General features: G+C 38.3%; 1 protein-coding gene across 4 annotated transcripts; it reads left to right on the top strand.

Moving 5' to 3' along the window:
* The first annotated feature begins 52,681 nt into the window (after positions 1–52,681).
* Positions 52,682–122,053, top strand: LOC113198067 (sodium/glucose cotransporter 1). Of its 4 annotated transcripts, none has more exons than XM_026410651.2 (15): positions 52,682–52,816; positions 59,501–59,572; positions 78,143–78,247; positions 79,323–79,382; positions 80,633–80,737; positions 89,542–89,647; positions 90,633–90,713; positions 93,365–93,585; positions 93,795–93,930; positions 95,381–95,488; positions 104,320–104,470; positions 106,882–107,050; positions 110,116–110,331; positions 118,229–118,331; positions 121,830–122,053. In XM_026410651.2, exons 1-15 carry the CDS (start codon positions 52,682–52,684, stop codon positions 122,051–122,053), a joined length of 1,992 nt encoding a protein of 663 aa, XP_026266436.2. The 4 variants fall into 4 exon arrangements, with proteins under 4 accessions (XP_026266436.2, XP_026266437.2, XP_026266439.2 ...); XM_026410652.2 differs by having other exon boundaries at positions 118,229–118,334; positions 121,839–122,053; XM_026410654.2 differs by having other exon boundaries at positions 52,694–52,816; positions 79,323–79,386; positions 80,637–80,737; positions 118,229–118,334; positions 121,842–122,053.
* Positions 122,054–136,778: the final 14,725 nt, after the last annotated feature.

The raw sequence follows: 136,778 nt of genomic DNA, 5'->3' as shown, positions 1-136,778 counted from the left end.
TGGACTGTGGCTTGCCTCTTCCTTCTCTGGCTTGCCTCTTCCTTCTCTGGCTTGCCTCCTTTTCTCCAGGGGCAGGAAGTCACTTCCTGTGAGGATGTCCCTGCCATTGTGGATCTAAGTTCTCTCCTTTGGGAAGGGATTCTACATCCTTTTTGACCTTTCTGGGTTCACAGGGCAATGCACCAATCTGCCCCCACTTTTGCAGGCCTTTGATGCCACCTAGCGGGCTAAGTGTTGTCCGCCACGCTCCAGACTGGCTATCAGGAAGGCCGATGAGTTTGCAGGAGCGCTGCTGAGGAATAAAGCGGTACATCGGGAGGGAGCAAGTGAGGGTGAGGCGTAATTTGAGACTCATTTATAGAAACATTAAAAAAAAAAACCGTTCCTCTGGCTCCCGCCCCAACCTGCTCACTTAGGACCCCTGGCTTTTGTAGAGTCCTCAAGGACTTCTGAGGCGGTGAGGGGCTTTTCACCCCTGTAATACTCTGCCACCCACCTGGCGCCCAAAGGGTCCCAGGCTCCCTTGACCTATCTATCAGGAGCGGTCCGGATACCCAGGCTGGGGTTACTGATGAAAGTCAGAAACTTCTTTCACCCTATCAAGTGACTGGACAGGTCTGCAGGGCAACTCATGCTCCCAAGAGGATAGGGGAGGATGAAGGAGGTGAAGGGAGAAAGCAAAAGGGGGAGAGAATAGAGGCAATGTCCAGCGGAAGAGTAGACTGGAGGGCTCCACCGTTCCTCTTTGCTCCTGCTAACTCCCCACCACTATCCCCGCCCATACGCAACTATGCCCACACTTAGCGTCGCCTGTCGCCTATCGTCCAACCCCTATCTTCCTGGCTGGGCCACGGAGTGACACCTTGAAGCTGCGGAGGGGCTGAAACAGCTAGCCTCCGGAGCGAGTTATGGTTCCCTTCCCCAACTTTGCACCTGTTGGTTCTGGAACCTGTTGGCGATGGGAGGGGCCTCATGATGACATGGCTTGAAGTGGGAGAAGGAGGGAACTGAGGTTGAGCGGCTGGCAGTCTCTGGAATGCCTGCAGCAACCAATCTGCTAACAAGCCTGACCCTCATTCTGTCAGCTGATCTAGTCATATTGCCAGTTGGCCCTGTGAGAAAATCTAGCCAGCCTGTCAGTCAATCTTGTCAGCTATCCTGCCAGTAAGTACAACCATTCTGTCAGCCAGTCAGTAATCAACCCCTTGGTCACATACTTTCTCCATCAGTCCTTTAGTGGTTGATTTTCTTGCTAGGTGGTCAGCTGGTCATTCATGTCCTTGTCACCTGTGTTCTGATATGCTTGCCATCCACACCCTCCCTGTGACATTCAGGCACAGTGGGGTCTGGATCTGAGCTGGAGACAAGATTCTCAGTTTCTGCTTCACTGTATAACTTTATGCAAGGTACAACTGATCTGGGTATTTCCATGTACCTTTTTCAAGTGGGGGAAACAATGTCTGTAATCTGTTACCTTCTCCCCTATGTTGCCCTATACTATGGGTTGGAAATGAGATCAAGGAGTTGAAAGCCCAGGTGTAGAGTTTATAACTGGATGGTTTTTGCTAAGGTGAGGGAAGGAGAATGGAAGAAAAAAAAGTAGGATTGACTTGAATCCCTGAGCTTCAGGGGACATGGTGGCCTGTTCCCTTCACCCACAGGAGCCTGGGTTTCTGCATTTGACTGTGTGGCCCTGCACAAGTTCTTATTTCTCTCTGGCTTCTCCTCATTAGAAAATGAGGAGCTTGTATTTCATAATCTCTGAGGCCTTAGACTTGAGTGAAAGGAAAATTGGTCTAGAGATGAAAAGGTGGCACACCCTTTATCTGAAACCCCCCATAAAGATGCCGTGGAACTTTGTTCAGCCATAGAGTGGGGATGGGAACAGACTCTTGCTTTTTGACATTATATGCCCAAACTAGTGGAGGTTGAAGGGTGCTGAAGAAAGTGGGTGGTTGGACCTCAGGGTTCAGAAACCCTCCCTCACCCCAACCTGGGTGGGTTCTTGAGACCCTTGTGAGGAGGAGGGCTCTGATGACCTTGGGTGCAAGATGTAGGAGAATGGATAAGTATAGCCTGGGAGACAACAGTCCTCTCTCTTTCTACTTTAGTCTCTTTCCTTTCTTCAAAACCAGATATACCTGTTCAGTAAACCTCAGTGGTCTGTGAGGTGACAGCTGAAGCTCCTGGAAGCCAGAGAAGACTAGGGCAAAGCCTCTTCTAGGGAACTGGTAGGATACCTGCCAGGGAATCATTTCCCGGGCAGGGCTAGGAGATATCAGCAGGAGTTGTTTATTCATTCAACAAATATTTATTGGATATTTACTACATGCTATTTTTTGTGCTGCTCAGTCATTGCCCCTATTTATGGAGTGCAGAGTCTAGAAGTGGTAATAAAGGGCAGTGGGAGAAGCCAAAAAAGAAATGAATTGGCCAAAGTCAAGACTGTGGTATGTAGCAAAGAGGAAGCTGTGCTAGAGAATAAAGCACGGCAGTCTGGAAAGGCTGAATGGGTGAACTTATCCTAAAACCTAAAGGAGAAGGAGCTGGGGATCAGAAGGAAGTAGCATTCACTCGTTTACATGTTATTATGTGGCTGCAAGATATTGTTCTAGTTGCTAGAAAAACAGAAACAAATAAGAAAAATTCTTTTTTTTTTCCCATGGAGTTCATGTTCCCGTAAAAAGAGACAGAAAATAACCAACCAACCAATTTCAGGGAGTAATGAATGCTATGAAGAAAATAAAACCAAGGTTCCTGGGTAGAAAATGACTAAGAAGGTGGTGAGGGAAGGTTATTCAGAGACCTGAATGATGAGAAGGAGTTAGCCATGCAAATGTCTGGAGGAAGAACGTTCTAGACAGACGGAGAAGCGCAGGAAGAGAAAATGAGTTTATTAGTTATGAGGCACATGGCTGGCAGGAGATGATGGGCAATGAAGTTCAGGAAGCAGGTAATAAAGGGTGTGGCAAAGCTAGGTGAGACGTTTGGGTCTTATTAGAAGGCATCAGGAAGCTGGTGAAGGATGTGGGAGAGTAGTGATCTGACCCTTCTCTGCATTCTGTGGAGATGTGGAGTTAAAGAGTGGAAAGGTAGGAATGGAAACAATTAGGAATCATTCAACAGTTGAGGCAAGATGATGTTGGCCTGGACTGGCACAATAGCAGTGCAGTTGGAGGCAAGTGAACAGATACAGGTTGTGCATTCCTAATCTGAAAATCTGAAACTTTTAGAATGCTGACATGATGCCAGAAGTGGAAAATTCTTTACCTGACTTCATATAATGGGTCATGGTAAAAAATGTAGGTACACTAAAAATATTGTAAAACATTATCTTTAGACTTCTATGTATGAGAAATATACATTGAATTTCATTTTTAGATCGGGCTTCCATCCCCAAGATATATCATTATGAACATGCAAATATTCCAAAATTCCAAAAATCTGAAATCCAAAACATTTCTGTCTCAAGTATTTCAGATAAGGGGTGTTCTACCTATATGTCTAAATGCCAAGTTCATAGAATTGGATCATGGTGTGGATGTATGGCAGGAGTGTAGGAAAAGCATAACTCTGGATTTAGTTCCAGCAACTGGTGGCCACTCCTCCCCAACAAATCACATTGGTTGAGTTGGAGTGGGTTGTGGAAGATAGTTTTGGGGGAGGAAAATGAGAATACAGTTTTGGAGAGCTTGTAGAGATTCCTATTATACAGACAAATGGAGATGACAATCAGGAAGCTTCCTCTGTAAGCATGTAGCCTAGGATAGAAAGCTGGTCTAGAGATGCTATTTGGCTCAGGGTGCATTGAAGCTCTGGTTAAGCTCTTTGAGCACAAAAGCTGACCTATCCAGTACAGTAGCTACTAGCCATGTGGGGCTATTGGGCACTTGACACATAGCTTGTTTAAATTGAGGTGCTTGAGGTATAGCATATGTAGCATATTTTGAAGATTTAGCAAGGAGAAAAGAAAAATGTAGAATATCTGAATAATTTTATATATTGATTACATATTAAAATGCTAATAGTTTGGGTATATTGGTTTAAATAAAAATATTATTAAAGTTAACTTCATCTGCTTAATTGTACCATTTTTTTGGGTGCCATAGATAGAACCTGGGGCCTTCTGTATCCTTTTAAATATGGTTAGTATAAAATTAAAAATTACATTTGTGAGGGCTGGAGGTGTAATAGGTAAAGTATATGTGTGAGGGTCTGAGTTACATCCTCAGCACCCCTCTCCAATAAATCACATTTGTGGAGCCTGGTGTGGTGGTGAACAATTTGTAATTCCAGCTCCTTGTGAAGCTGAGTCAGGAGTCATTTCGAGTTTGATACCAGGTTTAGCAACTTAGTAAGATCCTGTTTCCAAATAAAAATTTGAAAGACTGCTGGGGGCATAGGTCAGTGGTATAGTGTTTGCCTGTCATACACGAGGCTCTAAATTCAATCCCCTGGTTGTGTGTTGGGGGGTGGATATTACATTTGTATTTTTATTTTTAGAGCTGTCATTGTAGGGCATAGTTAGGACACCAGGGGGCAATAGCAGTTAGGAAATCTAAGGACACTTCCCCTAAATCCCAGAGGGAGAATTGTTGGCTCTCTTCCTTCCTGGGAATTTATCAGAGCACAGCTATGGCACATCCCCTGGATTTTCCAATTCTTTGGCTGACACAGTTGGAGTTGAGGAAGACACAGGAGGGGTCCCTGTGAGGTGACAGTGTTAGCAACACAGGAAGTTGTTGGTAACTCAGTTGCTACGTTTTCTTAACCTCTTCATATCACCTCTGGCTGACATCATCTTGCCACGGGAACATTTCCACCCCTTGGGACCCAGAAGTGTAGTCAACAACCAACAGCTGTGTAGTCAAGGTAAACAAGGCAATAAAGCTCACAGAGGTTAATTTCTTTGAAATAAATGTGGCTATAGCCCATTTTCATCCATTAGCATTCTAAGTGCTTTGTTCAAACTGCTTGTAGTGTTGCTAGTTGGCAGGAAAACTGCCATTAGGGAAAAAAAGAGCAGTGAGATTGAATTTACTTCAGTTGGTATGGTGTGAATTTCCTGAGCCCCATCGTGTGCCAGACTCTGTGCTTCCTGCTTTGGGCTGTTTATTGTACTGTCTGTCCTTAAGGATTATACACCCAAATACTTTGATACAGGGAGAGGTGTACAGAGACCCATGAGAGCTCAGAGGAAGTATGTATAACTTTAATGCCTGTGTGTATAACTTTTAACTTGGAGAGGGTGTCAGGTAGCATCAGAGCAGAGAGACAGGATTTGGCTATGCAGTGGGGAGTGGTATTCCAGGCAGATGAAACAGGAGGAAAGGACATGATTCAGGGAAGGGCAGGGAGGGGTTTGGCTAGAATGTTGGCCATGAGGAGCAGAGTCCTGGAAAACAAAGTTGGTGCCAGATCTTAAGAGGCTTAGATTTCTGGGTTAAAGAGATTGGATTTTATTTGTTAATTTTTATTTCTTAATTTGTAGGGCTGGGAATGGAATCCAGGGACACATGCATGCTAGGTAAGAGATCTACCACTAAGTTATATGCCCTGTCCCTGAGAGAGTGGATTTTAGATTGTAGGCACTTGAGAGTTTTTGAGGAGAGACTGATCTGGACAACACCATGCATAGAAAGAAGGAACCATTTGTCTAGAAATTTTGGTGATCAGTCAGCCAGGCAGGAGAGGAAAAGGAACTTGTATGAAGAAAGGAGAGAGGTAAAGAGCCCTTATGGGATTAGTCAACCTGCAAACAACAGAGTGGTATGAAGTTTAAATGTATTCATTTTGGAAGTGGAAAGACCCAGACTTGAACATTAGTCCTACAGTTTTATGGCGGGCAGGGAGAAGAGGGTAATAGTTTTATTGGTATATAACTCATGTACCATACAATTCATCCATTAAAAGTGTGAAATTTCACAGTATTTGGTATGTTCACAAATATTTGACCATTGCTGTGATCAATTTGCATTTAAAAAATTGAGATACAGCCCACATATCATAAAACTCGTGATTTAGAAACATACAGTCCAGTGGGTTTTAGTATATTCACAACATTATTGTGCAACCATTGCCACTATCCAATTCCAGACCAATTTTTTTATCAGACCCAGAAGAAGCCTATATCCATTACCACTCCCCATTTCCCTACTCCTGGACAACCACTAATTTATTTTCTGTCTCTATGAATTATTCTATTCTGGAAATTTTCTGTAAATGGACTATTATAATATGTAGACTTTTGTGTCTGGCACCTTTCACTATGCATAATGTTTCCAAGATGCATCTGTTGTACAAAGTATCATACATCATTATTTCTTCTCCTTCTCCTCCTTTTCCTTCTGCTTTTTGTGGTACTGGGGACTGAATCCAGGGCCTCACACAGGCTAGGCAAGCACTGTACCTCTGGAAATTTTATTTTGAGACAAGGTCTTGCTAAATTGCCCAGGTTGGGCTTGAACTTGCAATCCTCCTACCTCAGCCTCCTGAGTACCTTGGATTACCGATGTGTGCCATAGTACCATCATTTCTTTTTATGTCTGAATAATATTACATTGTATGGATATACCACATTTGTTTATCCATTCATCAGTTGATGGGCATATGTATGCTTTTCATTTTTTTGGCTTTTATGAATAATGCTACTATGAACATTCATGTACAGGTTTTTTTGTGTGGTCACATGCTCTTTCTTCTTTGGGCATATACTCGAGAGTAGAATTGTTTGTTCATACCCTGTGTTTAACTTTTGGAGAAACTGCCAAATTGTTTCCCAAAGAGGCTGCATTCTTTTACATTCTCACCAACAATGTGTTAAGGATTCTGATTTCTCCACTTCATTAACACTTATTATTTCCATTAAAAAACATAATCCGTCCTAGAGTATATGCAATTGTATCTTATTGTGGCTTTGGTTTGCATTTTTCAAATAACATTGAACATCATTTCATGTGTTTGTGAGCCACTTGTGAATATCTCTTTTTTTTGTAGAAATGTTTATTCAAGTACTTCACCCAACTTGTTTTGTTCTCAGAGCTGGGGATTGAACCCAGGGCCTTGCATATGCTAGGCAAGCACTCTGCCAATGAGCTACACTCCCAGCCCCCTTTGGCCATTTTTACAGTAGGTTACTTGTGGTCTTTTTGGTTGCAAGAGTTCTTAATATATTCTGTGTACAAGACCCTTATCAGATATAAGATTTGAAAATATTTTCTGTTATTCTGAGGATTATCTCCCCCTACTTTTTTCTTCTCTTCCCCCCACCACCTCCTTGGAACGTGAACTCAGAGTGTTGTGCATGCAAAGCACATGATCCACCACTAATTTATACTCCCAGTCCTTCTATTCACTTTCTAGTGTTCTTTTAAGCACAAGTTAAACACTTTTTTTGTGAAGTCCAATTAGCCAATTTTTTTTCCTATGGTTGCTTTCACTTTTGATGTCATATAAGACACTGGATGATCATGAAGATTTATATCTATGTTTTATTCTAAAGGCTTATAGTTGAGCTTTTACATTTAAATCTTTGATACCATTCTAATTTTTGTATATGGTGTGAGGTAGGTGTTTAACTTTATTCTTTTGTATGTAGATATTTAGCTATCCTGGTACCATTTGTTGAAGATACTATTCTTTTTCTATTGAATTGTCTTGGCATTCTTGTCTAAAAACAATTGATCATAAGTATATTTCTACCATTCTTAGCTCTGTATTTTAATCTTTGTTTTTTTTCATCTGTAAAATGATGGGCATAGGAGGCCCATCTAGGTCATGTGATATTTTTAGGAGCTTGTGCAAGGTATCAATTTCAAAGAAGAATAAAAAGTGAACTTTTACATCAAAGAAAATGTCTTCATATACAATATTAGGACAATCTTAGTATTTTTATGCCAGTGAAATTATGATATAGAATTTTTAGTATTTTTAATGGAGGAAGGGGCCTTTGAAGTAACAGTGGCTAGGGTCCACCAAATTCCTATTATGGCCCTGATAATATCTATCTCATAGGGAATTATTATCTTGAGAATTCAATGTGATAATCTTATCAGATACCATGTGCTGTGCTGGTCCATAGTAGGTCAACAGCAAATGGTTGGAAAAATAATGAAAGAAAGTTTTTCTACTCCGTTAGTATCTTTTACAGGCTGGTGAATTATTGACTGTTTAAACCCATGATGGAAGCACTTATGAGATCATGGGAAGGTCAGCACTAAGGAGTTGCCCCTCGGCCCTGATTTCCTGCTCTGACACCTCAGAGGGTGCTAGGCGTGCCTCTGGGTTCACTAGGCAGAGTGAGAGAGTTGTTGAGGTGGAGAAGAGGGATGTGATGAAGGAATCCTCTACCTTAGTGGCTGCTGGATTGGTGAAAGTACCTGGCAGATGATTCATGATTCAGTTTTCACTAGGAATTGTGAGGAGGTCTCTGGAGGACTCTGGCAAAAAGAGAGAATTGCCATGTCAATTGTTGTGGCAGGAGCACAATGGTGATAACAACCTGTATATCATTTGTAAGATACTAACAAACTGTGGTATGGTTTGGGTTCAGGGGTTTCTTCTTTTTGCAAGATGACTCTCACTTTCTCTAGTCTCTCTCTCTCTCACTTACTCCCTGACTCACTCATAGCATACATTTGCTGAATGCTGACTCTGCAAGGCACTGTGCTAGGCTCAAAGACTAAATAGCCCAGCATTTGAGGATCTCATAGCCTAGGAGCTAGATAGTTAAACACATAAATGCAGTATGAAGTGTGGTGTGTTGTGCTCAAGGTATTTATGAAAGGCAACAGGAACACAAATGAAGGAGAAATAATTCTGCCTTGAGGGAATGAATGGGAGCATAAGCTGTAGGGACAAGGTGACATTTGAGCAGATATTGATGGAAGAGAGGACATGGAGGATAAAAGATTTCTAGGTTAAAGACTCAGATTCTTCCATGGACTCAGAGCAATAGCGATTTGGGGGAGAAGCTCAGAAGCCTACTGCATTTATTTTCATTCATCTCCTGACACAACTACTCTGAGAATGCCTTGAATTTGAAAGACCTTGACTTACGGGAAGTGGACCAGGCCCCAGACTGTTTCTTTTCTTCACATGAAAATTCACCTTTCACTCCAGATAAAGCTGATTGATGTGATAAACTCACTCATGCTGTGTGTTATTGGGAATGGATAAGTTAGTATATCAATTTATTAAATAATTTGTTAAGCATTTTTTAGACTTACTATATTCAAGGCATAGGAAAGAATGTAGAGCAGCACTTAAGAAGACTGAAATCAGAATGACGTTGGTTTGGTTTGAATTTTATTCATTAACTGGGAGGTCTCACTCAAAGTACTTAATCCCTTACTTTTTTCCTCTATAAAATAGAGATACTAATGCTCTGTGGTATAGGGGAGATTAAGAAAGAGTGTATGTATAAATATTGTAAATAATAACTGGTGGCATATAAAATTTATATAGTACATATATAGAATATATATATAAAAATATATACATGTAAAATATATATTTATGATATTGATACATAAATATGTATAAAGTACATTTATGTATGTATATAATATACACATAGCATAATATTTTTATATTTACCTATATTTCATTTATTCCTGTTCCTAGAGATTTAAAAGCCTTAAAATGGGAAGAAGGAGCACTCAAATTATCAAGTAATAATGTTTTCCCAGGTTATTTATTTACATTTAAAAGAGGAATCTTCTAGACACATTAATTTAAGGATAGTTATTCCTAGGGATATTTAATTTCTTTGAGAGGGAAAGCAGAATCAATGAATGGAAGTGCTCAGTATAAAGGAGAACTTTTAAGAGAGCATCTTGGAAGTAGTAAGCTACTCATCCTGGGAGACCAAGCACAGGCTGGCTGGCTATTAGTAGAGGGTATTCCTAGGCTCTTTAGGAAGTGGCAGAGGGGATGCTGGGCTCCCGGATCAATTTGCAAATGATTGTCTTTTCCACTCATGTTCCCAGAAGCCCTTGTTCTCTCCCTGTTTGGGCGGCTCCCTCCTTTGGTATACCTGAAACCCTTCAAGTATTGTGGTGCCAGAGGTGACTGCTAAGGCAAGTGCCTCCTGCAGGTGACCTGGCACCTTATCTCCCCTGCCCCCATCTCTCTCCTGCCTTTTCTGGCTGAACTCTTAAAGCAGAAATAACCTAAGGCAAAACATTAACTGTGAAACCATAAAACCACGTGAAGCTCAGGTGGTGGCTCCCAGTGGCCTGGACTCTGGGTCCCCTCTTATCGGGAAATGCTTCACCACCCTATGGGTGGGGAGGGCAGAGTGGCTGGGACCCAGCATTCTAGGCTTCCAACATAAGAGAGCAGTGGACAGAGGATGCTTCAATTGCCTCAGGCTTCCAGGAAGGCTGCTTGAATCTGATCCTTAGAGTTGGGGGAAGAACCCACAGCAGGATCTTTTAGTGTGACAGAAGATATATCTTTACTTATGTAGTCAGGAACGCTCCAAGCTTGATGTGGGCACTGATGCACACATACATATGTGTGGAGATTTCAGAGACACCTACACAGTATTGAAAAACAAGTCTAACCTTCATGTATTCTGGTGTGCACCATCCACACACTTTGTTTTATTTATTCCTAGAATCTTCTACAGTGACTGTAGCATGAATACATCTTTGTTGAACTGATGAGTGAATGGTGAATGAGAAAATATTTATGCCCACCCATGTAGTCATCCACACACATGTACACATTTGCAGGAAGGCACCTGAAAATACACATGCATATTCACGTTATATCCACACAACACACACACACACACTAATCAAACACACTAGGATAAATTCATTTGTTCATACACACCTGCACCTAATAGTTATGTGCATATGAATAAGCATGTAAATGTATTGATTCCTGCATGATCCTATTGAGTGGCATAGGTGGTGGCTATGATGAGATAGTATGGTTTCTTGAATACTTGACAGGGGAAAAAGCAATATTTCTACTGGGAAGTCCACTTCTCACCGTGTGATGGAATGTTTGCTTAAATTCATATGTTGAAATCCTAACATTCACTATCTTAGAACATAACTGTACTTGAAATTAGGGCCTTCAAAGGAATCATTAAGGTTAAATGAAATATGTGGATGGGACCAAATCCAATCTGACTGACATCTTTAGAAGATTAGAAGATTACGGATTTGGACACACGTAATAATATCAAGGATACAAGCACGAAGAAGAGAGATCACATGAGGACAAGTGAGGAAGTGGCCAAGGAGAGAGAATGAAGGAGACTTCAAACCTGCCAATGCCTTGATTTTGGACTTCTAGAGTCCAGAACTGACTGAAGATAAATCTGTTGTTTAAAGTACCTAGCCTGTGGTATTTTGTTAAGGTCATACTAGCAAACTAATACACACTCCAGAGCTTTCATCCTTCTTTTCTCCCTGATAGGCAAGTCATTGCAAAGGGAGAAGAGGGAAGGGCTGAGGGGAGTTCACCAGAGCACAGAGGGCCAAGTGTAGCATTTCCTGGCTCCTTGCAAAATCTTTGAGAAAATGCATTGTGAGCTCACTGGGAACTGCCCTGGGTTATTCTTCCCAAGAAGGGAGATCAGTGGAGTGGAGGAAGGGAATCGAGGAGGAGGGAGGAGGGATGGGAACAGAGAGGAACTGTGGAATGAAACTAACCAAATTATGCTATATGCATATATAAATATACCACAGTGAATTCTACATTTATGTATATCTAAAGAACACCAATTAAAAATAACAATAAACAGAAGGAAGACCAGGAGAGGAAGAGAAATAGGAGGCGGGAAAGAGAAAGTACTGGGGACTAAAATGGGACAAATTATATTCTATGCATGTATGATTATGCCAAAACAAATCCCACTATTATGTACAACTATAATGCACCAATAAAATATTTTTTTAAAAGAATGATACTAATAGAGGGAGAAAAACAGTCTTAGATTCTAAAAGGATGAAGCCTCAATCAGGCTGGAGCCAGTGTAAGATTTTTATGACTTGTGTGTATGCATGCATATGTGCAGGTGTGTATGTGTTTTTATATGTTCATAGGGAGGCAGACCCAAGCTGCAGTTTCTTAAAAGGAGGGTAAAGTTATGATTTCACCACATGGCGTACACTCTAATGCCCTGGATGGGGAGGGAAGAACTCTGGAATGTGTTTCAGGTTCTACTGTCAATTTGCCAATCCAGCCTTAAGCAAATTGCTTCACCTCCATGAGCTCTGGATTCTCATTTGTTAAACTTTCAGCCTGTTTCAAGTGATTCCAGGAGGATCCAAGGAGCTACAAGAGAAGTATTGCTTTGAATACTTAAGAACATTTCCTAGTAGCCAGGGCTTATTATTGTTAGTTTTCAGTTCAGTGAAAAGCATTTCAAATGTTCAGATATCCTCTTCAATGAACCTGTGTCAGGCCCAACCAGGCTCATAGGACAAGGATCGAACACAGAATGGTTTCAAATCCCAAGGGGAGTAGCCAAGCAGAAGATGCTAACAGGAGATGGTCCCTAGGACCCTAAGAGGTCAGCTATATAATGGGTATAGGACCATATACCAAGGTGATCTGAGGAAGCTGTGATTACAGGGCCTTGGGGAATCAGAGAGGGTTTCACAGCAGGAGTGAGGATTGGCAGAATATGATAGGGGGAAGGGAAAGTTCTAGGGGTGGGGAATGCAGCACTCTTTGTGGGAGGGTAGGGGGATGGCACCTGGACAGTGGAGATAGGAGAGGAATGATGCCTCACCAGAGTTATACGTGGTAAAGATTAATAAAAAGGAGAAAACAAGAGTAACCAGGTTAATTTTTGAGTCCTTCCTGGAACTGACCCAGCCCAATGGTTAATCTTTTTGACCCCTTTAGGAATTCTTGGACCCCATCCCAGGTGTATGCAACACAACCTGAGAATCCAGAGCAGTCCAGAGCAGAGCGAGGGAGGACCTTGGAGGTCACCCTGACCAAGACTGATCCTGTTTCAGAGGCAAAATGGAGACCAGGAAAGAACAAACAGAGTGACTGAGGTATCAAAGAGAGTTAATTGGCAAAGCAGGAACTTGAACTCAGATATCTGGGGACCAGAGTCTTGGACATTTTCTGGAACCTTATCTGGGTCTGGAAAGTGGATTGGTTTTGGGGGGCTTTTATATAGTGTTGGCTAATGTTAAAATTTGAATCCTGCCTTATTAGTGCAGTTATGTAAACTTGTTGATTGTTTGGGGGTACAAAGCTGAGGTTTGCAAACATGTTAGGTTTCTGCAAGAAATCAAGGTAGGTAGTCCCTGGGCCTAGGCATTTCAGGGGTCATAAGAAAGCCCTTTGTATTCCTACCTGGGTAATGGATAGCCACTGGAAGACTTTTGTACTTATAGCTATAGGCCTTGTCTTTATCCTAAAGCTGTTCTGACTTAGAAGGAGGAGCATTCATAGTAAACTGTAATCAACTGATGAAAATTCATTATAAACAGGGTGAGCAGATCTTCTTCTGAGAGCCAGTTTTGAAAGGGAAAGAAAGTATGAAGTTATTTAATGCTACAAAATGATAAGAGTGCACAGGGAGACACAACCATTACAATCTCATGTGTAGGTTTGGAGTTTAGTTTTAAAACCAGGCAGATTTGTTTCTTTTTATTTTTTTTCGGAAAGTGCTGGGGATTGAGTTCAGGTTCTTGCACTTGCTAGGCAAGTGTTCTACCACTGAGAATACACCTAACACCCCCCCACCTTTCCTTATTAAAAAGCAGTATGAAGCAGGGGATCTAACTCAGTGATAGAGCGCTTGCCTACATGTGTGAGGTCTTGTTTTTCTAACAAATCTCAGGTGATGCTAATGCTGCTGGTCCAAGGACCACACTTTAAGAACAACTACTATAGAGAGCTTGCATTAGTTTTCTAGAGTTATCATAACAAAGTACCACAAACTGAGTGTTTCAAACAATAGAAAATGACTGTCTCCCAGTTCTGGAAGCTGCAAGTCTGCAATCAAAGTCTTGTCAGGATTGGTTCCTTCTAAGGGCTGTGATGGAAGGCTCTGTTCTCTAGGCTTGTTATTCTTCATATATGTGTATCTCCATATTCAAATTTCTTCTTTTTATAAAGACACCATCCACATTGGGTTAGATACTACCCTAATGACCTATTTTAACTATTTTTTATTTAACTATTTTTTGGTCACTCCTGTAATGACTCTATGTCCAATTGTCACATTCTGAGCAACTGAGGGTTAGGATTTTGATATTTTAATTTGTTATGGGATGGGCAATGGGAGGCACAACCCAAAGTATAACAGAGACTGCTATGCATTTGGAAATTTGAGGCAAGGGGTACCTTCTTTTTGAGCCCCTGTGTACAAGATGATCTTGATTCTCTTGCTTTTGAACTTTGGATGAATGTTGGCCTAGATGAAAGTTTCTGGGACCTGTAGGCAGGAGTCTTAACTTCCGTTCCTGGTCTGTTGACACCTGTTAGGGGACCTTGGATAAATCATTTGTCTCAAGGCCTTAGTATCACCCTGGGTTTTAGTTAGCTCTGACAATCTGGGATTCCCATGTGGCAAGGCAAGGTTAACTTTTTGTTAGTTCTTGGCATCCAAGCTTCCTTGTAGACCCTAAATTTGTGTTAATGAGACTAAGGATAGTCCTTTGCTGGATCAGTCTTTGGTCCTTGCTGGACTCATTGATTTTTTTTTCTGTGCTCTCTTTATCAATTTTCATTCATGCATTCATCCATTCAACAAATAATTACTGAGCACCTGTGGTGTAGCAGGCATCATGCTCAACAGGACAGAATCTTAAATCCTCTGAGCAGTCTCTTGGGGAGATAGACATATAACCAAACAAGCACTTGAAACACATTTGATGAGAAGCTTAGCTGCTGTTAATTTTTTTGAGAGGTCATTAGGTTGATAGAACTCTAGTACTTTATGTTCATTTTTAATTTTTTTATTTGTTTGCAGTCCTGGGGATTGAACCAAGGTGTGCTCTACCACTGAGCCACAAATGAATTTCAAGTAGAAGAAATAGCTTGCCCTGTTCTTGGTGAGTAGGAAGGAATAATCAGGTATGGCTGGTACTCTGAGGCATGTGGATGACTAGAGTTTAGGTGTCATTCTGAGACTAAATGAATCATAAGGATTTTCACACCAGGGAATTATATGTTCATGTGTTAATTTTGAGAGTATCTGGCAGCAGGGGAAGTGACTGGAAGCAGGGAGGCAGTTAGAGGGTCAGTCAGATGTGCACATTTGCAACCCATCAGCTCATGTGACTGATGATATGGTTTGAACCAAGGTAAAGGTCAAGGCCAGTAGAGAGTAGAGGATAAATTCAAGAAGATGTTTAGCAGATCTTTAGCTTGGGCAAGTATTTGATTGTGCAGCAGCTGATCAGGGAAGAGGAAGATAATGTGTCTTAATTTGAACATATTATATTTAAGGGGCTCAGACTGTGAATTATAAGTCTGAGTTCCAGCAAGGGAAGGGGTCATCTCATGCCATCCTTCTTCCTTCTCTTTTTTCATCTGCTCTGCCTTTCTGTTTCCTCCAATTTATGCCCCCTTAGGTCCCCAGATGTCACTCTTCCTCTGGCTTCTCGTATGACTGGTTCTTTTCATTCTTCAATTCTCAGCAATGTGAAGGGAAGGACCTTGATTAATCTAGGCCAACCACAGAGCCTTACACAAAGTAGCTGCTCAATGCATGTCTGTCGGATGAATAAATGAACAGTGGTTAAAATTCAGGAGTGAACCTGGGGGAAATGAGGTACACTAACATTAGAGGGATTTGAAGAGAATCAGAGGACAGAGCAGTTCATTCCACAGTTGGAGGGAGGCACTCATGATTTTTCTTGCTTATAGTGATATCAATAATGACAGTATAAGAGTCAGAGTACCTGGACTCAAATTGTCCCCTTGTTAGTTGTGTGACCATGGGTAAATATCTCAGGTTCCTTATCTATAAAGGGGCTAATAATAGTGTCTACCATTCTGTGTTGTTGTGAGAATTCAATGATATGATTGATGCCTGGATAGGCTGGCAGAATAAGTGTTTAATAAATATTAGCTATTATTAATAATTAAATTTTACTTTATGTCAGGCATCATGCAAAGGGCTTTCAAATGCCAAGTTCTTGAGTAATGTTCACAATAAATAATCTGGTGAAAAAGGAATTTTATTTCCCCAAAACTCATGTTTCATGGCTGAGGAAACAGGCTCAGAATGAAATCATAGAATCATACATTGACCCAATGGGAGGTGGAAACACTAGAAATTAAGCACAAATTTGCCAGATTTTAATGCCTGTGCTCTTAACAATTGCACCAGACTGAACCCTATTCCATGTCTTGGAGTCCTAGCAAGATAAAGAAAACTGGTGGCAGAGGCTGGTCAGAACCCAGGGGTCCTGCCCAAAGTCTTTTTAGCTCCCATGAGTCTGCAGAGGGCCTTTCTGAAAAGGCAGCAGAAATGGTATCTCAAGGTGAAGGGCACCTAAGATTAGTCTCTGTACTTCTGACTGTGAAGATGGAGCAGGAGACCAGGGAGACCTTGTGACACAAGAGCCTGGTGATCCACACCAACCTATAGACCAGAATTTTTATAACCAGTCATCACATTTTCTTCTGATATCTACAACCTTTGAGTGGGATAAGAGACTTCAATTAGAACACAAATTATCCCTTTGGACAATTAATCTTTAATTATCTTCCCACTCAGCAACCTTGGTTGATAAGTAAGAGGAAATAACTCTTGACTTAACTGGTTGACAATGAAGTCTCCTAAGGAAACAGTATTTTGTATATACATAGATAAAATTGCACACTCCCTCTCAATTGCAAACACGTGCCTCCCATGGCACCTGGCTATATACTCTTGGGGAACATAATGACCTTGCAAGGAAGTGGCCCCATGTGCAAGGACTCTTGTCTACCCAACTATGCTCACACAGAAAAACAAACAACAAAAAAATCACACACAGAGAAAAACAACAAAAAATTGAAAAAGAAAACCTGCCAGACCTTCAGGTGACTCTTAAATTTGGAAAGACAGAGACTAAGCAAAAAGCAAGAATAGTAGTTTCCATTCGTGGAATGCTTACCAAATGCTCAGAATTGTGTTAAACACTTTACATATACTGTCTCACTTAATCTTCATGACAACCCTATGAAACAAATAGTGGCACCCTAGTTATTTCCCACAGCAAGCATGGTAAAACCCTGGTGGCCCAATAATGTGTATAAACAACAGAGTTTGCTCAAGGTCACACAACTGGTAAATCACCAAAGCAGACATTGAATGCAGAGTGTTCCCATCTTAAACACTAAGATCTTTTCCATTTGCATTTTGTTAAAGAAAAACATTCTTCAATGACACTTTTTAAAGCAAAGTAAGGAAGACCTTTTTTCCAGCTCATGGTGGTAGATACAGGGAACACTGCAAAGGGGTTTTCAGAAGAAGATTGGGCTCAACTCTGAATGCAGCATGGGCAAGTGAGAATTTATAGCCAAGGAACAGGATAGGGCTCAATAGAAGGAATATTACTAAGAAACATCAGCGGTAAGGTGGATACTGGCTAACCTAATCTAATGGATTTGTGTTGAAGATAGGCCTGAGGATCAGACATTATCTAGGAAATGATGAGGATGAGGAACCTGATCACAGCAGAAAATGATCAGATAGAGCAAGGGTGAGGAATTCTTGCTAAACTGACTTAGCAGAATTCTTTGCTAAAACTGGATTTTATAAGGAAGTACACAGGTGGATTTAGAAAAAGTTTCAGGAACCTGAATAAAGTTTACACATGTGAAGGATCTTTATCAATTTCCATGGCAGAGACAGAGGGATGAAACATGAATTTATTTTTTGTCGAACATTATCATTCTCAGCTTAGAAGATGCAGCTATTTTTAAAACATTGTGGTAAAATAAATACAAAATAAAATTTATTTAAGCTATTTTTTATATTAACCACTTTTTAATTTTTCTTTTTTTTTTAACAGGACTCAAATGTTATTTGAGTTGGGAGTTTGGGACTGAATCTTCCTGAGACAGCAGATATTTTCCTTTGCAAAATTCCAGCTCAGTGACTCGATGGAGAAAAGACAATCTATACTTTAAAATGTAAATGTTGTACCATTTACAGCATTCCACAACATCTAAAAATCTTCTGGCCCGTTGGGAGACAAGTGATGTTCTTCTCTCAGTTCCAGACAGCTGGGAGGCCCAGATTTGACCAACTGCTGATTCCACCCCTTTATACAGAGAATTGTTGATTGAGTCATCTACATTCAGGATGAAATATTGTTTCTAATAAATATAGGGTTAATTTACATTATAACAGTAAATTTCTTCCAATTCTACCAATATACAAATTAATGAATGATATATACTACTATCATGGTTTTTTAATAATTATTTTTTAGTTGTAGTTGGACATAATACCTTTATTTTATTTATTTTTATGTGGTGCTGAGAATTGAACCCAGGGCCTCATATATGCTAGGTGAGTGCTCTTCCACTTAGCCACAACCCCAGCCCTAGTTTTTGTTTTTTTTTTATACTTTTTCTCCTTTATCTTTTTTTCTTTTTAGTTATACAAGACAGTAGAATGTATTTTGACATATTATACATATGTGGAGTATAACTTATTCTAATTAGGATCCTATTCTTGCAGTTGTACATGATGTGGAGTTACCCTGGTCATGTATTCAAATACAAGTCTAAAAAAGTTATGTCTGATTAACTCTCCTGTCCTTCCTATTCCCCTCCCCCTCCTTTCCCTTTGTTTCCCTTATGTCTAATCTAATGGACTTCTACTTTTCCCCTCCCCATCCTTCTTTGTTGTGGGTTAGCATCCACATATTAGAGAAAACATTTGGCCTTTGTTTTTTTGGGATTGGTTTATTTCACTTAGCATGATTGTCTCCAGTTCCATCCATTTGCTGGAAAATGCCATAATTTCATTCTTCTTTATGGCTGAGTTGAGTAATAGTCCACTGTGTATATATACCACATTTTCTTTATCCATTCATCCATTGAAGGATACCTAGGTTGATGCCATAGCTTGGCTATTGTGAATTGAGCTGCTATAAACATTGATGTATCTGCATAACTGTATGTTCATTTTAAGTCCTTTGGGTATAAACCTAGGAGTGGGATAACTGAGACAAATGGTGATTCCATTCCAAGTTTTCTAAGGAATATCCATACTGCTTTCCAGAGTGGATGCACCAATTTGCAGTTAGTTATTTATTCTGTTTTCATTTATTATTAGTGCAATATATATATATATATATATATATATATATATATATATATATATAGAGAGAGAGAGAGAGAGAGAGAGAGAGAGAGAGAGGAGAGAGGTTCATTTTGACATAATCATACAAAAATGGAATATAGTTTGCTATGCTTCAGTCCCCAGTTCTTCCTCTTTCCATTTCCTCCTCACTACCCCTGTTTCTCTTAGTCTACTCTATTGGTCTTTCTTACATTTGTTTAGTTTTTGTTTGTTTGTTGTTACTGAGGATTCAACCCAGAGGTGCTTCACCACTGAGCCACATACCCAGCCCATTTTATTTTTTAATTTTAAATCAGGGTCTCACTAAGTTGCTTAGGGCATCACTAAATTGCCTAGGCTGGCCTCAAACTCACAATCTGCTGCCTTAGCCTCCTGATTCACCAGGATTACAAAAATGTGCTGCCTTGCATGGCTATTTTTAGTTTTTTTAAAAATTAGTGCCTTAACCCAAACCATTTTTAATTTACAAACAGACCTGATTAGATCTTTGTTATTGTGTTTTGTGGTAGTGGGGATTGAACCCATGCATACTAAGCAAGAGATCTATCACTGAGCTATATCCTCAGCTGTAGCCCAAATCATTTTTAAGTGTATTGACCAGTAAAGTACACTCACAATGTTGTGCAACTATCATTCCTATTTCCAGAATTTTTTCATTCCAAACAGAAACTCGGTATCCATGAAACAATTCAACTCCACATTACTTGCCCTTTTTCTAGCACCTAGCAACTATGACTCTACTTCCTATCTCTATGAATTTTACTGTCTTAAGTAACTCATATAATGTTAAATGTTTTCAAGATTCAACTACATTGTAGCATGTATCAGAATTACCAGCTTTAAGATAAAAAGCCAGAAAGCCATGTCCTTTTTCCAAGCAAAGAAAATGGAAAATATCCCAAAGTGGCTCTGTAATCAGAAAATCAAACAGGTTCAGTGCAGGTTTTGACATAGTCTAGATGAGAATTTTTAAACAGGTTAGAAATAAAAAATTCAGGAGATGTTCACAAATAAGGATAGCCGGGATTTTCCCTGGTCCTTGACTCAGAATCTTTACCTGAGAGAACCTTAATCGGATGCTGTTCCTTGCTCTAATCCTGACAGGCTCCTTTTAGGAGTTAGAAGGCTCTAGTCAAGAATTCATCTTCTCAGGTTGCCCTGAGGCTCCAAAGATGTCAGTATGATGTAATGGAAACAGCCTTAGAAAGGGAGAGCTTCAGTCTGGCTCTCTTGTTCATCACGGACATTTTTACAAGACACTTTCTGTTTCTTGTTTGTAGACTGGACGAGGAGAGGTTCAAGAGAGGAGGTTGTGAGATCCTTTCTCAAGCTACCCAAGAGTCTGAGAAGAAGGTGGTTCAAGTGAGAGAGAAACAAGGATACCTGAACTAAGGGAGCTCTAATGTCCTCATTTGTAAAATGGGTGATGATGTCTTCATCATTTTTTAATTTCTGTGTATGAGAGAATTAATGAGATAAGGGAACAGTGTTCCCATAGCAGAAAAAGGCATCAAGTTAAGGATTTTGAGCTTGTTGATTGACTTAGCAAAGGAGATATGAGATAGGGAGAGAAATTATTCATCATGTCAGCTAGAGGTACTACCCTGGAAGTTTTCTTGGGAAAGGGAATACAACTGTTTTACCCTCACCATGGCCCACAGTATCTGAAACATAGAAGATTCTCAATAAATACATGTTGAATCAAAGAATGAACTAACCAGACTTGAAAAATTATAGTAAAGCCAAGTTATTGTTTTTTTTTTCCTGATGTTTTTCCCTGTATCTGTGAGGTCCCCTTTTCTTTCCCACCTCTGCTCTTCCCAGAAAACATTAGGAGGACACTACTTAATGAGAAACAGTAGAGAGTGATAGAAAGAGTCCTTGATCAGAAATCAGGAGACCAGGTGTTGTGGTTTAGCTTTTCAATGTCCCCCATGTACCCACAGGCAAAAGGCCTAGTGGCCAGCCTGTGGTGCTGTTGGGAGACGGTAGAACCTTGAGGAGGTGGGGTCTAGTGGAAGGAAGTTAGATCACTGGGGACATATTGAAGGAGATATTGGGGCTCTAGCCCCTTCCCCTCCTTTTGCTTCTTCCCTGCTATGAGATGAATGGGTTTCTTCTACCATGTGCTTCTGCCATTAGGTACTGCCTCTCCACAGGTCCAAAAGCAACAGGGCAAGTGACCCTGGACTGAAACCTCTGAAACCATAACCCAAAATAAAATTTTTCTCTTTGTAAGTTGTTCATCTTTTGGTGTTTTGTCACAGCAATAGAAAACTCACTAACACAACAGGTTTGGTTTTACCCTAGCTTTGACATTCAATAATCATGGCCCTGTCCCTTCTCTCTAGACTCATGCTTCTCATTATTAATGTAGCGAAACGGCATTCAGTTTTGTTTTGATTCTGATTTCCCAGATTTTAGGCAACACACAGACTAAGGTGATGATGTTACCTTAATAACAAAGGTATTTGCATTTAAACACAGTCCAGAGGAAAGAAGAGCTAGTGGTGAAATTCTGGGCATCCTGAGTGGCTGGGTAAGGTGTTTATCTGTCACACCCTCCAGGAAAGTACAGACAGATGAGTTCTGAACTCAGCCCTCGAAACTTGCCAGCTATTAAATTCAGCCCTGACTCATGTTCAGGGAAGTCACAGAGTATGCTGTGGAGCAATCCCTGGGAGCAGAGCCTCTTGCCTGATTTGTCTGAATCCCTGGAGTAGGGGTTTGAATAGTCCTAGATTCCTGGACATTGCCTGGGACTTCACTTGGGATGAGTAGGACTTTTGGATAAAAGGAAAAGGCTTCAGGGAAGAGTTGGTCATTGGAGAGGGAGGAAGATTGGGTTTTGTCCTCAGACTACCGTTTATTAATTGTGTGACTTGAGGAAGTCTCTTCTCTCTGGGGACAAGTTCCCCATCTGATATATAAGGGAGTTGAATCTTATGGTCTCCCTGCACACTTTGGCCACTTGAATCTTCTTATTGCTCCAAAACATCATGATTTCTCTCTGCACTTGACATTTGTTTAACTGGGACACTCTGTCACCCTGCTCACCAGGCTCACTCCTTCATGGCATGTCCTTAAGGGTCCAGGCTACCTACTTGGAAGAGAATACTGAGTAGAATACAATATGGTGGGGATTATGGAAAATTGGAGAGGGCATGTTTTACTGATACTATTCAAATACTTTTAAAAGTTTTTTTAAAATTGTGGCAAATATGTACAACAAAAATTACTATCTGGACTCTTTTTACAGCTTAGTCATCATGTTAAACACATTCAGAATTCTGTGCAACTATCACCATCATCTGTTTCCATAAATATTTTTTATCTTGTAAAGCTGAAACTCTGTACCCATTAAGCACTAACTCCCTCTTCCCTGTGTCCCAAGCCTATGGCAACACCATTCCACTTTTTCTATGATTTTGACCACTCTCACTAGTTCCTCTAAGTGGAATCAAACAGTATTTGTCTTACTGTGATTGGCTTGTTTCTTGAGGACTTAGCATAATGTCCTCAAGGTGTTATGAAGTATGTCAGAATTTCTTTTCTTTTTAAGGTCAAATAGTATTCCATTATATGCATATACCACATCTGTTGATGAACACTTGGATTACTTCCATATTTTAGCTATTGTGAATAATGTTGTTATGAACACAAGCTACAGTACCTCTTAGAGATCTTGCTTTCAGTTCTTTCAAGTATATAGCCATGTATTAGACTATTTTCTGTTGCTATAATTAAGTATCACAATAACTGGCTCACAGTTCTGAAGATTGAGAAGTTCATGACTGGGCAGTTGTGTCTGGTGAGATCTCTCTATAGTGTTTAGGCAGTGCAAGATATTGCATGGAAAGACAGAGTGTCCAAGCTCAGGTTTCTCCTCCTCTTACAGATCCATAGCCCATTGAATTAGGTTCTCACACTTGCATTATTATTATATCCATCTTCCTATATTCCCTCATTTAACTTAATTTTCATGCTTTTTGATCTTGGCTGTCCCAACCTTGCCTTAGGTATGTTAGGAAAAAGAGAGGCTTCTAGTACTTCAAGGGAGCTCCCAGAACAATTGCTTGTTGTTTAGCTTTTAGCTTAGTTTCTGCTGACCCCTTCTCATCCAATGACTTCAGACCTGGATAAGGCAGACTATGACTGAAGGACATCTTAGTGTTGTGCTGGGTCTCACCACAAGGTGGAGCTGTAGCTTCCTTTGCTTTTAGTTTTTATCTTGAAAATTAGGAAGGAGAGACTTGGTGTTTTCTCTAGAGGAGCCTGGGAAGAAAAGGAAGCTCTAGGGATCCATCTATCATCTTCACATGTGGGAATGTAACTCCCTTGGCTATGACTCTTAATGTTGAATGCTAAAACCACCTGGGGAGTTTCTCTTTTAATAAGCTATAAGGAAATGGAAGTTTCTTAATTCATACTTTATTATAAATCACAGATCCTTCACTACAGTTTAAAAAGTTATTTTAATTTACATACAATAAAATGCACCCCTTTTTAGTGTTCTATGAGTTTTATTTTTAAATATTTATTTTTTAGTTGTAGGTGCACATAATACCTTTATTTCATTTTTATGTGGTGCTGAGGTTTGAACCCAGTGCCTCACATGTGCTAGGCAAGCACTCTACCACTGAGCCACAACCCCAGCTTCTGTTTCTATGAGTTTTGACAAATGCAGAGCCATGAAACCACCACCACAATCAAAATACAGAAAGTCTCCCTCATTTCCAAAATCCCCTTATGCTTCGGTTTATAGTATCCCCTAACCCCTGCCCAGCCTCTGGCAGCTTCTGATCTGTTCTCCAAAGCTATAGTTTTATGTTTTCTTGAATGTCATAAAAATGAAATAGTACAATAGTTACCCTTTTGACTCTTTTTTCACTTATTATAGTGCATGAGATTCATCTGTGTTACTGCATGTGCCTGTAATTTGTTATATTTATTGATAAATAATGATCCATTTTATGAATATACTGCTCTTTTAAAAAATCTATTCTCCAGTTGAGCAACATTGCTTCCCAGTTTTGGTATATTTAGGTTTTCGTGAGAATACAGGTTTTCATTTCATTTGGGTAAATATCCATGAATGTTATTGCTGGGTCACATGCTAATTATAAGAAACTGCCAAATTGTTCTTCAGTGTGGCTATATCATTTTATAGTCTCACCAGCATTGTATGAGAGTTCCTTTTGCTTCACATCCTCTCCAACACTTGGTTCTGTCAGTATTTTTTTTTATCATTCTAAAGTTTTGTAGCTGTAGCTCATTGTGGTTTGGTTTTACATCTTCCCAATGACTAGTGATGTTGAGCATATTTTCATGTGCATAATTATTATCCACATATCTTCTTTGGTGAAATATCTATTGAAATCCTTCACCTTTTTGTTTTTTAAATTGAGTTGTTTGTTCTGTTCTTCTTGGATTTAGACAGTTATATATTCTGTAAATAACTGAGTCCTTTGTCAGATAATGTGATTTTCTCCCATATTCTCTCATCTTCTCATGCTCATAACAATGTCTTTAGAGAGCAAAAAACCAAATTTTAATAAATTCCTTCATTTTTTATTTTGTGGATCACACTTTTGTTTTTCCCTGTATCTGTGAGGTCCCCTTTTCTTTTTCTTTTTCTTTTTATTACTGCATTATAATTACACAGATCATTGCCATTCATTTTGACATAATTATACAATACAGACCCTAGTAGTTCCATTTTCCCTCTCGTCTTCCTTCCCTCTGTTCCCTTTCTAGTACTCTATTGGTCTTCTTTCTATTTATCTATAGTTTCTTATTTTTAATTGGTGACTTATAGGGTATACATAAAGATGAAATTCATTGTGACATGTACATAGCATAGTTTGGTCAATTTCATTCCACTGTTCCTCCCTTTTTCCCTCCCCCCCTCTCTCTCCCCATTCCCTTCTTCTGCTCCACTAATCTTTTTTTCCTATTTTCATGGGATTCCTACCCATGCTTTTTTCCCCTTATTTTGGTCTAGCTTCCACATATGAGAGAAAACTTTCAACCCTCGGCTTTCTGGGTCTGGCTTACTATAGGAGGCCTTTTTTGTATCTGTTGAAATGATCACTTGAATTTTGTCCTTAATTCTAATTATATGGTGAATTACATTTATTGATTTACATATGTCGAGCCCATCTTGCATCCTTGGGATGAATCCTATTTGATCATTGTGCACAATTTTCTTAATGTGTTTTTGAGTGTGGATTGCTAATATTAAAGATTTTTGCTTCTATGTTCATCAGGAGTATTGGTCTATAGTTTTCTTTATAAGCTGAGTTTCTATCACATGAATCAATTGTGTGGTTTTTTTAAAAAATTTTATTTTATTTATTTTAATTTGTTATATATGACAACAGAATACAATTCAATTCATATTACACAAATAGAGCACAAATTCTCATGTCTCTGGCTGAACACAAAGTAGAGTCACCCCATTCGTGTTTTCATACTTGTACTTAGGGTAATTTTGTCCATCTAATTGTGTGTTATTTTAAGCCATAGAATTTGTGGTAATTTGCTACAGTAGCATAGGAAACTAATACACATCCCTCCCCCCATCTTGACTTCACTTCCTTCTTGGAGCACTGAATGTTTGAGATGCTGCCCCCACATCTGTGGATCACTGCAGTTGAGACCTGGCATATTTCTGCCTCTCTAATACTATACACAACACTAGAATAACAAAAAATGTAAAACGATGAACTAGATTTTTCATTATAAGATTTCAGTTTATTTTTTATTTTTTTAAAGTTTATTTTTTATTGTTGGTTGTTCAAAACATTACATAGTTCTTTTTTTTTAATTTCCATTTTTTTATTGATTGTTCAAAACATTACAGAGCTCATGATACATCATCTTTCATACATTTGACTTAATTGGGTTTTGAACTCCCCAAATACAAATTGCAGACTCACTTCTGTTACATACTCACATTTTTACATAATGGCATATTAGTGACTGTTGTATTCTGCTACCTTTCCTATCCCCTACTATCCCCCCTCCCCTCCCCTCCCCTCCCATCTTCCCTCTCTACCTCCTCTGCTGTTGTTCAATTCTCTCCCTTTTTCCCCCCTCCCCCTTGCCATAGTTCTTGATATATCATATTTCACACTTTGATTCAAGTGGGTTATGAACTCCCATTTTTACCCCGTATACAGATTGCAGAATCACATCCGTTACACTTCCATTGATTTACATATTGCCATACTAGTGTCTGTTGTATTCTGCTGTCTTTCCTATCCTCTACTATCCCCCCTCCCCTCCCCTCCCCTCTTCTCTCTCTACCCCCTCTACTATAATTCATTTCTCCCCCTTGTATTATTTTTCCCTTTCCCCTCACTTCCTCTTGTATGTAATTTTGTATAACCCCGAGGGTCTCCTTCCATTTCCATGCAATTTCCCTTCTCTCTCAATTTCCCTCCCACCTCTCATCCCTGTTTAATGTTAATCTTCTTCTCATGCTCTTTGTCCCTACTCTGTTCTTAGTTACTCTCCTTATATCGAAGAAGACATTTGGCATTTGTTTTTTAGGGATTGGCTGGCTTCACTTAAAGATTTCAGTTTAAATGATAAATATAATTCAAGTGGATTTTTTTCCCATCAAATATAGAATGATTTTTTTCTTAAAACTAAGTAGCTAACTTAAGACTGAATTGACAAAGTTGGTTAGTTTATATAATGTAGCATTTTTACCTTCAAAATGATTATTTCTAAATCTAATTTATCTATTTCTTATCAGATGAATCAAATGTATAGTCACTGAAAAAAATTTATACTCACTGTAATTCTTACTTTTTCTCTGAATTCAGGCATTACCCATGTTATATCCCAGGGGTCCTGTGGAAGACCACGTAGCTCCCTGGAGTCTCTGAGCTGCCCCCAACCCCCAAGCTATGAAAAGGGGACAAGTCTCTACATTTCCCAGGAAGAGGGTGTGACAGTTCTCACAAGGCAATTAGTGTTTCTTGTTTCAGAGATAGGTGTGATTCAAAGAGGGTGGTGCCAGCTTCTGCAGGCCAAACTCCTCCCAAATAGAGCAGGTAAAAACATGCCCACCCATGATTGAGCTGGAGGAATGAAGAAGGACAACCCAAAGACTCGGTGTTATTTTCTGTATCTCAGAATCCTAGGGTCCAATCTCATGGATCATCTGATGACACTGAGCCCAGTTCTGGGGTAACACTCCAAGTCACACAGCATGACTGTGGCAAAGAATGCCAGGGCTTTCCTCTCTATTCTCAGCTGTCTCCCCTTTGGCAAACCCTCATTGAGCCCCAGCTGTTTGCAAATGCAGACATGCTCCAACTTGACTCTGCTGTTTGTCCTATGCAGTTCCTTCTGTCCTGATGTCCTAGTTTACCTCTTTCCCCTAGATCTTTATCACTGGTCTTTTCAAATGTGCTCACATTGCTATTCTGGGGAGCTCTATCTCTCTGACCTTCTTTCCAAGGCACAGGTCCCATTTAATGCCATTTCTAGACGCTCCAGAGGAACATGTGCATCTCTTTGTCATAGTAATTATCACTCTGTGTGGATATGGGGTGAGCTGTTTCCTTGTTGTTTGCTCCCTGCTAGTCTCTGAGTCTTCAAAGGTATGCCTAGTTTTATTTATTTCTGTATGCCCAGCATTCTTCACAATTCCAGGCGTATAACATGAGCTATGTTTGTCATCATGAACAGTATTGAATTAATGAACACTCAAGGCTTTGTGCTAAACATAAACTGCATATTACTAATCAGGTAATATAAATAGGTGTTATCTCTATTTTACAAAGAAGAAAAACTAAGTCTCAGAATTATTAAGTCATTTGCTCAAGATCATAATACAGGCCTGTGATAGGGTATAGATACACACTAAAAATTTGTTGGACTCCCAAGCTCTCTTCAATAAATTATTAATGTATGAATGAACAAATGAATCAATGCAAAACGCACTGTACTGGGTGTGTAGGACACAAACAGACCAATCTATTATGCATTGTATTTTTGACAAGGTGTATATCTTGCTAGGATAGAAAGCAGGTGCATAAGTACTTAGACCTAAGGTAGATTCACCCATCATAGGATCACAGAAAAATGGGAGGTGGGGTCCAGAGGGGAGCAATTACTTACACTCAGAGTGGAGTGTAAGGATGTTCCTCAAGGTCAGAGGGCATAGCAAGATAGTAGAATTCAGATAGGTGGAGGTGGCAGATGGGGCAATAAATAGGGAGGTCCTGAAGACGTGGTGGAAGAAACAATACTGTTCAGTTGTAGAAATAGAAAGGTGATACTAGGAGCAGAAAACAAACCAGTTGAGCTAGACTTAAGATATGTCAGGGAAAGAGGCAGAGTGAGAAGGGGGACTGGAAAACAGGTTAGTACCAGATGGTGGAGGACCTTTGGGTTTTCTTTGGTAATATTTGGGGAGTGCCTGTCAGCTCTCTGGATCAAAGAGTGGCATGGCACATCCAGTAGGATGGATTGGAGGAGTGGGAGACTTAAAGGAGAAAGACCACAGAGTCTGTTATAATAAGCCAGGGAGAAATGAGGTGGCCTGATCTGGGGGCAGCTGCTGTGGATAGTGATTAGGAAAATGCTAGGACAGATATTTTAAAGTAAAATTCCACAGGGTTCAGAAACTGAAGGGATAAAATGGGGGCAAGTGTCAAAGAAGCAACTTTAGGTCAGAGGCCTAGAGTTCTGGTTTTAGCTAAGTAATGAGACTTTACTTAACATCAGTGTCTGATTTGTAAAAGGCAGGGGGTGAGTTATTTAATATATAGTGGAGTTTCCAGGGTTCATGTTAAAGCTACTTTTTAATTCAGATCTTCAAAAAAGCTGAAAATGTTGCAATTGAAGTGAGCAGATTTGGTATTGCAGACCAATTGGCTTCCTCAGAGGCACTGAGATTTCATCTCTAGGTTCTACTGTGAAGCTATGATTATAGTTTTAATGTGTACACTTAGATAGTTTGTTCCCTTTAACATTTTTTTTAACAGGAGGAATGTCTTGGCATGATTTAGGCTATCACCTAAATTATGTACTTTCTGAGAGGCAAGTATATGTTTTCTTGACTTCCGAAAGTACCAAGCTCATTGTGCAATATGGTCCTTGCTAAAGATCACATAGAAAGAGCCAAGGAGCTTGAGCTGAGCAGAGCTTCCTGGAATCTCCTCTCAGTCCTTCCACCCACAGGGACTTTGGGTTCCAGTCAAAACTTGAATCTAGCACAGCTGGAAATGTAAGAAAAGGGGCCAGTTGCATGATGCTGGAATCACAGAAAGGATGACGGAAGCCAATAGACCAAAGAATCAGGAAGATGCAAGTAGAGGTGGGTTGCTGGGAAGCACAAGGTTCCACAAATGAGCAGTAGATAGAGGGGAAAGGGGACTTGTCAGTGTGGTACAGTGAGTTGGGGTGAAGCAGGGATTAGAAGCCAGGGTCTCAAGCTTCTTTCTAGAGGTTCTTCACTCTTTTATTTTCCCCTTTGGGACATGCTCCCCATTTGGCACATATTTTTAATGTGTGGTTAAGAGCAATGGGTTCAAATTCTAGTTCTGCTTTCATTAGCTGGGTGTAACCTGGGGATTTCTTAATGTCTCTGTTTCCTTATCTGTGAACTGGAAATAATAGCACCTATGTCATAGGAGTGTTACGAGGATTAAGGGAGATATTTGTCAAGCACTTACTGCTGTGTTCATTAAATCACAGCAAATGATAGATAAATGGAAGTTTCTCTCACTGTTCCTCTAATGGAGGCCTCAGAGAACCATTGCCTTGGTCTCTGGCACCTTGAGGGAGGGCAGGTATGTACAAGTCCCTGAACTTCACCCTCTTCCTTGGACCCTCTCCACTTCTCTGTATACTTTCTCTCCTGGCCCCAGAAGTTTGGACTTGCCTGGCTGAGTCCATCCCTTAAAGTGCAGGTGCACACACACACACACACACACACACACACACACACCAGTCAGAAATATAAATGGGGAGTTGGAGTTGTGGCTCAGTGGTAGAGCACTTGCCTGGCATGTGTGAGGCCCTGGGTTCAATCCTCAGCATCACATATAAATAAATAAAATAAAAGATCCATTTACAACTAAAAAATAAAATAATAATAATAATTAAAAAATGAAATATAAAGCCACCTCCAGGTCATATGGACATTTTATAGGGGTTTCTACAGACAATTCTTATACATCATGTTTTCTGCAATTGGGCTTTCAGAGGGGGCTCCAAAGTGACTTTAAGGGTACACAAGCCACCTCATGTATTACATACTTTGGGGACAACAAAATTCCTTGTTTAATACTTTCTTTTGAGTGCTTCTTTCCAAATAGTGACCTCTGAATGTACCAAACTCACTATTGATAAGGCTCATGTTATGGGTTTCACTAAAGGTCATAGAAGGAGCCAAGGACCTGAGATGAGCAGAGCCCCCCAGAATCTCCTCTCAGTCCCTCCCCTCAGAGACCATTAAGACTTTGTGCTCCAGTTGTATCCTATGTGTGGAACAGCTGGTAGTATTGGAAGAGGAGCTAGTCACATGAAGCCAGGAAACCCAAAATGATGAAAAAGGCCAAAAATTAGGGAGATGTCAATTACTTCTTTCCCCAACCATTGGTGGCCTTCATAGTCACACCCTCCTTCCAATACAAGTGTAGTTGCTCTAAACAATTTTACATTTTCTATTTCCTTTTAAGATTCACCTGTAGGGATGGATAAAGATTATTACTTGCATTTGACACACAGGCAATTGAGTTCTAGGAAGTCAAAGTGATTTGCCCAAGGAAACAAAGCTAATTGTAGCAGACTCAAGCCTTAAATCTAGATATCCTGATTCCTAGTCCAGTATTCTTACTTTTATGGTAAATTAGAAGAATTCCTGCTGCTGGATTCGGTGGTGTTTACATAGTCCTGGGTCCTTGTTCTCATTCTCTTCATGCTTCTCTGTCAGGAGATTTTGTGTTTGCTGTTCTCTATACCTAGGAGGCCCTTCCCTCAGACATCGTGTGGCTGGGTCCCTCTGTCATTGACACCAACAGGAAAGGATCTCTGTGATCACCCTTCCCCTTCCTGGCCCTTTTATCTCTTTATTATGATTTGTTTTCCTTCTGAACACATTGTGTACATCTGCAGGTTCTCTATCTTCAGATTCAACCAACCATGGATCAAAGATATTTAAAAATTTTTATCTGTAGCAAACATGTATATATTTTTGTTACCTATTCCCTAAACAATACCATATAAAAACTATACAGCTTTTAAATTATATTAGATATTATAACTAATCTAGAGATGACCTAAAGCATACAAGAAGATATACACAGGCCAAATATACCATGCCATTTTGTATAAGGGACTCGAGGGTTTTGATATCCATGGGGGAGTCTGTTCTGAAATGCTGAAAGCCATAGCCAAGTAGGAATGATGCATAGCATTTTGGGTTGAAAGGTGACCCTGCTCAGGGATTAGGGTGGCTCCAGGTTTAGGGTGAATCCTGCTGGGAATAGAGCGTATCCTGCTGAGTTCCCGTTGAGTTCTCGAGGGGTTCTGAGAGAATTGGCGCGCAGAGCCTGGTAGAGGCAGTGTGTTCACAGAAAGTGTGGGTAGAGTGTCGGTGAGAGTTCAGGAATAAAGAGTTGCTGTTTGAATCTACAAGGCTTTGTGGTGGCTCAGTTATTTTGTGCCCAGCCAGACTGCGGCACTGAAACAAGTCCCCTACAACTACAACTGGAATTGGAATAGGGACTAATTTTTCCTCACTGCGATATCTGAAAGTGCCTAAAGCCATGTGTGTGACACAGGGGAGGTGTTCAGTAACTAAGGAATTATAAGAAAAGATATAGTAAATATTCATCTAAACTGGACTATTCATGTTTCCCTGTCACTGCCCATGCAAGTTACTCTGTCATGCCAGAAAATAAAAAATTTTGTAGTTGCAGATGGACAGTATGCCTTTATTTTATTTGTTTATTTTTATGTGGTGCTAAGGATGGAACCCACTGCCTCACACATTCTAGAAAAGCACTCTGCCACTGAGCTACAGCCCCAGCCCCTCAGATAGCATTTTTATATCACCTCCTTCATAAAGTCTATCTTGGTTCTTTGGAGATCCTAATAAATATGTGTTAAAGTTAAAATAGAAAATCACCTGCTGAGATTGTCTTCTACCTATACCTATATTATGTAGGTTTATATTATGGACATCTTTCTATATGTAATAAATTATAAAAACTACAACTTGGATACAAAAGCCAAGATTTCAGGTTATGTTTTTGTTGATTGCAGAAAAGGAAAAAGAAAAACCCACTTGGCAGTAGAGTCACTTACTCTTTGAAAACAGCCTCTTTGACATTCACAGGTTAGATGTCAGTCCTGCTCATATTCATTTTTTTCTAATTATGAATAAATTTCGTATAAGGAACTTGAGCACTGGAGGGTTTTGGTATCCATGGGGGAGTCTGTTCTGAAACAAATCCTCTATTTGGGGGAAAAGAAGGCACTATAAAAAGGCTAAAATAAAAAAAACATTTTATTCCTAAATCATATTCTGTAAATTGCTGCTGTTAACATTTGGCATATATATTCTTTCAGACTTTATATAATGAAGTTATGTATAAAATGTTACACATAATTATCTATAAACAAGAATCACATATTTACAAAACTTGATTTCACTATGCACAACACTTTATAGATCTTCAATATTCTTTTTAATGACCACAAGTTATTAGTACATTAATATATTTATGTTTACTTAACAAATCCTTATCTTTGAACACTCATTGTAGGAATTACTGAGATAATACTTATCTGATTATTTTCCTGGGTAAATTACTAGTGTAAGCTCTGCTACTCAAAGGGTTGGATTATTTTTAAGACTTTGATATGTGTCACCAAGCTGCCCTACAGAATGTCTATCTCAGATGACACTCTCTTTAACAGAGTATAAAACTGTGAGTTCACCCATATCCTCACTACAGTGGAATTTAGAATTAATTGTGATGAAACTTTTCTTTTTTATTATAATAGATTATATATGACATAAGATTTACTGTTTTTATAGTTTTGTGGCATTAGTGCATTCACGTTATTATGCAACCATCATCAACTACCATACAACTCCAGAACTTTCACTTCTCCAAACTTAAACTCTATACTCATTCAACAATAACTCCCCAATCCTCTCTCATATAAGTAGAATCATACAATATTTGTTCTTTTGTGTCTGGATTATTTCACTTAGCATTGGGCCTTCAAGTTTCATCCATATTATACTCTGTATCAGAATTTCCTTCCTTTTTAGGGCTGGATAACATTCTATTGTGTGTATACACAGATGTTTCTCAACTAACAATGGTTTTATTTATTTATTTATTTATTTAGGTACAGGGGATTGAACCCAGTGCTTAACCACTGAGCAACATCCCCAGCCCTTTTATATATTTTATTTAGAGATAGGGTCTCAATGAGTTGCTGAGGGCATCACTATGTTGCTGAGGCTGGCTTTGATCTTCCTGCCTCAGCCTCCTGAACTGCTGGGTGTGAGCCACTGTGCCTGGCTTATTTGTTCTTATACAACCATTGTAGCTTGAAAATATTCCAAATTGGAAATGGATTGCGTATACCTAATCTGCCAAATATCATATCTTAGCCTTCCCTAACTTAAAGGTACTCAGAATACTTACATTAGCCTAGGATTGGGTAAAATAATCTATCGCAAACTCTATTTTATAATAAATCTTGAATACATCATATAATTTATTGAATATTTGTATCCAAAAATGATGACAATACAGTACACTATAGAGGACCAGTTGTTTACATTTGTGATCACATAGCTGATGAGAGCTGTTGCTTCCTGCTATTGCCCAGCATCACAAGAGAGCATCATATCATATAGAAAAGGCTGGGGAAAAATAAATTCAAAATTAGAAGGATTCTTTCTACTAAATGTGAATCACTTTTGTACCATGGTAAAGTTGAGAAATGGTAAGTGGAACACTGTAAGTTGGGGACTGTCTTTACCACATTTTGTTTATCCATTCATCTGTCAGTGGGCATTTGGGTTGTTGCTACTTCTTGGCTATTGTAAATAATGTTGCTATGAACATGGGTATTACAAGTGTCTGTTGAAGTCCCTGTTTTTAGTTCTTTTGTACATATACTCAGAACTATAATTGCTGGATCATAGCATAATTCTACTTTTAATTTTTTGAGGAACTGCCATACTATTTTCCAGAGTGGTTGCACCATTTTACAATCTTCCCAGCAGTATACAAGAATTTTAATCTCTCCACGTTCTCACGAGCAGTTTTTTTTTTAAATAATAGTCATCTAAGAATGTGAAAGACTATACCATTGTGGTTACAATTTATACTTCCCTAATGATTAGTGGTACTGGCAACTTTTTGTGTGATCATTAGAGTAATTTTAACACTGCCAATCTGGTACTATCCATATATCAGTTTAGTTCAGTTCAGTTCACTGAGATTTAATTTAAATTTATTTTCACTCTTTTCCTAGAGAGCTGTCACTTGCATAAAACAAAGACACCTGGGGATAACCAGGATGCCCATTTGTAGGTGAACGGTTCAATTATTGCACATATGTAGTTCAGAACACTAGTGACTACTAGAAATTATGAGGCACTTATCAAAGAAAGTTTTCCTCAATATGTTGTAATGTGAAAAAAGTAACATTGGATTCCATATTTTAACCAATCTCCCATAGTGGACATTTAAATTGTTTAGTTTTTCACTGAAACGAATAATGCATATTGGATGTGTTGGCTCAATGGTATAAATATTTCTACAGGATAGACACGTAGATGTTAAAATTCCTGGATCTGAGAGTAAATATTTAAAAATTTAATAGATACTTCTAAATTATCATATAATTCCATACTCGCTAACAGTGTATGAGTATGTCCATTTTCTCTTACCCTGGTCAACGCTAGATATTAAAAAGTTTCTAGACATCTGATAATCATAGGTGTAAAAATGAAATCTTAATTTTTTTCTGTGAATACTAAGGTCTTATTCTTTTGGAGATGGCAGATATCCTTGGGTGGAATAATGCTAAGAACTATTTTTTATTAGTGTACTATAGTTATGCATAATGTTGGGGTTCATTTTAACATAATTATACTAGCATGAAATATAATTTGCTCCAATTCAGTCCCCAATAGTTCCCCTTTCCCTCTCTCCATCCTGTCCACTGTTTCCTTTTTTCTACTGGTCTTCTTTCTATAGTTTTCTAAGATTAATGCTTTATAGATATGCACAAGGTGAAATTCATTGTGGTATATTTATATATGTACGTAGAATAGTTAGGCCAATTTCATTCCACCATTCTTCCCATTTCACATCCCTTCTCTCTCCCCCTCAATCCCTGTCCCCTACTCCACTGATCTCTCTACTATTTTCATGGTATTCCCTGACCCCTTTGTTTCCTTATTTTTGACTAGCTTGACCCAGCTATTCCACTCCTATCCAAAAGACTTAAAGTCAGCCTACTACAGTGATAGAGCCACATCAATGTTTATAACAGCGCAATTCACAATATCTGTTATGGAACCAGCTAGGAACTGTTTTATAAGAAACCATTCTATAGAACTATTTGTAAGAACTCTGGCGCCCTTAAGAACAAGCTGAGAGAGGGCCTGAGGAGCTCACCCAGAGTTTACATGGGGAAGGAAGAGCATAGAATGGGGATTTGTGGCTTTGCTTCAGGAAGTCAATTCTGGAGCCTCTAAGAGGGATCTGAGAGCATCCCAGGGCATCAGGAACAGGTCATGGGCAGAGAAAGGAAAGAGGAGGGGAAGGCACAGTGGGGAAGCTCAAGGCAGCCCCATGCACTCGAGGAGTACACCAAACCAGGAGCCAGGGTTCAGAGCCCTAGTCCCAATCCTGCCACTGATTCACTGTGGGATTCACAATTCTCTGAGCCACAGTGTGTCTGTCTGACAGATGAGGGGTGGACTTCATGGCTTCCAGGTCCAGTGGCCAGAGAGGCCCTCCCAGTACCTATCCTAGAAAGTTGAGGCTCTTGCCTGTCAATCTCAGTTTCTCCACTGTAAAATGAAGATAGTATGCTCTGACTCACTAATTTAACAGGGCTGTTGCCAGATGGTTGTAAGATGTGAAGGTGTTAAAGAAAAGCCAACACAAAATATGCCCAGTTGGCATATTAATTCTTTCAAGCCAAAAACATTGGAGAAACTGTAGTTGCAGACAGGGTTACCTGCCTTGATTTTTCCTACATGCAGCAAGTCATAATAAAGATTCCTTTGGGGAGGGATTTCTTCTCCATAACCCTGACAAAAGAGTCCTTATCACTGGAGACTTGGGATTGGTACTGCAATGGACCTGCATAAATAAGCTCATTAAAGTAACCCTTATCTACCTGTAGCTTTATAGTCCACCCTTCATATATCTCCTAGTGATTTCCTTAGAATTGATTACCCATAGCCCAGAGATCCTTTGTCCTGTGATTTCTTCATAATTTTTTATTCTTTGTCTAAAAACTATAAAAGAAACTTGTAAGCTTCTCTCTTATTAGTCTGTTTTGTGTTTATTTGACTCCTGGATCCCTAATTGTGTTCCTAGATTCAAAGAGCCCACATAAAAACTAGGAGAAAGAGGGATTTTCTCCTCTCCCTACAGACGAAATGTAAGAAAGTACTTTACAAAAAAGAGCAAGGCAAATATAAAGGCTTATCTTTTGTGTCTGTGTGTGTGTGTGGGGGGGGGATACTAAGGGTTGAACCTAGCAACACTCTAGCACTGAGCTACTTCCTCAATCCTTTTTACTTTTTATTTTGAGGCAATGATCTCACTAACTTGCCCAGGCTGGCTTTGAACTTGTAATCCTCCTACCTTAGCCTCCTGAGTATCACATTATAGGTAAGTGCCACTGTGCCTGGAGGGCTTATCTTTTTTTTTTTTTAAATCAACCTTATTAAGATAATTTACATACATTAAAATACATAGATTTAACATGTATGGTTTAATAAGTTTTGACAAATGTTTACCCCCAAAAGTTCTTACTTATGCCCTTTCAGCCAATTATCCCTCTTCTGCCCCAGACAAATATCTTCTTTTTTTCTTTTTTTTTGGGGGGGGAGCTTTTATTTCTTTAAAATAATTCATACAAATGGTTACAGTCACAAACATGATTTTAACCAGAATATTACTAGCCTACCACATGCAGGAAAGCACTAGGGAGGGCCGGATTTTGAGATCTCCTCCCCCAGGACCCAGAAGTCAGCTGCAGGGACAGAAGTCAGCTGCGCCTCTTTCTTTGAATTGCTTTGACATGCCGACCTGCCATCTCCATTTGGAACAAGGGGTTTAAGCCAAAATCATGGAAACAGCCTTTGTTGTTTTTCTAAATTTTTCTAAAAATAAGACAAGCAGGTAGAAAAAACAATGCACTGTGTGGCATGAAGGAAAGCAGGAAGGACTGAAACTTCTAGGAGGGGGCCACCAGGCAGGCGTCCAGCAGAGACCAGCTTAGACTATGGCTGTAGCTCCAGGAGCTTGCTTTTGTTGACAGCTAAGCAAAGGAATCCTCCCTAATGACTACATTGACAAGAACATCCATGATAGAATTAACTACTAACTTCTTTTGCTCAAGGGGGACATTGGCCCACCCAATCCATGCCCCTTGGCCAAACTTTCAAGCCTGAGGAGAATAGAGACTACACTAGTGACCAGTTTTAGCCTGTGGGACGCTCTCCAGACTTGGCGCCTGGGGGAGGGCAACGTGCACCTCAACTCAGAGTGTACAGAAAGGTGCCAGCCCGGGGGCCCCAGACACTGGCCCAAGCATGTGCAGGGCAAGAGGCAACGTGGCTTCTCAATTCCGCTGTAAGTGTCTCATTCTGTGGACTGGTTCACTATCTTCTTCTTCTTCTTCTTTTTTTAAATCTCCACACATGAATTACTTTTTCTTATGGTAATGTCACATATTATGGTGTATATTATTTTCTTAATTCAATGTCTATGAGATTCATCCATATTGTATGTATCAGGAACTTGTTTCTTTTTATTGATGTGTAGTATTCCATTGAGTGAATAGACCTCAATTTGTTTCTCCATTTACCTAGCAATGGACATTTGGGTGCTTATCTAGCTTCTGGCTATAATAAACCGAGTTGCTATGAACATATTTGTGTGTGTGTGTGTGTGTGTGTGTGTGTGCACACGCGTTCGCGCGCAGATATGTTTTCATTTCTCTTGAGTATGCACTTTGGAGTGGAATTGGTAGGTCATAGGGTAGATATAGATTAAACTTTACAAGACATTCCAAGAATTTGCATTGAACAATATTTTTGAAGGTGAAAGAGCATTGCGTTAGTTTTTCAGAGATCAGCCCATGACTGTGGACTTCTCATTCCTACCCTTTGGATCTCAATTTCCACACCATAGAAAGAAGGATGGGGTAGGTTGGTTCAATGTTTTTGCTATTTTCCACGTGAAGAGTCCATCATTCTTAGAGGTTTTGGAAATCCAAAACCTGACATATGACTTATTCAGACATTGAAGAAATTGGCCCCCAAGCCACTCACCTGTACTTTCCTGTGTTCAGGGAGAAGAAGGTGGCACTGGCAGCCCTCCTGAATCAAGGTCATATAAGGGTAATCCAACAGCTGTAGATTAAAGAGGACTTTGCCCCAAAGAGATCACAGCTCTTTCCATAGAACAATGACTCTGGGGTATACTTTGCACTCTTCCAGCCCAAATGCTTTCTCAAGTAATGAAACTGAGAAGCAAACAGTGAGTGACTCAGGATGATTCAAAATAAGGGATGAAATTGGGACCTGGGATAACTAGTGGTTGAAGAACAGAGCAAATGGGCCTTGTAGTGGTTTTCCATGAAAAATGAGGCCCTATGGTTGTATTCACAGTCCAAGCCCATATTAAAAATGACTTGTTGCTTTCTCCAAGCACAACTTTGAATGTTTTTTTTTTCTCTCCAGTCAGCATTTCTATCTCAGCAAGGAGAAACTCCTTTTATGCACATCCATCAAAACCAAAGTAAAGCTGAAGAGTTAATCATTTGGCCCTTCTCCAACATAAAACTGCTCCAAAGTTAGAGATTTTAGGATTTTGCATTTTGGATCATCATTGTGGGTCCCATTATCTAGGTGAAGCTAGTTTAGAATTGATTGTTTTTCAATTCAGACTTTGATTCTGTGCTTTAGGGTTGATATTTGTATATTTGTCTATGTGGGTGTATACTTATGGGGATATTTATATATTTGTGTGTATGTGGTTCCATTTTGGGTTATATAATGTTTTGGTCAACATTAACTTAGAACATTAAGCTGAATCTCAGGCTCTTAATTATTGCCCCTTTGTTAATCAAGGTAATGAGAAAAATCTCACAATAATTCAAATTTTCTTCCTAGAGGTAATAGAATATAATTTGTAATATTATATTATTTAATTTAATCAGTTTTTTGTATATCCAAGTGATTTAATATATAAATGAGCAAATATGTATCTATATTCTTCCCTCATCCCTAATATTTTAAGTTAATGTTACCAAACTATATGATGTTCTACATGCTTTGCTTTTTGAATATAACAAAATATCTTTGAGATAAGTCTATATCAACACACAAAACTTTCTTTATAAAAAGAGCTGCATAGTATTACTTCATTAAATGTATACACCATAATATATTTAACCATATACATGAATGGATGGGTGTTTATATTGCTTTTAATCTTTTTCTATTACAAACAATGCTGCAATAAGAAAAATTTTACATAGGTTACTTTGCCTTTATGTGATTATTTATAGCATAAATTATTAGAAGTAAATTTTGGGTTCAAAGGATACATTCATGTATAATTTTAAAAAGTGGACTTAATTATTTTTAGGGTAATTTTAGATTCATAGCCAAATGGAGTGGGAAGTACAGAAAGTTCCCATATACTTGTGACCCAAACAGCACTATCAACATCCCACACCAGAGTGGAACATTTGTTATAATCTATAATCCTACACTCTCACCTTATCATCTACCAAAGTGCATAGTTCACATTGGGGTTCACTCTTGGTGTTGTACATTCTGTGGGTTTTGACTAATGTATAATGATACAAATCCATTATAGTATCATACAGATACACTGCCCTAAAAATCTTCTTTGTTCCATCTATTTATTCCTTCTACTGGACTACAAATCTACAACTACAGATCTTTGTAGTTGTACTTTTATCAGAATATCATATAGTTTAAAACATATAGTATGTGGTCCTTTTAGATTGATTTCTTTCACTTAGTTACATGCTTTTTGATTTCCTTCATGTTTTATCATGGCTTGATAACTCATTTCTTTCACTTCTGAATAATACTCAGTTGTATGGGTGTACTACAGTTGTTTATCCTTTCACCTATCAAAGGATGACATTTTGGTTGCTTCCAGGTTTTGGCAATCATGAATAAAGCTGCTGTAAACCCCTCTGTGCCAGTTGTGTGGACATGTTTCCAACTTATTTGAGTCGGTACCAAGGAGGGTGATTGATAGAATTTATGATAAGACTATGTAAGTTTCTTAGTTTTGTAAGAAACTGTCTTAGTTTTATCCAAAGTGGTTGTACTATTTTGCATTCCCACTAGCCATGAATGAGTTCCTATTGTTCCCCATGCTCACCAGCATTTGGTATTTTCAGTACTTAGGCCACCTACTGGTTATTCTAATAGTTACATAGTGATATCTCATTGCTGTTTCAATTTGCAGTTTTCTAATGCCATGATGTTGAAAATATTTTCATATGCTTATTTACAATCTGTTTATTTTCTTTGGTAAGGTGCCTGTTCAGCTCTTTTGTCTATTATTATTATTATTATTATTATTATTATTGCTTTAGGGGGTTAAATCTAGGTCCTAGCTCATGCCAGGCAAGTACTCTACCACTGAGCTACACCCCAATCTTTTATTTAATTTTTTAAAATACCAAGACAGTAAGTTTATTTTGAATGATTCTGATCACAAAATTTTTTAAAAAAGATAAACATAAAAGACAAACAAAAAAAGAGAAAGATTTTAGGATTTTAAAGACAACTTTACATGATTTTACAAACAGAATCAAAAAATCATGTAAAGTTGTCTTTAAAATCCTAAAAAAAGACAAACAGAATCAAAAAATCATGTTAAGTGGTCTTTAAAAATCATAAAATCTTTCTTTTGGACATAAGAACAGACTCATCAATATATCGATGATGGGCATGCATGTAAACCTAGCTACTAGGAAGGCTGAGGCAGGAGGATTAGAAGTTTGAGGACATCCTCAAAAACTTAGCAAGAACATCTCTCCAAATAAAATAAAAAGGGGCTAGGAATATAGCTCAGTATTAGAGTACCCCCTGGTTTTAATTCCTTCATGGTTTTATATATATATATATGAAAATTTTCATAGTTTTCCATATGCACCTAGACAGAACCAATTGAGGCAAAATATACAAGTCATATGCAAACCAGGGGTGATATTTATAAGAGTGAGTAAGGGGAAATATACTTTTATTATCAGTATGCACAGAATTGTTCACATTTTAGTTTCAACTTACATTGTTCTAATATTGAAGTAATAATTGCTCTCCAATTATAATATGTAGGTAAAAATATACAAACATTATTAAATGATATGAAGGCACCTACTTTACAACATAAAACCCACTCCATAAATGAAACAGAAAAGGAATCAAGAAAAAGAAAAACTTTAAAACCCTTAATAACCATAGATGTATTACTTTTAAATTATTACTTTTAAAACTCTTCTCTATAACTATAATTTTCATATGTGACTTTGTACCCACAAAGAGTAGTATTGTGAATCATTTACATTAATTATATAGCAGAAAAATTTCACAGAAAAAATTACTCAATAAATATGTAAATATTTGAGAAATTTCTTTATGATATTAATATATAAGTTATTTAATCCAGAGGTCTTCAGAAATGTGCGCAGATTTTCTAGTGACCGTCTAAAGCAATGGAAGAGTTGTCAGATTATGCAGACCACCACAGGCAAAGGGGAGTGTTTTTGCTATTTCTTTGACTGTATTCAGAGTTCATGAAGGGGAAGGAGGAAACTTTAAAGAATTTGAAAGAATGATAAACATAAGGCAGGAAATATCTTCTATGTTATCAAGAGAAATAAGTCTAGGCTCTGAATAGTCATTTGTATTGTATTATAAATTTTCAACTAACATTCTGAGATCTGGTTTCTTCCTTGGCCTTTGGGCCTCTCATCTGTGTTTTCTGTTTTACCCATTTCTGCACATCTGAGTATATGGCTACTGTTTCTTTTCTCTCCAGAGCTCTTCCCTTTGCTCCAGAAAGGTAGCTAAGGATGGCTTAGACTTGCCTATAATAAAATGGAATGACTCTTCATTGGGATCCTTCCTGTAACTATTGATGTTTCTATCCTTGTGCTGTGCTGATTAGAAATAAAGAAATAATCTAAGGGAATTAAATATTAATAGCAAATTAGAAAGTCTGAAGGGAAGTTGTCCTCACCAGGAAGACCAGGTGTTAGTAGTTTTCTAAAACCACATGGCTATATAAATTCTATTGAGCCGGCTCCAGGCATTCCCATTCCCTTTCAGAGAAATCAACAGCCACATTCCTAAATGTTGACAGTTACATTTTCTGCCTTTCAAGATGTTTTGCTTTTTCCCTATAGGTTTTCCAACACTTGCTCAGAAGAGCAAAATGGGCCTTCTGAACACAGGAAAGGGGGTCTAGAGATGGATCCCAAGAATGGCTTTAATTTTATTTTTAAGACAGGGTCTTATTAAGTTGCCAGGGCTGTCCTTGACTGATCTGCCTCAGCCTCCTGAGTAGCTAAGATTATAGGCATGTGCTACAGCACCACACTTGGCTTCTTTTGCTCATTTTAAAACCAGACTGTTAATTTTATTTGTGAGTTGTAAAGTACTTTATATATTGGTAGAGTAGTTTACCAGATATGTCTTTTGCAAATATTTTCTCCCAATCTGTGGCTTATTTTATTCTCATGAAATAATGTTCACAGATGATCTCTAATTACTGCTAGAGTGATGCAAATTTATGTCCCCCATCACCAATGTGAAAGAGTACATACTTCCTTTCAAAAAATAATGTGTTATTCATTTATTTATAATGTTTTCCAGTCTGGTAAACATATTATCTCACTGTAGTTTTAATTTGCATTTATGTTATTAGAGAACTTTTGATAGCTTTTGATATGTTCCATTTATATTTCCATTTATATGAACTAACTTTACATTTTTTTGTCCCTTTTACCATTGGGGTTAGCTCTGACAATCACCATAAATAATGAGACTATGGATCAGCAAATCCTGTGGGCCAAAGCAGAGCTCAATATCCTAAAAATTCCCTCTCTGAGCACTCTACATTTATATGTTTTCTTGGCATTTGGACCCATGCACTGCCAGCATCCTCTGTCGCTCATGTTCCTGAGTTTTCATTGATCCTGCTTTTGCTATTTTTGACTAATGTTCTGGTTGTTCTATATTTGATACTGAGTGTGGTTTTACTCAACTTCAGGTATTTCCTTCTTTCCCAGTGATAACACTCTGGGAAACTTCACTGTCCCTAGTCAGCAACAGCTTAACTTCTAGGACACAATCCTTTCATTGACTAATGCTGATTGTGATCATGGACTAGCACTGAGTTACTCATCTTTATAAATATTTTGAAACTCCCTTTAATCCAATACTACTGCCATTGTTACTATGGGATCACTGTTAGCTCACAGTATCTCTGATACCTGGTGTGTCAGCTGGAAAGTGTCATGCTAAGATAGGGAACAACTCTCTTAATGTTTAATTCAGAATGCTTTCATCTATCTCTCTATCCTTCCATTACTCATTCATCCCTCCATCCCTCAATTGTATGTTCATCAATCACTCTTCCATCCATCCAAAATCTATCCATGTCCCCATTCATTCATACACAATTGTATGCCTATGCTTGCTTGTTTGTTTTGGTGCCTGGGATTGAACTCAGAAACTCACACATGCTAATTATGTGTTCTTCCACTGAGCAAAATGTCCAGCCCCTTTGTTTATTCTTTATCTGAAAAAAAGATTTAAAAAACCTACATACCCTTGTTCACATAGCATTATTTGCAATATCAAAAGATAAAAGCAAACCAAATGTACATAAATAAATAAATAAACAAATGTGGCATATACATTATATATACATATATATGCACACACATATGAAGAAAATTTGACAGATGTTACAATATGGATGAACCTTGAAGACATTAATGTAAGTGAAATAAACCAGTATGCTTCTATTCATATAATTCTATTTATGTGAGGTATCTAGAGTAGAGACAAAAATTAGAATGAAATTCATAGAGACAGAAAGTAAAAGGTGGTTGTCAGGAGTAACTAGGGCTGGGTGGGGGGTATTGCTTTAATGGATTTTAGTAGTAATTGCTTTTAGGTAAAGAGCATCAGTTTTGTGAGATAAAAGGAATTCTGTGGGTGGATGGTGGTGATGGTAGCACAACTATATGCATTTATTTAATACCACTGATGTATATACTTAAAATTGAGAGATTGCAAACTTTAAATTACAGTTATTTTACCACACTGAAAAATACCTATGATAATACTTATTTAGTCAAGGAGTATTTATTGAGTTCATGTGTGCTTGACACTAGAGAATGAGTAGTGAATAGGAACAACAAAGTCTTTGCCTTCACAGAACTTGCCTTCTTGCAGAGGAGACAAGCAATAAACAGAGAGACAAGACATTTATATTTTGTTATTTCTGAGGAGTGCTATAAAAGTCCACTGGAGTGGGAGTGGGATTATTTTAGTTTGGGTGGTTAAAGTAGGTGGTAGTTCTTAACCATTTGGGGGTCACTGATCTTTCTGTGAATCTTATGAAAATTGTGAGCCCTCTTCCCAAAGAAATACAAATCTGACCACAACTATACATACAATTTTAGGGAGTTAGTGGATGTCTGAAACTCACCTCTGAGTGTTCCATGAATCTAACGACAGGAATCCCTGCTTTACATGCTCCTCATTATTCTATGAAGTGAATTACAGCAGGCTGGGCATACCGCATGTGCTCCTCTGTGGTCTAAGTTCTGTCCACATCATTGTGTTATCATCTACTGTTCTTCCCAGTCATGCAGAACACAAGTGCTTCCAGTTCCTTGAATGTGCACACCCTGTGCTCTCATACCTCTCTAACTTTCTCCAGCTGTGCTACACTAGGGGTTCCTACTTCTCCTTTAAGACTCAATACAACTATCCTCACTTCATGATTGATTGCTTCCTTTGCCACTCTCTCCCTTGGAAAGACAAATATGTCCTGCCTCACTATCAGAACATCTATCACATTATAGTTGCTTATGTTCATTACTTTTATTCATCCAGTTAATATTTATTGAGCATCTAGTATATGCCAGCCCCAGGCTTAGGCACAGTGAAGGCAAAGAGATCCTGGTGCTACCTTCATGAAGATTATAGCTTAGTGTGGGGGGGGATTGTAGACATTAAACATAAATTATACAAGTAATTATAATTTAAAAATTGAGATAGATGTAGGAAGAATAGGAATTTCTGAGGATGGCTTTAGGCTAGGGGTGGAGTGCAGGTCAGAAAGCCTCTTGGAATAAGTTTGAATTGAGTGTAAAGGTTGGTGAGAATTAGCCTGGAGAAGAGGTGAGGGGAAAGCATCCTTGCACAGGGAACAGCAAGGGCATATCATGTGCAAACTTCCCTATATGGACCAGAAGGGTCTGAGGCACAGACATGTTTTACTGAGTTTGTAACACCAGTGTTTTCACAGAGTGAATATTATGAATGAATGAATGAATGAATGAATGAATGAGTTTCTTAGTTTAGATTACCAAGATGGGCCACTAGATGACATAAAGAGTCATGTTTTTATGACTCTTTTCATTTATTCTTGTCAAATAGTGTGTTAATAAAAGAATAAGATATGTGAAAACTTTAGAACCAATCAACAAATCAAGGAAAAATTATCTGGGTAGGGAATTTGATTTTTATTATCTTCAGGCCAGGTACCTTGTTTATTATTTGTTTATTGATTTATTCATTCAAATGAGGTGAAATTCACATGAGATATAATTAACCATTGTAAAGTGAACAGTTCAGAGGTGTCTGGCACATTTACACAGTTGTGCAACTACCATCTCTACCTAATTCCCATACATTTTTATCTTTCCCAAAATGGCTTCCTCTCTCCAGTGCTCATAAGCATGTGCATAGATTTTAAGCCCTGAAAAGCAGGTGCTAGATGCCTTGTTCACTTTTTACTCCTAGTTTTTAGACCAATGCTCAACCAGTGTTTATTGAACACACAAATAACTTCCCAACTCCACTGTTATCTTCATAGGTCTTTTAGTTGTTCAAATATTTTTTTTTCTCTCTCTTTTTCTGGTACTAAGATTAAACTCAGGGCATCAAGTATGCAGGCAAGCCCTCTACCATTAAGCTACATCTTCAGCCCTCAGATTTTGCTTAATCATATTATTTATAACATATTTACACATCACTAGAAATTTATTAGTTTAATGTGGAGCAATACATATAACAACAAATTTACCATTCTTGCTATTTAAACCTGTACATTGACAGTGTTGTACAACCATTAGCACCATATACCTACACAACATTTTGTCTTGTAAAACTGATACTCAGTACTCATTAAATAATAACTCCTAAGCTGGGGGTGTAGCTCAGTGGTAGAGTGTTTGCCTCACATGTTCAAGGTCCTGGGTTAGATCCTCAGCACTGAGAAAAGAAAGCATTGACAACTCTCCATTTTTTCCCTCTCTCTGACTCCTGGCAAACATTTTACTATTTTCTGTCTCCATTTTTTGACTTCTTGAACTACCTAATATAAATAGAATTGCCCAGGGATTTTTGAGCCTGGGTTTTGTGGTCCTAGAATCCTAGTTTCAGTGGCAGGTTGATTGATGGGTGGTGAATTGGTAGGGTGGGGTAAGACTAACAGATGAAAGTTTTCGTGAGTTCTTCAGCCAGGGCCTGCAGGTCTCTGAGCCACCTCCTTCCCAGAGCTGCTTTGTCTCATCTCATAGAGGAAATTAGGACACATGGGGTGCCAGTAATACTCAGAGAGTTGACTTCTTCAGCATCCAACAGACAAACCTGCTCCTATTCTTAGGCTCTGACTTTTTAGCAAACCAAGGTATTTGGTAGAACTTGGTGCCTAGAAGAGTGCTGACTTTTGCCTGCATTTGTTAAACTAATGACTCATTGAAATGCCTCTCTCTGTGGGCAACTGGGGCCGAGTGCCAAACTAGAAGGAGAGTGGCTCGCTCAGATAACCTCAGAATCAGGACTAAGGCTTCACTTCTCCTTGCTTCATCCCCTCCTCTCTGTACCACTGGGTCCATGGGGCTGAGTGCCAGTTTGGCCATCTGCCAGCTGATGGACCTTGAGGCAAGTTACTTAACCCTTTTGAGTCTCAGTGCACTTGCCCATAAAATGGGGAAAACAATAGGATCATTGTGAAAATTGAAGTTGTACAACTTGTAGGCCTTATATTCTTTTTCATATCTTCTCCTGTTCTGTGAGGGTAGAGGCCTCATGAGGACCCCTCATCTTTGAGTCCAGGTAAGTATTAAGGTGGCCAGTATTAAGAAAATGAAAGTTATACCCCCCTACCCTCCTGCCTTTTTGCCATGCTTGGGATTGAACCAGGACCTTGTGCATGGAAGGCAAGTATCCTATCATTCACCTACACCCTTATTAATCCCAAGGTCAGCTGTTTTATTGAACACTAAATATGCATGTCACGGTATGCTGAAGTGTTTTCCATATGTTCTTTGATGTATCTTAAATCTTATTATCCATATTTTGCAAGTGAGGAAAACAAGCCCCCACCCCAAAGTTGGATAACTTGTTCTGAGGTTTCCTCACTAATGAGAGAAGGAGCTAGAATTCCAACCAGGTGTGCCTGACTACATAGCCACTTCTGAGCTCACTGTTTGAGGAACATCCAGGGAGTAGCTAGATATTTTATAAACCATGTTCCCCACTTCTACTTTTAGAAATGCTGGTGAGCAATAAAAAAAATTCATCTCTGGAGTTGGGAGATGTAGCAGGGGATGAAACTCAAGATGAAGTGAGGGCGACACACATCTGTCATGCAACTATTCAGGGCTTGTAATCATGGAATGGAGAAGAGTTGGAGGCCCAAGGAGCTTCAGGAACCTGGCTAGAGTTAGAATGGGCACCAGGAGCCTTCTTAAGAGACCAACTGGTCAAATTCTGGCAATAAGACTGGAGAGGAAATAATCTCAGATGGGGAAGAGATTTGTAAGGTCACTTGGCAGAGGAATTGGTATCTGAACCGAGGCTCCTGTCTCCCAGCCATGCACTCTTCCTGCTCCACCAGGCTGAGGTCAAAGTTGAGAGGCAATGTCCTGTGAAGAGCTCTGGGGAAGGCAGGCTGGATGTCTTGCAGCTCCTTCTTTGTTCTGTAGCTCCTCTCTGAAGCCAGTCAGATGTTTAGTATCCAGAAGAAAGAGCTATAGCCTCCATCAAGCAACCTGAGTTCTGGTCTCAACCTGAAGCTGGCATGAATGGTGGGCACTCAGCAAACCTGTTAGATCAAATTGGGTCTTGTATCTAGACTATGATTTTAAGTGAAATAAGCCAAATTCAGAAGGTCATGTGTTTCTCATATGTGGAAGCAAGAAAGTAGAAAGGAAAATAAAGGGAGGTATCTCATGAAAAGCAAAGGGAGATGGGTAGAATAGAGGAAAGGGACTAGGGGGTGGGAGGAGGGGAAGAAGGGGGGAAATTCTGGGGAGGGATATTGGCTAAATTATATTGTTATTGTGTACATGTACTAATATGTAACAATGATTCCTACCATTAAACATAACTATAATGCACCAATAAAAGATTTTAGAAAAATAATTGGGTCTCTGTCTACTTTAGAGGTGATATTCAGAGAATTTAGAGGACTTGCCTAAGCTAACCCAGCAAGTCAAGGGCTGAACTGATGCTCAGATCCTTAGATGAAGCCCACCAGGGGTCAATCCCTCCCTGATTACAGTTTTAGAGGGAAGGTCAGGGACATTTTACCTTTCCTGCTTTTTATCTTTCCTTCTATTTTACCTTCTTTACCCACAGTCTAGGGGTAGCCTGGGGTGAACTCAAAAGTCTTCTATCCTGACCCTTCTCACTCTTCTTTATTTCTTCTTTTCCTGGCAATATTTTGGTTTTTATCCTTAGGCCTGGACTCACCTTCAGGAGCACCTTCTCCCTACCTCACCCTCACAAATCATCTCAAATGTTGCTTCCTCTGGAAAATATATCAGGTAGAAAAAAAGAAAGACGAGAGAGAGAGAGAGAGAGAGAGAGAGAGAGAGAGAGAGAGAGAGAGAGAGAGAGAGAGAAGAAGAAGAAGAAGAAGAAGAAGAAGAAGGAGGAGGAGGAGGAGGAGGAGGAGGAGGAGGAGGAGGAGGAGGAGGAGGAGGAGGAGGAGGAGACAATGGAGGAAGCGGGGAATGGGAGTGGGGGGGGGGTATGCTGGTGGAGTTGGATGCTGGTGATGGTTGCCCAACAATGCGATTGTATTTAATGCTTCTGAGCTGCACACTTAAAAATGGTTATGGTGGTAAATTTTATGCTATGGATATTTTAATACATACACACACACACACACACACACACACACACAATACCTCTATGAATTAGAGTGATGTGATACAAGTCAAGGAATGCCATGGCCATTAGAAGCTGGAAAAGAAAAAGAAGAATTCTGCCCTATAATCTCAGATGTCTGATCCTCCTGACTCCTTGATTTTTAGCTCAGTGAAACCTATTTTGGACTCCTGCATTCCGGAATTTCGAGGAAAAAAAAATCGGTTGTTTCCAGCTACCAAATTTGTGGTAATGTGTTACAGCAGCCACAAGAAAATTATATGCTGATCAACATCCTGCTTCCATGGACTTTCCATATCTGAACTCAGAAGAAGGAAAAGGAAAGGGAGAAAAAAATATCATAGTGTCCTTCTATTCCCCTCACCTTTGCTGGTGTCTCTCTGTCAGTGAGACCCATTGTTTGAAACAGTCATTACTTTCTATGCCATAGTATAGACATTAAGATGGGGGTCACAGATGTCCAGTGAGCTTTCCCATGGTCTACTGGTTGGTGGCTGAGCTCAGATTCAAACTGACCATGTAAGTCCCTCCTCCACCCCTCTTCCCTAAATCCACTGCCTCTGCACTTATGCTATTGATTTTATTGTGTCCTAAGAGTTCAGTGTTTCATGATTATTCCACCCTTGTGTGCCTTACCCAGAAGCACAATTTAGAGTGAAAGGTAGATACTGCATATTTTAAAAATTTTTTTTAGTTGTAGATGGAGTTGTTTATTTACTTTTATGTGATGCTGAGGATTGAACCTAGTGCATCACACATGCTAGGCAAGCACTCTACTGCAAGTGCTCTACAGCCCCAGACACTACATATTTAAGGACTGCTAAGGAGGAGCTCCTGGGCTGTCAGGAGAAGGCAAGGACTTTGCCTGGCACAGAGCCAGGTGGAAAAGCTTTGCTAATGCATGAATAAATTAATAAAGGAACGTGGATGAAAGGAGAGTTGCTTTTTGTTGTGGTTGACAGCTAAACTCTAAGTGTTGGAGGCATCCATGGAGAAAGCTTCTACTTGAAAATTTCTTAGAAGAGAAATTCCTGATCTTTCTGAACAGGCACCATGCTGGGCCCTGAACATAGCCTTATTCAGTTTATAGTCCTGGGGAAAATGAGATGAGCTATATGGATGCTGCCTAAATAATGATTTTCTGATTGCAACTAAGGTGGGAAGAAAAAGTGCTGATGAGGGAGGAGAGGAAGCAGAACTTGGAGACAGCAAGGTGCAAAGAAACAGTCTGTTTACATTTGGCAGTGAATGGTTGTTAGTGGGGGAGCAGGGAGGACCGAGGGCAGAACAGAGTCCTAGTAAGATTTATGCAGTCCTTTCTCCTCCCTGTATTTTCTCATTAGAGCAAGGCTCTCCTCTCCCAAAACAGCCACTTTTGGTTGCTCTGAGGCCTTCAGGGTCAGCCCTTGAGAATGTTTCCAAGTATCCCTCTGAAAGAGTCCCTGGTCTGACCTGGGTTGCAGGACCAACTCTGCCACTCCTTTACTGTGTGACCTTGGATAAGTCATGCTTCCTTTCTCAACCATCTCTTTTCTGAGCCCAGGGTGTGGCTTAGACATGTGTCTCCTAATGAGCAGGCTGAGTACCCAGGAAGTCTCAGGATCTGATGAGTTCCTTGGAAGGGATTCTTTCGTATTGTCCCTTGCGAGTGATTCAGAAGGGGCACAAAACACACGGCAGTTGTCCCTGAGTATCTGGGTGGTGGCCTGATTCTAATTCCCTTATTTAAAATGACATGGAATTTGCAAATAACCTATGTATATCCTCACATATGTATTAAATACTATATTACTTATAATATCTAATAAAATGCAAGTTTTATGTAAACAGTTCTTATACTGTATTGTTTAGGGAAAATTTAAGCAAAAATTCTGTACTCTGGATGCCAAATCCTGGAATATGCAGGCTGACTGTACCTGGTGAGACACAGAGTAAGGAAATGCTTTCCTTCTTCCAGTCTCAGTGTCTTCCTCCTATAGGAGGGTAACAGTGTCTTTGGGGGCTGTGGAGGTAGAATCAGGAATGTGAGTGACTGGCTATGCCTGTGGCCAGGGATTATGATTATGCATCCAGCAAGTTCCCATTTCCCCAGAATGTTCTCCACCAAGACCAAGAATTTGGCTGAGTTTCTTAGAAGAGCTCTGTGCCCATTTTACACACAGAGAAGCCAGGTCCAGAGAGGTGCTGGGACTTTTCCAAGAGCAGCAGTTGGCAGGTGCTCTCAACAGTCTCTAGGTCCCTGGCCCCAGGCGGTGATCCCTCTATTAAGCCACTCCTGCTCTGTCCCAGGTGGAATCCCATGGCAGGCCAGGCGTGGCAGCCTGGTGGTTTCCCGCTGCTAAAGGACCTCGGCCTTTGTGCCACGCGGGCACCACCTCCTGGCCGGCCCCTCCCTGCTCGAGGGACAGCCTTTACCTGTCCTGGACAACACCACCCTGCCAACAGCTCGGCTGACTCCTCATTCAGCACTCCAACTTTGGTGCTGCTGGCCCACAGTGCAGAGCACCTGCAACAGCAGCAGCAGCAACAGCAGTGCAGGAGCTTTGATTCACCGGCTGCCCCTCCATTGCGGATCCCCTCCCCCAGGGCTGATAATTAACTCCGAGGCTGAATAAGAAGTGAGCAGTCCAGGCGTGGGGGAAGGATTTGCCGCCTCCGCCATGGACAGTAGCACCTGGAGCCCATCGCCCACCACCGCTGCTGCTCCAGTGGAATCCTATGAGCGCATCCGAAATGCTGCGGACATCTCTGTCATTGTCATCTACTTTGTGGTTGTGATGGCCGTCGGGCTATGGGTATGTAGGGGCCCTGAGACCAGAGCTGAAGGGGGGCACACAAAGGGCTGGTGTCTCTGAGCTGCCAGGAGATGGATGCAGGCAAGTGGGAAAGCGTTGGAAACCCTTGAGAGGTGTTGAGGGGTGCAATGTGTGGACAGCAAGCAAGCATGAAATTCAGTTAGAGGGGATCCCAGGGGAGCATCAGGAAAGCCAAGAGATTCCTGGGGCCTATGAGCAAAGAAGGAAGGTGGAGGATTGCTGAGACAAGGAGAGAGTAAAAAGGGCAGGAAAGTGCCAGGAGGCAAAGAGGGTCAACCAGGTGACTACTGCCTTATGTTAGTTAACCAACTTGAAATGGGAAAAAAACCGTGTCAAGCCAGAAAGTCACAGCCCCTGTCAGGCTCAGGTGCTTGGGGCAGTCTGTGGGGGAGGCTGACCCATGTCACTGCTCCTGGGGAAGGTTAAACAAGAGGCCTTTGCCAGGGAATCCCAGGGGCTGGAGCTAATTAGGAATGGGGAAGTTATATGGAGCAGGAGGAGGAAGACCAGAGAGTGCCCTGGTGCTGCAGAGAGGGAAGTGCATGTGTCTCCCCTTGGGACTCTGGGGACACACCAAACCAGAGAAACTTGTTCTCTGCATCCTGGAACTTGGAAAGTTCATTTATGACAGACTCTGGCACACCTAACACTAAAAGAGAAGGTATTTTAAAAGCTTTGCCACTTTAAATTCCAGCCACTTTCAAGGGTTTTAAATTCCAGCCACTTTTAAGGGTTGTCCTGGATGGGGGTGACAGATAGAGGGGGCTGCTGTGCCAGTCAGACCTATTTGTGTTGAACCCTTCAGACTTAGAGGGAAGGATGGGCACTAACCCTTCTATGGGCACTGAAACTTTCAGGAGTAAAAGGAAGTGTGGATTTTTTTATTTTTTAAAGAAATTATAGGGTTGGTGTGGCTTATTCTTCCTCAATATTCTCAGCTTCCCCCAAAAGAGTGGGAAATATTCAAGTAGGAGCCAGAATTGGCTTTCTCAGGCTTGAAACAAAATGACCAGGTAAGATAGCTTCCTATAGCCTCAGTTTACCCAAGAATAACATAGGTACAGTTGCATCTAATCTTATGACTTCTCAAAGATATTGTGAGGATCTGCAGAGATGAATCTGCAAACTTTTATAGACTTTGGGAATTATTTTTGGAATCTCATTTGCCCTACAGGGTGTTACCCAGACTCTGAATAATTTGGTCTGTTAAGGAAAATGGGCAAAATGGTTAGCTGGGTAGAACATCTATACAAAAAGCCACAAGACAGAAATAAATGCTAATCCCCAGTTTACAAAAGAGGAAGTTGAAACCCCAAGTGGTTGTGATTTGCCTAAGATTTTGCAATACATAGGGTTGTTCCTGGAACTCAGGCTGTCATGACTCCTGGTTTCTCAAGGTATCAGGCATACTGTCACTGTGTCTGCCTTAATACTTCCCACTTCTCCCCCGCTTATATTCACTGGATCCAAGATGTGAATCTATCATTTGGTAGCTATGCTATACTGCCCATTTCCCCGACAATCCCGATAATCTCAGTTTTGTAAACCAATCTCTTTAGCCCTGCCAGTACTACAGATGTTTACATTTTTTATGGTATTTGCACTTCTGAAATATCTGTGAATCAGTACCACTTGTCCTTTTAAATGCTGGTTAATGAGCCTGCTAGTATTTGTCGACATTTAATCTTCCCCCATTAGCAGTGCCCCTGGACCCTGATCATTTAACATGCTGAATTTCTTCCAGTCAAGACTCCCCTTTTTACTATGAAAGGATTAAGAGTGACTTTGGGATAGGCATTCTGACTCATGCCTATCCCAAAGTCACTCTTAATCCTTTCATAGTAAAAAGGGGAGTCTTGACTGGAAGAAATTCAGCATGTTAAATCCCTGTGCTGCAGGGATACAAGGGTCCAGGCCCATTTTAGCAACATCCCTCTGTCACCATCCTGTCACTTCCAATATTCTTCAGTAGTTTCATATTCTTCCATCTGTGACTCATTCGATCATACTTGAGCTTTGGATTGTGACTTCTTTGGTATTTATTTCCACTTTTATTTCCTCTCAGGTGGCTTCTTGGGGGACTTATATCTTCTGAAAGTGAATCTCTATACTTGTCATGCTGGAACATTTCAACTATCCTCTAACTCTCTCTGGCCAGGGTTTGTTAAAATTATGGTCCATGAGCCAAATCTGACCCACACCCTGTTTTTGTATGATCCACAAACTAAAAATACTTTTTACACATTTATCTCTCTCTTTTTATCTATCTATCTATCTATCTATCTATCTATCTATCTATCATCTATCTATCTATAATTGAATCCATAGGCATTTAACTACTGAGCAACACTCTAGCCCTTTTTATTTTATTTTAGTTTTTTTTTTTTTAAATTTTGAGACAGAGTCTTACTAGGTTGATTATGGCCTCACTAAATTGCTGAGACTGGCTTTGAACCTGTGATCCTCCTTCCTCAGCCTCCAGAGTCGCTGGGATTACAAGTGTGTACCACCACACCCAGCTGCTTTTCACACTTTAAAGTGTCATAAATACAAAGCAAACCAAACCAAAACAAAACAAAAAATAGGGCAGCATGTATCCCACAAAATATTAAGCATTTACTATCAGGTTCTTTTTCCTTACAGAATAAATTTAATGACCCTTGTCTTATGTACTGAGCTAGAATGGTGTCTAATGCCTGAGCTGGAATGGTGTCTGGGTGAACCCTAACTTTTTTTATTTTACAGATTAGGATCAGAAAGGGTGGCTAGAAGTGAATCAGATGAATCAATATAGAGCTGGAATTAGGACTCAGGTCATAGATACCAAATCCAATGTTCTTCCCAATATTCTTTCTTGCCCCCTCTAAGACACTATTCTTTTTTGGAATACTCTCTCCTTTGACCTTTCAGCTGTGACAGTGACACAGTGACAGTGTCCAAGTGGTTCTGAGTTTCTTTTTTATGTATATATGTTCATAAAGATGAAACCTAAAGTTTATTGACTTCAATCCTCTTCATCTTATGCTTACATCTATTCTTTAATCCATTTGTCAAAGTCACTTTGGCTAGTTGTCAACATCCTTGACTTGAATACTTTCAGCAGAAAATCTTCCCAGTGGCCCCATGGCCATCTCTGAACAGCACTGACAAAAAGGAGCTGGGACCCAGCTTCAACCTGACATCCTGGGGCTTCTCCCATTTTTTTTTTTTTTTGTTATGCTCTATGCAGGATGCACTGAGTGTGACTGTCCTGTTTTACATATCAGAAGGTAATAGGCCACACCTGAGTCTTCTCTCCAGGCCCAACATCTCCGGTTTCTTAATCTATTCCTCATTTAAACTGAGGACTAAAGTTCCTTCCTTTTGCTCAATGATGTTTGTATTCCATTGAGAAAACCAAACCAACCAACCAACCAACCAAACAAAAAACATTCTGAGTTAATTGTTCTTCTTTTGCTCTCACAGCTTGCCATTGTGAGTTTATTCTCTTCTAGTTGTAGGATAGAGCGGCAAATTTAACACTATGGTTTACAAAGTGAACCCTAGGACCTTGAAGTTTTTTTTGTGCCTATCCTAATCATGAGACAGTGCTTTTCCATGCATAAGGCATTTACTGAGTTTTATAGGGATTAAAAATTTGTAATATGGTAACACAAAGTAAAAGAACATGTAAGGACTTTGAACAAGGTAACAATGGTGTTCTCTAGGTGATCAGAGGAGGGAGAGATTATTTTTGCCTGGGGAAGGGAAGAGTACATAGAAGAGATTTCCAAGGGGGGAGTGTCAGGTAGGGTTTTACAGGGAAGGTGACATTTGAGAGGTCTTGAGGGATGGGTAGGCAGAGATGAGGAGAGGATAACCATGCTGGAGAGGAAAGGCCTTGTGGAGGTGCACCTCTCTTTACCTTTGGTACATCTCCAATATCTTTTCTGAATTACTCCAGCTCCCCATTCTAGACCCTGCCCTTACATTCTTCCTCTAAGCTCTTCATTTCTGAAGAACTGGGAAATCTTTGTGTCTGGACCTCAACCTACTTTTCCTGTCTCCCTAATCACCTTCTTTGACTTCAGAATGATTTTTCCCTAACCCACCACTAAGTCATTGGGATTTATTTCTATTTCAGCCCTAGTGACCTTCTTATGTGTTTTAATCTGTTGGCTCTCCTGTTACTCTCAAAACATCCACTATAGAGCCCTCAGAGTATGTCCAATGGGATGGAAGACCCTGCTAGGAGTCCAGAAAGCCCTGATGCGCTCTCCTTGGTACTGCCTAGCACCCAGGGATGCTCAACAAATCTGTTATTAGATTAGATGCATAAATGATGCTGCTTCTTAAAGGACTCTATTCAATACTTCTTTGCTGTGTGACAATCTAGCAATGAGTCATCCACTGCAGACTTGTTTGCTGAATGAAGTTTCTAAATGCCTGAAATGTCACCATCAGAGGTTAATTTCTTTAGACCAGTGATGCCTTTTAGCCTCATGGTCAGCTATGAAAACACAAACACATCAGGTGGGGCTAAGTCCCTATCAGTCATTAATATTTTCGGGGAGATTAGCAAGTGTCTGCTGAGAGAAAGCCAATGTCAGAAAAGAGGAGGGCCAGGGACAAGCCTAATTTTATGCTGAAAGCCTGGACCTGGGCCTGGGCCTGAGCTCAAACAGAAATAAGCTGCAGTCTCAGAAACAACATTCCAAAGAAGGCTTGAGAAGAGCTGGTCATCATGCATTAAACATACATGTCACATTTCTCCTCCTAAGACTTCACTGACTGCTTATTGCTTATGAATACAGCCTGTAACTTTTAGCCTGGCATTTGAGATCTTGGCTCACCTCTCACCACTCTCCCTATTCATATGCCTCAGTCAGGTTCAACAACTAACACTGTTTGCCATTCCTTCCCTCCCCAGCCTGGGTGTAGTTCCACCTCTGGATCACTGAACTCCTGAAATCCCCCTCCCTTTTCCTTTAACATTTGCTGAAATGCTGCCCACTCTGGGAAGCTTTTCCTCTTGTCCTCTTTTTAGAAGAAATTGTTCCCTTTCTCTGTATTTATCACATTAGTCACAATATATTGCCAAAGAATGATTCCAGCAAGCTCCTACTTACATCTTCAGGGAGGGATAAATTTGTATTGAGTTTGAATGTCTGTTTTTTTAATGCAATATTTAGTATCAACATCTTGCAATCTTACAGTATTTTCTTTTTTGACAATAGCTTTATTAAGATACAATGCACATACCATATAGTACTTTTCAAAAGCATGATATTTTATTTGGTACATTGATATTCTTGCAAGAAAGAGGTTAAAATTTCTATTTCCAAAAGGTATTGGAGGAGAGGAGAAAAGAGAGGTACTGGAGAAAAATCAACTGAATTGTATTGTTATACCTTTTTGTGTGTGTGTGTTTACATGTATGAAAGCATGCATATATAACAGTAAATCTATTATGTATAATTATAATGCATCGATAAAAATTTAAGAGTTGCATTTCCTCCTATTTAATGAAAGCAAATAGATTCAGGTGGAGGGGCTTGTTCAGAGCCAATTGCAGAGTGAGTTAGTGTTACCAGCAGCCTAACCCAGAGATCCTGCCTGGATCCTGATTGGCTGGATCTGGCCACCCACCCACCCAATAGGCAAAATATGGAAAATAAAAAATGAATTATTTGCAGTTTGGTCAAACTAGGAAGAAGCAGTGAGGTTGTTTATCTGCAGGACCCACAGAAGTGGTTATAATTTGTAGAAACAAAAGCCAGATGGCATACATATGAATATTTAGTTACCTGCACTAGACAGACTGAGGCAGGGGGCAATTGCCATTCTGTTTCTTTGGCATCCCCCAGGCTAAAGATTTTATTCCCAGTATGAGGAAAGACACAATGCAGAAAAATACTTATCAGGAAGTTGTCCTTAATTTCAGTTTGTTTCACTGGCACTAGGGGAATTGTTTAAGCCTTCTGAGCCTCAGTTTCCTTGTCTGTCAACTGTAGGGCCCTGCCTCCATCATCTAAGTATCGTGAGGGTCCAGGGGAATAGGAAAGCAAAAGAAGGCCAAAAAGTGGAGTGGTTAAAGAAAGTGCCAGACAATATGTCAATCAATGGAAGGGTAACTGATGTGATACAGCAATCTGTATACAGGGTAAAATTGGGAGTTCATAACCCACTTGAATCAAACAGTGAAATATGATGTATTAAGAACTATGTAATGTTTTGAACGACCAACAATAAAAAAAAAAAGAAATAGTGTGATTTTCCCAGCCTCAATTTCTGCATCTATAAAATGGCAGAAAACAGAAATGAAAAGACAGTTAACTTTATAAGTAAATGAACATTCAATGAACACATAAGATGGGAATAAAATTAAGCAGTTTCCAACATAACAGGTTTCTTCCCTCAAGGACAGTTTGCCTCCTTCAACAGTTACAAGGGGGCTGGGGATATGGCTCAAGTGGTAGCGCACTCGCCTGGCATGCATGCGGCCTGGGTTCGACCCTCAGCACCACATACAAACAAAGATGTTGTGTCCACCGATAACTAAAAAATAAATATTAAAATTCTCAAAAAAAAAAAAAAGAAAGTGCCAGAATGGGAAGGTATGTCCTTGGCTGGTAAGGTCATTCTTCTAGTTTTCTATTAAATTTTGGACCCTTTCTTCCTTAGGCTATGTTTTCCACCAATCGTGGGACAGTCGGAGGTTTTTTCCTGGCAGGCCGAAGTATGGTGTGGTGGCCGGTAAGTTTTTTTCTGAAATTCTATGTGCTGGGGGTATTACCTTTAGGAACCCATATTCTTCCTTCTTCCCTAAATTCTGGATATGGGTCACATGCTCACCAGGTCTCCTGAGCATTTATAATCTCTTGTTTTAATGGAATAACATTTAAATAAGTAATGGTTGGAATTCATCAAGGGATAAATAGAGGAAAAAACTTCACAAGGTGGGCAGTGTGGAGAAACAAGAACACACAGATTGAAGTATTCTTGAACAAATCTAAGTTTCCATTTCTCTATTTATAAAATGGAATTGATTATATTTACTTTCCAGAAGTGTTATGAGAAGTGGGGACCTCTTCTATGGTGGAAAATCTATGAATAGAAGCTCTTTTGCTACCTCTTTCCTACTTTCTCTCATTTAAGAGCAATTTTATTGTCCTTTTCTGGAGCTATTTGTGGTACCTGATACATAGGAGACACTCAATGAATAAATGAAAGAACAGACTTCCACTGTTTTCAATTGTAGTTCTTAACCTTTGGTGGATTTTATATTTTGCATATTTAAGCGTTTTTTTTCTATGATATTTTCATACAGGCAGAACTAGCTCAATCAAAGGACAGGTTCATGGGTGTGAGAGAGTCTAAGACATTCATCCCATCATATCAGCACAGGGTTCTGGCTGGGTTATCAATTCAACCCACTGACCATTTTGATCCAGAGTTCTCATTGAAGCAACTAATTGAACAATTTGTCCAAATGTTGCAATTACTTGGGATTAAGATAAAAGTGAGATTGGCTAGTGAAAAATGGGCGTAATGGCACATATATACAATGAGAAGGGATGACAGCCATAAGTTGATTGTAGAAAGAGAAGCAAGAAAGTAAAGACTGTCACTGTTCTAATATATATTGCCCAGAGAGGACTTCACAGATTATCATTACATCCTAAAGTTGGCCTTTGACCAACTATTTTAGAATGAATCTTGGTTATTCCTGAAGTAATTTCTATTTAAAAATTTTTTCAAGTAAAAATTGTATACATTTATAGTATACAATGTGATGTTTTCACACACACACACACACACACACACACACACACACACGGTGAGATGATTAAATCAAATTTACTAATAGACTCATTATCTCATGTTTTTAGCAATAAGTGTATTTAAGATCTAATCTCCTAGCATTTAATATATATATATATATATATATAGTTATAGATGGACACAATACCTTTATTTAATTAATTTATTTTTATGTGGTGCTTTGGATTGAACCCAGTGCCTCACACTTTCAAGGCAAGCTCTCCCCCACTGAGCTACAATCCCAGTCCCTCTTCTAGCAATTTTTAAGTAGACAATCTATTATTATTAACTATGGCCACCATGCTACTTATTAGATCTCTGGAATTCATACAACCCAACTGAAATTTTGTATCCTTTAACCAACAACTTCCCATCCATTCCCAATACTGTATGAGTCAGTGCTTGGCAACTACCATAATATTCTCTGTTTCTATTAGTTTGACCTTATTAGATTCTGCATGTAAGTGGGATTTTAAAGTGATTTATATTTTATCTTTATGCTGGCCAAAAGTACTGGGTAGGTGCTGACTTTGTGATAAGTCCCTCGTGGTGGTCTTTTTTTTTTTTTTTTTTTACTCCCTGTGGGTAGAAGCACACCTATTCTACTGCTTCCTTTCAGTTTTGTGTCCATGCTTTTTTATCTTTTCATGTTTATAATTTGGTACTTCCTAAAAGCATGCATGAAAGTGGCAGCTCTGATCCCAAAGTTCAAGCAAAGTTTGGGTATCCTTTCTGGAGCTGTCCTGTCCAATGTGGTAACCGCTAGTCACATAATCTATTTAAAATAAAATTAATCTTTTAATATGTTTTTGTATGCAATTTGCCAGAATTTTATTGAGAATTTTTGCATTTATGTTCATCAGGAATATTGATCTGAAGTTTTCCTTCCTTGATGTGTCTTTGTCTGGTTTTGACATCAGGGTGATACTAGCCTCATAGAATGAGTTTGGAAGGGTTCCCTCCTTTTCTATTTCACAGTGCCAAGGCAACTCCCTCAGTTGGCATCTATCTAGTGCATGGTATTTAGTAGTTCTCAGTAAGGGGAAGCTTAGTGTTTCCCTGAAACTATTGCTGCTGATGTCTTAAATTTAACTTCTAGGTTCATTGTATGAATAAATTGAGATGATTTATATGCATATTAACTTATATTCCTGCAAATTATCAATTCCAGATACACATTGGCTGCATTTTAAAATGAATTTGTTGATTTTCAGGAGTATAAATAAAATATGTATACACACACACACACACACACACATACGAATCATGTTAATTTGTGTTGGGCTGAGTTTCAAAGCCAATCTTTGAAACATCCATACATTCCATACATCAATTGACAATGTTTGTTCTCTCTTTGAGGTACATGATACATTTTATGATAGTTGGTGTCTTAGATGCATTAAAATATGGTGTTATGGTCTGGATCTAAAATGTCTCCCAAAGACACATGTGTTGAAGGCTTGATTCCCAGTATAACAATGTTCAGAGATGGTGGTTTTGGGAAGTGATTAGATCATGATGGCTCTGACCTCACCAGTGGATTAATCCATTGATAACTGAATGAACTACTGGGAGGTGGTAGAAACTATAGGCTGTGGGCAGGGTTGCAGGTGTGCCCTAAAGGGTATTCCTTGTCTCTGTCTCTGATTCCTCATTGTAATTAACTGAATAGCTGTCCTCCACCATGCTCTTCTGCCATGATGTTCTGTGTCATCTCATACAATGGAGCCAACTGAATATAAATTGAAATCTCTGAAACCATGAACCAAAATACATTCTTCCTCCCTAAGTTGTTTTTCTAAGGTATTAGCAATGCAAAAGCTGACTAACACAAATATAGTTACATTCTTTTAGATGTACTTCATGTTTGTATTAATTATGTCAAAATATACTCTACTGTCATGTATAACTAAAAAGAACAAATAAAAAACCAAATATGGTTGCAATCTAAAGTGTTTTTATACTATGTTCACTAAAACACTTGGGCTCTGAAGAAATGCTTCAGGGGTGGTTTTTCTCCTCTCTACTCCCAAGCAACTCAATTTTTATTTATTTTATATAAGAGGAATCAACTCACATTTTGTTTGAGAACAACATTCTAGTGACGTATCAAAGTTTAAAAACTGCTACTTTAGAAGAAATAAATAACCACAGTGATTTTCATTCTAGAATTTAAAACATTGTTTTTTTTAAACACATAGCGATATACACTTGTAAGAAGGAATTAGAGGAAAACATGGAAATCAAGAAAATACCCATTTAAGAACTTTCCCTCCAAAACTGAAAAATTTAGAACATCGTCAAAACTATACATCTCAATTTCTCTTTGAAATATGATATGAAGTCAGTTCAAACCTGTCATTGTTCAATAAGTCCATAACCAGAATATCAATTCTCAAATATGCTGGCCCAAAGACATTACAGAATCAAAGGCTCTCCAGAGCCGATATCTCTCTTGGCCTGCTGGCTGTGGCAAAAACCTTCACTGGGGCCCTGTGCCCCTTCCTTCTGCCTTTTGCCCAGTTGTTTTGTGCTGTAGAAAGAGAATACAGCCAGATAAGCTTCTGAAAGATGGCCCAGGGAGATTTTAGGAAGGGAAGACTTGTGTTGACCCTGGGTTGATACTTGAGGCATGGAAAAGTCAGAAGAAATCAGCTCATAAAATCTGAAAGGAGACTGGATATAAGAGGCTGGTTCTGTGCATTTCTAGGATCTAAGGGAGCTTTGGAAAGAGTCATTATGACGTGCTCCAGGTGAAAATCTGGGAACTCTAAAACAGGCCTCATTCCTAAAAAGTTAGTGAGTCTGGTAGAGGAAAGGAGTTTGTACCTTGGCCTAAGAATAGAAGTGAGGGACAGTTAGCGGGGAAACATCAGACTCCAGGGCTGAAATTACAAGAAGAGTAGCTTCCACAGAGAGCCAGGCGGGGGCCGGGGGGTGGGGGGTGTCTGCAGGAGCCTGAATCACTCTTAAAGCAACCCAAGCCAACTCAACTGAGTAACAGGAACCATAAAGTTGTACTTCTATAATTGTGGACTGGTTGGTAGCTCAGGATTCCCTTTTTGGGGGGCACTTTGTTTGGGCATTTTTAACTAGCAGCTCCCTGTGTGCTGTATTATAATGATTATTTGAGGGATATGGATGATTCGAATGCAGGAAGGCTAGGAAACTCAGGGGCTGAGTTTTGAAAGGGAATTTCCTATTTCTGGGCTATAAGCAGCAGAAATTATTCAGAGAAATAGCCCCCAGGTATATATCCCAGGGAGAACTCTTGTTTTGGAGAGGAATTTGGTCATAATGATACATTGTCAGAGTGGACTCCATGGGAGCATGGGGCACAACAAGGCTGGGCCAAACCCTTGGGAACTCTTTCTACTCAGAAGTAAGCATTCCAAAGGGCAGGGAGTGAGAACTGCACAAGGAACCAAAGGACCTGACTTAACCAAGCCTTGTGACATTGGGAAATTCATTAACTTCTCTAAGTCTTCAGGAGTTTCCTCTTTAATTTTAGGGGTCAGATGAGGAGTCTCAAATATCGGTTCTCAAATGTGCTGGCCCAAAGACATCATTACAGAAGCCAGAGGCTCTCCAGAGCTGGCATCTCTCTTGGCCTGATGGCCACAGCAAAAACATTCAATGAGTCTCAAAGGCTCTTCCAGGACTGAAATTCTAAGATTGTATGCCAAAGAGAGGGGGGAAAGTAAAGGAAATGGGTATGGCCACATAGTTCGTCAATTACCAGCAAAGACCATGGAGATTATAGTGTCTCTGGACAGCCAGAATTCCTTTTCTTCTTTTATTGTTAGAGAATTTGCAGAAAGCATTGTATCCCAGTGCCTTAGGGAAAGAGTTGGCAAACTTTTTCTGCAAAAGGCTAGATAGTAAACACTTTCATCTTTGTAGCTGTGAAATTTGTCACAACTACTCAACTCAGCTTTGTAGCACAAAAGTATCCATGAAATTAATGAATGGGCATGGCTGTGTTCCAATAAACTTTATTTACAAAAACAGGCAAAGGACCAGACTTATTGTTTTGAGAACATGTGTACAGTTTCAGAGTAGTATTGGTAGTGAGCCTCAGTGGTAGCTCTTTTACTTTTTCTTTTTCAAGTAGAAACTTTTCCCAAAGACTGTCACATCACTTATTCGATTGACTTTTCAGTGATCTAATTTGCAAGTATAATAAGGATGATGATTAACTCCATGGCCCAAGTTCACTCAAAGATAAGGACCGAGCTAGGACTCTCTCTGTTCTTCTGGTTATTCAGGTCTCTTTCTCTTTGTCCTTTGAGAACATTTATGAGGGCCGATAGGTGTGGTCTAAAGGTTAATCTGAAAACCAAGAAATTCTTTCATTTAATGTTGACCAGAGACCCTGATAGAAATTATCCCTGGAGAAAGAAGACAGCTTCTCAAACTTTTAAAAACCTATGGAGAAAAATATACCAGATTTAACTTTAAGTCTCTAAAAGCTAATGATCAAACCAAAGTCTGACCCCTTACAATGCCACTAAAGGACCCAAAGTGGGTCTTGTAAAAACCTGGCAGGCCCAAGACAGGTGGGACTTCGTGAATCAGAGAGAAAAGACCAGGAACTAGGCAAATGGACATAGGAGAGACAAGAGCCGACTAAGGGAGAAATCCCCAGGACAAAATGAGAAGGAAAGACAAGCAGTTTATCCTTCAAAAATCTCGGAGAAGTGATTTCTGCCTCCTTTTACCACCCAAGTCCATTGGGCCCTGTCTTCTTGTTGGGATTGCTTTCCACCAGCAAAAAGCCATCTGTGTTCTTTTTTATCCCAGTACCCTCTGATGAGGTCTAATCCTATACTTTTCATAATTTTTCTTTATCCCTTACAATACCTGCTCCAAGACCTTGCAATGAAAGCAAGCACTGGAAATAGGAGCTGGATTTGAGAAAAGGGAGAGAGGAGAGGGAAATGTCTGCAGATCCTCATGCTGGCACCCCTTGGTGGTGTCACCTGAGAGCTCAGTCTGCATTCTCTTCTCTAGTGTAGGCATTGGTAAGAATTCAGGAGATAGGGAAGATTCAGGATCCAACTCAAAGTCTTTCTCCAGCAGGGCTCCAAATTTCTGTCCCTGTGCAGAGAAAATGTTTTTTGCTGCTCTATTTTTTTTAAGTCTCATAATAGTAAAACTGGAAAAACAAGTCTGTCTTTAATTGGAGTATCCAATTTTGTTTTTTTGACCACTGTTGAAATTTATTTTTAATTAGCCACAACTCTCTTGAAACAAGTTGTATTTACTCAGAAATAAAGAAACAATGTTGGTTTGGAGGGTAGGCATTCTGGTAAATGATACTGTATCTACTATCTAATTTATGTTTAACTCTGGCTTTCCAACACAAAATACCCAACAAAACAAAAATTCACATGAAATACACATACAGGAAAATATTTAAGTCATTTCTATAGGTCTTAAAATATATTTTTTTATTTAAGCCATGATTAAATTTATTTGCACACTAAGAAACCTTTATATTCTATTACCACTTAAAGTTGAGTATTTTCTCCAATATTCATTAAACTTGGAACATCTACAAAATAATTTCCTTTAAACTCATTTCTAAAGGAAACTATTTTTACAGATTAAATGAAATAATAGTCATTGTAGAATAAACCCTCTGATACCTGATGATACTCTTCCTGCTGAGGCTTCCCTTCTTGTGGTACATTCACAGACATTCATTTCTATATTATTATTATTATTACCATTTCTAAGTGAAGAAACTACAATGCTCCTCCTTATAACTAATAGTTTTGTCATTTTGATAGTTCTGCCATTCATTGGTTCTGTTATTTTCCTCATTAAAACCTTAATAATTAATAAACAATAAATGTCAGCAGAGTCCATTGCCCATCCACTTCCTTCATGAAGCTTCCTCCATAAACTTCACTGTGGACCAAGCCAAGCCACAAGCAATCACCTCACTCAAGGTCTCCCACAGGTGTAGTCTGATGCCAGGTGCAGTGGCATGAGCCTGTGGTGGAGTGTCTAATTTCAGCCCACGTTGGACATCTTGGTAAAGTCTGGTGTGGCCATGCTTCCTCTCTATTTCAAGACTGTTTTTTTTTTGTCAGTTTGAGTCAAGTTTTTGTAAAACTTGAAAATTCTCATAATATGTATCTCCTTTACAGTGAAAATTTTTACCAACTCCTTCTTTGCTCTTAAATAACCTGGTTCCTTTGTTCTCTTCCTCCTTCTTTTCTTCCTTTCTTCCTCTTTTTGCTGCTTCTCATTTTCTTCTTCCTCTACCACCTTCTCCTCCTTTCTTCTCTTCCTCTTGCTTTCTCCTTTTCATGCTCTTCTCTACTTTTTCCTCTCATCTTCCTCCTCTCCGTCTCATTTTTCTTCACTTTTTTTTTTTTGGTAGAGCAATTTGCCTCCCATTCTTCTTATCTTAGTCTCTGCTGTGGAGCTTCTTTGAGAAATGTATTGCCACTCACCTCCCCATGGGTTCTTAGGCATCATGTGCCACTCACCTCTTTGTGTTCCTAGGCATCAGTCAACTGACATGTAGCCAAATTGCTGTCATCTAGTTTGTACCTAAGCTCCCAGATTTCCCTTTCCCACTGGCTACCTTCCCAGTATTTTCTAACAAATTAACACTTCTGTAGACATAAAGGACAAAATAAATTTCAATCAATGTTTCCAGTTGGTCAAATCCAGAAGAGTGCTAAAACTATCAGCTAAAGTGAAGTCTTTGGATTTTGCATTAAGAAATATATCTGGGCTTTCCTTGTCTATTTTGTCATGTGGCAAAGTAAGTCAGAGGCAACTATATCAATCTTTTTGGGCAAACTTCATGTTAAGGGGGTGATTTGAAATTATAGATAAGAGCACAGACTCTGGAGTTAGAAGCCTTGATTAAAATCTCAACCCCATGAATTTTTACTTACATGGCTGTGGGTGAGTGACTCTCTCTGTTCCCCAGTTTCCTCAAATGCGAAATAGAGATAATTGCACCTATCTTGTGGAGTTATTGTGAGGATTGAGTTAGTTAGTGCATATGAATAACTTATGATAGGATAATGTCAGTACTAATCAAGGGTTGGCTATCATCATTATCATCATTATTTTATATAATTTGCAGGTCCTCTACCTTCAGCTATGCAGTCATTTATTCATTTATCTATTTATGCTTTGCTATTCTTTTTTCTACAACTATACGTGATTACTGTGTGCCAGATTCTGTGATAGGTGCCCATTTATATGCATGTATGTGTGTGTATGTCACATTTCTACAAGATACATATAAAATTATAAGTAACAGTTAAGTTCTAAGAAAGAAAAGCATTTGAGTGAAGGGTAGGTGGGAAGGAGAAGGGTCTTCTTTGCCTACCTAGGGTGGAACTTTCTGAAGATTGGGCATTTAGGCTAAGACCTAAAGGATCAGAAGAACTCATCCAGAAATAAGAAATGATTGAAATGATTACTGTTTTGATCATTACACATTGTATACATGCATTGACATATCACATCAGTATGTGTACTTTTTATGAATCAATTAAAAAGTTTAAAATATAAAATAAGGAAAATTGGGGGATGAGCAATCTAAGCAAAACAAACAAACAAACAAACAAACAAACAAACAAAAAAACAGATGGCCAAAGGCACTGAAAAGGAACAGCATGGGAGAGATATGGTACATTTAGATCAGGCCTTTTGAATTGTTGATGATTCTGAAGATGGGTTCACCTGTTGGTGGGTGGGTTGGTGTCCAGTCCCCTCAACCTCTAAATTCCAGCAGAAGACCTCACCTGTCTTTTGTGCCAAAAACTGGTGGGAAAACACCAACTTTGGCAGTGGTTTCCTGACTTCTCATCACTTTGATTTGTTGGTCAGGGGAGAGATGTGCATGCATGTAATAAATGAAAGACAACCATTGTCTGTGGGCATATGAGCTGATGTAAACAGAGGTTATGAGGACTCTGGAGCAAAGCTTGTGTCTAAATATTTACCAGAGACTCAGAAATAAAATATTCTGAATATACAAACCCCACCTTTTTTTCCTGTTTCAATCCAGGAAGTTTGATTCTTGAAAGATGGCCACTGTCCAATGTTAAACCTTTTCAAATTCCCCTTGTTGAAAAGAGAGTTACTAAATGGAGAGAAATATTAACAGTTCCTGAGAAGGTGAAGGAGGAAATAAAGTGCAGCAGAGCACATGTTGTTCCTGAGTTTACAGTGAGATATAGGGAGGAGGGTCTCTTCCCATGGTGCCCCTGCATGGAAATTAGAAGAAACTGTCAGAAAAAGGGGGAGTCAGTGGAGAGCTGAAACATTTCTTTTGAGTCCTGGACTTTAAGAACTTTTGGCTATGGGACCTTGGGCAAGACACTCCACTCCTCTGATCCTTAATCTCATCTGTGAAATTAAGATGAATAATACCAACCTTACCAAACTTTGTGGGCATTAAATAAGATAAAGTGAACTAAGTTCATGGCCTAACACTTGGAGGCACTGTTAAAGTCAGTGTTCCTCTTTCCTTTTCTTATTTTCCCAGTGTGGGGCTCTCTAAGTGAGGTACCCAGACCTTGCTAGTTGTCCAGCCCTAACCTAGACCTACTGCATCAGAAACTCTAGAGAATCAAGCAGAGCAATGAAAGCTTCTAGGTGATTTTAATTAGGATTGCCAAATTTAACCAATAAATATACAGGTTGTTCAGTTATATGCAAATTTCAGTCAAACAATAAACACATTTGTGGGATAAGTTATCCCAAATATTGCACAGGATGTACTTATACTTAAAAACTATATTCATTACTTATGTGAAATGCATATTTAATTGGGAATCTCATATGGTGATGTGTGCTAAAGTTTGAGAATCACTTTTGGGAGGACATCCCAATGGATGTGTCTAGCACAGCCCAGAGAAGGATGGAGAAGCAGTCCTGTCCTTTAAAGAGGAGGACAGAAGTAGGGAACAGGGTACCATCTCAGTGTTCTGGATATTCTTGAAATTACATGATTAGTTAACAAAGAAATTAGTTTCTTGAAATTTGTTGAGTGCAATCCCGTTTGATGTATAATCTTTCTCCCTCAAAGAGAAACCAATAACTTTGGCTCTTTGATAAAACTCAGGGCACTCCATAAAAACACAATGAAAGCTTCATAAAAACACAGGTCATGTAAAAACATTATTAGTGTTTTTTCAGAATAGTATTACTTTATGGGCAAATGTTTCTTAAAGGTCTCTTACATTTGTCATCTCATTTAAATGGGACAATACCCTTGTGGGTTAGGGTAAGAAGGAGTCTTATTCTTGGTTTATAATGGAGGAAATTAAGGTTCAAAGCAGAAAAGTGACTGAATTAAGGTCACATAGTTTGTGATGGCAGAGCCAAAATTAGAACCTGGTTGAAAGGTTCCCAGTGTGCTTAGTAGGAGGGGAAGGAAGGCTATGTGAGTCTTTAAAGCATTCAAACATGATTTTTGATACAGGGTAGTTTAAAGATACATATTTTTATTATTTTTTCTTTTATTTATTTATTTATTACAGCAGAATGCATTATAATTTTATTAAACATATAGAACACAATTTTTCATATATCTGTTTGTATACAAAGTATATTCACACCAATTCATGTCTTCATACATGTACTTTGGATAATAATGATCATCACATTCCACCATCATTTCTAACTTCATGACCCCTCCCTATTTTTATTATTTTTAATTGACCTGGAATAATTATACATATTTATGGGGTACAGTGTGACTTTTCAATACATATATAAAATGTTTAATGATCAGAACAGATTAATTGTAATATCCATCACTTCAAACATTTATTTGTGTGTGTGTGTGTGTGTGTGTGTGTGTGTAAACATTCAAAATCCTTTCTACTCACTATTTTGAAGCATTTAGCATACTTTCCCAAATTCATTGTCTGTTCCTAATCTTTAACTTAGAAGACAAAGGTGATCCTGTTCATTTCCTTGGATAATTCTTGATTCCTAGGTGAGAGGTCTTGAGTGTGCTCAGGCTTATTTTCCCTAGGGTGTAAATAAAGATAATGTGTAAACTTTAACCACCATCTTCCTCTGAACTATAATTTTAATTTCATTTGAAAATAGCAATGTTAACCATAGTCTTTTCCAAGGTATTTCTAACTCTAACATCAGATAACCTGGATTAAGATGACCATCTTCTATTTCTTGTCACACAAAACATTATTGTAGTTAGTATTTAGTGACATTTCATGTCTTTTTCTACATCCCCCAAAACAAATACATAACTTTGTTCTTAGTTCTCAGACTCTGCCAGAGAGTCTAAGAGAGGAGCCTTGAAATTGTAGTCTTTCATTATCAAAGGTTTAAAGACTTGTGTTATGATTATAAAATAACAGAAACTCATCATGAAAAAATTGGAAAAGTATAAAGAAGTAAAACAATGTATTCATTATTTTTTCTTCCAAAGATAGCCACTATGAAATTTGGATATTTTCATTAATTTATGTACAAATATGTTCACATGCATAATTTAAACATTTTAGGGATTGTATGGTGTATTGGTTGCATGGCAATGAACATACTAATGAAATTCTTTTTAAATAAATCTTTGCATGTCAGATAATTTGCTTAAGATAGAGTCCCCCAAATAGTATAAGTCCTTATATAGTATAAAATGAATTATACCAGAAATATAGGGAAGAGAAAATTTACTTGCCAATACCAAGTATTATCATTTAAAAGATTTTGTCTGTTTGATAGAAAATAACCCATAATATCAGATCTCCCCCACTCCACTTGTAGTATTGTTCTTACTACTGCTAAACAGGGTGCCAGGTTGACATCTCATAGACATTTCTCTAGAATGCCCTGCTGTCCTTATGAGCCCCGTGTAAGCCTGGAGGGCCAAGTTTATTGCCTCTCCTTCAGAATAGAGTGTACCTTGGTATATTCCTGTGAAAAGTCCCAATTTCGTGCAGTCAGTAGGAAGAATTGCAACTGCAAGGCATTTGGTTGCAATGCTTCCTGTTGTTTTCCCAAGAGGAACATTCAAACATTTGTTATCAGTGAAACCATGAATAAGGGGGCACTACTGTACCAGCATAGAGTGTGAAATGCACCAGGAGAGTGGAACAGACAGCATGTGGGACAAGAGATCAGAGGGGGAAGAGATTAGCTCTGCATGGTATCGGTGATGAGATGGGACTATGCCTCATTTTGATGACTGACGAAGTGTTTTGGAAGGCAGAGCTCAACAGAGAGGGAATTTCAGGAAGGGAAAACACATTAACCCGGGAGTCAGGAAAGCACAGAGCATAAGTTGGTGTGATTTTGCCAGAAGGTAGAGGATGTGACAGGACATGGCAGGGCTACTGGGGTTGGAGAAAGTAGGATTGTCCTGATTGTGAAGCGGCTTCAGTGCGTATTATTCCTCTTGTGAATTCCATGCCATATCAGAGCCTATTTTTGTTGTTTCTGGTGGTTGGGATCATCATCTGGAAACTCCTAATAATCCTATTTCTTAAGCTAAATTGTTTGTGGAAGTATTTCCCACAAAGTCTTTGACTTTTCCATTTGGATATCTCAATAACTGTGACATAGGATATCCTGGGAGTATTAATTTGAGCCTGTCAACTCTGAGATTTTTAGAAGTGAGTCGGCCAAAGATTTGTTCAGTCCTCATGCCATATCTTGACATGTGGTTTGAGTAATAGTATCTCCCATTGGGAAGGATAAATGCCCTGGTAACAGACCTTTAAAATTCTGGAAGTAAAGCAGGGGACTTTGGAGACAGCCTCTTTTATCCCCAACTTTTTATCCTTCAGATCTTAGCATTGTAATTGTTTAGCTAGGGACTGCTCTTCTGCTTCACAAGAGAGGTCAAACCAACATTACGGACAGAATGATGACTTCTCATACAGTTTAGAGCAGGTTCCTTAAGCCTAATTGTGCATAAGAATCACATGGAGTGGAGTGCTTATTACTCTCACTCAGTAAGTCTCTGGGAGGCAATTGAGGGTTTGCATTTCTCACAAGCTCCAAAGGGAAGCAGATTTCCCTGGTTTGCCAAGCACTGTGAATAGTACAAGTTCTGGGAACACATCTCTAGGACTGAGTTAAGCACTAAAGGAGTTATTATTAAATAGAGTAATGTCTTTGGTTCAAAAGATAGATGCAATCCCCACTAGTTTCCAACATTTGGGGGGAGAAATGATTTGCCTGGGATATTTTCCTTTGTGGTTTAATTAATTTTCCCTTTAGAGAAGGCTCACAGGAAGTCATCTAAATTGTGCCAAACCCTGGAGGGATTGGAGTGAAAAAAATTTAAGTGACTGTATTAAGGCAAACCAAATTGGTCTTATCAAGAATCTAAATTGCAATGAGAAGAGAACTGGTCTTGTTAAATATTCCAAATAATTTAGAGACCAATCCTCCAATAGTGCCAGAAATTAGAGGAACTGGCTTAGTCTTCAGTACTGCCAAGAATTGTAAAGATTTAAAAAAGAATTTGGAGCTGGAGGATGTTAAAGCCAGATGGAAAGGCAAGAAGGACATCCTGTCTCATTCTGGACAGCTCATGTCTAGATTAATCTACTTGGTTTTGAGGCCCACTTGGGGAGAGAAAGGGACTAAGGGAAGCAGAGAGGAACAGGGTGATGAGATTCAAGTCCATGACTAAGGAGAAGCAGACATACAGAAAGGGGAAGCTTGGATTGGAGAATAAGAGGGGAGTGTGTTACCTCTGTCTTTAGATATAGTAAGAGCTTGTGGAAGAGAGATTTGTCTTGTTCTGTATCACTGGGGTGGAAGTAGGACATGGGTAAGTTTCAGGTCAAGGTAAAGAGAGTCTTAATAAAAAAAATTAAATGTTCTACCATAGATTCAGCTGCCTGAAAAGGTGGGGAGTTCTTGTTAGAGATGTGTATGCAGCTGACCATCACTTGGAAGGTGTTGCAAGAGGGACTCAAGCTGATATGTGTGGATCCATCAAATTCTGGGAGATTCTCTAATTTCTCTATCTTCTTTTTTGCCAACCTTGTTGGACAGGAAATGTAGGCAGTCAAATGTGATCATGAATTTCCTAAAGGCAAAAGGAACCACATAGTCTTTTTGCCTTTTGTGGTGTGACATTATGTTATCTTCCCAATTACCATCCCATCAAACCTGCTGGGTTTGGTCTGACACAGATCCTTAAGCACAGTGGCAGTAAAACTGTGTAAATGTATATAACAGCCTTTCTCACCCCATCAGGGGATGAAGAGGGTTTGCTAGTCAGAAGCAAGGTCAAGCTGGAGAAATTTTAGATAAAGTCTAAATCCCAAATTCAGAAGGGATGGCGGAGGAAATTGCAGAGAAGAACATGATTCATGTCATTGGTTTACTCTCTAGAGGGGGTGTGATTCCCAAATGGGCATGAACATGGGTGGAGTGGAGAGATAGTGTTGAGGAAATCATTGTGATAAATTATCATTAATAAGCTCCTGTGAACAGAGGAACAGTATGACAATCTGGCAGTGGCGCATAGGTGATAAAGCAATGGTGTCTATCTTAGGCTTCTCAGGCAACCATAACAAAATATCACAGGATGGAAGGCTTAAACTACAGAAATTTGTTTTCTAACACTCTGAGGGCTAACTCTTCAATGAACTGTCAGGGTTGTTTTCTGGCAAATCCTCTTGTTCTAGCTTTCCAGCTGCTTTCTTGCTGTATTCTCATGGCCTTTTTTTTTCCTGTGTGCAAGGAAAGAGAGATTCCTGGTATCTTTTCCTGTTCTTGTAAGCACACCAGTTCTATAATATCATAAGGCCCTACCCCATGACTTCCTTTAATCTTATTATATCCACTATGTGCCTATCTCCAGATATAGTCATATTGGGGTCTAAGGATTCAATACATAAGTTTTGTGGGAAGGAACACAGGACAGTCCATAATGGTGTCCAATGTAGGTCTTGTGAATATCCTTTAGGGTGACATTATTGTCCTTGTGGGAGGACAAAGGAGAGAAGGGACAGCTGTTTAGAACCAGCTGAGTGCCAGTCATTACTGATTCAGCATCTCATTTGACTCTTGCACAGCCAGTCATGAGAGAAGATGGGAGGCTCACAGATCTTATATGCACCCAGATAGTAAGGGTTAAAGAAAGCATTCCAACTGGAATTTTTAAGTTCATGCTGTTTTTACACTGGATGGAACTTTGCCTTGAAATCCTGCTGAATACCTAGGACAATGTCTTTAAGCCTGAAGCTGTCAGTAAGACTGCTTGGCAGGTCTATGGGAGAAGTAGGGTCTGGGAGAATCTGAGAATGGTATTCAATTAGAATAAGTTATACTCCATGTATTTGTAACATGTCAAACTACACTCTATCGTCATGTATATTTAAAAACAACAACAACAAAGAAGAGTGAAGTGACATGATCGAAGTTTTGCGTTGGTAGGTAACTGTCCATGTGGGTGGTGGGTGAAGTGACAGATAGGAGGGAGATCCATGAGAACATCTGGAAGAATATTTTGTAGTCAGGTTGTGGGGAATGGTAGGCAGCCAAGGTTGATATAGATAGTGCTAGATTCAATGACATTATGAAGGTAGAGTCAGCATTTTGGTAAATGATTGTGAGCTCTGGGGTCAAAGGAAGGAGAGCAGAAAAAACTGAGGATGTGTCTCTGACAGAAGTGAAACTAACCTGGTCCCACAACCTTCTAGCACCCAAAGCACTCCTATCTACATCTTATCGCACTCTGATTGTTGGGCGGGGACAGGACAGCCTGAGATGTCTTAAAGTCCAACATCTCCCTTCAAGTGAGGGATATTAGAGAGGACCTCTTGAATTTAAGATTAATCTAATCCAGTTAATCATTCTGATAATTAAGTTCTAAATTGTCCATAATAGTATGGCATTAGGCTTAATAATTTATCAAGTGATTGATGATAAATGAAAAGATAATGCATCAGGACCGGTTATCGTTAGGACATGTATTTTGGGAGATACATGTTTTATTCTAGATTTGGGCCATTTTAGGAACATTCTTTTTATTAAAAGTAGACTTTTATCCTCATCAAGCTTTGAATAGACACAGGCTGATATCTCTAAACTACCTGCCTTCCCGCTTCCTCATTCTAAATGAACGGCATCTACTCAGTTACTCAAATCTAAATCATAGAATTACTCTTTCTCTTATCAAATTCATCAAAATAAAGCCTGTTGACTTTGTAAAACCTACCCTCAACCTCTCTGCTTGACTTTATCTCCACTCCTACCAACCTAGATAAACCCACCATCCATCCTTACCTAGATGTAGAGATAGCCTCACACCTGGTTTCTCAGTTTTCTCCTCACCCCTCCAACCCTATACTCCACACATAATTTAGAGATATCCTTACAAACAAATCAGATCTTGTCCGTTCTCTGCTTAAAACCCTCTACTGGCTTCCCATCTACTTAAAATAAAATCCACTTCTCCTGTCCTAACTTACCAGCATCTCCATTACCCAGCACCTCCTGACTATTCAGGCTCATCTCACACCACCTTCTTCCTGGCCTACCTTACTCCACTCTCCTCTGGTCTTTATGCTTCTCAACTATGCATGCCTCTCCCACTTGGAAGTTTTTGCTTTGTTGGAATGATTTCTCCCTGACCTCTGCACAGGTAGCTTGTATCCTTTAGATCTCAATTTAAAGATTGCCTCCACCAAGGGAATTTCTCTGACACTTAACCTCTCTGTCTTGCTCCCCCTACTTTATTCTCTTTGCAGCACTTAACCACTCTCTGACCTTTCTTTCTGTGTTCTTTATTTACTATGCTTCTTGTGAATATTTTCATCTATGTTATTTGTGGCTCGATCTCCAGTGTCTAGAATAGGACTAGACACATTTAATAGCTGCTAAGTTAACATTGTTTGGGCCAATGAATGAATGCATTTACACCACTGTTTCCTCCTCATCTTTCTAAGGCCTCCTTTTGCCTGGGCCTTCAGAGATAGCCCTGTCCTATGACTTAGTATTTAGCACTGAGTACCATCTGCCTTATATTGGGGAAAGGGGCTGGAATAGTTAGGACAGTTTCTTGGAGTAATCTCTCTTTGGGGAAATACATATTTTCTTCCAGATTTGAATCTTTTTAAGGAAAATAAACAAACAACTGCAAACATCCTTCTATCTGTTTAGCAAAGATGGGGATAATTATGCAGATGGTCCCTAACTTTTGATCACTTAACTTAATAATGCTTTCAACTTTATTGTGGTATGAAACTGTGCCATACAACCATTCTGTTTTTAACTTTCAATATAGTTTTTAGTAAAATATACCAGACTGAGTTGCGATGTTCAACAGGTCAGGTGCATTAAATAAATGCATTTTGGACTTAAAATATTTTCAATTTAGGATGGCTTTATTAGGACATAACCACATTGTACTTATCAAATGATTTTGTTCCTTATGCTCCTGCTTATAGGAAGACTCTAGAACTCTCTGGAGTTATTCTGGATCTCAGATGCAGTTGAGTTGGTGGCACAGTATTAGGATTAGTCAGTGCAAGATCCCTCCTATTTCATTTGGTATTTTCTTCTGTGACTCCTATTCACAGTCACATTCTCCTTTCTCCTTTTAGATTTCCACTCTTGGGTATTTAAATATGTCCTTCCAATCTGAATTCTAATCTATGTCTTAAATATGTATATCCTTGCAGTGTTTTGTGCATTTTCTGTACAATCTCAACACCCGCCCCCCACCTTTTTTCTGTACCGAAGATTAAGCTCAGGGGCACGCAATGACTGCGCCACATCCCTAGCCCTATTTTTTGTATTCTATTTAGAGACAGGGTCTCACTGAGTTGCTTAGCACTTCACTATTGCTGAGGCTGGCTTTGAACTTGTGATCCTCCTGCCTCAGCCTCCCAAGCTGCTGGGATTGCAAGTGTGCACCACCTTGCCCTTTTTTAAAAATAAAAATACTTTATGGATTTAGAAAATTTGTGTTATCATTAATATTATCTTTTGCTACTTGGCACCACATGAAATTACATAGTCTAGTAGGAATCACTCTGAAATTATCAGCTCCATGCCCCTTGTTCTTTGACAAGGTGACCAAGACCCAGAGGCTTCTTTTAAATAATTCCTTTTAAGAACATTATCTATATTTACTGAAAGCCAATGTTGGACAAGACTCTAAGCCCCCAGGCATGCTGAGAACACAGACATGAATGGTACAGGCCCTGAATGCAGGGGACTTTTAGAGGATCCTGGCATGATGTATGTCTTCCCATCATCTTCACTAGTGGACATTAGGCTCACAAAAGACTTACAGATGATCTGATATGGGGATCATCTGCTCCTTTGCCAATTCTTTCCTTTCATCTCCACTATTTCCCAAGTCCCCATGTCTGCCTTGGGAGCTTGTGGTATCAACAAATTCTAGCACAAAGTTTCAGTTGTCCTCTTTGGGATGGCGTGTTTCTTCTTTCTTTGGCCTACCCGGAATGTCCCAGTCATGTATAGAGTCTTCACCTGACTTTATCTTTGTGTTTCCAGATTGGAGCCTCTCTCTTCGCCAGCAACATTGGAAGTGGCCACTTTGTGGGGCTGGCTGGGACTGGAGCAGCTTCAGGGATTGCCACTGGAGCCTTTGAATGGAATGTGAGTAGCATCAGTGCCACTGTGTTGGAGAAGTGGAAAAGAGCCTGTACCGTTCTGTTTTGAGTTACTATTATGAAATACCAGTTGTCAGCTAAGTTTATGAAGATGAGGTTTATTTAGCTAATGGTTTTGAAAGTCAAAAGTCCAAGCAACATGTTGCAGGTCCTTGTAAGGGACCCACTTGACTGTGGCATCTCCTGGTGGAAGTCAATAGCAGCATCGTGTGTGAGAGGTAATATCACCCAAAATAAGAAGTCAGAGAGATGGCTGGGGCCAGAGTCAGGCATTTATAACACTTTCTATAACTACCAAGGGGTCACTCCAGAACTACCCTAATCCCTTCCATGAGCAGCACTCACAGTGACCTAAGAACCTCATACTATGCTCCGCCTCATACTGTGTTCCACCACCTCCCACTATGCTGAGGACTAAGCCTCTAATACATGAACCTTTAGGGGACATGCTAAACAATACCCAAGCTATAGCAGAACCTTAGCACTTAGCCAGGTCAATTGATGTCCAGAGGAGCTTCAAATACTAGGGGACTCCTCAGAGCCATCCTGGATGCAGATGGAGGAGCATGGCTTTAGAAGCCCAGGCGTTCTGCTTTCCTTCCACCAGAGTAGCATGGGAGATACACTGAAGGATGGTAAGAGTATTTTTTCTCTTTCCTTTTGGTGTTAAAAAGATAAGGCCCCAGTACCTTTCTAGCCATGTTAGAAGTTTGGAAATGCTTATCACCAGATATTATTATTATTATTCTCTAAATGGTATTTTACCCCTGTGTAATACAAGGAAGAGTCAAAGGAGATCTCAGTCCTCTGGCTGGGGCCCAGGGCTGTGATGATAGCAATAGCTTCCTGGGTTTCCTCTGCTCTTGCCCAGTTTCTGTTTCTTTGGGCCAATTGGGAAACTAAGGCATCCTACAGTCTCTAATGGCCACCTAAGAGTTGTTCTTCAATCCAAAAAACAAAGTGCTGGGTGATTTTTCTGCAGCAGCTGAGGGGTCCTTCAGGTAAGTAGGGATGGGTTAAGTTTCCTCCTGATTTGAATCTACTTCTTCTTTTGGTTTCAGGCCCTGTTTTTGGTGGTTGTGCTGGGCTGGATATTTGTTCCCATTTACATAAAGGCTGGGGTAAGTACCCACTCTGTTGTTCCATTCCCTGTTGATACACACACACACACACACACACACACACACACACACACGTACATGAATTTGATCCTTCTGGATGACAGAGGAGACTTTGTGGAATAAATGGCAAAGATAACCTGTGTTTGTTTTTAGTTCTAGGTTGTAAAATAGTTTCTGGCTCCCTAGGGGCACTGAACAGTGACACTGGCTCTTTTCTGTCAAGACTCATGACTCTTCCCTCTGAGAAGGTTTCCTAAGAAATCCCACACTATTCAAACCCCTCTGAAACATCCTGTCCCCTCACTCTGGGTGTGTCCCTGTACTACATGGCCATGCATTTGCTCTTGATGTACAACTATGTAAATGTTCTGCCTTTAGAAAGGAAGAAGATTGAGAAAAAGAACTGTGTTTCCTCTTTATTTATGTACATCAGTAGTTCTTATTTGCTGAGCATGCAGCTGGTACTCAACTATCAAATGCATCCTTGGTCTCCTGACTATGTCTCTCAGACATTTTACATACCTGTTCAGTGAGATATACTGAGCACCTCCTATATGTAAATTTACATATTAGAAGCTAAAAGCAATGTGGAAAAAACAGGGAGGGTGCTATATCTCCTATAGACTCACAGATTGATGGTGACATGTTTGGTTCCAGAGGACAAGAGGCTGGAGTCAGAAAAAGTGATATTGAAAGTGTGATTAGAATTTGCAGGAAGGAACTGGGAGAACATTTGGGCAGACTTACAGCTACAATACTTGGCACTGCCTATCTGAAGAGCATAGTGAAGTTCACACCCAATCTAGTTGACTAGTTTGGTACACTGGCAAGATGCCATCCATGTTATGATGTCTTGTTTTTCAGTAGGTGTTCTATATAGGAATATATCCCTCTCTATATGTCTATATCTATATATGTACATTTCCCCTCCTCTTCAGGACAATGATCTGCTTCCTTAGTTAAGTCCAGTTATGTATTCATTCAAAAACAGGTGTTTATTTGGCACTTTCTATGTTCTGGGATAATGCCTAGCTACTCCTATAGTGGTAGGGCAGGTGAGATTGAAATGAGCAAATGGCTGAATGTCTGTGGTCACCTGGCCATTTTGTAGATTTCCCAGGCCAACAAGGATAATGAATCCTTGACCATACTATTATGAATCTAACACCAAGATGGCTCTCATTTTTTCTGTGTTCTCTGGGCTCTCTGGTCATTCTAGCTGGTGATGACCTCTCTTGCATTCCATGCAGGTAGTGACAATGCCAGAGTACCTGCGGAAGAGGTTTGGAGGCAAGCGGATCCAGATTTACCTTTCTGTTCTGTCCCTGCTGCTCTATATATTCACTAAGATCTCGGTGAGTACGCTGCACTGTGGACTGGGCCCTGGCTGCCTCAGAAGCTGCCCACTGTCATTCACCAAGAGGCAGCTCTATGTGTCTCTATGAACTTGGTTCCATAAGCTTTCTTGCTGCTCAGGGTAAAGTCCTGTTTTATGCATCAAAGAGCCAATGAAGTTTAGTGGAACTCCTTGTTCCCCACTGTGGCAGAGGTTGGGAACATAACAGGTTTATGAATTTTCAGTGAAAGCTGTTCTTAATAGAAAATTAAGAGGGAGTTAAGGAATTAGGATATACCATATGATCCAGCAGTCTCATTGTAGGTATATATTCAAAGGAAATGAAATTAATATGTCAAAAAAATTCAGGGCAGAGGAAATAATATCAGAATGTGATTAGAATTTGCAGGAAGGAACTGGGAGAACATTTAGCAGACTTGCAGCTATAATCTTTGGCACTGTCTAGGTGAAGAGCATGATGAAGGTCACATCCAGCCTAGTCAACGTGTTTGGTACAAATCTGAATTTTTGAATATGTCAAAAAACAAAACAAAACAAAAAAAACAAACTCTCATGTTAATTGCAACATGATTCATACAGTCAAGACATGGAATCAACCTAAGTACCCATCAACAAATGAATGGGTACAGAAAATGTGGTATATTACACACAATAGAGTACTATTTAGTTTTTCTCCTTTTTCTTATCCTACCCCATCCAGCGCCAAAGGAGAGATTAAACCAATCTCAGCATTTTGCAAAATATCTGCCCTGGCTAATATCTGAGGTGGGTTGGATTTGAAGTGAGTACTGTAGCTAAGCAGGGCATTGGGGGAAAAAAAAAAACAGTTGCCAGTGCTTTCATTTTTCTGATTACTTAAAGCTGAGACAACAACATAATTAAGTAACATTTGCAACATACATAAACAGAGGTAGAATACAAGTACTCAAATATCTAGTATTAATCATTTGGCTTTAATAATTATCAATATTTTGCCATTTTTCAGCAATATTTTACAACAGATCCTAGAGATCATGTCATTTCTCTGTAAATTCTTCAGGATGTACCTTTGGCTTCCTAAATTCATAACTATTGTGCTATAATAATGTCTACCTAAAATTATGGTGATTTCAAAATTTAGGTTGTTTAATAGCTATTCCATAACCAAAATTTCCTGATTATCTCAAAAACACTCTCTTAATTAGTTAGTTTGACTCAGAATCCAAATGAGGTTGTGTTTGGTTATTCTTTCTTTAAAGAAAATCTACCAGAATTATTTTTGCTTTCTGTATTATTACCCTCCTGTCCTGGCCTACGTGTACATGTTTTAAAAAATTTAGGTTTTTTTCTGCCTTTTTGTTGTTCGGTTGTAAAACATCCTTGTATATTCTGGATCCCAGATCCTTATCAGATATGTAACTTGAAAATGTGTTCCCTTATTCTGTAAGTTCTTTTTCACATTATTAATAATATCCTTTGATGCACAAATGTTTTAAATCTTGGTGAAGTTCAACTTATCTATTTTCCTTTTTAATCCTTTTGGTATAATTTCTAAGATTCCATTGCCAAATCCAAGGTTCTGGAGATTTGTCTACACATTTTCTCCTGAGTTTCATAGCTTTAGCTTTTACCTTCAGGTTTCATCTCTATGGAGTTAATTGTTGTGTTTGGTGTGAGATAGGCATCCAACTCCATCCTGTTGCCCGTGAATATCCAGTTCTCCCAGCACCATTTGTTGAAGAGACGGTTGTTTCCTATGAAAGGCTTTGAACATGCTCTCATTGATAAACCTGATAGGGTTTTTGTCTCAGGAGTTGGGACTGACAACCAGCAATCATTCTGCCTCCTTTCTGACTGCTCTCCTACTGTCCTTGACCTGTGCCAGCCTTCTGACTAGTGCCTTTGTGCTTTCTCCACTAATAGGAGGATTCTCCCTCCTTTTCATTCTCCTCTTCTCCTTCAGGGTTAGTTTTTAGCTACAAGATGAAAACTCTGGCCTTTTCAGTTTTATTGCACTGGATGTCAGACTGGCCTAAGACTGGAAAGTGCTGGTAGGGTTGAAGACATCAGACCCCAGCTTCATAAGGGAGGGGAGGGCACTAATCTAAGATGAGAAAAAGGTAGATAAGCAGGAGGGTGGAAAGGTCACTCTAAAAGTAGCAGGAATCTGGTGATGGAATTGCCCTTCAGTCCAGCTTGTGCGGTGGTACCAGTCTCTTGAGCAAATAGAGAAGGGTAATGGGTTTCCCCTTTTCAGAGGCAAACATTTTCCAAGTCCACAGTTCAAGCTGGTGAAAGTCTGTTGACTGCAGTTGCCATGGAAAGGGCACTCTTTGCCCTTGGAGCTGGTGTAGGGGTAGTCATATAAATAAATGGCCAACCTCTCTTCCTGCCTTCCCTGTCACCCCACCTATTTTTCAGGTTACTGATTAAACCTCCTTGGATTGAGAGTCCCCAGGTAGGTGAGGGGCATCCTCTTTCTGCTCAGATCTTGATGAGGAATGTTTCCTAGCATCAGTTTTTTTCTAAATTTTGCTTTTGAATCAGGGCATGTCATTGTCTGTTGCCTCTCTGTATAATTCCCGGTGCTCCCTACTAGAAGCCCTAATAAACATCATATTTGTTCCATCTGTTGCCCAAACATAATCCCTTGACAAATGCTGAAGAAGGATGATAGCTGCACTTAGTGCCAGTATTTTTATTTAGTCTTCAGTAGGACCTTTACTTTCACTATCTATTGTTCTCATAAGTGTACCACATTGTTAGGGATTTCTTTTTTTACTTTTCACTTCATGGAAGAGAAAATGACGCCTCAGAGAAGTTAGGTAATTTTCCCCAGCTAGCATAAGGCAAAGGCAGGATTGGAATCTAGTCTGTCTAGTCTCAAAGTCTGTGGTTTCACACTTTTGCACTGAGCTTACATAAAATGAAGATGGAAAATGATGAAATGGGATAGATCAGCTAGTTCTATGTCCTAAGCTCTCATTTTATAGATGGGCAAATGAGGTTTAGGGAGGGAAAGGGACTTTTGAGGGTTAAAGAGGAGCAGAACCAGGATGAGAATCAGGTTTCTTGACACTGATTTAAATCTTTTGACCTTATGTGTCTTCTATCTTTCATTCCTCCAGTACAGAGAGCGTTAAAACTTAAGACTGCATGAAAAATTAAGAGAAGCAGTTAAATGAATCTCATAATATAAACGAGTTGGTGAGAGAAGGATCTGAAAGGACTGTAACAAGAAAATATCAATTGTACGCTGGGTGTCTGGATGTCCTGAAGGAGGGAGGTGTGTGGAGAGAGACAAGGCTTTGGCTGTACATTTGGCTGGCTTCAGGTTTACCATGGGGTGTAGAACTTGAAATTTTATAAAGAAATACATACACAGAATTCAGACATGAAAACAAAAGAAATACATTGATGTCAATTGTACCTGCTAGGAGCCCAGTACACAGGAGTGCAGGGATCATGAATAAAAGAAAAGAACTATTAGTTAATAAAGTAACTGAGTATACTAGTAGTAGGTATAGTTTGTATTACACACAAAGATTAACTAATTTGTGTATTTGTGTGTGTGTGTGTGTGTGTACAGACAGTTTGTGATAGATGACAAGAGAGGAGAGAAGGCTTTGTGGGATCCATGTACAAACCAAGAACAGCTAGAGACTTGCCAGGAAGGTTTTGAGAAGACACAGAAATTCAATATGTATAGAATTGGTGGTAGACAGCAAAGCATATTGCAGGTGTGTGGGTAGTGGTGGCGTGGAGCCTTTGCTATGGCTACCATCTTGAGGTCATATTCTTTCCAACTCAGAGACCCTGAACTGATTGTCTTTCTATGAACTTCTGCATTTTATTGGTTCCTTTGAGCACCTTCCTTATCAAGCTCTGAGAAGCATTTTATTCTGGAGGTTTCCTGGCATGGTGCATCTTATTCAAATATGTGCAGTCACTTGAGATAAAACCTCAGATTTTATGAATTACATGTGATAATTGAATGTCCTTGTTTGTATTTCCTAAGTTATTATCACAGATCATGACTGCAATGAACTTTTACTGCAACTCTGCTGTCCATTTGGGATCCTTGGGTAAAAATAAAAGCTTTGGCTTTTGCTTAAGGTTTGAATGCTTATTACCTTGGCTATTCACATTCACAGATAGAAAGAGAAATTTGAGCAATGATGCTTCTCCATCTGAAACCTCATTGCCAGATAGGATTTATTGGGTGCTCAGATACATCTTAGAACCAGAATGGACAGCAAACACACATGACAAATCACAGCATCTTAAAAACATCCTCACTGAAGCCAAACAACCTACAGAAGGCTCACCAATATCAGACTCAGTTACTCCCAAATATTTTCTAGTTAGTGTCTGAATGTTTTATTGTTCCCTAAGAGTCCCATGGAAACTGATGAGCTAAACTTTCAAAGCCCTTGGGAGAAACCAACCTACTATTTGCTCGTGTAAATAACGCTTTCTTGGAACACAGAAAAGCCCATTTGTTTATGTTGTCTATGATGCTTTCATGTTTCACCTGCAGAGCTGGAATAATGATATGGCTTGAAAAGCTGAAAACATTTCATACCTGACTTTTTACAGGGAAAAAATTGCCAATCCCTGAACCTAGAGGACTATACTTTTCTGTTTCACTTTGAGTTGATTTTCTTTAGCAATATCAGGGAAATTTCCATCTCTCTCCCTTTTTTTTCTTTTCTCTTCTTCCTTTTTTCTTTGCTTGCTTCCTTCCTTTTTTCCTTCTTTCCTTTCTTTTTTCTCTTTTCTCTCTCTTTTTCTTAAGGCATTTAACAGTAGTGTAGGAAAGGAGCAATCTGGGATGATTACATGTGAAACAAATTACCTCAGAGGATTATAGAATACTCCTTTTATATCAAAGCTATGTATTATTCAAATATGCATGATCACTTGAGATAAAGCCTCAGTTTTATGAATTACACATGATAAGTGAATGTCCTTGTTTGTATTTCCTGGGGCTATTATCACCATTGTTCTCAGGGCTATTACCATACCACTATTATGGTGTATTTCCTCTGCTTTTCTAAATAAAAATAATTTAATGAAATATTTGAAACATACAGAAAAGCAAAAGAATAATCATATGGCAAACGCCTTAATATCTACCCACTCAAATTTTATAGATCTAATTATATATTATTAATTTATTGTGGTATGGGGATTGAATGGAAAGGAGCTTTACCACTGAGCTACATCTTCTCCGCTGCTCTTAGCTCTTCTTTTCATTTTGAGACAAAGTCTCATTAAGTTGCTGAAACTGTCTTTGAATTTGAAATTCTCCTGAGTCACTGAGATTACAGGTGTGTGCCAACACACCTGACATAATTTATCATTTTTAAAAAGAAATAAAACATAACTTATGTGTATTCTTTTCTCTGATCTTTCTCTTGATCCCAGTACCCTCCTTCCTAAAAGGTAAACCTTAACTTGAACTTCCTATGTATTTTTACCATCTTTATTTTTATATTTTTACTACACCCCCCACGCCCATTTATCCTTAAAGAATATTTTAAAAATTTCTGCTCCACTTTTGAAACTGCAAGGCATTTAAGAAAATCTTAGGGTAGGAAAACACCCATAATCCTATAATAATACAAACATTTCATTTTCATATTTCAATATTTTCTATATTTTGTGTATTCTTTTATTATAAAGATCCAATCAGAATGTGCACACTGCCTGGGATTTAGCTCAGAGACAGAGCACTTGTTAGCTAGTGCAAAGGGTTTGATCTCCAGCAAATTCCTCCTACATGTACAAAAAAAAATACTCACACCATTTTTGTTATATTTCCCCTTGCTCTTGGCAAAAATTTTAAACATTTTTCAATTTTTGACTTCAGCATTATTACATTTAGGGTATGGAGAACATAACTGTTGATATCTAAATTTCAGCAAACTCTTTAAAAATAACTGGTAGACAAAAAGCTCTCAACAGTGTTCACCTTTGGGCAGAGTAATGATTTTTCAGCATTTAATATTTTACTTTTCATTATATAACTTCCCATGCTGTTTGTTTTAAAATCATACACATTATTTTATTTAAAATTTTATTTTATTTTAAAAGTCAATTTAAAAAAATGGTTAAAATGACTTTACAGAAAATATCACAGAAAAGTGATTCCTTACTTTTCAATGTTGTTTTGAGGATCAAAATAACATGGGCACCTGGAAGTCCTTAGTAAACTATAAAATTCTCTGGAAAAGTAGGGGGGGAACCTAGTAGTGAAGCATGAAATTAGGGCATAAGAGACACCCAAAGACTAATGCCAGAAACCCCAGGCTAAAGTGAGTTCACTCAAATACAGTCACTTTCATGAACTCAGCTATCATAACCCCAGGCGTTTCTGCTGATATTTGGGGTTTCAAGGGCAGAATCTATTTTGGAGTTGGGAATGACTCATGGGAGAAAGAATTTATTCACCAGGGAGGTTTTCTTAGAATTCTTTATCTTTACTAGATGGAAATAGAATGTCATAGAACAAGATTTCTATGAGTTCAACACTTCAAGAAGTCTTTATAAACTTCATTTATAGAATTATCTTGGGGTTGTGTAACACTTGTCTGAGACTAATGACGGTAAGGCAAATATTAATGAGAGAATCACAGTCTACAATGATATGTTATCCTAAAGCACTAAAAATTACCTTCCATGGAAAATAAGCCAATTGTGGGCATTTCTAAGGCAATAGTAGCAGCCTCTTTTTATAGCTCATTTGTGTTTGTTAGCTAATCCACCAAATCAAAAGTGTGTGAATTTGACAGCATCCTGCTGTAATCTTGAATAGGATCCCTTTAATTTACATAATTTCATGTAACTGTTTGGAGGCATGGGATGGGAGGAACTGGCATTATAAGTATTCATCACAATTTCAAATGTGCAATCAGAAAAAAGTGGTTATTTACATTTAGCAAGCAAAGAGTACAGCAGGGGTTCTTTCCTCCTCTTGGGCTGCTACAGAGGGCAGGATGCATCCATCCAGGATCTTGTTGGGGAATGTTTTCCTTGGCTGCAGTCCTTTCCCATTTCCAGCCACTAAGACAACCATCTGGAGGCAGGACGTCCTGCTTTAAAGGCACTGAGAAGTAGAGAAGCAAAATGTTTTGCCTAGGGTTACTCAGTGATGTACCTAAAACTCAGGTCCTCTGACCACCAGCTTCCAGTGAGGGGGTGACTTTCTAAGTCATCCCCTCTCTTCCCACCTCCTAGCTCTGCCTATCCTCCTTCACCAAGAATGATGATGGCATTAAGTCTCTTGAATGAGAATCTTCAGGGAAGATCTGGATGACTGGAACTAAGTCATGGGTTCCTCAGGAGCCCATCTTGGGAGTGGGGGGTTGATTCATTCTCCAGGGCTCAAACATTAGCACATAAGTATGAAATTACATTATACCAAATAATAGAGGCAAATAAGAGAGACAGTAGTGAGGAGATTCCACTGGGAGAGTGTCTTAGTATGTTTTATGTTGCTATAACAGGATACCTGAGATTGCATAATTTATAAAGATCAATTTCTTATAGTTTTGGAAACTGGAAAGTTCAAGGGCACAGCACTGGCATCTGGTGAGGGCTTCCTTGCTGTTCCCAACATGTGGATCACATGGTGATAAGGAGCCTGGAAAGTACAGTCTCTCTTCTTGTCCTTATAAAGTCAACAATATTATGGAGCTCCTGTCCTTGTGGTGTTTTCTAATCCTAATTACCTCTCAAATGTCCCATCTTTAAATATCATCAACATAAGGATTTGGGGGTTAAGTTTTCAACAAGTGAACATTTGGAAGACACATTCAAATCTAGCAGCAGGACAGGAGGGTGTTGTGGGGCGTCTCAGCCACTAGGGAGAACTGAGGAGCTGCAGTAGAGAGGGAGAGAGGAGATGAGATTGAGAGAGGGTGAGTCCAACTCTATTGACCTGTTCCCCAGGACTCTGGCTGGGCAATTTTTGCATGCCCTGAAATGACTCTGTGCAATAAAACATCTCACTCATCTCCATCTAGGGGAAGACAACCTTATTCTTTATCTAAATGTTTGAAAAGATTCACCATGATCATTCCTTAATATTAATCTTTCCTGGTAGTGCAGTATTTTGGAGATGACATGAAAATTGATTTTGGTTGATCCTTACGCCCTCTGCTGTTGTATATTAGCAACTACATCATCCAGCCAGGTAGAAGGCTAATTATGAGAGGGCTGAGAGACATAAGGAGAAAGAGGTCATGGAAGAACTGCACCAAGAATATATTGAGTTCAGGAGAAATAAATGGAACAATTTCCCTGAAATGAGTCAAGATGAACTCCTTCTGGGTCAGGAAGATAAAATTATAATCTTTCTAAAGTTCTCTCCATTCTTCAGTTGGGGTTGCGATCCCCACTCATGGATTCTTTGGCACAAAAACTTGTGTTTGGGAATAGATCTGACAGACTTGTGTACATTGAGGTATAAATTATGGATAATAGCTAAGAGCAGCAGTCTACAGGTGAGTTAGGAGGAACATCAATAGTTAATAGTTACTCCTTGGCAAAAGTTAAATAAGTTGGTGAAGTTGTATACTGTGCTCATGTTTGCTTCTATGGATTCACAGAAAATGATGTATACTAAAGGCTCAGAGAAGGTGTGTGGCAAAGAAATTGCCTTAACTTTTTAAATTCAGCATTTTCCACCTTTTTAACCATGAAATCCTTTTTCTGTATCCAGAAAATTATCCTCCTGAATAAAGCTTGAGAATACAGTATGCACTCTGTGGCTAACTGGCTTCTGCCACTTCTAACCTGCCTCTCCTCTTCTTCTAGGCAGACATCTTCTCTGGAGCCATATTCATCAATCTGGCTTTGGGCCTGGATATATACCTGGCCATCTTTATCTTATTAGCAATCACTGGGCTTTACACAATCACAGGTGAGTCTGTTCAAGTGAACTGGCATCTCAAGTTCAGCCCAGTATTGGGCATTTCTTGAAGAAGAGAGATACACCCAGGAAACAGTTTGAGAATGGGCATTTTCTGGGTATCTACTAGTAGTTACCTGAGTGGTCTCAGAAATCTCCAGTAGAGGCTGGGATAGGGCAACTTCTTACAGGACCTCAGGGAGAGTTTGGCCCTGCAGATTGTAGAAACAATGTGACTAAATTGGGAACATCAGAGGAGTTTCAGGTGCAAGAATGTGCGAGCTGAGAATGGAGGTAGGAATGGTAGGCCATGAGGTGGAGGCAAGGTAAGCAAGAGGATGCATTTGGCTGAAGGAGAGTGGCCACTGAGGAGTAATGGGGGCGAGTGTGGGCCATAGGCTTGATAATTCAAATGAGGTACAGAGGCCTTGGATTTGATATTCTGGGGACTGAGAGCTACTGCAGGAGAGAGAAAGGGTTGCAGAGGTGTCACTTTGCCTAGTTTGGGAAGGTCAGGAGCAGCAATGAAACTTACAGCTGAATTGGGGCTCCATATCTTTGAGGACTAAAGTTACTCAGATAGTCTGAGAAACAGGGATGGACATAGAAGTGGCCCTCTGAAATGTGGCAATTTGGTAATGTTCCTAGGAATCTCCCTAGTCAGCTCTTTGCTCCTCTTTGCCTTCATTTGGAAGCTGCTTTCTCTTACTATAGAGCAGCCATCTCCTTTGAGCCATCCCTTGGCTTAACATGGTCAAATCAGGTTCTTCAGAACATTCTCCTTTCCCTAAGGCCTTGAGAACATTTCTGTGAAAAGCAGAGGTTGAGAACATACTTTTAAATAGCAGAATACTGTAAAGGGTGGGGAGGAAAGGCAGGTTGGTGACTGGGGATGGGGAGGTTTCTCAGATTTGTGTACAAGAAGTAGAGGTTGGGATGGGTGATAGGAGGCAGTCTTCCACATGAGGTGAGCTATGTTGTCTTCTTGCCTGCTTAGGGGGCCTGGCAGCTGTGATCTACACGGACACCTTGCAGACAGCAATTATGCTGGTGGGGTCTTTTATCCTGACTGGGTTTGGTAAGTGGGGGAAGGGCAGGCTGAGGAGGGGGTGGGGGAATATATACAGAGCCAGGCAAAGAAAGTTTGGCTTCTCTCCTTGCTTCCTGCCAAGCTGTGAATTTGGGCAGTCTGTGTCCTTTGAAGGGCAGTGGTCCAACCCACTTTGACCATCACCTGGGGTACAGAGGTAGCTTCTTCATCTTGGGAGGACTCAGGTTGGGGCTCCTGTTCTCCCTTGATAGCTTCAATCAGTTGACCCCAGTGTGGGCCTCTCTGTGGAGAAATTGAGGGGGCAAAAAGGTGATAGATGAGGCTTAATATCCATTAAGCTAAATATATCCTTACATTTTGAAGTTAAATGTCCACTCTCATGAGTTATTGACAGTATGTCATAATTTTCCTTTCAATGTCCTTCTTTGAAAAAAATTAAATTGGCCACTTAATGTTGCCTCCCACCCCCTCATTTTTTGAAGTTTTACTTGCCTAGAAAATCCTAATGACAACATTGGAGAGTCTATCTTTTCTCCATTGTATGTTTTTGGCACCTTTGTCTAATATAAAATAATTGTAATTTTGTGGGTTAGTCTCTGTGTCCTCTATTCTGTAACATTGGTCTACTGGTCTATTTTGTTGCCAATACCATGATGTTTTTGATACTCTTGTGCTGTAGTATAGTTTAAGGTCTGGTATAGTTGATGCCACCTGCTTCACTCTTCTTGGGAAAACTGGAAATCCATATGCAACAAAATGAAATTAAAACCCTATCTCTCACCATGTACAAAACTCAATTCAAAGTGTATCAAGAACCTAGGAATACAACCAGAGACTCTGCATCTAATAGAAGAAAAAGTAGGCCCTAATCTCCATCACATAGGATTAGGCTCCAACTATAAGACTCCTATAGTGCAAGAATTAAAGTTAGGAATCAATAAATGGGATGGATTCAAACTAAAGTTTCTTCTCAGCAAAAGAAACAATCTGTGAGGTGAATAGAGAGCCTACATTTTGGGAGAAAATCTTTACCACTCACACATCAGATAGAGCACTAATCACTAGGGTATGTAAAGAACTCAGAAAGTTAAATACCAAAAAAAAAATAACTCAATCAATAAATCAGCAAAGGCTCTGAACAGACACTTCTAAGAATATGATGTACAATCAATCAACAAATATATGAAAAAAATGTTCATCATCTCTAGCAATTAGAGAAATGCAAATCAAAACTAAGATTTCATCTCACTCCAGTCAGAATGGCAGCTATTACGCAGACAAACAATAAGTGTTGGCGAGGATGTGGGGAAAAAGGCACATTCATACATTGCTGGTGGGACTGCAAATTGGTGCAGCCAATATAGAAAGCAGTATGGAGATTCCTTGGAAAACTAGGAATGGAACCACCATTTGACCATCTGTTCCTCTTCTCAGTCTAGCATATTACAGGGACACAGCCACATCAATATTTATAGCAGCACAATTCACAATTGCTAAATTGTGGAACCAACCTAGATGTCCTTCAGTAGGTGAATGGATTAAAAAAGTAGTATATATACACAATGAAATATTACTCAAGAAGAAAAGAGAATAAAATTATGGAATTTGCAGGTAAATGGATGGAGTTGGAGAAGATAATGCTAAGTGAAGTTAGCCAATTCCCCAAAACCAAATGCCAAATGTTTTCTCTGATATAAGGAGGCTGATTCATAGTGGGGTAGAGAGGGGGAGCATGGGAGGAATACACAAAGTCTAGATAGGGCAAAGGGGTGGGAGGGAAAGGAAGGGGGCATGGGGTTAGAAATGATGATGAAATGAGATGGACATCATTATCCAAAGTACATGTATGAAGACACGAATGGTGTGAATATACTTTGTATAAAACCAGAGATATGAAAAATTATGCTCTATATGTGTAATATGAATTGTAATGCATTCTGCTGTCATATATAACAAATGAGAATAAAAATTTTTTTAAAAAGACAACATTGAAAAGCTATGTCTAGGGATAGTTGTTAAGAGAGGATGTAAAATGCATTTCATTTTTAGGTGCACAAGAACTTCTACCTGTCCTGGAAAGTTTCGTATATTCTCTGTAGTGTTCAGTTTTCCGAGAACTTTCATTTGGTATGAAAGCTCCCTAGTAGGCCCTGTGGGTCAACAAGAAATGACTTGTCAAGGGCCCATACCTGAGAGGTAGCAGGGTTCCAGATTCCTCATCTTCTTGGTTATCAAATTCCACTGCTAGGACCAGAGGTGGTAGGTCTCTGTCCAGGTTCTTACTGGTCACTGAGGGTCTCTAAGCCTGTGATTTGCGTTCCAAAGACCATGGCTGACAACAGGGAGTGAGGAAAGAAGTCTTTGCATGTGATCCCATACTAAGAACTTCATTTAAGTCATTGAGATACCTTCCATTTTGTAAAGAAGTTTGTGTTTAGAACATTCTCACAAGTTTTTGCTTTGGATCCTCATAGTAGCCCCCAAGGGGGCTGGGCAGGGTTAATAATTCCATTCTATGGTTGAGAAAGTGGAGGCACAGAATGGGAAAATAACTTGCCCAAGACCACACAGTAAGGGCTCTCTCTGGTGGTGGTGTCCTCTCAGATTCTCAGGCCCCAGAGATGAAATCTCTATGAAGAGTTGGAAATTTCAGACTGTTTTTGTACCAATTTTTCCAGCTTTCAATGAAGTGGGAGGGTATGAAGCCTTCATGGAAAAGTATATGAAAGCCATTCCAACCTTAATTTCTGATGGAAACACCACCATCAAGGAAGAATGCTACACTCCAAGGGAAGACTCCTTCCACATCTTCCGAGATCCCCTGAAGGGAGACCTCCCATGGCCTGGGCTCATCTTTGGGCTGGCCATCCTCGCCTTGTGGTACTGGTGCACAGATCAGGTACTCAAGCTGGATATGTAGGGTGTACAGATTTTCCCCAGGGCACTGAAGAGATTCCTGCCTACCTGTGGCTTGTGGGGCTGGGAAACATAGGGAAGGCCTCACATGGTCTTGAGTCTCAGGCCAAGGACTCAGGATGGGGAACCTAACTGTCGGATATCATGGGATCTCAGGGCTGCAACCCACTCTCACTGGGCTTTCCATGGCAGGTGATTGTGCAGCGCTGCCTCTCAGCCAAGAATATGTCTCATGTGAAGGCCGGCTGTACCCTGTGTGGGTACATGAAGCTGCTGCCCATGTTCCTCATGGTGATGCCAGGGATGATCAGCCGCATTCTCTACACAGGTAATACCTTCTGGGAGACTCACGGACCATACTCATTTCTCTACCTCTGGATCACTTCTAAAGTCCCTAACTTTCTGCTCCCTGTAGTCTGCCCTCTTCTGGCCATGATTACCAAGCATCATTTTCCCCTCTGATCAACAATGAGCAATTTGAGGACAAAGACGTTTGGAGTTGTGTTCCCTGGTTTCTTACACTGGCAATTGTTTACTCATTTTATTTTTCAAATCTTCTAAAGTCACAATATGCATCCAACTTGCCTCTTCCATTTAATAACATGTGTTCAATTATAGCTCCTCCACCTACCCCAGGCTTGTTTTTTCTGTCAGGAAAAAAAAATACAGTTGATCTTTTATATTTATGATTTGCATGTCCATGTTTTTAACCAACTATGGATGGATTGAAAATATACAGAAAAAATTTCATCTATACTGAACATGTGTAGCCTTTTTTGCCTTGTTATTGTTCAACATGGTACAACAAATGTTTATCTAGCATTTATATAATACTAGGAATTATAAGTAATCTAGAGATGATTTAAAGTATGCAGAAAGATATATATGTGTTATGCAAATTCTATACCATATTATATAAGGTAGTTGAGCACCTGCAGAGTTTTGTATCCACTGGGTGTCGGGTAGTGTCCTGGAACCAGTTCCCTCTAAGGACACTGAGGGAAGACTGTATAACTAACTGAATGGTTTATATTCTACTGCATGTTATACATACTTGTTTACAAAATAGTGCTATGGTTGAATATAGGGCAGCACTAAATGAGATATTCTTGTAGCAAGTGTTGAACAAATATTTGTTGATCTGAATCCTATGCACATTTCTAGAATTCTCTTTAAAACTCTAGACCATGTTCCTTTCCCTCTGAGGCTATTTACTTTTTAATCCCAGATTTCCCATATCTCGGAGGTGGTATCCAACAATCCTGTCACAGAGGAAATTTCCTCAGTTATTTAGACATGTGACTCTACTTCTAAGAGCTGCTTAAAATAAATCTGGAGGACAGAACTCTGCAGGTGCTCATGTGCCTTATATAACATGGTCTAGAATTTGCATAACCTATGCATATCTTTGCGGTAGGAACCACAGATCACTGTGCTTTTTCAGGAGAAAATAAGGTAATTATCACTGTTGAGCTGAAGAGTAGTTAGCTAAAGTCTGAAGAAAGTGTTCCCCACCATCTCACCCTAAGCATTTCTTTTGTTCCTCATCTTCCTCTATTTAGGAGCCATCCTTCCTCCCTAGTCAGAGGTTGGGGGTGAATCAAGACAAAAAATATAGGGGCATGGGATGGAGGTGCTCACTGCAATCTACACTCGTGTGGAACCATTTCGGGGCCCTGGGCAGAAATGTTATATTTGACACCTTGTTTTAAGAAGGTGAATTTTAGAAGTATTCCCCCAATGTGTGTTTGCTGATATGATTCTTTGTCTCTCCCCAGAAAAAATTGCCTGTGTCATTCCTTCAGAATGTAAAAAATATTGTGGCACCCCAGTTGGCTGTACCAACATCGCCTACCCCACCTTGGTGGTGGAGCTCATGCCTGATGGTGAGTCTTTCTTGAGAGGCTGATTGGGTTTAGGCTCCCTCTAGACTCCTGGGTGCCTTCTGAGACTAAAAAGTTTCTGAATCTAGTCGGTCAATAGGGGAAGTTTCATTCTAAGTATTTTCAGGTTTTGCACATGTCTATAAGAATATGACTTGGTTAGGCTCTCTGAGTCCTGGGACTTGTCCATCAGGCTTGGAAAATAAAAACTTACTAGGGAAAACAGTGGCTCTTCCATGATCATCTAGAAAATCTTTCAAAGATCTTCAACACAGGCAATACAAATTAGTATAATCAATGTGGAAAACACTATGGAGGTTCCTGAAAAAAAAGATAGAACTATGATATGATCTAATAATCTCATTACTGGGTATATATATCTCTGAAGGAAATGAAATCAGTATGTTGAAGAGATAGCAGCACCCCCATGTTCATTGCAACATGGTTCACAACAGTCAAGGTATGAAATCAATCCATGAACTCAACATTTGAATGGGCAAAGAAAAGTGGAATATATACACAAAGGAATATTGTTTCACCTTAAAAGAGAAGGAAATTCTGTCATTATGACAGCTTGGATGAGCTTGGAGGACATTATATTAAGTGAATTAAGCCAGACTCAGGAAGATGAATACTGCATGATAAACACAGAATGTAAAAAGTCAAGATTATAGCAATAGAGAGAATGGTGATTACCTGGGAGTGAGACAAAGGGTGGCGTGATTTGGAGAAATATTGGTAAAAGAATACAAAATTTCAGATAGGAGGAATAAGTTCGAGAGATGTACTGTACAATGTGGTGACTATGGCCATTAACAATATAGTGTATGTGCTTGAAAATTGCTGAGAGCAGATTACCACAAAAAACAGTATGTATGTAAGGTCATTGATATGTTAATTAGCTAGATTTAGCCATTCCACAATCTATACAAATTTCAAAATGTCATGGTGTACATGATAAATATAAACAATTTTTCTATCCATTAAAAATAAATAAAACATTCCAACAAATTAATATGAAGGCTTGAACTAAGCCTCCTAGTTACCTGGAGAATGAATTAACTTTTAGATGATTTCACAGACATAAGTGGAGGAAAAAATCCAGATTTTAGTTCTAGAAGGAAGGAGTTTGAAGTTGTAGATAAATTGTAGATGAATAAAATTCAGTGTGGCTTCTTACCATACAAGGTATGTTATCCCAAATTGCTGGAATTATAGGTGAACCCCACCCTTCTACGCTTGGTGGCACATGCCTGTTTGTAATCCGAGCAAGTCTGGAGGGGAGGCTGAGGCAGGAGGGTCACAAGTTTAAGGCCAGCTTTAGCAATTTGGTAAGGCCCTATGAAAATTAATGAGACCCTGTCTCAATATGAAAAAAATTAAAAAGAGCTGGTGATGTGGATAAGTAGGCAGGCATCCCCAAGAGATTAATCCTCAGTACCCCCAAAAAAAAGAAAGGAAGAAAGAAAGAAAGAATATGTTATCCTAGAAGATTGAATCCTGAGTTTAGAATAACTAGAGTTTTGGGATTGACTTGTGAATTTGTAATTCATGTTTCACGTTGGAGAAAAATAAATCTCTTAATTATGGTTCAAGGGCTGAAAAGCTGGTTAGATTAGGAGTGTTAGCACAAAATGACTGGGCTGGGTGCAAGCTTCATGGATCAGCACAGCCTTTATTCAGTAATGAAATCATGCATCTGTGGACCAACTTTCCTGATGGAAAATAAGCCAATGGCTAAGGGGAAGTCTATGTTTATATATGCTACACTGAGTGATGACTTAATTATTGACAGAGCATGTCAGTTTGGGCCCTTAGGAAACAGTTTTTCAGAATTTGAAATTTGTTATTACTAGGCAATATTATTTATTTTTTTTAAATTTATATATGTCAGTGGTTACAATTTTTATTACACATATAGAGTATAATTTTTCATATATCTGGTTATATACATAGTATATTCACACCAATTCGTGTCTTCATGCCTGTTCTTTGGATACTCATGTCCATAACATTCCACCATCATAATAGCCCCATGCCCACTCCCTTCCCATCCAACCCCTCTGCTCTATCTAGGAATAGAGTTCCTCTATTCTTCCCATGCTCACACTCCCTATTCCACTATGAATCAGCCTCCTTATATCAATGAAAACATTTGGCATTTGTTTTTTTGGGATTGGCTAACTTAGCATTATCTTATCTAACTCTATTTATTTACCTGCAAATGCCATGATTTTATTCTCTTTTATTGCTGAGTAATATTCCATTGTGTTTATATGCCACTTTTTTTTATCCATTCATCTATTGGAGGGCATCTAGGTTGGTTCTTACCTCTCACACATCAGATAGAGCACTAATCTCTAGGGTATATAAAGAACCAAAAAGTCTAAACACCAAAAAAAAAAATAACCCAATTAACAAATGGGCCAAGGACCTAAACAATCACTACTCAGAAGAAGATGTACAATCAATCAACAAGTATATGACAAAATGTTCATCATCACTAGCAATTAGAGTAATGCAAATCAAAACCCCTCTAAGATTTCATCTCAGTCCAGTCAGAATGGCAGCTATTTTGAAGACAAACAACAATAAGTGGTGGTGAGGATGGGGGGGCGGGTACAATCATACGCTGATGGTGGGACTGCAAATTGGCGCAACCAATATAGAAAGCAGTATGGAGATTTCTTGGAAAATTGGGAATGGAACCATTGGGCAATATTTTTACTTAGGAGAGAATATTAGGGTCTAGGCAGTGTTCAGTGCTTATCTCTTTCCCTTCAGGGTCCCATTGTACTCTCACTGGGAAAGGATTTATTTGGGGAAGGATCTATGCTTTGGCTTCTGCTCAGAGTCTGTCATTCTAGGCCTGATGGAGATCTCCTTCCCAGGGATTGTCTTGTCACTGGATGATGTTTGCTTACTTTTCAGGGAGTGTCCTATCTCTAGGAAAAGGTGTATTGGGAAAGGATCAATGTTACCAATGTGTTGCCTTCTTCTTCACTCCCTCTTTCCAGACCACACTATTTTGGAGTTTGTCATTTTCCATATCTTACAAGGAGATTCTTAGGAAATACAAAAATTCATAAATATTAATATCTTAATGTATAATAAACTTTAAAATTTTATTATTGAAAAGAAACTCAGAGGCCATTTGATTAGCCTCTTCTTTTTACAGTTGGGAAAACTGAGGCCTCCAGTAAGAAAGTGACGTTTTCAAGGCACACAACAACTCTGTCTGCCATCTGGCTTCCTTAACTCTGCTCAAGGCAGGAATTGAAGAATTTTGAGAGGGTCCTTTTTCTTTTAAACCACAGACTTCATGCATGACCTTGGGCAAACCATTTGCATTCAAGTGACATAAATATGGGAGTAATAGTTAATTACCCCCAGGCAGCCAGGATGCTTAATAAGGTTGTGATGAGCAAGAGTCAAAATGGCTCCAGAGTTTTGGCTCTGATAACACTGGTCTCTGTGGGGGCATTTGTCCTATTTCTTTAGATTGGCACAGCTACCCCTATCCACTCTTCCTGTTTCTCATTTTCCATATTCTTGGGTAGTTTCTTTACGTCTCATTTGCTGATTCATCCTCCTTTTCTCAGCCAGTAAATTATTTCCCCACCAAGCCATATCAAATGCTATCATTATGTCTCCTAAATATCTCTTATCTTTGATGAATCACAACACAAGGAAAACACCACCTACTGCAATTTTTAGCCAAATTAAAGCAAGCTTGTGTTGTGTACATAAGAGAGAACTGGCCAACGGCTGCCTCACCCAAAATGCAAGGCCTGAGGAAAACTTCCTAGCTCTCCAGGAAAAAGGTTTTATAGCACAAGAAATTACAAAGGGGGGGGTGTCTTGGGAACTTACAGCTAACAAGGTTCTGGGAAGCATAATACAAAGGCAGATAGCAGGTTAAGGATTTACATGGCTTGACATTTCAAGGTAGGGAGTAAATTGAGATTCCAACATATGAATTTATGAGAGGCTGCTAAGGTTTTAGGGAACATTGTTATCTGGTCAAGGAGAACTAGGGTTGGGTGAGTTTAGGGCTTGGGCAGGAATTCCAAATAAGATTAGCCCTCAGAGTATGGTCAGGCTAAATAGAAATCTTAGTAAAACAGAAATGAACTTTTCATTACTTTGTGATGAGATGGCTCCCATTCTTAGGATAGAATAGGTTGGGCTCATCAATCATCCTATTTCTCTAAAATTTTGGTCTGACATTCCTTCTTGTTTGTGCTGCTATAAAACTATGATCAACAAATATTTGTTGAGTGAATAAATGAATTAGAGTTTTAAATGAATGTGGAACAGAGGACAGAGTTCTGTTCCAGTTAAGCAGTTAACTGATGAAGTAACCCTGAGCAAATCGCTGAAGGCCCTACCTAATAACTTCTTAAAATAGAGTTATCAATTGAAAAAATGAGAAAGACTAAGCGGTCTTTATAACTCCTATAGCTCCAGTAGGTGTATTGTCTGTATTATATAAACTCAGGAGGAAACATTTTTAAAAACCTTCTAAAAAATAAAGAGATTGGAATGGGCAGACTTTATGTCTATATTGATAGGCTATTTATATGAGACCATAAAATTGTTTATAGATACCAAACCCAGAGGTATAAGAGAATAATGTTACTAAAAGACCTCAAGAGAAATTGTTTTTACCAAAGGCTCAGTCCTTGTCCATGATGACAATCCAATAAAGAAGACAATGTTTTGAGAAAAAGGAAGAAGTTTTATTACTTTGCTAGCAAAAGAGAAACACAGAACTACTGTCCCAGTGTTGTAGGGACAGATGTGATAGGACATTGGAAGATAGCAGGAAGCAGATTTATTCTTTACTTTTATTGGTTGTAACCAGGCTCAGAGGGAAAAGTTTTCAGTGTAATCTTTCAGTCCTTCTGAACCACGAGTTCAGGAAGTTTTAGAACTTTATACCCAGTGTATAGGGGGAGAAATTCAGAGGTTCCCAATTTACAGAAGTTCCCATGACAACAGGTTTATCATTTACTGTTCTGGGCAAATTAACCCCTCAAAGACATTTATTGTAAAAATCAGTGTCTGAGAAAGGGAGAGCTTCTTCTCCCCTCCCCTGCCAGCTGTTTCCATGGAACCAAATTAGTAACATCTTCTTATATCTTTGAAATGCAAATATCCCTGTGAAGCAGGCCCAAGGCCAGAGACTTTGTTAAAAGAATGTCTTCTTATCACACTCTATATTTGTAAATACACCTCCCGCTTGAAAACCTTTACAAACTATTATATATCATTTAAACTAGAGAATCTACAACACTAGATAGCCCATAAATGTTGTGATAACCTAATAAAGGGGTATTCATTACCTGGTTCTCTTTCAGGCCATGGCCAATTTTAGTTATTGTAAGAGAGCAACAGGAAATAGGAAGTTTAATTACACTGAACTCTTTTGCTGATATTTTGAGATCAGTTATGGTGAGGACATCTGGAGAAGCTTAATTAAGATTTTCTGTGGAGGAGGGGGTGACACTACACCAGAGTCTATGATTCCGTCCATCAGGAAGAACAGAGAGCTCTGAAAGGGGTGATTCAAAAGCTACATTCCAGGTGTGCCCTGATGGGGGTCAGAATTCATTTGCTCATTTGTAAGATTTCTTAGATCTGGTACCATCTCTGAAGTGTGAATTACTTCACTCCTGTGGAGAGTGTGTACTCACAGACAGACAACTAGGCTTAGTATGGGGAAGAAGGGTAATTAATCTTGCTTCCCCCAAGATTAGAAAAGTGGAGAGATTAGGCAGGAGGAGAAGAGAAAAAGCATGTCCATTTAAAAATAAATCTCAGTGCAGAGCAGCACTGGCTATATTTAAAGCATGAATTAGACAACTGTTACATTGTGTTTATTAGCTTTGTGTCTGTGGCCTAACACCTGAGGAAAAAATCAATCTAAGGGAGGAAAGATTTGCTTTGGCTTATGGTTTCAGAGATTCCAGTCACTAGAGGTTTTATTTCATTTGATTCTAGGCCTTGGTGAGCAGAACTTAATGGTAGGGAAGGTGTGGCAGAGGAATGTTACCTCATACAGCCAGAAGGAGAGAGAAGTATGAATTACTTCATTCCTGTGGTGAGTGTGTACTCACAGACAGACAAGGAGACAGATAACAGAGAACTTAAGTACATAAGGGCATTGCCTCAAGGACCCACTCTCTTTAATGAAGACTCCCTCTCTTTAATGAGGACCCCCTCTCTTTAATGAGGACCCACTTCCTATAGTTTCTACCACTTCCCAATAGTGCTATCAAATTATGCATCCATCAATGGATGAATCCACTAATGAAGTTTGAGCCTTAATAATCCAATCACTTCCCAAAGCCCCACATCTGAACAAAGCTGCATTAGAGACCGAGCCTTCAACACATGAGCCTTTTGGGAACATTTCAGATCCAAATCATAACAGGCATGAATGTTGACTCAATAAATCTATTGAAGTTAATGGAAATAGGAGTCAAGTTTATATAGTTGGGTTCCTAAATTAAGTAGGAATATTGAAAGAAACTGAAGATATTTAGCTTAGAGAATACGAAACTCAAGGAGACATGAGTTATGTTTTTTTATAATTTGTTTTAATTAATTATACATGACAATAGAATGCATTTATACACTTTGATATACATAGATGGAATATAATTTCTTATTTTTGAGTATATATATATATATATATATATATATTACAGAGTCATATTGGTCATACAGTCACATATAGACATATAGTAATAATGTCTGTTTTATTCTACTATCTTTCCTATTCCCACATCCTCTCCCCTCCCCTCCCATCACAAGCTATCTTTAAATATATAAAAGAGGCAAAGAAGGGAAAGGTAAGACCTCTCCAACTGAGTTGCATAAGGACTGAAGCTGTAAAGAGGCATATTTCAGCCTGGTCAGAACTGTCCAAGAGGGAATAGGCTTCCTGTGGTGTAGCAGATTTCCTATTACTGAGGGTTTGGGCATCGCAAGAGTTGTGGAAGGGACCCATTGTAGCAAGTAGATATTAAGCCTAGGTGATCCCTAAAGTCACTTTGCTACCGAGACTGTAAATCTGTGCAGTGATAGTGGGCCTTCAGCTTGCCCTGGCCTTCTGGCCTCAGCAGATGCAATAGGTATTGAAAGAATGACAGAGATTATAGCCAACCATGCTTGCTGTGAGTGGGAAAACTTTTAAAACAATACCTCTTATTCTGATATGAGTGGATGTCATATTATCCCTATTTAACACCTCAAGAAATGACGCCTACAATTTTGCATAACTTGCTTAGGTCAGAGTTGGAAATAGAGCTTTGTCTTCTTTCAATAAAAACTTCATTGAGCTGTAACTGACATTCCATACAATTTGCTCATTCAAGGTGTCCAACTCAATGATTTTTAGTTGTTCATAGAGTAGTGCCTATCACCCTAATCCATTTTAGAAAATTTTCATCACCTAATAAAGAAATTCTGCACCTGTTAAAGAAATTAGCAGCCCTTCCTTGTTTCAACCCAAACTCCCAGTCCTAAATAACCAAAGATACACTTTCTGTCTCTATATATTTGCCTGTTCCAGATCTTTCATTTAAAAGGAATCATATAAAAATATGTGGTCCTTTGTGACTGTCTACTTTAACAGAGCATCTGTATTGTGGCATGTATTTGCATTTTATTTCTTTTTATTAATGGATAACATTCCATTGCATGATAATCCACTTATCAGTTTTTTATTTTGTTTAACCATTAATCACTTGATGGACATGTGAGTTGTTTCTATTTTTCAGATGTTATAAATAATGGTGCCATGAACATTTACGCTTATATATTTGTTTGGATGTATATTTTTATTTCCCTTGGGTAGACACTTAGGAGTGAAACTGATGAATCATATTGTAACTCTATGTTTAACTGATTGCCGAACTTCCAATTTTGTCATTTTACATTTCTACTAGCAATAGAAAGTCCACATTTCTCGTTATATTTTTCAAATACCATCCTAATTGGTGTGAAATAATAATTATTGTGGTTTTGATTTGAATTTTCTTGATGTCAAACATCTTTTCATGTCATTATTGACCATTTGTATATCTTTGGAGAAATGGCTATTCAGATCATCTGCCATTTTAATTGGGTTATTTGTATTTTTATTATTGAGCTATGGTAGTTATTTATATGGTCTATATAGTAAGTCCTTAGCAGATATATGAACTGTACATATTTATTCCCATTCCATAGCTGTCTTTTTATTTTCTTGATAACTTATCTTTTGAATCCTCATTTAAATGTCTTTGAGCTATATCATGAATCTTTTGAGTGAAAGATCATATAAAAAAATCCCTCAACTGGAAATACCACCACCACCACCATCACCATCATTATAATTCAATTGTGAAATATTTACCTCATACATGTTTTTTTTTATCTAGAGCCTTATTGGTTGTCATGGAATTATAATTTAAAGCCATGGTCTATTCCTTAAAACATTTTGTTTTGTTTTGTTTTGCTTTTGGTAGCAGGTATTTAATCCAGGGCTTTTTAACCAATAAGCCACATTCAACCCCTTTTAAAAAATATTTTATTTAGAGACAGGATCTCACTAAGTTGTTTAGGGCCTTGCTAAATTGCTGAGGCTGGCTTTGAACTTGTGATCCTCTTGCCTCAGCCTCCTGATCCAGTGGGATTACAGGTGTGCACCACAATGCGCAAATTAAAACATTTATTTTTTCTGGAAACATAAGCTAGAGGAGATGACACAGTTTCAGAAGCAAACAAAAGTTGAGTCCTGCTGAAGTACTAGATGTGCCACTCAGACCTTCCTTGTCTTCCAGGATTGCGAGGCTTGATGCTATCAGTCATGATGGCTTCTCTCATGAGCTCCCTAACTTCCATCTTCAACAGTGCCAGCACCCTCTTCACCATGGACATCTACACGAAGATCCGGAAGCAAGCATCTGAGAAAGAGCTCATGATTGCAGGAAGGTAAATACAGTCAAAAGCTTGAATGATCAGAAAATGATCAGCTAGGCAAGATTGGACAGTGCTGGTAGAGTGATATTGGTGGTTTGTTATATTTACCCTTCAGTAATATTTAACTTTAAACTGGAGAATTGGAAGTCATCAATGCTCTACATTTTTGACTGTCATAAATGAATTTATCAACAGAATTCTGAAAATATCAAAACATTGTCAAATGGATCAGGTGTGCTCATTATCATCATTAGCTATTAAACAGGTGTTCTGGACACAGAATTCATAGATATGCTTATGTGTCTGTTCTCTCTTTCTCCTCACCTCCCTCTCTCCCTGATCTCCCTGGTACTGGGAATGTGTCCAAGGGATACTCTTCCAGTGACTTGCAATCTCAACCCTTTATTTTTTTTAAATTTTGAGACAGTGTCTTGCTCTATGGTCCAGGCTGGCCTCAAATGTGATTCTCTAAATCAACCTCTTGAGTCACTGGGATTACAATGTGTGCCTGACTGTTTATATGTCTCTTCAGGGGGCTAAAGCACTCTCCTTAGGTCAGGTGGAACAAACCCTGGGATGTTAGTTAAAGAAAAGATTCCCAATGAGTTCAGGAGGGATATGGGCTGCCACTTCACAGGTCTCTGGGCTAAAGAAAGGCAGCCAAGGGAGATCTGACCAGCCCAGAATCTACTACTTTGTATCATAGAAAATAGTACTACTACCTTGACTGGCTTTCACTTAAAAAGGCACTTACTAACTCTCCTTGTTATTTATCAGACTCAAATACAAAATGGGAAAGAAGACTACTTTGTTGCTTTTGGACAGGTCTGGATCCCCTAGTCCTAAGATTGTGTTGGGTCTCACACTTCCTTACATCCCATAACTACTTATCTTGTGGCTTATCTCAGTCTCCTGTAAAAGCTCAGAGTGAAGTGAAACAGTTTCAAACTCTGCTGTGTGAATTGTAAGAGCAATTAGGAACTCAGATAAGGGAGAGGTGAGCGTAGTGTGGCATACCTGGGAAAGGGCCCTGGAGGAGGAAGAACCTTAACTGGGTTCAAAGTGATAGGTAGAATTTGGGTAAATAGGGGGCAATGGGCGGAAATTTCAGAGTGAGAAATATTTAAAAACACAACTTTAAGAAGGTCAGTTTAAGACTCTTTTGCCTTAAATACATGTGAAGTAAGTGAATCAAAGCCTTTTTTAATTGCTTTCATTAGTGTATTACAGTTTTAGATAATAGTGGTACATATTCTTGGAGGCATATAACATAATTTGCTGCATTTCAATCCCCAGTTCTTCCCCTTTCCCTCCTCTTCTCCTTCTTCCTGATTCCCTTCTTCTACTCTAGTGCTCTTCCTTGCATTCATTTATTGTTGTTGTTTAAATGTTTTTTATTGCAATGGATTTTTTATTTTATTTTCTTATTTATATATATGTGATGTCAAGGATCAAACCCAGGGCCCCATACATGAAAGGCAAATGCTCTACCACTGAGTTACAACTCTAGCCCCTGTTGGTTTTTATTTTTAAAGAGGAGCATTACAGTTATATAAAAAATGAAATTCATTGTGATATATTCATAATTTGGTTAATTTCATTCTGCTGTTCCTCCCCTTTTCCATCCCTCCTCCCTCTCCTCAATCCTCTTCCTCTATTCTGCTGTTCTTTCTTCTATGTTCACAAGGATCCCCTTAATTTATAGTTAAATCAAGAGCCAAGTAATAAGAGCTTATGTGAGACTCACCAATCTTTTTAGGACATGGTAAAGCTCAAGAGGGAGAGAGCTGGAAATACCTAATTGTGTCCCTTCCTATCCAGACTGTTCCTTTATAAACTTTCATTGGCTTGTTTTAAATTTTATTATGAGGAAGGAGGAGAAAATAATAACAATAGATTTTTAAATAAAACAATAGTTTTTTTTTACTATTTATTGAATGCCTACTGTTTGGGAGGCATTTTACTCTCACTAATGCTTATTCCAATTTTTTTTTGTGGTCAGTCACATATTTCTCTGTTTAGAGTTGGAGAATTTGAGATTCAGGGAGAGGCTAAACACAAAGATAGAAAAAAATTTAATTCAGAACTGCCTTGCTCCAAAGTATATAGCCTTGTTCCTGTACACTTCTGCCTCCCAAAGTGGGATTTTTATATGGGAATGATTTGGCCTAAATGACTATCAAAAACCAAGTGTGTTTCACTTACCCATAGCCACAGATGAATAGGGAGAAAAAAAGACTCAAGAATGAATTTGCTTATTACTTTTCCTTTCTGTGGTCATATTATATATGTATTTGTACAGATACATATGTATATATATGTTTGAAAGTGACGTGTGTATATATGTGTGGGACACATAGTAATATATATTTATTTATGTAGGATTATTTATTAATATTCTGTCATGGGGAATTTGATTTCAGGTTGTTCATTCTCTTTCTGATTGCCATCAGCATTGCCTGGGTGCCCATTGTGCAGTCAGCGCAAAGTGGGCAGCTCTTTGATTATATCCAGTCCATTACCAGTTACTTGGGACCACCCATTGCAGCTGTCTTCCTGCTTGCTGTTTTCTGGAAGAGAATCACTGAACCTGTAGGTATTGCTTTGACATGTTCAGAAAAGTCAGTCTGCCACAGAATTTTATATGGGTATATTCTCTGTGGAAGGGATTCTGTTTCCCAGAGATCTTAAGAAGAAATGGATGTACCTCTAAAGGTTTATATGAGAAAGTCTCTATGGACCATGGGGACTCTCTAAGAGTTGGAATAAACTCCTCAGGAGTTAATACTGGGTCTACTTTCTCTATAAGTACCCTGTTCTTCTTGGTACAGGGTCCCAACTCATATTGTACATTTTCTATCCAACCTTGGTGATTCTGACCTGACCTCATGGAGCCTCCTATGAAGTTTGTAGTCTCTGGGTGAGCAGCTCCACAGGAAATCCTAGCATAAGTTACTTCCAGTGACTATGGTTTGAACTTGGTTTTTCAGCCAGCACTGTTCAGGACCCAGTGAAGGAAAAGGTCCTGTTGCTCAAACATTTTATCTGAAAAACAATGTAAGATAGATAAGAATTGAGGCATTTTTAAAAATTTGATTCAAAATGTAAATAGGAAGAGATTCAGGAAAGGCTGTATCAATCAACATGTGCTGAAATCATTTGAGAAGATACCTTGGAAAAGTGGATCTGGAGGGATTTAAAATTGTAAAAGAAAGAGAAAGAATTTAAGCAGAGAGAAGAGATTTGCCCAATGTGGAAAAGAAAGGATAAGGGGAAGACAAGGGACTTGCAAGGAATCTTACCTGGCTGGAGAGAGAGTTTGTGAATAATGGAATATGCAGCTGGAAAAGCAGGTCAAAGTTAGAATAGGAATGATCACTTTGAAAGCCAGGTTAAAGAATTTAAGCCAACAGTGGGGTGGCATTGCTGTTTTTAAAAAACAATGAGAAAGATGCTTTTGGATATGTTGTATGACTGGGGTGTTGCTCAGCTGTCTCTATTTCCAACCATCTATCTACCTGGGAAGGACTGAGAAAGAGCAGCAGTGCTGACCATGTGGCTTACTATCTGAAAGAATAAAATAAAATTGGTAACATAGTTTTAATTGGAAACATTTTTTCACTCTCAAAAGGACAGAAACAGATATATACTGCATCAGGGAAGTACCTCAGTGGAAAAACCCAGTTTTGAGGTACACAAAATACAACAGGTATATCTGTTCTTTCCACATTTGTGCTATGAGAAAGATAATCCAGTTATTCAAAACTGGGCACACAGATACCTTGGAGAAATCAGAATTAAACAAGAAAGTAATCTCAACAGAGACATAGATGAATATCTTTGGACAAATTTCAGTAGTTATTAGCAGAAAGCTGGTTCCCTGGAATATTTCTAAAATACAAATTGTCAACTAAGAGCCCAGGTGGGTACTATATTAGGCCACAAGAATATCTAATTTAGTAATAGACCAGTGCTTTCAAAAATAAAGCTAAAAATTGAGATAGACCATATTTATTCTCCATTGGAGGTGTTTTTTCACCCTCTTCAAGGGGGACTTTGTCAATGTCTGGAAACATTTTTGATAGTTTTGCTTCTGAGAACCCTGCATATATCTAGTGGTTAGTTGTCAGGGATATCCTAAAATGCACAAGAAAATATGAAAGGCTATCAGTTTTTTTAAGAGCCACTTGAGAGTAATGATAAAGGAATACAAGTTAATTGCCAAAAATGAAAAAAATTCTTGGTAAGTTTTATCAGAATTATTCATACTAACTAAAATTTTAAAATGTTTTTTAAGGAATACATTATGGGGGATGAATGAGAAACCTTTTTTCTTACTCATTTATTAATTTAATAGACAATTTCAGATACCAGGCATGGTACCAGGCACTAGCTACATTAAGTGAGTGAAACTTGGTTCCTTTTCTGGGAAAACTCCCAGTTCAAGTGAGGAGGCAGAGAACTGAATGAGTGATTGCATGGCAGGAGAGTTGGGCTGGCATGGAGGTGTGTTCACAGTGTTGTGGCCACACAAGGAGAATGAACCCACCCAGTTCTCTCTATTTTATTGTATTTAAGACAGGAGAAATTTACCAGGAAGAGAATTATCCCAAGTCTTCTAGATAGAAAGAATGACCCGAACAAAGGTCCTAGGACATAAACATACATGGCATACTTAAAGAATAGCTGTTAATTTAACACACTTGGATTATAGTGTAGGAGTAACTGTGGCTAGCTAAGGGACTGATCAATACTTGATAAAATCATGAAGATTCATTTTGTCCACCATTCTAATTGCACATTCTCATTTGCCACTTGATCACTTAATATGTAGCTTTCAAAAATAGATATGGACCTTAAGTGAGTGCAGACCAAAAGGCAAAAAAAAAAAAAAGCAAGCAAAGGAAGAAGCAAAGAAAGAAAGGTGAAGGAAAGTAAAGAAAAAAGGAGGAAGAAAGCAAAGAAAAGATATGGAAGAAAGGAAAGGAAGAAGAAAGAAGAGTCTAAAAAATTCTCTGAAAAAATAGTCCCCTCTTTTAGTCTTTGGAAAATTTCTGTGTATCTCATATACAAACCCCAAATTTGATATCAAAATGCATTATATAATGTTATGTTATTAAACTAAAAAGAGATATTTTTATTTGTAACAGGGACTAAAGAAGGAAGAATTATTATTTATATATGGAAAATTTACTTTCTCTACCCCACAAATACCTAATTTTTTTCAGTGTCTTCAAAGAAGACAAAATATTTTACAAGTAGTTACTTTATATCTGAATAGGTGTAAATCTGGAGGCAGGTGGGGACTATAGATGAAGTGGAGAGTTCAAATATTTTTTAAGTTAAAAGGAATTTTTGGAATTTAGGGGAGATTAAAATTCTATATAAGTTATTAATCACTTTACCCCATTATATTATGAGTCCTTGTTTAATGATGCAGGTGAAATCATGCTGCTGAAACAAGATAGAGAGACCCCCTGGAAGCCTGACTTAACAATCCCAGCCCTGTCCTGCACCATGATGTCCTGGCTTCAGATGGTCTAGAGCTAGCATTTCTCTCAGCTTTATTCCTTTGCCTCTGCCCATCTCTTGGAATGTTGGAATTCCCACCTGTTTTGTGGGTTCAGCACTCATTAATTCAGGGTTTTCTTTCACAGGGAGCCTTTTGGGGACTCATCCTAGGATTTCTGATTGGAATTTCCCGTATGATTACTGAGTTTGCCTATGGAACTGGGAGCTGCATGGAGCCCAGCAACTGTCCCACCATTATCTGTGGGGTCCACTACTTGTATTTTGCCATTATCCTCTTTGTCATTTCTGTCATCACCATTGTGGTCATCTCCCTCTTCACCAAGCCCATTCCAGATGTGCATGTGAGTATCCATTCAGAAGACCTCGTCTGTCCTTGTTTCACATTCATGTTGCAGCACTCTTGGTTGACCTCAGCTCAACTAGACATCTCCCATCTGCATGAATAAAATGGTTTGTACTTGCCCTTAGTTTTATGTAGAAGGACACAGAATAGGAAACATGGTATGCCAGCTAGGAAGTTTCAAGAGTGCATTTTTAATGGGAATCTTTTGACAGTCCACACTTCAGTCCGGGGGTGGGGGTGTCTCTGGATCCTACTCCCTGAGTGATAGTACATGTGCAAGGGAAATGAGATCACATGAGCAAGCACGGGGCTACCATGGCTCAGAAACCCATGTTCAAAATAGGAACTGGTGTTTCCTGTAACTTTCCCATAGTTGAAGCTTCTGAGGCCTGGTTACAAAAATTTCTAAACTCAGGGAAATCTGTAGTATATTTTACCTTTTGATATTTTCCTCTTAAGCTGCCAAAGAGTTGTTTATAAAATTCAAGATATTTCTAACAATATATCTTAGTCTGTTTACTGCTGCTATAACAGAATGCCACAGATTGGATAGGTTATAAGTAATAAAATTTATTTCATTTCTGTCCTTGAGTCTGGTAAGTCTAAGATTGAGGGGTGCACCTGGTAAGGAGCCTCTTGCCACATCATAACCTCATGGAAGTCATTATATGGCAAGAAAGAATTAAAGAAGGTTATAAATTAATAGAGGCCAAACTTCATTTTTTTATCAGAAAAGTGCTCCCACAATAGTAGATTTAATCCACTCATCAGGACAGAGTCCTCATGATCTAATTATCCTTTTTTTTTAAAAAAAGTTCTTATTAGTGTATTATGGTTATAAATAATAGTGGGGTTCATATGTTCAATAGTGACATATTCATACATATATGGAATATAATTGGTCCATTTCAATCCTCAGTAGTTGCATATTTTCTTCTGTCCTTCCTGTCCCAGTTTTCTTCCTCTACTCTACTGAACTTACTTCTGTTTATTCATTGTTTTTAATTGGTGCTTTGTAGATATACATGGAGGGGAATTCAATGTGGTATACTCATATATGTACATAGCATAACTTGATCAATTCAATTCTGCAGTTCCTCCCTTTTCCCATCTATCCTCTATCACCCTTAATCCCTTTTCTGTAATTTACTGACCTTTCTTCTGTTTTTGTGGGATTCTCCAACCCTGTTTCCCCCTTGTTTCTAATTTCTGCTTGTATAAGAAAACAGTTGACCTTTGATTTTGTGAATCTAACTTATTTCACTTAGCCTGATGTTCTTTAATTACATCCATTTACCAGCAAATGGCATTATTCCATTCTCCTTTATAGCTGAGTAAAAGTCCGTTGTGTATACATGACTCATTTTCTTTATTGATTCATCTGTTAATGGGCACCTGGGATTGTTCCATAACTTGACTATTGTGAATTGCACTGCTATAAACAGTGATGTGCCTGTATCACTGTAGGATGCTGACACCTGTTAATACTGTCACAATGGCAGTTAAATTTCAACATAAGTTTTGGAGCTGATATTCAAATCATAGCATAATATCAAGGTCCAGTTGATTTAAGACTTCATAAATTAAAAGCATTCTTCTTTAAATCTAGATGCTTCCATTGATTTAGGGTTCACTTGTATCCCTCCAAATCTAGAAAAATTAGTAATTATGGGACTATAAGCAATATAAATCTGCAAAACCAATCCAAATGGTATTCCACCTTTTTCAGGTTTCCAAGGGAACAAAGGTAGAAAGCTAACCCAAGATCATATATACCCATAGAAAAGAGAAAAGTTTTTATTAATACTTTATTCATGCATACATGAATACAAGGATCTATAGAATTATTAACAGACCTTCAGCCTCATTGCCAAATTTTCAAAAGCTGTGACAAAACTATATGTCAAATAAAAACTGATTTTGTAACTGTAGAATCACCATGATGTTAATTGACTGTCACAAATTTTCTTTGATAAAACTATCACCTGCTTCCCCATGCTTAGTCTTGCAGCCCCAAACACATTTAGTTCTGTTTCATTTTAAAGTAGAAAAACCAAGGTACTAATGGGCATGAGAAAACATGCCACACTTATTCTTTGTGTGGCTGATTTCACTTAACATCCTCCAATTCCATCAATTTTCCTGAAAATGACATGGTTTCATTATTCTTTATGACTGAATGATATCCATAGTGTAAATATACCATTTTAAAGTCTGTTCATCTGTTGATGAGCACCTAGGCTGATTCAATAACTTTACAATTATGAATAGTGCTGTAATAAACATGGGTGTGCAGTTACCTCTTTGTTATGCTGACTTATTTCTTTTGGATATATACCCAGATTGATATGGCTGGATTGTATGGTAGTTCTATTTTTAGATTTTTGAGAAAATCCGTGTGGTATTGATTTATATAGTGACTAAACTAATTTACATTTCTACCAAGATTGTATAAGGGTTCTTTTTTCTCCACCTCCTTGCCTGCATTTATAATTTATTTTTTAATTTTTATATTAGCAATTCTGACTACTCCCCAGTCAGAAGGAATCTCAGTATAGTTTTGATTTGCATTTGCCTGATGAATAAAAAATTCATCATTTAAAAACATATTTATTGGCTATTCATACTCTTCTCTTGAGAAGTATCTGTTCACATCATTTGCTCATTTCTTGGTTAGATTGTTTTATTGTTAACTTTTAAAAAATATTTATATATTCTGGATATTAATCCTTTGTCAAATGAATAGCTAGCAAAGATTTTTTTCTCCTATATTGTAGGTTGTTTTTTTTTTTTACTCTGATGATTATTTCTCTTGCTGTGCAGAAGCTTTTTAATTTGATGCGATCCTGTTTTTCAATTATTTTGTTTCCTTGGCTATTGGAATCCTATTCAGGAAATTGTTGCCTGTAGCAATATCTATGCTTTCTTCTAGTCATTTAAAAGCTTCAGGTCTTACATTAATATATTTGATTAATTTCGAGTTTATTTATTTATTTGAGTTGATTTTTATACAGGGTGAGACTTGATTTTTGTACAGGGGGCCTAATTTCAATCTTTTCCGTGTGGGTATTCAGTTTTCCCAACATAATTTGTTTAAAAGGCTGTCTTTTCTCCAACATATGTTTTTGGAACTTTTGTTGAGGATCAGTTAGCTATAGATGCATGAATTTATTTCTGAGTCCTCTATTCTGTTTAAATACAATTCTATTTTTATTATTATTGCTCTTAGTATATTTTGAAACCAGGAATCATGCCCACAGTGTTGCTCTTTTTGTCCAGGATTGCTTTAGCTGTTATGGGTCTTTTGTGCTTTTATATGAATTTTAGTATTGTTTTTCCTAGTTCTGTGAAGAATGTCATTGGTATTTTGATGAGGATTATATTGAATCTGTAGATCACTTTTGGTAGTGTATTCATTTAAACAATATTCATTCTCCCACTGGTGTTCTTTCCACCTTCTAGTGTCTTCTTCAATTTCTTTCTTCAGTGCTTTAAAATTTTTATTGTACAATTTTTTCATCTTTTTGGTCAAGATTATTCCTGAATATTTTATTTATTTGTGTTTTTTTCACTTATTGTGAATAGTTTTTTTTTCTAATTTCTTTTTCAGGAAGTTCATTTTGGTGTATTAAAAAGTTATCGATTTTATATGTTTGGTTTTATATTCTGCTATTTTGTTGAATTTGTTTATCAGTTCTAAAAGGTTTTTTTTTGTGTGTGTATGTGTATAGTCTTTAGGGCTTTCTAAGTATAAAATTGTACTATCTGCAACCAGGGGAAATTTGACTTCCTCATTTTTTCTTTGAATCTCTTTTATTTGTTTTTCTTGCCTGATTGCTCCGGATGAAATTTTATATATTGAATAAGAGTAATGAGAGTGGACATTCTCATATTTTCCTGATTTTTAGAGGAAATGCTTTTATTCTCCCCATTCAGAATGATGTTGGCTATGGGCTTGTGATATAGAGCCTTTACTGTGTTGACATATGATACTTCTATCCCTAATGAAATCAGGTTTTTTTCTTCACTTTCCAACATGCCTTCTCAACAGACAGGGCTAGAATAAGAATTTTATGATCCTTGTTAATTAAAGCATTATGTAATTCAGACTAAAAACAATACTATATTCTAAACAAGTATAAGGAAGTTCAACAAAATTCTGATTTTCCTATCATATCTAATTATAATCAGAATTTTTATCATGAAGAGATACACAATTTATCAAAGGCTCTTTCTGAATCTATTGAGATGATCATGTGATGTTTGTCTTTGGTTTTATTTGTATACTGTATTGCATTTATTGATTTGTGTGTGTTGAACCATTCTTACATCACTGAAATGAAACTAACTTGTTCATGGTGTATTATCTTTTTAATGTGCTGTTGAATTCAAGTCGCAACAATTTGATTGAGAATTTTTGGACTATGACATTAGAGATATTGATCTATAGTTTCCTTATGTGTATGTGTGTTGTGTCTTTATCATGTTATGATACTAGGGTGATACTAGCTTTGTAGAATTGGTTTAAAAGGTACCTTCCCTTTCTAATTTATGGAATATTTTGAGGAGCTTTGGTATTTGGCATTATTTCTTTTTTAAAAATTTAGCAAAACTCAACAGTGAATCTGTTCTGAATTTTTCTTTGTTAGAAAACTTTTTATGACTATTTCAATCTCATTTCTTGTTATTGATCTGTTTAGGCTTTTTAGTTTTATTTTCTATTTTGATTCATTTTGTAATGTTATATGTGTCCAAAAATTTGTCCATCTCTGTGATATTTTCCAATTTGTTTTACATATACTTTTAAAAAAAATACTCCCAAATGATCCAGTGAATTTCAATGATATCTATTGTATATTCCCCTTCTTATCTCTTTCTATTTATTTGGGTCTTATTTCTCTTCCTTTTAGTAAGTTTAGTCAAGGACTTGTGAATTTTATCTTTTCAAAGAACCAACTCTTTGTTTCATTAAATCTTTGTATTATTCATTTAGTCTCTATTTTATTTATTTTTACCCTAATCTTTATTATTTCTGTCCTTCTACTGACTTGGGGTTTAGTTTGTTTTTGTCATTCTAAGGCCTTGCATTGCTTAGGTTATTTATTTATAATCTCTGTGGGTTTTTTTTTTGGTTGTTGTTAATGCAAACTCTCATAGCTCTAAATTTTCATCTTCATACTGTCTTCATTATATCCTACAAATTATGATATGTTATATTTCCATTTTCATTTGATTCTAGAAATTTTTAAATATCATTCCAAATTTCTTCAATGACTTACTGTACATTCAAAAGTGTATTGTCAGCTTGGTGTGGTGGTGACATCTATAATCCCAGATACTTGTCAGGGAGGATCACAAGTTTGAGGTTAGCCTGGGCAACTTAGTGAGATCCTGTCTCAAAATAAAATTAAAGAGAGAGCTGAGGATGTAGCTCAGAGGTAGAATAGCCCCATACTACCCAAAACAAGTATATTGTTCAATATCCATGTGTTTGTATAATTTCTGTGTAGTTTCTCTTCCTCTTAATTCTAGTTTCACTCCATTATGATCTGATTAGATATAAGAAATTATTTCAATTTTTTGGTATATGTAAGACTTGATTTATGGCCTAATATATTATCTATTTTGGAAAATCTTCCATGTACTTATGAAAATATGTGTTGTACAGTTTTGGGGTGAAATTTCTATGGTTGTATATTAAGTCCATCTGATCTGTAGTATAATTTAACTCTGATGTTTCTTTGTTGGTTTATTGTCTGGGTGATCTTATCACTTGCTGAGGGTGTGGTATTGAAGTCACCTACTATTATAGTATTAATCTTATCTCTCCATTTATATTCAATAGTCTGTGTTTTACAAAATTGGGTACCCTGACATTTGGTACATATGTATTTATGATCTTTATGTCTTCTTGATGAATTGTTCCCTTTATCAATCTGTATCGATCTTCCTTGTCTCTTCTGACAAATTTTGGCTAAAAGTCAGTTATGTCAGATATGCGTACAGCTATTGCTATTTGCTTTCATATTTCATTTGCTTGAAATATCATTCTCCATCCTTTCACTTTTAGTCTGTTCATGCCCTTGATGATGACATAAGTTTCTTGTATGCAGCAGATTGCTACATCTTATTTTTTAATCCAGTTGGCCTGTATGTATTTTTTAATTGGAGGATTCAGACTATTTACATTCAGGATTACTGTTGAAATGTATGTGTAGGTTTATATAATTTTGTTGTTTAGCTTCTGGTTGTTTTGGATATTCTATGTTTATTTTTCTTATTCATCTTAGAAGATTGATGGTTTTACACATTAATTAAGTTTGGTTTTTTTTCCTAATTGTTATTTGCTTATCAGCTCTTTTAGTGAGATTTATTCTTTCCTGTGTTCTCATGATTGTGTTTATCATTATTCCTCTTCTAGGTATAGAAGTCCCTTACGTATCTTCTGCAGTGCTGGCTTCATGGCCATAAACTCGCTTTGTTTGTGATTAGCATAGAAGGTCCTTATTTATCATTCAAATGTGAAGAATAACTTTGCTGGGTATACTAATATAGATTGGCATTTACTTTCTTTCAGTAGTTGAAATACATCATTCCATACCCTCCTGGTGATAATGTTTTCCACTGAGAAATCTGCTTTGGTTTGAATAGTGAGTCTGCACTGCTCTATTGCAGCCTTTATTTTTTGTTCTGTAATTTTGGTTGTGGGAACCAAATGATTTGCTGACCTCTATCCTCATGACTTCAGACCTGGCCTCCAAAATAATATACTTCTGGGGTTATTTCAAGTAACACAAGGGAAAACTGCTGAATTTCTGTTCCATCCATTCTCATATATATTGCAGTCTATGTTCCCTTTATAAATAAATCATAAATAAGTAAATCATAAATAAATACTTGCATAAATTTCTCAGCAAAATTTTGTCAGGGACACCCTTCCAAGTCATACTAGCTCATTTGGCCACTGCATACCCAGTAAGTGCACAGGAATGCTCATAGGGACACTGAAATGTGATTTTGCTGGGTTTTCTGACCCCAGAGCTGATTAGTCCCTAACAATAGGACCCTACTCAAGTTGGATCCTCGCCATAGCACTCTGAGGGTTTGCTGAGAGATGCAGTTTCTTTAAAGCTAGCTTGCTAAGCAGACTCCAGGTCGTCTTTATTTAAGCTGTTAGTCTGCAGGGTACATCCTTCTATGCCATGCCATGACCCTTTCTGTAGACTTTACCTCCTTGCAGGAATCAGTGCTTTCCCCTGACTAGAGTGTCAGGCACCAGGAGCTGGGGTATTCTACCTTTTTTGCTTTGCTATTCTCTATTGTCTCTGGAATTCATCAGGTTTAATTTTCTGTGCTACCAATTTCCAGTGTTCACTCATAGTTCCTTACTTCTGTGAGCAGTTACACAATGTTTTTCTTTGTTTCCATCCCACGGAGGAGCAAACTAGTGCTGGCTGTCTCTATTCTACCAACTTGATGTATCCCTCTGCATATTTTTATCCCTGTAATATGACATAGTATAAAATTATGACCTCACACTGCTGATCTGGACAAATGGTCGTTTTGTCTAGTCTTGCTTCCTAGTACCAATGCTAAAAGGAACAATTCATTTATCATGTGTAAAAATAATCACTGTACAAACATTTCTTTATTTGAGGCAGCCTCTTTAACTTATGAATATCCATATATCATGTATACATGGGTATTATCTACATGTAAGTTTCCAACATATTGAGAGATTATGCTGTGGGTGAGAAATGTAATCTATGTTTTTTGTTGGTACTAAGAGTCCACATTGCTTTTCCTTTCTTGATTGTTATCTCTTTGCTCTCCTATTGCTTGGCTGAAGACACTGGATTTTTATGTTAACTTTTTTTTCCTCTGTTTTCCCATAGCTCCATCGTCTGTGTTGGAGTCTTCGCAACAGCACAGAAGAACGTATTGACCTGGATGCAGAAGAGGAGGACCTCCAGGAATCCCCGAAGGATACCATTGAAATAGGTGATTTATGAGTCAAAGCTGATTTCCAAGCCATAAAAAGTTACTCTTGCTGGGTGTGGTGGTGTGCACCTGTAATTCCAGAAGTTCAGGAGTCTGAGGCAGAAGAATCATGAGTTCAAAGCCAGATATAGCAAAAGCAAGGCACTAAGCAACTCAGTGAGACCCTGTCTGTAAATAAAATAGAAAGTAGGGCTGAGGACATGACTTAGTGGTCGAGTGCCCCTGAGTTCAAACCCTGGTTCAAAAAAAGTACTCTTACAACAGCAAGACTGTGTAAAGCTTTCACTAAATGCCTTCATCAGAGCTCAGATCCCTTCCCTAGGAGGAATGAGGAAAGATGAGATGGATAAGTGGATTTTGGAAAGTTTATGATGAGGCTTGGTTGAGGTAAGGAAGGGAGGTACAGGGACATTTCAGCTACCTTACCCCTCAAATTTACAGTGCTCATTGAATCAGTGCATGAGAAGTTTGTCACCCTGACTTGACCATGCTTTGGGGCATGGTCATAGGTAAGAGGCAGGTCAGGGCTCTTCTGACATAGTTTGGAAACAGAAAAGATGGGGGGGGGGAAGCTTTGTTCAATTCTAGTAACATTAAGAGAATAAAAGAATAGAGACTGTTGGGATCTTATGTGTTTCCATATCAGACTTAGAAAATCAAATTTCTCTGGAAGCCTGAGATGATGCTTAGTTAGTGCCTAGAGGCTTTCCTTTTAAATTAATGTCTTGTTTAGCTTCAATGTTGGAACTTTTACTCACCATATTGGTGAGATACATACATGGAGAATGGATGTGTGTGGTGTGCAGAAGTAGGGGAGCTCAAGATCAGATGCTTTTGCTGGTACTGGACTGGAGCACTCATTGCTCCATGTGAAGTAGAGCGCCAGATGAAGCAGAGAAAATTTTGAATCTGGCCATTAGGAATGTCATAGAATTCTAGCTCTGGAAAGGGCCATCATAAATATCCTAAGATCTTATTATCTCACTTTATAGACACAAATTGAGGCACTGGGAGGGAGAGACTGTTAATGGTCTTCGCCCTGATACAATATGCTCTTAATCTCTAAGAACATTTCATTTCTGAAACCAGCTTCTCTGTGGGTACTGGAGGAACATGGAGCCACAGGCAGCTGTCCATGATGCTGACATCAGGCAGTTCCTTCCTGCTTTCCTGGAGCAGCCAGGCATGAACATGCCCCGCTATTCTTTTTCTTGTTCTCTTCCTTTTTGTGATACTGGGAATTAAAACAAGGACTTGCACCTACTAGACCACTGCTGTACCACAAAACTACACCTTAGCCCTTTGAACCCCTTCCTCTTCTACTTTAAAAAGTGTTTCCATACTGAGTGAGAATATCAGATTTTAGAAGGACATGGATAAGGAGCCTTGAGTATCAAGAAGTGTTAATATGGAAGAAGAGATAATTTTTGCACCAGAGAAGAGATATGAAACTGATGAACTCAAGGATCCATCTAATTATAACTCAGAGTAAGAATGTAGACTATTGTACATCTAGGTTATGGATCTGGGTTTGGTGATGCATACATATAATCATAGTGATTCAAGAGGCTGAGGCAAGAGGATTGCAAATATGAGACCAGCATGGGCAATTAAATGAGATGCTGTCTCAAAATAGAAAATAAAAAGAACTAGGCCTATGGTTGAGTTATAGAATTCCCCTGTATTCAATCCCTATTGAGACAGAGGGTAGGGGGAGTTTTTATAATGAGGTGGAACTGATACTGAATCATGAATTCTATTTTTCATTAAAAAATAAAAAGTGAATTGATTTTTTAAAATTCCTGTTCCTTAGCTTTGAGTATTCTATTTGGATATTTTAAGAATTGACTATAATTATCACCATATGATTGATTTTAAGGAAGAGTTTTCTTAGTGAATTGATCTGGAAAGGGATGAGTTTCAGATATTTGTCTCTCAGGGATATTATAGAGGAGACTCTCTCATTGGGAGAAGAATTAGCTTGGCAACCTCTGAGGTTCATGGAAGAACTTGAATTGTTTTTCTTTGATAACTTATGGTGAAATAATAAGAAACACTCTACCATACTAAAGCATAGTAAATTAAGCTCTCTTGATGGACCATGGGTATCACAATCACCATTCTCTGAGAAACAGCATTATGAGGAAGACTGGCAATTGCATTACCACCCCCTTATCATATGCATCGCCACCACCATTATCATATGATTGACAGTGACATTTTTATAACATTTAGTTATAAATAACTTACTCATTTAATGATACATTTTGTATTCATATCATAATTTAAGGCAGATAATGCAAAGATACTTTTTCCAATTTTATAGATGAGAAAAATAAGATGTAGATACTTTCCCAAAACCACTCAACTTTATATTAACTCAGATAACCATGTATTTATTTGGCACATGAGCTAGTCAGTGAGTCCATCTGGGATGAAACAAATAGATGGGAGAGGTACAAAAGGGTATGTCTCATGTAGAGAGAAAAGAGAGAGAGTGGGAGGAGCTTTTTACTTATTAATATATACTATGTAATGAGTTTCCTCTCATTAAATCATTAGATTAAATATATCATTAAATTTTCATTAATAAAGCAAACAAGCCAGTATTTATCTACTTTTACAGATACCCAAAATATAAAGAAGTGAATTAACAAGGCCACAAGACTGGACTTGGTACCAGTTGTGATATATTTGTGCCCTGGATCACTGAGGATGTTTCCAGTTCTAAAATTCTGTGCCTGTTTTTAAAATATCTGTGACTTGTAAAAATGGGAAAGTGCAGAAGAGTGTTTTCTGAAGATGGTGCCAAAAATATAATGTGTTTGATCTCATATTAGTGAGTGGAAGAGAGAGATTGTAAGCTGGGTCTGCCTACTTCTGGTGCCACACATGAACTCAGAAGGGAATCCATTCCCTGGTAGGCATCCACTTTGGGTTTAAGGGCCACTTGGATAGTTTGACTCATCAGTATTGATATACAACACCAGATCTTAAGGCCCAGAAGTATTGATCACTGCTACTTTGCATCAGGAACGGTTCAGACCTTTCTTTGCCATCCAGGTGGATCTGATGTGGAAGCTTAGAATTCACATTTGTAGCCAATTCACTCCTGACATGCCAGCCTTGTTGCTTTCCAGTAACACAGCAGAGAGCTATGAGTTTATGTATTTCACAGGTGGGTTTTCCATGTCCTTCACACCACAGCTTACCAGCCAATTGTTAACATTTCTCTCTCATAAACTATCACTTGATCTAAATTTTCTAAACCAAAATACATTTCATTTATCTGATAAACAGTTCAGGCTAGTTGATTGTGACAATGTAGAATCCATCCAACATTGTCTTGTACTTGTACTTACTACTCCTATTCCTGAAAATAAGAAAATTAAGAAATTTCTTCAGAATAGAGATGCTTCATGGTGTAGCATCTTTCTGGAAGCCCCTTCTCATCTCTCCTGCTTCTTTATCCAATAATTATTTTATGCCTTTCCCTTGATGCAGAAGTTCCTGAGGAGAGAAAAGGGTGCTTCAGGCGGGCCTATGACCTGTTCTGTGGGCTGGACCAGAAGGGACCTAAGATGACCAAGGAAGAGGAGGCAGCTATGAAGATAAAGCTGACAGACACCTCTGAGAAGCCTTTGTGGAGGACAGTAGTGAACATCAACGGCATCATCCTGCTAGCTGTAGCTGTCTTTTGCCATGCATACTTTGCCTGAGTCCTATCTTCTGCTGTAGACTCATCAAGGCTGCAATCTTTACCTCCCTTCAGTTCCATTCTGTGGCATTGAAGGGAAACCAGATCGTTGTAAAATTTGCCCAGTTGGATAAACATGTATACATGTAATTAATTATAGGGTAGCTGAAGGCATTATTTTGCCATTAACTTATATATTGAAGCCAGTGTAATACTTTCACCTGTACATATTAGAGCCACAGAAGGAAAGTTGGTTTAGTCATATTCATAAAAATCAGACTAAGAAACAGAAGTCCTATGGTCTGATACAGTTCTGTCTCAAGTAGAATCAGTGTGTCCACATTCTTTGTGATCCTTGAATACTATTTTTAGAGTTTTAATCTCTCAGTTTCTAACCATGTCTCAACTCCTCATCTTTATTTTTTAAGAAAAAATTTCTCCCACCTTCATATTCTTCTCATGTTTTTCCTTGTACTAGAGATACCAATCTGAGAAACCAATGAACACACAGAAGTTGAGGTTGAAAATTTGATGGAGTCTTGTCCTTGTTATTTGCTCCTTGAAGTACAGGCCTCAGAAAAGTTGTACTAGCCCAATAGGGAGGGCCCCAGGCCCAAGGCTCAAGCCAGTGGGGAAAACAGATAATCTTGAGTCCAGGGAATTTTCTTGTCTTTTTAAAGATTCCCATTGGGTGTTCCTCATGTTTGGGATTTCACTCATTTTGACATTCAGTGTTCCTAGAATGTCTTGGCCACTCAGTAATTCTTTATTTTTTATCTTCTTTTTTTCTAAATTAATGATACTGGCCTTTATTTACAGATAGTTTTGCCTGGTTCTTGGTTAATCAGTTTTTGTAAAGTATACTTTACCCTCTGGTGATTTTAATATACTTGAATGCATTTGTCAGAGGCTACTGTGCCTCATGGTGCTGATGTTGACACATGGACTTAGAAGCTGAGATTGTGTCACTTGACAGAGAAAATACATCTCCCAAGGTATCTGTCATGTCAATACAGCTTCATTCTCCAAAGAAACATTGAAATAATTAGCCTGGGTTTGATCCTTCATTAGTTCATGTGACTACAGCTATTATTCCTTTATCAGGTGTCTTGATTGCAAATCATCTATTGACAAAGGTTAAAATGCATTGTCTCTATTTCAGGTGATGGTAATCCTTGCCTCTATGTGAAAACAATGTAGTTTTCATTGAATTGTTTCCTAGTAGGAAATCATTTTTATTTAATTTAAATGTAATTATTTTTTAAAATTCTACTGTGAAATCTTAATGATAATATATTCACATTGGAGTTAAAGACAACTTGTTTGTATTGAATGATTTGAAAAAGAGCTGAGAGTAGGTTTTGGGTCTAGAAGAAGTAGCTTGACAGGGGATGGCTTATTCTTGTGGAAGGAAGGAAACCTAGTGTTCACTGCTTTAGGTGCATTCTTAATCTAAGCAAAGAAGAGGGAAAAGTGGACATTTTCACATGGCTAGCATTACTTAGAGGACTGTCTTGTGTGGAGTTTGTGATAAGTTTTGACCTTTGAGAATAAAGGGAGAGGATTGAATAGTATTAGATGAAGTGCCTTGTGTTTGGTTTCTGGCTTAGTCAATGATTTATTATATATATTGGGGTAAATTATTTTGTCTCAACTGTGTATTTTTTCTCTTTGAAATATGGGAAACTTGGTGATTATGGAATCTTCCTGCCTCCTGTGGTATAAATAAGTTACTTTGAAAAGGGGATGGGAGATACATTCATGAAAGATGCCATACAGATGCTATATTAAGCTGCATTAGAGTTTCAGCAATAAAATGTATTTGAAAGAATACAAACGTTGAAACCTCTAACATCTAGAGATCATAAATAAATACATAACTGGTTAGCACAAGGTATGGTTTAGGAACAGGAGGTCAGGTTAGTTGAGAATAAAATCGGGCAACTTGAACAATTTCTTTTAAATGTAGCTAAAGCTGGACATGGTGGTGCAGTTATGTAGTCCCAGCTAATAGAGAGGCAGAGGAGGGAGGATTGTTTGAGCCCAGGAATTTGAGACCAGCCTGGGCAACACAGTGAGACCTCATCTAAAAAGTATAGCTAAGCTTGAGGATAATTTTCAGATGTAAGCCTCTAATAAACCTGTATAATGTCCTCCTAAAATAGACTGTTACTTGGGTAACCAGAGGCCAGTAACTGATAAATTACATTTGAATCATTTCAGGAGAACATGGAAGAGCTATTCTTGTTCTCAAACTGAAGGTGGTGTTGTACAAGGGGCAGAATGATAACTTATCAATGCTCAGTTTATAGAACTGAAAAATTACAATTTAGTGGAACAAAAAGCTTTTTTAAATACAGATGATAGTTTTGAAAGGACTGTCTCATAATGAAAAGGCAGGTCTCCTTCCTTGCATTGTGAAGTAGGTCCTGAGCCTCCCTGGGAGCACTGCTTACTTCTCTGTAGCCCAGTCAGACACTAGTGTTCACTTAGGGATAGTTTTACTTTGGGGACTTAAAGGAATCCACTTTTCCATGGTGCTGAAATCACCATCTCCTAAATGATATGTGGCTGCTTCACAAAAGCAAACCTCAGGAAAAAAATCATATGTGTGCTTGGTTGGAGGAAAGGAATTTTCATTAATAATTCCTCTTATCCCACTCCAAAAAATCACACCTAACCTCCAGATTGTGATTTGGTGCATGAACTTGTTTGAGTGAGGTGCCATCATTGTTTAAGTAGGTTGGTGGGAATGGGATGAGATTAGGAAGAAGTCAACAGGGCTGGCATTGTTTGGCTCTTTATGGGGGGAGTGTTTGCTGGTGAGTGTCCTTTTGTATCAGAGCCTCACATTTCCTCCCTAACCCAGCCCAAAATTTTGGTCATAAGGGTAACTCTTAGTAAAAATCTATGTTCATATATGAATACATTACCAGTGAAACTCCACATCATGTGCGACCACAAGAATGAGAGATCCTAATTAGAATAAGTTATACTCCATGTATGTATAGTATCCCAAAATACACTCTACAGCCATGTATATCTAAAGAGAACAAATAAAAAATCAAGTTATTTAATATAATTCATCACATGTTTAGAAAACTGGTAACAAATGCTCATCTGTTAAAGGGGACTTTTCTACACATGAGTGCTTGTAGCACAGACAAGTGAATTTCAGAATCAGACAAAGGCTTACAGTCATGGTTCTCAAACTATAGATTGCATCAGAATCCCCTGGTGGACTTGTGTGAACGTGGATTGCTGGACCTACCCCAGAATTTGTGATTCAATAGATCTGGGAATAGAGCCTGAAATGCATTTCTCACAAGTTTCCAGATGATTTTGATGCTGATAATCTGAAGAAAACACTCTGAAAACTACTATTTAGGTTAATTTCCAAAATGATTTCATTACCAAGGCAGACTGAGCTAGTGGAACTTCCCCCCAGGTCTTCCTTTGATATTTTTAGTGATACCTTAGGATCAAAAGTCTTTTCTAAAACCAAGGTTTAAGTATGTCTGAGGCACATTATAATGCCAAAGTATAATAAAATCCTACCCCACTAACTTTAAAGGATCATCTGTTTAATTCTTCCCTCTTATTTAGATGTACAGGGTCTGACACTATTTTTAAAAGTTCTTTATGAGGTTTTTAATTGATGAATAAAATATATTTGTTGTGTACAACATGATGTATTGATATATGTATACATTATGAGATAATTAAAGCCAGCCACTTAATATATCCATTACCTCACATACTAACTTGTGATGAGAACATTTATAATATACTCTCATCAATTTTAAGTATATAATATATTGCTATTAGGTATAATCAACATATTGTACAATAGATTTCTGAAACTGATTCTACCAGAAAACCTGAAAATTTCCATTATTTGACCCAATCTCCCAAATATCTTTCTCTTCTACCTCCTGGTAACCACCAATCTGCTCTTTGCTTCTGTGAATTTGAGAAGAGAAAGCACTAACATTTATTCCATAGGCTTGTGATTCTCTTTCCTTCTGCTGGATAGCACCCACTTTGGATTATCTTTCTACAGGAACTCTGTTTTGTGGGTGCACAGGGTGCAACTCTGCATGTGGGATTCATCAGCCTCAAAATTCATTAACCCCAGTACTTCAGAATGTGATCGGATGGGGAGATAGGGTTTTTAAAGGTGATTAAGTTAAAGTGAGGTTATTAGGATTGGTCCTAATCTAACATTACTGGTGTCCTTAGAAGAAGAGGAGATTTAGGACACAGAGGAAAACCATGTGAAGACACAAGGAGAGATGGACATCTACAAGAGAAGAGGAAAGTCTTAAGGGAAACCCTGTGGACACCTTGATCTTAGACTTTTTGCCTATAGAATACTGAAAAGATAATTCTTATTTTTTTAAGCCTATCAGTACTTGTATTTTGTTATGGCAACTCTAGCAAGTAGATACAGTCTAGAAGGGAGCTGTTAGATCCTCTTCTGTATTTTTTTAGATGATGTATTTATCTAGTTGGTACCCATTCATCACAAAGCCAATCATAATATTTCTTATTTCCTAATTCTTTGTGTGTGTGTGTGTGTGTGTGTGTGTGTGTGTGTGTGTGTGTTTTGCTGGTGAAGGAACCCAGGATCTCATGTATGCTAAGCATGTGCTCTACCATTGAGCTACACCCCCAGATCATTTTATGTATTCTTGATGATCTTGTATTTGGGGGTTCTTATAGACTTGGGAAAAGGCTGCATCTCCCAAGTTAGCTCTTTCTTGAAGATTTAAAGGGATTGGCTGGGATTATGTCTTTCTTATACAAATAAACTGATTTCATGCCTGTAGGCACAATCACCCCTTTATCTTAACCTTTCTTCTGGCCCCTTTGTGCTTTCTTTTTATTGTATCCTATGTGCTACTCAGTACTCATTTTCAGGATCCAGTTATCTTATGGACCACAGTTAACCTATACTACCAGTCTCTCCCTATACTTTTCACTCCTTTATAATTCTCTTGAAATCCATCATCAACAAGGCCCCACCAAGAACATACCTGTGGTCACACAAAGCCAGGTTGATTCAAGAATTTGAGAAACAGAATTTGAGTTTCTCACCAAAAAAAGAAGATACAGAATTATTATGTGATTTTTAATAAATGTAGTGTTTAGAGAAAATTTACATACTGTCATATATTTTTAGCTCAAAGTACAGCAGAAACTGTATGCAAAGGGTTCAATAACCAGCCTAGTCTAAGAATCAGACTCACGAGTCCTATTATCTTGGGAATTCAATGTTGAGATCAACAAGGAAATACTATATTTGAAAATTTTATATGTGAAGCTTTGAAAGTTAGTTGGAAATTGATGCTATTTTTCTACCAGTGATTTTCTAAATGTATTTTTGTATATGTTATTTAGACCTTTTGGCCAGCAGTGAGAGTTTTCATTCTCACAGAAAATTTCAAAATAGGGAAGATTATCAGGTGATGATTTCAGAGAATATATTATCTGCATCACATCCTCAAGTCACATAAGCTACACTTACAGGTTCACACTTTTTGACTTTAGTCTCAAACCCCAAATGGGCCAGGTATGAGATCAAGAATCACTGTCTGTAACCATGACCACCACTTGAAGCCCCAGCACCATGATGAGTTTTCTTCCTGAAAGATTAAGAAATGGCCTTGCTGCCAGGTATTGTATCAGTTTTTCCCTTTTCTCTCTTTCCTTCCCTTTCTTTCTCTCCACCAGTTTCTATTTCTCTGAATAAAAGACTTGTTTATGGATAGGTTCCCATCAAAATTATTCTTTGGTTCAAGGCCATACCAAGTACACTTGAGGCTATCTATCACCCTTAAAGTTGAGAGAAGAACATCTACCTGATAAAATAAAATTCTCCACCTGCCTGTTGCTTATGAAAAATCCCACTGTGGTTTTTTTTGACTGGTCCTAACTCATTGTGACTTATCTCTTTCCCCATTATCAAATCTTCCCTCTATCCTTTCCATTTTTATTAACATCATTAAAAGCCTGTGTACAGGTTAAGAGCTTGGAATTTTGAGTCTAAAAAAATAAGTTGAAATCTTGTCTCCTTGTCTATTAGTTGCATATCCCAAGGAAGTGTATTTATTTATGTTCCTTTAACTGAATTTCTCATCTGGAGTGTGTGAATAGTAAGACATTTCCTACTGTATTTTTTTAAAAGTTTCACAGCAACAGTGCTTTGCATACAGCCTGACATATTATCTGCCCCCCAAAATGGCTATCTCCTTTTAAAACAGCTATTCATCACTTTCTCATCTAAAATTAGCTACTATATTTTAATTAACTAAGGCAGAAATCTTCCTGTGTGTATAAAGGAGAAATCTACTTAGTGTGACTTTAAGGAAGAGTGGATAATAAAATAATAACTTGTAAAAGTTTATGTAAGTGTTTTCATACATTTTCATTTAGCCATTACCTTGATCCTATAAAGGTAGGTGTTTTTCAGAACAGAAAACAGAGATAGACTAAGTCATTACCTTCCGTGGGGGACTAACATTCATCATTAATGGGCAACTAGGTATGAGGTAATAAGCCCATATTCTCTCAATACACCAATTTAGTGATAAAGTGTATCTCTAATTTAGATAAGAAAACTGAGTTTCTAAAGAATTAAAGAATTAGTCAAAGGTCATACAATTGAGTGGAGTTTCCAGATATGATTGCATTCAGTGGAGGAAAGATAGCCTATTCAACAAATGGTGCTGGAAACACTGGAAATCCATACATAGCAAATTGAAATTAAACCTCTGTCTCCACCCTGCACAAAAGTCAACTCAAAAATGGATCAAAGGCTTAGCCACTAGAACAGAGACTCTACACCTAATAGACAAAAAATAGGCCAAATCTTCACCATGTCAACCTAGAATCTGACTTCCTTAGCAAGATTCCTAAAACTCAAGAAGTAAAATCAAGAATCAATAAATGGAATGGATTCCAATTCAAAAGCTTCTTCTCAGCAAAGGAAACATTCAAAAAATGTGAGCAGAGGACTTACTGGTGGGAGCAAATCTTTACCATATGCATCTCCAATAAAGCATTAATCTCTATGCTATATAAAGAACTCAAAAAACTTAACATCAAGAAAACAAATAACCCAATCAATAAATATGTAAGGAACTGAACAGACACTTCACAGAAAAAGAAATACATTGATCAAGAAACACATGAAAAAGTGTTCAACATGTCTATCAATTAGAGAAATGCAAATCAAAACTACTGTAAGATTTTATCTCACTCCTGTCAGATTGGCAATAATCAAGAATATAGGCAACAATAAGTGTTGGCGAGGATGTGGGGAAAAAGGTGCACTCATACATTGTTGATATGACTGCAAATTGGTACAACCACTATGGAAAGCAGTATGGAGACTCCTCAGAAAATTGGAAATGTAATTATCATTTGACCCAGCTATCCCACTCTTCAGTTTATACCCAAAGCACTCAAAATCAGCACATTATGGTAATGTATCCATGTCATTGTTTATAGCAGCTCAATTCACAATAGATAAACTATGGTACCAACATAGGTGTCCTTCAATAGATGAATGGATAGAGAAAATGTGCTGTATATAAAATGGAATACTATTCAGCTTTAAAGAAGAATTAAATTATGGCATTAGCCAGTAAATGGATGGAGTTGGAGAATATCATGCTAAGCGAAATAAGCCAACTCCCCCAAACCAAAGGCTTAATGTTTTCTCTAATATGTGGATGCTAATTCACAATAAGACAGGGGACACTAAAGAAGAATGGTGTTACCTTAGATTAGATAGAAGGAAGTAAAGGGAGGGGATGGGAGCAGATGTGGGGATAGGAAAGATAGTAAAATGAAACAGTAAAATGAAACAGACATTATTACTTTATTTCAACATGTCTAGAAATTAGAGAAATGCAAATCAAAACTACTGTAAGATTTCATATCACTCCTATCAGATTGGTAATAATCAAGAATATAGGTAACAATAAGTGTTGGCGAGGATGTGGGGGAAAAGGTGCACTCATACGTTGTTGATGAGACTGCAAATTGGTACAACCACTAAGGTACAACCACTATTCTTCAACACATACACTCAAAAAAATGAGAAATTATAACCCATTAATATATGGTATATCAAAGTGTATAAGTGCATTCTACTGTTATGTATAACTAATTAAAACAAATAAAATTAAAACAAAAAATAGAGATCCTACTCTGCATTCTATTGTACCATAATCAAATGAAATTAGAAGTCAATGATAAAATAAAAACTAGAAACTACTCCAACAACTGGAGACTAAATATTATGGTATGAATAATACATAGGTATCAGAAGACATCAGGGAGGAGATTTTTTAAAAAGGGTAATACTTTTTAAAAAGTAGTAAAAGTAGGCATCCCTGTCCTGTTTCATTTTTTAGAGGGAATGCTTCTAATTTTTCTCAATTTAGAATGATATTAGCCTTGGGTTTAGCATAGATAGCTTTTACAATGTTGAGCTATATTCCTACTAGTCCTAGTTTTTCTAGTGTTTTGAACATGAAAGGTTGCTGTATTTTGTGAAATACTTTCTCTACATCACTTGATATAATCATCTGATCTTATCTTAAATTTTATTGATGTGAAGAATTACATTTATTGATTTCTGTATATTGAACCAAGCTTGCATCCCTGAAATGAATGAATCCCACTTGATTATGATGCACTATTTGTTTAATATATTTTTGTATGAAATTTTCCAGAATTTTATTGAGAATTTTTGCATCTATGTTTATCAGGAATATTGGTCTGAAATTTTCTTTCACTGAATTTGTGTCTGTGCCTGGTTTTGATATCAGGATGAAATTAGTCTTATAGAATGAGTCTAAATGGTTCCCTTCTTTTCTATTTCATACAGTAATTTGAATAGTATTATTGGTATTAATACCAATATTTGATATTATTAACTTATTAATACCAATTTTTTGTATTACTGGTATTAATTCTTTTTTTGAGACTTGACTTATTTTTGCATTACAATTCTTAATACACCATTCATTATACCATAATTTATCATATCTCTGATTATATATAAGGTATGTTGACACCAAATTCATATCTTCATATATGTATTTTGTATAATGATGAAGGTTTTCTTTCACCATCCATGCTATTCCCCTTCTCTCTCCATTTCCCTCCCACCCTTATTCCCTATCTAGAGGTAATCTTCCTCCCTTGCTCTCCCTCCCAACCCCATTTTGAGTCACCCCCCTTATACCAGAGAAGACATTCACCACTTGCTTGTGAATCCATGGATTATTGGTACCAGTACAAGAGACTTTAGCAACTTAGTATAGTAAGAGAGTACCAGTAGGAGAGACTTTATAGTAGCAGTAGGAGAGACTTTAGCAACTTTAGGCCTAATCAGTTTAGACAGCCAACTCCAGAAACCACAAAACTAACTAAGTAAATTTATCTTTAAAATTCTGTTTCTCTAGAACCACCCTGGTACCAATTTCTTTATTGGTCATGGTTCTCTATAGAAACAGAACCAACAGGAGGTTTGTTCTAATAAAAAGGGAATTTATTAGTTTATCTTACATAACCAAAAGCTGGATAGTCCATGGTGGCCATCTGCAGGCTGGAGAGCTGGAGGACAAAGTAGTTGTTCTATCTGAGATGGTAAAGACTCAGAACAAGAGGGATCAATGATGCTACCTCAGTCCAATACTGAAGACTTCTGGAAACTCCCTGGAGAATCACTGGCAGAGATCACTTTCGAAGAGTGAAGGAGTGAAATTCTGATGTCTTCAGGTGATTGCAGCAGCAATCAAGAATTCATTCAAGAAGAATGAAGATTTTTATTTATATATGACCACAGGCTGCATTAAAATTCTTATTACATGTATAGAACACAATTTTTCATAACTCTGGTTGTATACATAGCATATTAACACCAATTTGTGTCTTCATACATGTACTTTGGATAGTAATGATCATCACATTCCACCATCATTAATTACCCCATGCCCCCTTCCCTTCCCTCCAACTCCTCTGCCCTATCTAGAGTTTGTCTATTCCTCCCATGTAAGAATCAAGTTTTTATCTTCTGCTGCTTCTTTGTTTTCCAACTTTTATTTCATCCAAGTCTCCAATCTATTGGACAGTAATGCCCACACATAGAGAGGGTCTCTACTTAAGTTTGTTATCCCATGCTCTAATCATTCCTTGACACACCACAAGTCTCTTAATCTTCAGCATCTCTTACTTCAGTCAAGCTGACAATTCAAATTAACCATTACAGTTGAGATATCACAATTTGTGTGCTGACACATTGTATTTCTGTGATGGGCTTGGTGTAGTGTTCTAAATTGGAGATTCTAGTAATTGGGGTTTATTCTCAACTGAACTTTGGAACTCTGTGGGTGGAAATTTGAGAATTGTTCCACACCCCTTAATACTGAGAAAATGCCAGTCACTGCAGAATGTCTGGATTTCAAAGTCTGTTAAAACCTAATTGGAAAAAAAAAAGAATAAAAAAAAAGAAAAAAAAAGAAAAAAATAAAACCTACTTTGGGGCATAGGAACAAAGCTTTCACAGGTTTCAGCTTCATCACTATGCATATGAAGTATTAAGTATCTTCCTTTGACTACAGATACTTTTGTCTGTACAGTACAGTGCCAGCAATAAGGTAGCATTCTCCCTTGCAGTCCAGATTCTGTATGATCCAAGTACAATATCCTTTGTGCCTATACTACTCTCTCTGGTTCAGGTGTCTTCTGGAAATTTTTTAAGTTGGCTGCAGGAGTTCCCATCTTTCTGCCACTGCTAACAGTTGCACTGGGTGCACCTCTATAATTTCAATTTTTTAAAAAATTAGTAATAAGCTTCAGTGACTTCTATTTAGTTTCCCTCTTTCCAAAGAAGATATCTTTTCACTTTGTGAGTCTGAAGATGAGGAGTTACTGTGAGGTGCATCTTTTGTCCATTCTGCTACATTATCTCTCCAATCTGGTTACATTTGTAAGAGATATGCTCAATTTCTTTTAAGACATTTTTCCATATTTCTTTCTAATCACAATCACTAATTTTGAAAATACTGAGAATGAAATATATGCACACACAATAATCTAACTACTACTAATAATAATATATGCCCATGTGCACCAACAGATAGACAAAGCAATATGGCTATGAACAACAGAGCAAATAAATTCTGATATATGACTATAATGGAATATGATATGGTGAGAAAAACAAATAAGCTAAACTTAGACATAGCAACATGACTGAACATCACAAAAATAATGAGCACAAAAAGCCATATCTCAAGAAAGACAGATTGAGTTATTTTATTTATATAGCCTGAAACTGGAAGCCTAAATGAATAACATTAGAAGTTACAGTGGTTAGGTTGGGAAAGATGTGGACAAAGGTGAAACTCTGAGTGCTGTTAAGATCTAATTTTTGGAATGATGTGACCATCAGTGGTTACTATGTGCTTATTTTGCAATACATCACTGAGATGTACATTTACATTTTGCATGTATATTATATTTTAATCTTCATTTTACAAAAGGCTACTATAATATAGGATCTACTTGAAATTATGAAGAGGAAAAAAGGAGTGTTTTATAAATCAATTTTTCTTTTTATTTCTACCTTATTACTCTCACATCCCCCAGACAACTCAGGATCCCATTGATTGGCATAACTCTCTAAGAAATCTCATCAATTAGCCATTTCCCTAAGTATGTCCCTTTTTAACATGGTGGAATTCTTAATGAATTCAGAAGATGTTGTGTTAGTATATGAATGAATCCATTATCTCCTTCATGTGTTAAAAATGGAAAATTCATTAACCTATAAGAGCAAATGGGAATTGTATAATTTGTGACAATGTGGCTGAAGGAGCTTAGGTAAGAAGAGGATTAAATAAAAAATAATCAGAAATTTTGAAAGTATGAAAAAGCAATTATCTATTTTAAAAGATTTAAAAGTATGATCCAAGTTTTTGTATGAGGAGATAAGTTGAATTACATGTTTTATAATTTGTCCCTTTACACACTCTATGTGTAACTGTGATCATTTTCACTGAAGCTAAAGGCATGCCAGTTCTTTTTCACTTCTACATCTGCCCTTCCAAATTCTTCTTAGAAATTTGGATTCACTTAGCATGCAGTTATTAAGTGACATTATCTCATAGATGGGAGCTAACTGCTGGTAAAGTCTTTTTCTATGCTAATAGGTGATCCATCCCATTATATTCTATGATGTACCTTGATGTAGAGGCCCATGGTGAAGAAGGTGTTAAAGCTGTTGAATATGGAGGTCAGGGACTTATAACAGAGGTCTAAATGACTGACAGCATCAGGCCTAATAGTTCCTGGGCCAGAAGAGTTTACAAGTACTGGTTAGTGGTCAGTGTCATGATCTATGAAGGCTGGGCTAAATCAGAGAGCCATTAAATAATACAAGTATAATATGGAACATTGATAAACTAATGTGCTTATCTATTTACAACATTATATAGAGTTTCCTGCATATTTATAGGTGATCAGAGAATAATATATTAGAGGTTTTTTTTTAAATTCCAAGTAGAAATGCAAAGACCCTCTGCTGGAATCTGGTTTTTGAAGAAAGGAAAATAATCAGACTTAAAATGCAAGTCTTACAAAGAGTCCTATGGAAGTACAACTTGTGCCTCATAGAGGTCAAAGCCTAAATGAGGAATAGCAGAATTATCTGCAGGTTGATAATCACTCTTGGGGTTATAGACCATTCTGTTCATGCCTCTTGAGGCTGACTTTATTCTGGTGTTCATGGTACTATCAAAACAAATCTCTGGCCATAGGGTATATCTGGGGGCTGGATGCATACTGTTATTCCATGATACTACAAAAATAAAAGCTGAAGCAAATGTTTTCAACACAGGATGGGAAACAATATTTATGATGGTTCAAGGTCACTTCCTGAGCCCATACAAGAATGGCCTTTTTAAACTTTCTTTTTAAAAAATTTTTAGTTGGTGCATTTAAACTTTAAATATGCCCAACTTTTTCACACAAGCTTCTGCCCCTGATAAATATGCACATGCATGTACATGAAACACTAAAAAGGATAAAAGAATAGGAAAAAAAACTGAGGCTATTCAAGAACTGACACTCTTACCTCATGCCCAGTTATATGCTATATATAGGGTGGTATGAATGAAAGAGAGGACATTATCCTTGTCCTTTGCCTTAAAGATGGTCTGATTAAGAAAAATATACATTCTACAAAACAACTAGGAACTTCATCACAATCTTGACATTCCTGATTGAAACAACTGTTTGAGAGAAATCTCAAAGGTGAGTAACAATGTGACTAGAATGTCTTTATATATATAATCAGTAGAAGGAAAAATGAAAATTAAAAGAAAGCAATACATCCTATATAGACTCCCTGAGATATGGTTTTATAAAAATTTCTGCGTATGGATTAATTTAAAGGAAAAATCCTATTTGTCATTTACATTCCACTCAAATGTTGCAACAGCAATTCCTGAAGCTGATCCTATACCAACCAGACCCACAAAGTAGCCAATGCCATTGTTACTGGCAGAGGAATGCAACCAACTGGATTGCAAGAGAGCATGATGGGATTAGAGTTAAAAGATCCTAATCAACTTATTGAAAACAGATGGATGTTAAGGTGCTCCAATTGCCATTTGTTAAAGCAGGAGTCAGCAAATTGTGGTTCATAGGCTAAATCTACCTGTCAACAATTTTTGCATGTCCCATAGTGCAAGAATATTTTTTATCTTTTTGAATGATTAAGTATGGTTAAAATCCTAATAAATAATACTAATTTGTGAAATGTGAAATAATATAACATTTAAATTTCAGTGTTCATAGTTTTACTGGAATGCAGTCATTATCTTTGGAATAACATATTGTTAAAGCAGGAGTCAGCAAATTGTGGTTCATAGGCTAAATCTACCTGTCAACAATTTTTGCATGTCCCATAGTGCAAGAATATTTTTTATCTTTTTGAATGATTAAGTATGGTTAAAATTCTAATAAATAATACTAATTTGTGAAATGTGAAATAATATAACATTTAAATTTCAGTGTTCATAGTTTTACTGGAATGCAGTCATTATCTTTGGAATAACATATTGACTCTGGGTGCTTTTGTGTTACAATAGCAGCATTATATGGCTGCAATAGGTTCTATGTCATATAAACCCTTAAATACTTATAACTATCTGGTGTGTAGGTAATGTATAGGTAGAACACTGGTGTATCTACCTATGTGCTCTGAGTTGAGCTTGTGTTTGGCCCCAAACTGTCAGGCCTCCTATCAACTCTTACCCTAGAATCAGTAACACAGACCCCAAAATTGCATAAAAAAGAATCCATTTCTATCCCTCTGCTATAAGACCTTGTCCTCAGTCATGCACCTTTCCATCATATTGCCTTCTATGCTTAAGACTCAAAGATGAAGAAAAAGCCCTTGAGTGAACATGGACAAGCACTAGTTCTGACAGAATAGAACCAGAGTATAAGACCCTAGAGTACTTCCTCTGTCTTACTTTAAGCAATTTGTGAAATCACTTTTTATCTTTAGATATTTCAGGTGAGGGGAGGCATTGAACTGGTTTGTGGCTTTGGAATTTGGTTGAGACTTGCATGTTTCACAAAAGAAACCAATGTCAGATTGGATGCCCTGAATAAAAGTCCATTTTGAACTTGCAGTTGGTCTGCTCCAATAACCCTGG

The sequence above is a fragment of the Urocitellus parryii genome, chromosome 3 (assembly GCF_045843805.1).
Source record: "Urocitellus parryii isolate mUroPar1 chromosome 3, mUroPar1.hap1, whole genome shotgun sequence".
In the NCBI taxonomy this organism is placed as follows: domain Eukaryota; kingdom Metazoa; phylum Chordata; class Mammalia; order Rodentia; family Sciuridae; genus Urocitellus; species Urocitellus parryii.
This window is presented reverse-complemented; position numbering and strand designations above follow the sequence as displayed.

Coding starts and splice junctions, on each gene's coding strand:
- LOC113198067 (XM_026410651.2), top strand. CDS start 52,682: ATGGACAGTAGCACCTGGAGCCCATCGCCCACCACCGCTGCTGCTCCA. Junction 93,931..95,380: donor CAGCCGCATTCTCTACACAG/GTAATACCTTCT, acceptor GTCTCTCCCCAG/AAAAAATTGCCTGTGTCATT. Junction 104,471..106,881: donor GAGCTCATGATTGCAGGAAG/GTAAATACAGTC, acceptor ATTTGATTTCAG/GTTGTTCATTCTCTTTCTGA.